This window comes from Opisthocomus hoazin, chromosome 3 (genome assembly GCF_030867145.1).
Source record: "Opisthocomus hoazin isolate bOpiHoa1 chromosome 3, bOpiHoa1.hap1, whole genome shotgun sequence".
NCBI classification, from domain to species: Eukaryota; Metazoa; Chordata; class Aves; order Opisthocomiformes; family Opisthocomidae; genus Opisthocomus; species Opisthocomus hoazin.
The window spans coordinates 53,459,425-53,575,901 of record NC_134416.1 but is presented as its reverse complement, the minus strand read 5'-3'; the positions used below and the strand labels follow the sequence as shown (position 1 = coordinate 53,575,901).

At 43.9% G+C, this 116,477-nt stretch overlaps 1 protein-coding gene across 1 annotated transcript; it reads left to right on the top strand.

The window, feature by feature from the left end:
- The first annotated feature begins 28,700 nt into the window (after nt 1-28,700).
- Nucleotides 28,701-103,397, top strand: TAF4B (TATA-box binding protein associated factor 4b). Its single transcript, XM_075415279.1, has 15 exons — nt 28,701-28,947; nt 44,095-44,243; nt 44,997-45,101; nt 49,298-49,465; nt 49,577-49,699; nt 51,855-51,944; nt 55,648-56,226; nt 61,351-61,486; nt 62,086-62,191; nt 67,825-67,994; nt 70,748-70,878; nt 76,582-76,707; nt 77,753-77,809; nt 90,291-90,410; nt 101,682-103,397. Exons 1-15 carry the CDS (start codon nt 28,701-28,703, stop codon nt 101,847-101,849), a joined length of 2,475 nt encoding a protein of 824 aa, XP_075271394.1. The 3' UTR covers nt 101,850-103,397.
- The last annotated feature ends 13,080 nt before the right edge of the window (nt 103,398-116,477 follow it).

Below are 116,477 nucleotides of genomic sequence, written 5' to 3'. Positions count from 1 at the left end.
TACAGGGGGCGCGCCCCGGCTGTGCCGAGCGGAGCGCTCTCCTCCCCCCTCTGCCCGCTGCGACAGTTGGTTGCGGCCGGGCGGGGCGGGGCAAGGGGAGGCAGCTCAGGGGAGCGGCGGGCGGGTTTCCACTGCTGTGGCTGGCGGGGCACTGAGCGGCCCGCCCGTGAGGGGAGTCGGCAGGCGCGGCCCCGGCGCTAACCGCCGGCGGAGGTGCCCCAGCCGCCGCGGTGGCCGTTCGCGGTGCCGCTCCGTCAGCAGGCGCTGTGCCGCCGCCGCTGCCAGCGCTGACGGGGGTGGGGGGGAACAAACCCAGGAGAAAAAGTTGGAGGCGCTGCGCGCCGTCGGTGTGGGGCGGCTTTCCTCAGCGGCCGGGGCGGCCGCAGCTTCCCCGTCGTGAAAGCGACACGGGACGAGGAGAAGCGCGTACTGCTGCAACTTTAAATAAACTAATAGGCGCTGAGAGAGCTGAAATCAGCCTTGGTTTTTTTTCAGTGCTGGAGGGAATCTTGGTTCCGCCACGGATCCCCGTGTGCGAGTTCGCGAGGCCTGAGGCTGCTCTTTACAAGGGTGAGAGTTTCAAAGTCAAAAATCCCCAGCAGAAGCATTTTAAGTCTGCTTTTTCCCGGGCCCGTCCGCTCCTCAGCCTGTGTGCTTTCGGCTGCGGGCTGTGTCTGCCGCCTCCTTCCCGAGCCCTGGCCTGCTCTGAACTGGTTCCTGCTCTTGGGGTCGACAGAGGCGTGTGCTGCTGTGTCTGACGGGACGCTGCTCGGTGACCACAAAAGGTGAAGCCCGCTCCTCACTCGGTGCGTTCCTTGCTCTGCCTCTCAGCTGCTGCTGGCTGAAGTCCCCGGCTCTTCCCTCGAGCCCTAAGCCTTTTGGTTACAGCACACGTTTGTCACCCCGTGGCTGTACAGCCGCTTCCCAACTGGCGTGCTGACTCCTCAGACTGTTTCCAGGCTGGCTTCTTTCCCCAGCCCCGTGGAGATCGCTCTTGCTGGCTCTGCTGTCCGAAGATCGACTGTGACTGCCCATCACCCCCTGCTTTTTTCCCTTGACAACCACATCCCAGGCTGTCGGCTCCGAGCTGTTCTTGCATTCCCACAGCATCCCCCTCTCCAAGGGCCCGCCCCCTGGGCCTGATGCTCTCTGCTGCCAGGATGGCGCTGCCTCTGCCCTGTCTCTTCACATTATACAGGACCCTGAGTTGATGTGATGCTAATCTGGCTTGCTCTCCTCTCCAGAAAATGTCTCTGGCCCAGTCCTTGCACTGTAGGCCATGCTAAGGAGGAGGAGTGATGCCAGCATATCCATTAAGCCGTTTGTGTTTCTAACCATTTTACACATCACCGTGGTATCTGGGTCCATTTTTTGTACTGGTGTTTTGTTTTTTTTTCTGTCCCCCACGCACTTTAGTGATCACTTTTAGTGATCCTCATCACTATTATGCTTGTAGGACACCGAAAGCAGAAAAAGAAAGGGTTGAAGAAACCTGTTTTTTCTAAAGTTGATACGCTTCGTGGTGATTCATGGTTACTATTGCATGTTCTTAGGGTGGACTCATAGGATAACTGTTGTAATAGCTCTGTTCTCAAATTGATACTAGTTTTAGTTACTACAAATGACAACAAAGAATCCTAGGAATGAAGAACGCAGACCGTGGCCAAATCGGCATGTAATCAGAAGGCACCATCCCCTAGCCAGCTGCAGATAGAATCACGAGGACTTAACTCCTTTGGCAGAAGTACGTGCTTGGCTCTGGAGAACTGGTGAGGCGTCCGAAGGTGTGCCAAGGCTGCGGGCATCCTCGGTGACTGGACAGCAAGCATGTTCTCATGAAGTACTCTGGGAATTCTGCAAACTGTTTTTCTCTTCTCACAAGTAAAACTTACCTTGCTCTCATCCTCTGGTTACCCAACCGCCGTTTATATTTCGCATTGGGGTGTCTTGGTGATCACAGCATTTGAGACAGTGTGGGTTAGATGTCAGCCACATAAACATTGCTTGTAAGATCTGAATGTTCCATCATATTCTCCCACGTTTTCAGGTTGGTTTTGAGTAAAGGAGAAAAATCGGCTTGCGGGATGCCAGAGGTGAGGAGCCTTAAAATGAAAGGAGTAATTGCCCACTGTATTTCCCCCAAATGGTCCAAAGTAAATATGAGAAACTTTTTAGTTCATCCCTACTTCCATGCAAAATATGAGAGAACAGTGTTTGAAATTCAGCTGGTTTTAGAGGAAGACACACACATAAGATCATTCATTCATAATAACTAAAACCATCTCTTTTGCCTAATTTTGTCTGATGATTAAATCCATTTATTCCCCTTTGTGATGATTCTTCATCCATGTGTTTAAAATTTTGGACTTCCATATTCATAAATAGCAACAGATCTAAAGAAACAATGAAAAAAGAGCCCTCAGCTCCATTTTTTTTACCATGGAAAGGGAAATTCACACTCAAAATCAACATTTAAATAATAGCACAGATGCATACAAGCAGGGAAATAGATAGCTACAATGGAAATGTGCCACATGTCTCAGAACACATAACCACAACAGGGTGTCTTTTTTATGACTTTCTTAATGCACTGCAATATGCCTAGATAACAAAGGACATATGGTATATTTTCTCTTTAATTGCACATTTCTTTGCTCTTGTGAGTTACTCACAACCTTAACATTATTTAATTGTAATTTAGATGCATAAATCTAGATCATCATCAAGAGTTTCAAATGCAAATATGTTTCAGTCAGATCTTCTCCTACCTCAGTGTAGTGCTATTTTGTTGATGTATGATTTCAGTATGTCGTATTCTTTTGAAAGAATGCAGATAGAACAGGGTGGGCCCTTTTTTGAAAGATTTTTTTCCCCCATGTTTCCAACTCATATTTCTTGGTAACAAGTAGTAAGTAAAGATGTAGTTCCTGAGACTAGGGTCTGGGAAGCATTAACATTTAGTTCCTAGAGAAAGCTGTCTGCTTGAAATGAAGTGCTAACAGTAGAGTGATTTTAGTCTTCTCAGGATTGTGTCAAAATTCCTCGTTGCAGAGGAATTCGTTTAGTTTTGGAGAAACCTATAGTATTTGCAGTGATCCCGTCTTCCGACAATTCTGAGAAAAAAATGGTAAGCGAGCTTCAGTTTCTGTCTGGATTTGCTGCCATTTTCATTATCTAAGTTTCCATAAATTCTCTGGAATAGGAGAGATAAGTAAGAGAAGGAACCCACAGACTTTCCCGTCCGCAAGCAGGAAAATACAGAATGCTGATTCATCATAAATTTCAAATTTACATTTAACATTAAAATTTCAAACTTGGCATTTAGAAGCTATATATACAGGAAAGAGGAGAGCAAAGAACTTTATGGTAGCACCATCTGCTTAAACCTGCTTGACTAAAGGTCTCGATATCACAGCTGAGAATGATTTCTATGAGTTACTGTCTGTTTCTCAGACAAAGCCTTTAACAAGCTGGTGACGGCACCTTGTTTTGTGCATTCACTTCAAATTGACAAAAAAACCCCCACTTTCTTCACTGCGGTAAGTACGATAGCTCAGGGTCTACTGCTAACAGGATGCCAGGGTGAATTTGAGCCTCTTTTTCAGGACAGACTACTTTTTTCACCTTGTAATTTAAAAAAAAAAAGGTGCTTATGCATGTGTTTTGTAACACCAGCAATACAATCAGGTAACAGCTAGAGCAGATCCTAAGGAAGGAGCGTCTTTTGGTAGATGAGAAAGGAGGACAGCAAAAGGAAGAAATGCTATTTTTGGTTTAGTATTTCTTCACCAACTGAACTTGCTGTGATCTCATAACTTCGGTGGGATTTCCTACATGCCGTGTCTCCATGTTAATCCATCTTGTAAAATGGAGCTTGCACCTGAAGGTCTACATGTGTAAATGGCTGAGTCTTGAGAATGGTTCAGATTCTGTTCATTTAATTAACAGTGATTTGTTAACAAAATACACAATGATATCAGACTGTTGGTAGGGTAAAAGGTGCTTTTTGCTTCCTAAAAGGGATCACACTAAGAGGATACATTTGTCTTCAATTTATTCTGTCAGCTTCTTGTCTGTTTTTTGTTTTTCAGTTTTACCATTTATGTTTTGCACTGGCTGTTATAGAGAATATTAATAAGAAGTAGCACCTGAAATGCACGCCTACAAGCTGGAGAGGTGGGCCTGCATGAACTACATGAAGTTCAACAAGGCCAAGTGCAAGGTACTGCACGTGGGTCAGGGCATTCCCAAACACAAGTACAGGCTGGGCGGAGAGTGGCTTGAGAGCAGCCCTGAGGAGAAGGACTTGGGGGTACTGGTGGATGAGAAGCTCAACGTGAGCCAGCAATGTGCGCTTGCAGCCCAGAAAGCCAACCGTATCCTGGGCTGCATCAAGAGAAGCATGGCCAGCAGGTCGAGGGAGGTGATTCTGCCCCTTTGCTCCACTCTCGGGAGACCCCACCTGGAGTCCTGCATCCAGCTCTGGAGCCCCCAACATAAGAAGGACATGGACCTGTTTGAGCGGGTCCAGAGGAGGGCCATGAAGATGATCAGAGTACCTCTCCTACGAGGACTGGCAAAGAGAGCTGTTCAGCCTGGAGAAGAGAAGGCTCCGGGGTGACCTTATAGCAGCCTGCCAGTAGCTGAAGGGGGCCTACAGGAAGGATGGAGAGGGGCTTTTCACAAGGGGGTATAGTGATAGGACAAGGATTAACGGCTCTAAACTGAAAGAGGGCAGATTTAGATTAGATATTAGGAAGAAATTCTTCACCATGAGGGTGGTGAGGCCCTGGCACAGGTTTCCCAGAGAAGCTGTGGCTGCCCCCTCCCTGGCAGTGTTCAAGGCCAGGCTGGATGGAGCTCTGAGCAACTTGGTCTAGTGGAAGATGTCGCTGCTCATGGCAGGGGGGTTGGAATCAGATGATCTTTAAGGTCCCTTCCAACCCTTACCATTCTGTGATTCTATGATTCTGTGATTCTATATGTTCTGCTATAAAGTGAAGTACCTGAACAGCACTGCATGCTAGAAGATATTGGTGGCTCTGCCATGTTCCAGAGGGGCAATAACAAACCCAGAAAAAAATCAATGGGATGCTAAATTTTCATTCTAGTCATTTTAGTCTGCAGATACAAATATTTAGAATAAAGAATCTCACAGCAAGTTCAGCAGTTTGCACTAAAGGGAGTAAGTGCAACAGCTGCGGTGAGAAAATCTTTCTGTGTCCTGATTTTATTCTTCAAAAGGGAATCTCCAGCTACTAGGAACATTTGCTATAAATAAAGAATAGCAGAACATCTAATCTAAGCCTCCTTAGAGCTGAAAATTCTTCAAGAATTCTTAGAGTTTAATATTTCATTTTAGGACACAGAAACAAAGCCCTGTAGCTCACGAACTTCCTCATTTTTTGAATGTCAAAAGCAAGGCAGAAAAGATAAATGCGAGAAGGCACTGCCAAGCAGTGCTGAAGAAAAGGTAGCAATGATCTTTATGATCTAAATATTCATGTCTGTTACAGGCAACACATTTGCAAAGGAGAGGTATACTATTCTTCTGGAGATGCTTCTAGGGAGTCTCACTTCTGCGTCGTCTTCAGCTTCTGCCTTCTGAAGACTCATGACTGTGAAGAACAGAGGAGGTGACTCAATGGCTGCAGGACAGTACTGCTACCTTATTGTCACAATCCTAATCAACAGCTTGCTGAGGGAATATAGAAAGATAATTATATCAAGTGCAATTTTCTTTCAGCGAGCCTGATCCCATGACGTGAAGAAGACCTCCCTCATTCTGCTAGCAGTGCTGCCCAGGATACTGCTGGCCTTTGCTGCAAGGGCACATTGCTGGCTCACATTCACGTTGTCCACCATGACCCCCAGGGCCTTTTCTGCCAAGCAGCTTTCCAGCCAGTTGGCCCCCAGCGTGTATTGCTGCATGGGGTTGTTCCTCTCTAGGCGCAGGACTTTGCACTTCCCCTTGTTGAACTTCATGAGGTTTGAGTCTGCCCATTCCTTCAACCTGTTGTGGTCCCTCTGAGTGGCAGCACAACCCTCTGGTATGTCAACGACGCTTCCCCGCCTTGTAACATCTGCAAACTTGCTGAGGGTGTACTGTCTCCTGTTATCCAGGTCATTGATGAAGAAGTTCAACAGTATTGGCCCCAGTATTGACCCCTGAGATATGTCACTACTGACTGGCCTCCAGCTGGACTCCACACCACTGACCACCCTGTGAGCCTAGCAGTTCAGCTAGTTTTCAGTACACCTTACTGTATATTTATTTGATCTGAAATTCATTTTGCCAATGAGAATGTTACGGGAGATAACTAAAACCTTACTAAGATTGAGGTAAAAAAAAATACACCTCTTTCCCCTCCCTGCATGCTCAGACAGTGTCTCTGCATTGCTCCAGGTCACCTGTCCCTGCTTTGACCTCTGGTATGCTTCCTTTTTGTGTTTGGGTTTTGTCCTTGTTCATCCCTGCTGGCCTCTTTGCTCAATTTCCTGCAGGTTGGGGTGGACCATTCTTGAATTTGGAGAAGCTGATTGTTGAAAATTGACCATCTCTCTTGGATCCCTCTTCTTTCCAGGGCCACATCTCATGGGACTTTTTCAAGCAGGTCCCTGAATGGGCTGAATTCTGGTCTCCTGAAATCTAGGGCTGTGATCCTGCTTTTTGCTTTGTTGTTTCCTCTTGAGATCCTGAATTTCACCTTCTCATGGCCACTGCAGCCAAGGCTGCCCCAGACCTTCACATCCCCAACCAGTCTTTCCTTGTTTCTAAGTGTGAGGTCCAGCAGAGCACGCCTCTTTGTTGGCTCCTCAATCACCTTTGTTAGGGATTTGTCAACGTACGCACTCCCCAAACCTTTTGCATTGCTTGTGCCCTGCTCCGCTGCCCCTCCAGCAGATACCAGGATGGTTAAAGTCCCTCATGAAGATCAGGGCCTGCAAACATGAAGTTTCTTCCAACTGCCTGAAGAAGGCCTCTTCTGCTTATTCCTGATCAGGGGGTCTGTAGCAGACACGCAGAACAACATGGGAAAAGTTGTTCTGCCCCAGCAGCTCCCAGTTGATGCTTCATCCGTCCCAAGGCAGAGCTCCATGTTCCATTCCTGCTGCTCTCTCACATAAACGACATCTGGTTTTGTTCTCTTCCACCTACTCGCTTTGTTATATACTCTATATATTGCTTTTTAAATCATAGAAGAACAACAAATAGCCATTTCACATTGTGTTCTTTATATACATGGTGTATCTCACAGACATTGTATATTTTATCAGAAGGTCATAAAATCTTAAAAGATTAATTCTTTTGATGAATAAAAAATAATAGATTATACAATGAAATATAAAGCAAGGAATACAGTTATATTTGACCAAAAATAGATTATAGAGATAGTCTTGTCACTGTTAATAACCAGTGGTGCCATTTCTCTTATGCAGCACCTCAGTGACAACAAAGTACAGCAAAAGAAACAATATACTCACATTTCTGTATATATGCTTTGTGAGTATTACTGTGCTTGAAACCAGTTTGGGAAAGCATATCTAACTAAAATCATGTGGTATTGAATGGACTTTTATTGTTTTTCACTTTTAATGTCTGTGAGATTCTAGCTTCTTGCTTGCTTGTTTCCACTTTTCCAGTATTTTCAAGGATAAAATTATGGTGACTGGAAATCCGGTTGCAGAGTGAGGCTTTATAACGTTTCTTATGCACACAATGCATGCATTGCACTCTTAGCTTGGAATGACAGATGCAGCATATTCATATTTTGTAATGTTTAAAAAGGAACCAAAGTAAACTTCTGTTGAACACATATCACACCATTGTTTGTACCATTGCATTCATACTTCCAGACGTGGCCCTGTTTCTTTGTCCCCATTTCTGTATTTGGTATGTATGCAGTGATTTAGTCATCGGCACCGCACAAAAGGCCCGTGATTCACTGACAGCCAAAACTCCTTTCCTGTGAAAGTTTGTTCATATATACTTTTCTGTCTTAAGTAATACCATCATTAGTGGAAATACAGTAACTGAATACGTATGTATATGCAAAAGCCAAGAACATCACTACAAAAAAGAACTGTAACATTTTGAAATATTTCATTTATCCAGTCCAAATTTCTAACATAGACTGTGCAGTTACAATGAATGGTTGCTTGGAATGGTACTGTCTCTAACTTGCATTACTGTAAACACATATATATATGTGTGTGTATAATATGTATCTATGCATGTGTGTTTCTTTTCAAGCAGGAGCAAAAGGGAGAAGGAAGATGCTTCGTGTGAGCACAGTCTGTGAGAACAGGGTCCCAAGGTACAGGAGGTCTGCTGTACAAAACAGGAGAATGCGTCCATGGGGAGAAGTTGGTATTTGCAAGGTAGGAACTATAGGCCTTGGTCTTCCCTTGTTTTAGAATGAGAGCAACAGGGATCTGTGCTAGAAATACGTAAACTGCCTTTGAACTACCCTGCAAAGAGGCATTGACTATACTTTTCTCTAAGCAACATGTGAAACCAGAAAAAAAAATAGTAACTGTTGATTTTTAGTATTTATTTTGCTTTAAAGACGTAGCAATACCTTTTATCACTCCCCATCTTTTCCTTCTGTTCAGCATGAAATTTTAAGGCGTGAGTCTAGTCTAAAAAGGCACCCTAGAAAAAGTATCACAGTGTTATTCTGTAAGTGTTATATATTATTTTGCGAGAAAAATAGCAGTGTATCTTACTTTTAAATCCATCTGAAAATCAAGTTGTGTTTGCCCTGGATTTCAGTAAGCAAAATTCTAAATTAAAAGACTAATTACAAGCCTTGCTGATGGAAATGTGGGCCATGATAATACCTATGCCTCTCTTGTATAGATTCTATAGAAATAAAAAAGTAGTCTTTTGTTCAATAACATAATCTACACTTTATTATTAAATACTACTAGTCTCCAATAATGATAAAACATGATTTTGCATAACTTTCTAAATATGTTCACCTATGAGCGTGTATATATTTTTGCAGGAATAAGGTACTGTTGCTCAAATAAATTTATTATGCAGTTTTCTAAATGGTACAGTCTTTCCTACTCATTCCAAGTGGGCCTTTGATTCTGCCATATGTGATGCATTGTTTTACCCTGCGGATTTAGCTATCGAGAATAATTCAGTTTGGAATAATTCTGTTTTGTAGGATTCAGGGTTGATGTGTATATTGAAAACATTAAGTATAGATTTTATTTTTTGTTGCTGTTTGTCTTTCCCATACTTCCTCATAGTGTTTAGTCAGCATCAGCTTCAAAATTTGATTAGATATGGACAAGAAATTGTAACCGACAAAGCAAGAATAGAGGTAATTTCGTTCTCTTGGGATAGGAAACAAAAATTGAAGTTAATCAGAAATTCTGATGAGGAGAGCCAAGTGGAAGAGATACTGGTCAAATGTGGTGAAAAAAAGCAGATAAAACCTCCTACGTTTATTGATATTTATTGGTTCAGCTCTGTTTTTTGTAAGCAAAGTGATAAATTGTAGGGCTAGAATAGAGCACAAAACTTGTAATGGACTGAAAATATAACAAGAAATTGCCTATGAATACTTTTGCTGGCCTGTCTAAAATGGGAGTTATATGAGATCTAAAAGAAGTAGAATTGATGGCTAGATTGTATGTACGTGTTGGTTTGGATTTCTTAAAAAAGCAAACATTTTATAGTAGAAGCGTGAAACTGTAGTCTGTTATTCCTCCTAAATGCCTGAAGATATCAGCTTATGTCTTTTTAAAATAATGTAGTTTTTTGCCTTCATTTATGTAATATTTTACCCTCTGTGTACTTTATATAACGTAGTCACAGAAACTGGGAAGTCTGATGTTGGTTGTGTTGTAGCAAAGCTTTGGTCCTAGAGAAGTGATAAGGAAAATATTTATCACAAGGAAGTCATGTAAAAAAGGGGTGAGTTTTGTACATAGTGTAGTCAAAGAGCTTTTCTTTCTTGAGTGCTGGGTAAGCCGATGAATTTCTGCAAGGAAAGGACTGCTTGTGTTTTCCTGTAAGCCCTCTTTTGCATCAATTCCTTAGTGTAGGTAGGAGAGCATCTTTGAGGAAGCAAAGGAGGGAGGGGATGTTTATGTGCTATTTTGGTCATGCTTGAGACTTCCAGCTCAAAATCCCAGCTTATTTATCACTGATCATAATGTTCATTTATTTTCTTCAGCCCATTGTCAGACCTGACACAGTGCTGGTCAGTTTTTCTTTCCTTTTCCGCATTCATTGATTTGTGTCTTCTAAGGAAAAGGTTTTATGAAGGGAAATGCCGAGTTTCAAACCAACCGAGAAAGAAACAAAGTTCTTATCTGCTCTTGAGATGTTGGCCCTAACATTCTTTCAATTAGCCTTAGAAGTTTTCAAAGCAGCTTTCTTCCTACCTGTGGATATGAAAGGAGCTTCTCATATCTGCGGTATGTCATTGTCTACCTTCAGAACTCTTCCCCACCAAAATGCCTATGAAACCAGCGACAGCATTTAAGTTGCAGTCTGCATTATCTTACAGCTAAGTAAACTTCACAGCTAGCTGGTATCAAAAGCTATGTTTTTCCTTTGGCCCCCTCTACACTCCTGGTCACATGTTTCCACTCTGCCTCCTGTGCCATCACTTTTACTCATCTGGTCTTGTAGTGAGATGTTCAAGGAATCTAAATTAGTAGAAAAACAATTGCTTTTCTATAAAAGCAATTTTCTGCCTGTAGAGTTTCACAAATTGGGAGCGGGTGAGTTTCGATGTCAAAGCAAGGGAGGACAATTACTGGGGCACAAGAGTGGAGCAGCATTACCCTTCTTTGTCAGCAGTTAGCTTTTAGATCAGCTTAGCCATGATTGCACCTATAAGCAGCCAGTATACTGAGAATACTGCTTATCACATTGATCTGTGTTGTCTTGCCATTTCCCTGGGCTCTTGTGTCTGTAACCACCTTATTTCCTTTGTTTTCTGCTTTGGTTGTAAGCCTTTTGCTCAGGGGCTGCCTCTCTGTAATGTATTTGTAAACCACAACTTTTGCAACTTTGAAACTTTTTGCTGTGATGTTTACCGCAACTTATCATTTTTCCTTCCTAACAGATGTCAAACATTATTATTTATTGTTCGGGGAGGATGACACAGGCTCCATACCACTGTTTGTCAATATCCTTGTGAAAAGACTTAGTATTATAACAACTACTCTGCATAATGTGAATAAAGTTAATATTGGAAATAATAACAATTTCTTTATTCTCATCTAACAGGTTGGAATTCGAGGGCTAGACACAGCTCTGTTGGATACACAGAAAAAAATCTGTCACCAAGGTTCAAGACAAAAGAACTGTGAGGAAAATATATACACTTGATGATCATGTCTGTCTGGTTTTTGAAGGTATTGTTCCTAGTGTTATTGCTCCGCACTATATTCCATTGCAGGTATGGCATATGTAAAAGTCCTTTAAAGACTGGAATTATGAGAAACATTGTGAAGGTGGATGTGGTGGTTTGGGAGATTGGTATTAGCATATGAAAGCTTGGGTTCCTGTGTAACTGATTTGAATATAGCTGAAGGATTCTTATGGGGCCAGTGAGAATCATTTCAATTTTTAAAACTTACTAGTCTTTCTTCTTTTTTTCAAATCACCTTACGCGGGTCTGTTTGCATCTCATGATCAGGGACAAGCCACCTGGATAGCAGAAGCTGCTCTGTACTGGTTCCAGTGGCAATCAGCAGACTGAAAGGGACAGGAAAGGTAAACCTAGAGATCAAATTCAGCAAAACAAATCAGAATTATATTGGAAATATACTTGGAGAATTGGAAGACAACTTTGGGCTTGAATCTGTGCTGCCATCCTCCTCCTCTGCTCTCGAAACTACCTCTTGATGTGCCTGTCTCATTTATGAGACTCCTGTTCCATATATGAACCAACACGTGTGAACATTTGCCTTGGCAAGGAATGTTTTCCTTCAGATGAGGATTGAATGAAGGCAAAACTGCATGGAAACTCAGCAAATTGTTTAGCAAAACTGCCTAGAGCATATGTCTCATCTCGGCCTACAGTTCCATGTAAGCACAAAACTGACGGGTCGTGGCTAGTTGCCACTGCAGGACAAAGGTCTTGCTCTGGGCTGTGCTCTCCCATTGTCACTTTTGTGCTGGCTTTGCTGCCCGGCTGAGGCATGGTAAGCCAGACTGGAAGCCTGCCCGGCAGAGAGATAAGCCAGGAAGAAAAGGTTTCTTGCAGTGTCTGCCCAAGGTCAGAGAGCCAGCAGAGGCTCTGGGGAAAGGGGAGCAATTTGCAGAGGAGAGCCACAGCAGCCCTGGCTTAGATCAGTCTAAACTCTCATGGTGGTGCCACTTCCTCCTGTCTCTGCTCCACCCTAGGCACTGTCATCTCCTCCCTGGTGCCCTTTCTGATGCTTCTTGGACCCCTTGTGAGTTGATTCAACTCGCGAACTTCACTGAAAAAAACCTCTTCATTTGCTTGTTGAATTGATTCAATGTGCAACTGTATGAACCCCGTAACTCTGTGAGGGAAGGGGGGAGTGAAGGAAGAAGTTGGTAGAGGAGATGGAACTGTCTTTTTTTGGTGGTCAAACCATTATTAACACCCACTGAGGGTACAATATGATGTTATGCCTAACCTGCTGTGTATGCAAGCTGCTACTGTAGAAAATAGTCCTAAACTGACTGATCTGATGCAAAACAAGTTCTTTTTTTTGGTGAGTTGCCACAAAGTTATGTGATCGTTAAATTCAGTTCAGAGGAAGCTGCAGGAATCTCTGTGTGGAAGTGGCTGGGAAGAACTGAACTGCTGTTTTTTGTGGCAGTCTCCATTCAGATCACACTATCAGGATGTGAAACTGCCCTTTTTGCATGCTTTCAGAAGGGCTGAAAACAAAACTCAGCTTGTCGAAAAAATTTAGTTTTGCATTGGGTCAACACACTGATCGGAACAGCTCAACAGATCAGTGAACAGCTGCACAACAGCTCATCCTAACACAAGGAGAGCATGAGAAGATGTAGTGAGGGACAAGAGATGGGAAAATCTCTTTTGATAGCAGTGAGCTCTTATATAGGCTGATGCTGAACATGGAGCTGCTCCCCAAGAAGGGAGTTCCAAGTGACAGAAGAAATTTTCAGCTTTTTGTAGTAAATGGCTCACCAAAACGATCCAAATTTAAAAAATTAAAAAATTATCTTTTACATTTGGAAGCTGAGTGTTTTCACTGGCCTCACAAGCAGGTGAATTTGTGGGAGAATGGGAGGATGAAGAACTACACCAGTGAGTAACTGAGTGGCTAATTGGGAAATCAGGAACCTACTCAACTGGCTTTACCATCAGGAAAGTTGTAACGTGAAATGTGCCTTGGATTTTCTACAGTAGCTTGTAGTGAAGAAGAATAAGGATGTACCTCAGCAACCATCTCTTCTTACACGCCGTTATGGTGCTGTAACCCCAATTTGCTGGTACTGTGGAGTGGAGGGAGTTGTACAATACCAAAACCATGACCTGTGGTACAGTAGGGAGCTGAGTACTTTTCATATGTGTTTTTGGCGGGGCTAAATCCATATTCAATTCTGTAAGTTAACTTTCTGTAAACTTAAAAACTGTTGTGGCCTGAAATTTTCTTAAGATTGCTGTTTCTCAGTTAGAATAAAGTTACTTCTGTCTGTGTGCTGTTTTGAATTTGTTTTTGTCTTTACCTACATTGCTTTTTCAGCAGTTTCTGGCTTAAAAAAAGAAGTTGCAATGGTTTGTCTCTTCTTGAATAATAATCTGTTGCTAGTTAGTGAAAGAGCCTTTGTGATGACTTTATCATTATGATTGTGCAGACCTGGCTGCTAGTGCCAGAACAGTGATTAGCAGCGCCAAAAACTGACTCTTGAGGGTCCAGTCACAGTAGCATATACCACACACTGCTTTGCAACTTTAGCAGGTAAGCATTTTGACACTTTTAGGTTTCTGCTTAAAAGCTTCAGATGATCCTGAGTATTGAAAACAAACCAATTGCTTCCATTACTATGTGTAAAAAAAGAAGGCAGTCAGGTTACGTTTCCTCTGCACGACTTCTTAAAAAAAGTGACTATCACTTGAGAAGAGTAACTGTTTTTCACAAGAAAATAATCACTGTTATGAGCTCTTTTATTTTAAGGACCCCCAGAAAACATAACTGTTCCTCATATGTGTAGATCTGTGAAGAAATTTATTGTATAATTTGGAAATAATAATGCAGAGTGACCAAACAATATTACTGTATAAAAGAGTTGAGATAAAAATATAAACTTAAAAAAAACCCAAACAAAGTTCCTTACAGAAGACAGCAATGTGAAAGGCCAAACTGAATGTAAAACTCACAGGCACAGATTCTTATTTCCAAATATTAAAGACTAGCAGAACACCTGTGAGCAGGCTGATTGATTGCAACCATCTGAGATGTTCCTTCAAATCTGTTCACAACTGTGCCTGAGATCATGTTAAAGGATAATCCGGTTAAGCCTTAATTCCTGCAGTCTGTGTGTTTTTAGCAGCGAGTAGTTTCTTTACAGCAAAGCCTGTTTTGTCTCAGTTACTTGTGTCTGGCTTGAATGGAGTTATGCAACTAGAACACTGACCACAAACTGACTTCGGAAGATCAGAAGTAAGGTGTTGATGGATTGGAAATAAAGAATTTTATGGTGAATGCCTGTATCTAGCCTTTTCAATCTTGTGCTTTGCTTGTGTATCAGACCAGTAAATTTCCAAATTTTCTGGGATGCCCAGACTGGTCAGCTTTCCCACAGTGCTGCATGCAAAGCAATGGCTGTAGACCTTTTGCTGTGTCTGCTCTGAGTGTGGGTTTTGATGGCAGCGAGAATCCTGCACTGCACCGCACCACACAGATCCATCTGGTACCTCCCAGTCTTGGAAGGTAAGTGTCAACTTAATATATGTATATTTTCTATATGTATGTAAGTACGGCGGATATGGACTGTATGAAGAACCAATTTTACATGTTAAAAGTTTTTGCAGAGTCAGTGCATGTCTCTGACATTGGATGTTGAATTCTGAACCAAATACTAACGGGATCAGAAGAAAGGTTCAAGCTAAGTCACTGAAGCATACTTAGTTTTGGCAATAAAGTTATAAAAAGCTATAGCAAAAATACATAGATAGATGTAAAAACTTTACAAAGGCTTGATACTTGCTGCAAGAAATGGTAGTCTGTTCATACAGGAAAAAAAAAATTCCATCTGAAATTTGTCTTGTGTTTCTTTGTGATTCTTTTGTTCACTTGTTGCTTTTTAGAGAGACTTTTCTGCATAGATACTTGAAGACTTGCATATCAACTGTATTTGAAAGAACACAAACAGCAACTAGGCCATTACTGGAGTTTTTGTGCCCCAGAATTTTGAGTTGTACCTTGCTCTTGATCGCAGGTTTTTGTAATTGTCTCCAGCAGGACTGGAACAAATATGGTGAACCCTCCTGTTCACGGTCTGTTCATGCTGGAAGCTCTCCCCGTCAGCATTGCTGCTGTGCCGCTGGAAGCAGTAGCAAGAGAGCAATCTGGATGATTATATTTAGGCTTCCCTTCCAATTGCAGGGAAGCTGTTGAATATGCTGGTTGGTTGTGGAGGCAATGACCAAGAGTATTATTACTACATGAAGACAGGTAGAGGCAGTGTTGAGGAAGTCCTCTGGCTAAAGGAATGGTCACACCTGACTGCAGCTGGTGTTGTCCTTACTTTGTATTCAGTCAATCGGATATTTACCAGTTTTAAGTTACTGGTGTAATTCCATTGCTGAGTTTTTGCCTAGTGGTTGCTGAAAGCCCTTACAGTGCATGAGCTCATGTGAGAGAGCTCACTCTTCATTAGTGAACAAAACTGCCAAAGCCCACTTTTCGTCCCCAAGGCCGTGTTCGAACCAGACTCTCCTCGCCTCCAGAGTGGACTAGCTGTGTCCTGGCTGCCTGCTCCCGATGCGTGCCGGGGACCACTGTGGCAATAGAAATAATGAAGCTCCAGTGTCTGGACCCATGCGCTGACAACTTTTCTGTTCTGGCATAGGTATAGCTAAGGCAGCTGAAAACCACTGCAGCGGGTTGGGCTCCCCAGCGCAAACAGGAGCGGTGTCTGCCTTTACTGCTCAGAAAGCTTTAGATTAATTCTCTTTCAAAATAAGTATTTTCCAAACTTAGTAGAAGAAGAGGAGGGAGGAAGATAGTATACTAACATGTTGTGATAGCTTCTGTGTTTTGGTTATAGGTAAATGGTAACAATTTTTCCGTAGAATGGATTAAAAGTCCCCCAGGCATGTGCCTTGGTGAAGGCAAAATCAAAGATCATATTTGCTTTGAGGCGAAGGACTGAAGGACATAAGGATCCTTTTAAGTCTAGTTTCATGTATGTTCTGCATATTTTATGAATTTCTCTCTGTCTTTGGCCACCAATGAAACAAAAAGTCCAAAGAGAACGCTGAACAGTGAATATCACTTCTGCATTGACCCATCTTTCTTTCCAAGTGGATAGTTTTATTACAGAAGTATTTCTCATTACTGTGTTGATACTGTAAATGCTATTTTTATCAATTTTATATTTTTGCCATTTTTCTTACATCTGTTAATGCTATTGGTGGCTTTAATGTAGCTGCTAGAACCAGCAAGTAAGTAAACGCTTTGCATCGTCGCCATTTAAGAAACTTTGTGAGGAAAGTTGCCTTTTAGATAATGTGTCAGGTAACAGACATTTTTGTTGTTAGCATTGTCTCCCCTCCAACTCCCTTTTGCTCTGAGATTTTGGCTCTTAGCTTGGAGGTTATGAACAAAAGGTAAGGAGAAGTCCTAATTCCTTCTTTCCTCCTTTCTTAATTATTGCATGTATGTTTGTTTTTATTTTTCCCAAGGAGAACATAGAGCAGCAGAGCTACCTACTAATGCAAGTGGCAGTGTTTTTGATTTGCCGTCTTCTGTTGTTCCATACCATGAAGTGCCCATCATGCCTTACTCTTGGTTCTCTGTCCTGCTGGGACCTGCCAGTAGTTGCTTCTTATTTCCTAGTTTTTGCCTCAAGGGTGTAGTTAATTGGATTACAGTTCATGTTCTCTGCTTGATTCCCAAGAGCCAGAAAGCAGGGAAGTCCTAACCACCATCTGCTTTTCCCCTGTCCTGTGGATTTCTTTCATCTCTAATGAACTCAGACCAAAACACAGACTGCTGTGCTCACGAGCTATCACAATACTTCAAAGGCGTTTTTGAGCTGGCTGGGAAAGAGTCCTGGGACATGCAGATAGACATGGGATAGATCAAGCAATGAGCCTGTGAAAAGCTCAGGATTTACAGAATCTGACAACTGGTTTATTAATGACAGTATTGTAAACATAAAAAGAAAAACAACTTTCTGAATGTAGTTTTTTTCACTGTAGACAGTGCAAGACACCATTCTTGCCATTCTCATTTTAATTTGAGAAAATGCTGATGGAACCTTGTCTGCAGGATTGGAAGAGGTTTGTTGGCAGTTGGGCCACCAGGATATAAAGTTAGCTGACAGAGTCATGGCATGGGTGGAGATGGTCATAATCAGCTCTTCAGTAAACCCAGATGAAACTTCTGCCCACCTCCCACTTCCCTTTAAAATGAACGATTGTTAGTGACTTTTTTATTATCCAGTTCTGGGCTCCCCACTTCAAGAAAGATGAGGAGCTACTGGAGAGAGTCCAGCGGAGGGCTACGAGGATGGTGAGGGGCCTGGAGCATCTCTCCTACAAGGAAAGGCTGAGGGAGCTGGGCTTGTTCAGCCTGAAGAAGAGAAGGCTGAGAGGGGACTTTATAAATGCTTATAAATATCTGAAGGGTGGGTGTCAGGAGGATAGGGCCAGACTCTTTTTCAGTGGTGCCCAGCAACAGGACAAGGGGCAATGGGCACAAACTGAGGCACAGGAAGTTCCATCTGAACATGAGGAAGAACTTCTTCCCTCTGAAGGTGACGGAGCCCTGGAACAGGCTGCCCAGGGAGGTGGTGGAGTCTCCTTCTCTGGAGATATTCAAGACCTGCCTGGACACAAACCTGTGCAGCCTGCTGGAGGTGACCCTGCTTTGGCAGGGGTATAGGACTAGATGACCCACAGAGGTCCCTTCCAACCCCAAACATTCTGTGATTCTGTGATTACGTTAGAATAATTTTTTTTTAATTATTAAACTTCAGAGAGAGGAAGCTAATCCTTGAATCTCTACAAATATTTATTCACTAGATATTGCAAGAAAAAACAATAGCCACAGCACTAGAAACCAGTCGTGCACACTAGACCACATGGACATTCCTCAATTCACCAGGAAGCTCTGATAGCAATTTAGATACCAGTGAAACTGAAAAACTTTTGAATTCCATTTGAGAGAAACCCTGCGTATAACTTTTTGTCCTCTCTGATGTAAAGGAATAGGTGCCCAACTTTGTCAGTTCTACCAAATAGAACTTCTTGGCTTTTAATTGAAAAAAACACCACAAGCAACACAGCATTTGTAAAACCCTGCATATAGATCTACATTGGTTAGAGAAGTATTCTGCATCCTGGCTTCCTCAGGATGCTTCTCCCACGGACAGAATTTAATTTTAATTTCTTCAACTATTGCTCACAGAACTGTGTTAAATGGTTTTGAAATTTATGTCCTTCCCATAGCTCTACAACAGAAGAGGTTCTGGCAAACACAGAGTTGCTAGCATAGTTTACATAAGGCTGGTAAAGGGTCTGGAGAACAAGTCTCATGAGGAGCGGCTGAGGGAGCTGGGGCTGTTTAGTCTGGAGAAGAGGAGGCTGAGGGGGGACTTTATTGATCTCTACAAGTACTGAAAGGAGATTGTAGTGAGGTGGTTGTTGGTCTCTTCTCCCAAGTAACTAGTGATAGGACAAGAGGCAACGACCTCAAGTTGCATCAGGGGAGATTTAGATTGGATATTAGGAAAAATTTCTTTACTGAAAGAGTGGTCAGGCATTGGAACAGGCTGCCCAGGAAGTGGTGGAGTCACCATCCCTGGAGGTGTTCAAAAAACGTGTTGATATGGCACTTGGGGACATGGTTTAGCCGGCATGGTGGTGTTGGGTTGATGGTTGGACTGGGTGATCTTAGAGGTCTTTTGCAACCTTAACAATTCTATGATTCTATAAAGAAAAAGACATGTGGCAGGAAAAAGTGGTTCTCATGTATTATGTTCCCAGATACCCTAAGATCAAGTACTGAAACATCCGCAGAGTCTAAGTAGAAGCTGCAAGGAGAAATCATTGACCTGGCAGACAGGCAAGTTGTGCACTGCACATTGCCTAGTGATAGCGAGGCAATCCCAGTATGAAATGTACACAAGCCTTGATAGGATTGATTACAGCAGGTAAATTAATGTATGTTGTGGTGAGATTTATAACTTCCTTTCTGTCATCCAGAGGCCAATGCCATCAGTTGCAATGCTAAAACGGGGTAAGAGTTTTTGGAAAAGAATCACCCAGCATTACCCAGTGGATGATAAACCGTAAGGCTGTGCTGCCATCCAGCGAGACCTGGACAGGCTGGAGAGTTGGGCGCAGAGAAACCTGATGAAGTTCAACAAGGCCAAGTGCAGGGTCCTGCACCTGAGGAGGAGCAACCCCATGCACCAGTACAGGCTTGGAGCGGACCTGCTGGAGAGCAGCTCTGTGGAGAGGGACCTGTCAGTGCTGGGGGATGACAAGTTGACCATGAGCCAGCAGTGTGCTCTGATTGCCAAGAAGGTCAATGGGATCCTGGGATGCATCAAAAGGAGTGTGGCCAGCAGGTCGAGAGATGTTCTTCTCCCCCTCTACTCTGCCCTAGTGAGGCCCCATCTGGAGTACTGTGTCCAGTTCTGGGCTCCCCAGTTTAAGAAAGATGAGGAGCTACTGGAGAGAGTCCAGTGGAGGGCTACGAGGATGATGAGGGGACTGGAGCATCTCTCCTACAAGGAAAGGCTGAGGGAACTGGGCTTGTTCAGCCTGAAGAAGAGAAGGCTGAGAGGGGACTTTATAAATGCCTAGAAATATCTGAAGGGTGGGTGTCAGGAGGATGGGGCCAGACTCTTTTTCAGTGGTGCCCAGCGACAGGACAAGAGGCAATGGGCACAAACTGAAGCAGAGGAAGTTCCGTCTGAACATGAGGAAGAACTTCTTCCCTCTGAAGGTGACGGAGCCCTGGAACAGGCTGCCCAGGGAGGTGGTGGAGTCTCCTTCTCTGGAGATATTCAAGACCTGCCTGGACACAATCCTGTGCAGCCTGCTGGATGTGACCCTGCTTTGGCAGGGGTATAGGACTAGATGACCCACAGAGGTCCCTTCCAACCCCAAACATTCTGTGATTCTGTGAAGAAGCTACAGGAGCTCAAAAGGATGCTATCAAACAAACAAATAGTCTTGCTAAGAAGCAATCCAGTACAAAGCATGTGATAAATGCTTGAAGAAAAGCTTAGACTTCTTTCCTTCATGAAAATGTGAAACACTTCGTAAATACACTTTTTTAAAAAACATTGAACTTGCCGTAATAAGGAGAAACCAGCCATCACAGGTATGTGTTAATGACTTTATAGAAAACAAGTGTATTACTGGTATACAAAAGTCTTCTCACAAAAATTAGTCCAGGTGACACCTGTGCATTCACCTTGATGTATGAAATCTCCCCTAACATCTGGTGGTACAGCGTTAGGTGGCTTTTGTAGTGTCTCTGTAGATTGATAGTGCTGGGAGCTATAGTGTAAGACACTGTGGGGAACATCTGATGCAGGAAGCAGTGTAGGAACGTGTATGGCAACATACTACTTGTGTGGCTTGTATAAGATGTTATCGTTGTCTTTGAAAATGATAGCCATGTATTATCCTGTAGTGATCCTTATCACAGTATTTCTGACATGCTGTGGTCCCTTTATAGCTTAATAGCTTCTGTTTCTACCACAAGTGGAAAATACAGGCATTAGAATATATACAGAAATTTACATTAACTATATTATCAGTATAGAGTATTTTCATTTTTTGGAACAGTTACATTAATACTTACTACATACTACAACGTATTGCCAGCAGGCTGAGGGAGGTGATCCTTCCTCTGTGCTCAGCACTGGTGAGGCCACACCTGCAGTGCTGGGTCCAGTTCTGGCCTGCCCAGTACAAGAGAGGCATGGACATACTAGAGAGAGTCCAGCAAGGGGCCACAAAGATGACGAAGGGACTGGAGCATCTCTCCTACGAGGAAAGGCTGAGAGATCTGGGACTGCTCAGCCTGGAGAAGAGAAGGCTCAGGGGATCTTGTCAATGTACAGAAATACCTGAAGGGGGGTGCAAAGAGAATGAAGCCAGGCTCTTCTCAGTGGTTCCCAGTGGCAGGACTTGAAACACAGGAGGTTCTCTCTGAATATCAGGAAACACTTTTTTTTACTGTGAGGGTGACTGAGCACTGGCACAGGTTGCCAAGAGAGGTTGTGGACTCTCCCTCCTTGGAGATATTCAAAAGCTGTCTGGACAGTCCTGAGCAACCAGCTCTAGGTAACCCTGCTTGAGCAGGAGGGTTGAACCAGAGGCCCTCCAGAGGTGCCTTCCAAGCTCAGCCATTCTGTGACCCTGTGACAGTTGGTGGAAAAAATACAGACATCATCCTCAAAACTGTGTTCAGTGTTCCAGCTCATCATATTTTGGGTTTGGTGGGTTGTTTTGTTTTTTAACTCCCGTAACTCTCAGGTGTGGATGGAGAGAAGAGGTGGACTCAAATTTACCTGGCTTAAATACAGGTACCTAGAGTTTCCTATTGACTGTCTTTAGGCCTTCAGCTTGAATAACAAATTTTGACAATGAGTGTGTGCTTTGAAATTGGTCTCTCCCAGTACAATAGCACAGTAAGTGACTGACTTGGATGTTTAGGAAAACGACATGGAGAAAGTGGGGGAGGGAACAGTACGTAAACACATTTTTCTGAATATGTAAAGAAGTTAAGCAATTTGTTTGCTTTGCATTAATGCTTTTGACATTAATTAGACTAATTTTTTAGTTTTTAACATTTGCTTAAAGTTTAAAATCCCTCTCTGCTGCTTCAAATATGAAAACAGTGGGGGGAAGGGAAGAGGAAGAAAAAAAATCTCCATCTTTTTGTTACTCACCAAAAGAAGTAAAAAGATAAATCCAGGTGTTCTTTGCAGTCACTTTTTACTTTTCATCAAGTAAACCAGCTTGTTTGAAACATCCGTGGAACTAAAAGAAGAAAGCAAGACTGCAATTCCAGATTCAGAAATCATGTATTTCCATGCTTTTATGCTTTCTGTGTGTGAAGGGATAATCGAATTATGAATTCTCTGTGGAAGGCCAGCAGTTCAGCTAAAAAACATGCACCTGCTTAACCCAAGATGATATGCAAGCACAAGGAGGTGGAAATTAAATGCACCACTCCAGCAGTTGTTTCCTACAATGTGATACTTCTGAGGATGAAGGGAAACAAGGACATAGCCTTGTCATTTGAAGGAGAATTCATGATTTGCCCTGATAAAACTGATTTACTATGCCTTTCTTCCAGTCAGTGGTCTTTTTTTGGGCTTGTTGGGGTTTTTTTCCCCAAGAAATATAACTGTTGTAGGCTTATTTTCCCAGCAAAGTTGGAATACTCATCAGAGCGTTAATTTGAGTGTTCTGTTTTCTTTTAGAAATAAAACTTTCTAATAGCAGGCATAACTAGCTGGGTATTTATAAAATGCTGATGAACACAACTAAATACAATACTTCTTTTTTTTTTTTTTTATTGAATTACAAGTACCTAGTGGAGTACAGTTCCAGCTGATTTCTGAGCTTGTCTGATACTAGGGCACAGCATGAAAGAACAGGAAGAGTCCTATAACCTACAACAGAATTCCAGTCTCTGTTTAAGTATGCAATTGAACACCAACACCAGCTTTAACCTGTCTGTGGTTGGATTTTGGAAATCAAAGCTTGTGTTACAGCTTTCACTCAGCCTTCTCGTGGTTGGTGTCAAGTGGTGGGAAGGGGATGCAGCCCTGTTTAGCCCCTCTGGTAACTCCAGTGTTGGTTGCTGGTGGTCTCCTCATTCAGCATCATCTAATTCGTAAGTCTGATTCTGATGGTTTGCATCGCTTTGGAGTGCTCTACAAATATTTAGCAGCACGGATTTTGCTATGGAATGTAACTAAATAGATTATAGTATCGCATATGGAAATCAGTGGTATTAATTATATTGTCTTACTCAGATTTTTAGTGCAAAATATATTGAAATGCAAGCTGCAGAAACAGAGAAGGGGAAAAGCATCTGGAAAGAAAATGAGAATGGAGAACAACTATGATGGCTGTTATTATGTTTTTGAAGTTCTAAGAGGCAGTAATTGTCTACAGTGCACAGAGTTGCTGAATAAACTTGTTTCTTCCTAAGCAGAGTTCTGTAGTTTTCCTGAAACTTGATGGAGCTACAGTTCTGCTAAACCAAATATACTCCTTCATCCTGCACTGTGCAGAGAGGCTGGTGTTCACCTAGTCTTCTTTTTTGCTTGCACGTCTTTGCCACAAAAAGTTATTAACATGTGTTCCAGGAGCTGATGATTGCCCTGGCTGGTGTTGGTACAAGATTTGTAAAACCTGTCAGAATCCCTGGGTTGTTTTTTGTTTTTCCTTTTCTACTGTAACTTTTTGCAAATGGGATAATGACTGTTCAGTGACATCAAGAGTCCAGTAAAGTTCTGGTTTTTGTTCTGTTTCATTTAGTAAATGTTGCCGTGCTGTACATTATTAATGAAAAATAGATTAGCAATGCCACTTTACATAATGATGTATTATAATAGGCCACTGCAGCTTCAGTGATAAAACTGCTTTCTTTTAGTGAATTTTACCAGATAGCAAGTGGTATCCAGTACAACTTCTAATACAGTTATGTAATTCTTAAAATGTTAAGTCTTATATATTTTTTTTTACTCTGTGTTCGATTGAGAATATATTTGTGCCCAATGACTAAGCCTTTAATGCTGTGAATCTTTTTTGCAGAGGCATTTTAACTGTACCTATTTCTTGTTACTGTACATTTCCAGCTACCCATTTCTATTGCTTGTGCCCATTCCTCCCTTCTTCCTCTCTCTGTTCACTTAGACTTCTGATCTTTCTTCCTCACTTCAAGCCTTGCTTGTGAGGTGCGTGTCCTTCCCTGAGTTTCCCACCTCATCAAATCACTTCTGTGGCTTCAGGACGTGGCTTTGGGTTCCCCAAACCAGCAGGAACTGCAGGTGCACATCCAGATGGGATTTCCTCTGCTGGGACTTAACAAGCCTTGCTGTATGGCTAACCTCCATGTTCAGTTAACTCTCTTGTTATTAGTAGCTCAGTATAGTCAACCAAGCTTTATAGCTTAGAACAATATAAAAGCATATGCCTAATTCTTTTGTTTTACCTTCCTGTTGTACTTTTAAATGTTTTATAAGGTTTTGAAGCTGCAGTGTATTGTATCTCATGGAACAGAGAGTTTGACTTATTTATGTAAGTGTAATGTTTGGTTTGGCACCTGTCACCTGAATGTCCCAAAGAAAGAAGCATGTTTGTAAAAGGTTGTAAGTCAAGACAGAAAAAACAGGGCAGACTGTAACACCGACTATAACTTTAGAAAAATAAAATCTACTCAGATTTCAAGCTTAATGTAGAGGTGTAGTTGCTGATGATACAAAATAACCAGTCGTGATTTCACTTCGTTGTTTTCATTAGTAAATAAATTCACACTTGTAACTGTATTCCCATGAGTTAATCTTTTTTCTTCCCCCATATATTATTTTTCTACATTTCCAACTAACTCATTCTCGCTTTTTTTGGGTATGAAATTTTCTGTTCCCTGATTTTTACTATTATTATCTACAGTAACTCATTTTTTTCAGCATCTTTTCCTGAAGAGCTAGTGTTCTTTGTTATTATTTAACTCGTTTCATGGTAAGATCTTCAGTTTTTCCATTAAAAGTAACTATTTTAACTAATGAGATTAAATCTTCACACGTATTTCTTCCCTTCATGTTGCAGTTACATGCTTAAGTTAATTCTGTAGTGCTGCCAAGTCTTTGTCATTTAAGTAAAGCTTAAGGCAAATATTACAAGTTTCTCATTCCAGCTAATTTTCTGGTTGTATTTAATTGATGATCTATCAATTGGAGAGAAAATAAAACTTTCGTAAAAAGGATCGCTGACAGATTAAAAACCCTGAAGCATACTAGATGGATTTTATAGGGTCGTAGGACACTAAAATCAAAGCATTGGATGTGAAACTGACTAAAGATCTGAGGACTTTATAAAGGCCTGTCCTTGAAGGAGTTAAGGCCTGCTCTCTGGACAGGGATTTTGGAGGCTGGGTAGCTGGTTTGTGTTTTAAATACCCTATTTGAAACCCTGGAGAAAGCTTGGTGCAGCAGAGACTGATGCAGTGTGCGCGGTATAAGACTCAGCTATTGGAAAGGGGTTATGCGGACCAGACTCCTGGCAGTATATAACCTAGTAGCTCCTGGGAAGGAAATCTGAACTGTCCTTTACAGTAATGCTTTCCTACGCCCGGAAGGTAAAGAAGATGCCTCCACATGAATGTCAGATGAGCCCATTCCTGGGTTATTTGAAGTAGTAAAGCAGGTCAATTTGCCAAGGCTGGGCATTCATGGAATGAACAGCTGGATGTGTCTTCAGCTGACTTTGAAAAGCAGTTACCATATTTATCAGTATATCCTGGACAAGGTCTTAGGGACAAAGCTGTAAACAAGAATGATGACTTAATTCAAAGTACTTTTCAATGCACTGGTTTTTTGGTGGTAGCAGTCATCCAAGAAAACAAAGGTTAAAAAAAGCCCCCAAACTCAAGGTAGTGAGTGACAAAAGTGACTTTCCTCATGTGTGCTGTAACCTGTTTAGTTATGGAAATAGCTTTTAAATTCCAGATTCTTTGGTCCTTGTTATTCTGACTTTTTACATTTCTTTTACTCTGGGTAATGAGGATTGCATACTGGTAATATAACATAAAACATTTTTCTAGTGTGAAAAAAGGACCCTTCCTTTTATTTCCTGTGCAGTTTCATAGCATGATGGGTGCACCAGCTTTGTTTGGAGAGGACACTTACGGCACTTTAACTTAGACCAGTATTTTTTTTTTTTTCAAGATATGCATATTTCCAAATCTTGTGGGCTTTGGTCAGTGTTTTGTTTTTTTTCTCTTTATGATCATTGTGCTATACCTTCTCTTGTGTTTTCTTTCAAATCGCTTCCTTTGCTCCTTTTGCAGCCTCTGTATGTTTTTCTCTCACCATGCTGTATTTTCTGCTTCCTCTTTTCATGCTCCACTGTGCCTCGAAACTTTAGTGCATACGCTTCTGTCCTCTTCAGCTGTTTTGTCTTCCAGATACGCATTCATTCCTAAGCATTTGCATGGGGATCTCGGAGACTCCTTCAGAAGCTGAATGGCTCTAAAAGAGAAAAAATTGGCCTTAAGTAATAAGCCAACTGCATTCCTCCTGAAGTCCGATAACAGTGGACAGCGTGCCTTCCTTTGCATCCTCCTCCTTCTGCCATCAGTCACGGCTGGTCTTTGCTAGAACTGAGGTTTCCCTGTCTCCTGGTCTCTGTGTATCCCTTGGCACTTGGGAGGTAACTCACTGTACCCTAGTTGTTAGGTTGTGTGTGGAACACGGCTGTGTATGTCTAAGAATTGATGTAATTTGCTCAGACTTTGCAGAGCTCTGAGAGGTACAGAGACTACCTCCCTCCTGTGTTATCCCATCAGCTCATCTTCCACCATCTTCCTAGCCTGCTCTCATCCTTGGAAAATGTAACTAGCTGCTGCCGCCTCTTTGGGATTTTGGCCCCAGTTTGTTCTGGAATACTAGGCACGGTGAGAGCTGAGGCAAGGCGAGAGCTGTGGCGATGAGGGAGAGAAGAGAGCAAATACCGTGTTTGGATCCTAAATATGGGTTTTCTGTGTTCCTGAATATAGGCTTCTGTGGCACTGTGTTTCTTAACTGGTATGCTGCTAGCGCAGGTGTGACAGCGGCGCTTTCTGCACTCTGGTAAGCTACCGGAGTAACAACACTGGTGAAAGCATGGTAGGATGAACTTGAGGTGCATGTAAAAGGTTAAGGCACTTATCCAGCTAGCCCATGTGACTTACCTTCATGCCTGTTGTTACCTGTACTAGTGGAGCTTGGGAGGGTACAGTTACCTGTGTTGTGACCGCGCTGGAAATGAAGACGTGACCATATGCTTTCAGCTCTCATCTCAAGCGATTTCTGTTCTGTAGCTGTTTCAGCTGCTGCTGATGACATTTTAAAGCAGCAATACTGTGAAATCAAGCGAGGTTGTGAATGGAAATTGTCAAATAGAGGAACATTTCCTTTGCTCCCGCAGTCTGACAAGCCTGTAAGCAGCAGGGCATGGAACCATCTATCAGGGCATGGCAGAAAGTTGTACAATTTTTTGCATTCTGCTCATACTTCACATGATTTTCAGTGTATCCTCAAGTATTAGGATTTCTTGTTTATAATTGCACCTGAAAAACATAGTTGCAAAGGATGTTTAATACAACAGTAACTAAAATGAAAATTATTTCTCTCCTAGCATTTTGTTAGATCTTGTGCTTTTTGTACCACTACAATAAACTGTACACTAGGCCTTGATTTTCGTAATCGCTGCCGCTGTGCTCAACTTGGGCCGGTGAGCAAAGACCCTCAAGGTTTATGGGTAAAGCGAAGCATGTGCATAAGCATTGCTTCAAAACCTCTTGAAATTTAGCCCAAACCTCGCTATGACACACAAAAACCTCAGAACAGAACGACTGAAGGTCACGCAGACATGACACGAGCAAAACCTCCCAGTTATACTCTCAAAATGGTGTTAGAAAGCTGCGCTGTACGCATCCCCCATATGACTACGCTTGCTTCGCAAGGGGAGCACGTTGCACACCCCGCTTCGGCCCCAGCCCTGGCTGGAAGGTCAAACGGGACAGCTTTGCCCCCCCTCTCCCTTCCAAATACAGCCGGCTTCCCCTTCTGGGCCTGGCAGCAGCTCGGCTCCGGCCCCGGGCTGATCGCGATAGGGGCTGGGGGGGTGTTGGGGAGCTTCTTGCACTTGCCGGAGCTCCTTTCTCTCTGATGGGAGCCCGAGGCCACCTGCAGCCCCCGCTCTGCCGACTCACGCTGACTGAACCCGGGATGCGAGAGCGGGCAGGCGGTGGCTGGGGCGGGAGCCGGGTCCCGCAGCCAGCCCCTGCACCCTCTCCCGGAGGGGAGGGAGGGGGGAGAGAAAGAAGCACCCCGACCGCCCTCGGGCTGCCGCCAACTTTCTCCTCAGCGCCAGCGCCGGCCCCGCCCGGTGGGGACGGGAGAACCCGCCCTCGGCGCCTGCGCGGGGTCCGCATGGCTGTATAAACACGGCGGGCGGGGGTGGCCGCGGCCGGGCGGGCTGAGGGGCGGCGGGGCCGGGCGCCGCCGCAGTAGGGCGCGGCAGCGGCGCGGCCCCGCCCCCTCCCTCCCTCCCTCGCGCCGCCGGCAGGAGGCCGGGCCGGCTGGGCCCACGTGCGCGGCGCCCGTGAGCCGGCGGCGCGGGGCCACCATGTGTTTCCGCGCGCGAGCCGGCGGCCGGGGCAGCGCCTGAGCGCCCCCCGCCCGCGATGCTGCGGGGCGGCGCGGGGCTGGACGCGACCCGGCCGCCCCCCGTCCCCTCGCCGCCTCCTCCTCCATGAGCGCCTCGGCGGCGGCCCCCCCCCTCAGGCTGATGCCCGGCGGGCACCCGGAGCAGGCGGCCGCCGCGCCGTCCGCGGGGCGTCTCTGCGCCCCCGCCGCGGTCCCGGCGCCCTCCGCCGCCCCGCAGCCGCCGCCTCCGCCCCCGGTGGCCGCCCCCGCCGCGTCGCGGGCGGCCGCCCCCGGGGCCCCGCGGCCGGTGGCGCCCAAGGGGCCGCCCGCGGCCACCCTCCAGCTGCCGCCAGGTGAGTGGGCGCCCGCCCCGGCTTCGGGATGGGCCCCGCGTCGCGGCGTAACCGGTCCTGGGGACCCCGCCGCCGCCCTGCCCTGGCTGCGGGGGGCCGGGCCGTAGCGAGGGGGGAGTGCGCGGAAAGTTCGGGGCGAGTTGGTTTCGTGCCCCGAAGTTGTGGGGTCGGGGCGTCTGTCCGCCCGTCCGTCCTGCGGGGACGCTGGCAGGGTCCGAGGCGCCCGCGGGGTGCCCGCAGGACGGGCCTAGAAGCCTCTGGATTAACGCAACTTTTATTTTTTTCGCTTTGCGGGGTAGCGGGAGTACTCGGCAGAAGCTCGGCGGCCCGGCTGCCTTGGCGTGTGGCTGCGGAGCGGCTGGCCGAGGCGTGCGTGGGAGCTGCGGGAGGCCTGAGCGGGGGTCGGCGGCCGCCCGGGGAGCCCCAGCGCGGTGCGGGTCGCGCCGCTCCCGCCGCCCCTCCCGCCGGGAGCTCCCCGGGCCGGTGCCGACCCTGGCTGAAGCCAGGCGCTGCCCTGCGTCGGCGGGGGAGTGGGGTGAGGCTTCGTCACCCGCTGCCCTCCGAAGCGCTTGTGTGCTGTAAAGCGGGTGTGGGAAAGGAGGAGTTCGGAGAGGGACCCCTGGGGGCGGGGGGGGGGGTCCTGCAGCGGCGAGGAGAAGGCTGATGGGGCAATGGGGCAGAGGCGGCTGAGCGCTTTGGGGAGCAGCGGAGGGTTAGCCAGGGCCCCTGCCTGCGCTGCCTCAGGAGAGGAGGAAGGTGCTGGTGGTTCGAAACCTCCCTGTCAGGATGTATTTGAATAGTTTTTTTAAAAAAAAGTGACTTTGGTTCTACTGGTCTTGGTCCGGCTCTATTGAGACCCTGAGATACGTAGTCATTTTATTGCTAATGTTGCTATAATTATTTCCTGCCAGGACAGTTCCTTAGTTGGAGTGTCTGCTGGAATTACTTTCAGGTAGGATGTTGCCTAAAAGGATGACCAGTTTTATGTTAATTCCTGTGCTACTGGTGAATATTTGATTTTTTTACTTTTTTCTTTCCCCCCCATGTCTTTGAAGACATGCACCTCTCAAGGAAATACATGATGCTAATGTAATTAAAAAAAAAGTTGTCTTAAATCAGTAAGTTTCATTATCGATTTCCCAGCACTCACATGATACTGTAACATCTGGGTAGTCAGCAGACACGAAGGAGTCTAAATCCCTGCCAGCTTTCCTCTAAAATGAACAATGACGGAAATGCATTCGTTGTTTTGTAGTAGAGCCCCCCAGATCTTCAGGTTTTCCATATGATATTTTGGCTTTCTGGAATGCACTGGTGTTCGGTTAAACATCTTTCCGTGAAGGGGGATGCTCCTGTGAGTTGCCTGTAGTTTAGGAACTACAAGTCAGCAAAAGTTTTGTTTTTCCTTGTCACTTGTGATTATGTCAAGGTATCCTGCTGAATGTCATCTGGCTTGTACAGTGGCTGTAGGCAGGTGTAACAAAAGTAGTGTTACTCTTCAGTTGCATCAGCTTGTTTTGCTTGCTCCTGGGGCAAGAAACGAAGGAAGCAGACTTTGTGTTGGAAGTTCAGAGGTGCTGGTAATGTGTACAGCATTGTATGTTGAAAGTAACTGTATGGAGTTTTATGCTCCAGAAGAAGCGTTAAGTTGCTTCTTACAGAAGTTGTTGGGTTTCAAATGGATCAATGTTTTAGGGGAAACTTCTCTAAATAATTGTCCTAAGGACGACTTAAAAGTGTATTCTGGCTTCAGTAAGTGTTAGAATTCTACCTCTGTCGTCTATGTAGATTTGTATGTAAATCATAAAATAATTCAGAAACTTAAATGCAAGATGAATACCATAATACAAGTGTTAGCATGCGTAGAAAAGGCAGTGGAATAAAACACCAAATTCTTTAGCTTGAAAAGTTTGTATTTCAAATGAATTGCAAAATCGAGCTGTGCAGGATAAAACACATAAGGGAGAAGGCACCTGGTATTAAAATCATGGCATTCAACCTGTGGCACCTGTTAAGGACAATGCATACAGAAGGCATCGTCCTGCTGAGTGTCAGAGGGAGCTATTTGATTGGACTTGTTCTGAGAAAGACTGGGCAGCATGGCACAGACTGCTCATCCTGAAGGACTGGTGAGCTGCTCTCCAGCTGCTATGGGGCTGCGTCTGGGGGAGGAACAGCACCCGGGGAGCTGCGCTTGCCCCCGTGGCGTGGAGGGTGGCGGAGGTTTGTGGAAGTCACAGATTTAGGCTTCTGTCTCTACCTCCCCCTCCACCAGAATAAAGCCTGGCAGTGGGAAGGACTGATGGCCAGGTATGGCCTTGCCTCTGAGCGCAGGTTGTCCTTCTGACAAGTGCCCCTTTACCTGGCTGCCCAGGGAAGATCACTCAGCCTCACAAATTCTCCAGGTCTTGCAGGACCCAGATTTGCTCATGAGTAACAAGGGTTTTTTATTGCCTTCCTATGTTTTCCGCTACAAAATGCCAACTGTTAGGCCAGTACTGGTACTCAAGACCTTCCTCCTTCACCCTTGGGGTATCTCCTGTAGTAGCAGTCAGCAGGTGTGAGTCTACCCCTGGCTTATGGCCAGCCAGCACTGGGGGTTTTAGCATGCAGTTGGGCTCTAGCTGGGGACTATGTCCTTCAAACACCTTCAGCTGGGCAGATTCTGCCTTGAGGGGTTGGTTGTGGCTTTTTGACCTTACATACCATCAGCTCTTAGACTGAATGGTTGGGGTGTGTCTTCCTGAATGGAGGGAGCTTGCATGATCTGCCAAAGGGACCTTTCCTCAATTGCCCTTGTGTTGTCAAGACCACTTTTGCAGCATTTCAGAAGGCTTTGCGTGCAGCAAGCGAGTCTGTGGGGCTGGCAGAGAGCAGACCAGCATGGTGAGTGCCGCACTGCCAGTACATCCCCCGGTCCTGAGCTCTGGTGATCGCGTGGTCTGTGCTGGTGCTTCGAAAACTTCAAAAGTCTCGTGTCATGGACTATCTGCTTAACAAGAAATTGTGTCTTTGGTTAACTTGAGCTTAGTGTTGGAGGGGATGATATGGTTGGGCTGTACTATTAATAGGAGGAAATAAAGGCTCGAGAAAGGGAAGGAGCGAGAAGGTTTCCATGGGCCATGACGGATGTCTGTAGCTCACCTTAGTGTCTTTGGGCCCCACATTGCTTTGGAGAAATGGAGGGTAGAAAAGGACCATAAGAATAACAAGGAGAATGTGGTGCCTTGGTTTCCTTTCTTCTCTGCTTTTCTTGAACTTAGTATTTTGGCGCTTCTGTGTCTGTTCTTGTGGCTTTCATGGTGTCCCTGGCCCTTGAATGGTCACTACAGGCAGGTGTTGAAAGGACAATTCGCAGATGCATCTGCTTCGCCTGTGGAGGGACAAAAAAAATACATAACTGAATGCTAGGGATCCTGCCTTTGTTATCTCAGGATCTGCTTGCTTACAGCAGGAAGCTCTTCAGAAAGCTCACCTGATGCTGCTGCTGGCCACAGGGCTGTGACAGCAGCTGCCAGCGCTCCTCACTGCAGCATCAGCTGCCTCTGGTGTGGGTATTTCTGCTCTATGCTTTCTGTTGTTGCTGACACCAATGGGCCTGAAGTATGGTGTCAGCAGAGAGAAGTTGCCCTGAGTGTGCCTTAATTCACGCTAGTAAGCTGGTGCAAGGCATGGCCGTTGTGTAGAGGTTCATTTGCACCTGACTTGGAGGGGGATGGAAGCAGGTGCAGGTTCTTCATTTCTGTTTGCAGCTTGTTTGTCTTTGCTTGGATATTTTGGCTTGTCCCTGGCAGGTTTTCCACTGCGTACAGCTTATCTAGGCAGATAGTGGGTCACTGTTCATCAAGTACAACCACTGTTTGTTGCAAGGGGCAGGCAGTCGGTGTGCAGACACCTGTGGGTGGGAGGGAGGGAGCTGGTGCAGGAATCCCAAAACTGCTGCAGGGTGGTACAGAGCCTGATCTTGTTATGTTTATCTTAATTGTATATAGACACCAAGGTAACCTCAAGAGGTAAGGGCTGGTAAACATCTGGATGCTGCCGCCTTCTGTTTTTGAAGTTGGCTGAATACCTCTGAAGTACAGTACTCTGAAGCTCCCTCTTCGTGTTCTAGTTGTTATTTATCAGTTGTAAAACCTCATGAGGAATGTGATATTTTCATATTTGCATCTGGTCCTTCACTTTGGAATAGGGAGAAGTGCTGATTTTAAAATACTTATTAGTTTGGGTAGGAGGAGGCTGTCCAAAGATTTCTCGTTTCAACGAGACAAAAACCGTAGACAGTCCTTCAAAGTCTGTGATTTCTGGGTGTAGATAATCTCATGAAGTCGAGCATAATGCTTGTGCTGTAGGATGACCAGTAGAGGCTAAATAATACAACCTTGCAACCTTTCGTATCCTGGTAGTGTCCTCTGTTTAGCAGGTTTATCAGGATGGATTATTTGCAAACTTCTCTTCACAACAGGCGACACCAGTCAACTTTTTTTCTGAGGAGGGGTCAGCAAAGCTTTGGCAGGCTTGAAGAGCGAAGTCAAAGTTAAAAATTAGTGAGTAAACATCATCTGCTGTAATCAGGAGAAATTTCAGCTGCTCTGTAGGACTTGGATTTTGCTTTCAGGACTGAATGTGTCTAGCAAAACAATGCCTTCATATCATTAAATGCACAGCCCTGTGGGAATTCTGATTTACATCTTGGCAGAAGATATAAAGCTAACTTCTAGATTTATGGTTTTCACAAAAAAAACCCAGATGCATTCAGAATACTGAAGTACTGAAATATGATGCTCAGTAAAATTAATGTTAAATGCTGTTCAGATTTTACAGTCAATTGGAGTGTGTTGCAGAGAATTACAGCTACCAATTGGTGAATAGTAAACTTTTTTTTATCCTTAGAGAGAATGTGAGCCTGGCTTCTGTTGCTTTTGCAAATATTTAAAGGACCCTTCAGCTTGTAGCTGTAAAAATAGCATCATCTACGCACAAATGACAGCTGGAAGAAACACTAATTATATTTCAGTATTCTTTTCCCAAAGATGCTGCTAAAATAGGTAAGCTCATGAGTTATTTTGAGTAGTTTGCAATACCAGATTTTTTTTTTTAAGTTGTCTTGGAGAACCAGGTATTTGTCATGCCATGTGGTAGATATCTGTGCTGTGCTTAGTGGGTAGGATTGTGTTACAGTTGTATGTGAGTGTTGCTGTAAGTTGCAAAGCTTCTGATAACTATCAAAGATGAATAATTAGTACTGCCCTAACCACTTAGACAAAAACCCCAAAGCAAATACTTTCTTCTTAAAAATTCTTTTTGCATGAATCTACTGCTTTGAAACTGTGATCATTTCAGAAGAAAAATGTGTGTAATTTGCAGAATGGAAAAGATCACAGTAGATGTTTTTAAGTGGCTTGCTATTCAGATTGTCAGGATTAAGGTCTGTTCTGCCATCTGGGTCACCTTTAGAATAAAGTCTACTAATGGATCTTTTCCACCAGTGTGGTGAGGAAATAGTCTCTGACCACAGCTGAAGCAGGGTGAAAATGGCAGCAGATGGAAGATCCTTGTTGCTAATGAGCAAATCTAGGGTCTGTTGAGGGTGGAGAACTCATGCAGCTCAGTGATCTCACTGGGGTATTTGGTGAACTAAGAGCAGTCAGATGTTACGATGGCGCTTGGTTTTCATAGCTCGTGTTTGTAGACCTCTTCTAGTGCACTCTTCCAGTTTGGTGGAGGCAGAGGAGAGGGCTTTGTTAGTACTGGCTGCTCCTAGGAGTTGCCTGGGAAGTCAGCGTTCCTTGTGTGGATGTCCAGGTTAGATTAACAAGTGGGTGAAACAGCATGCCCTGGTTGGCGTGACACCTGAAGACTCTCACTTGCAGTTGCCATCTTGTTCAGGTGGAGCTCTCAAAGCCAGGTCCAGCTGACTGCTTGGTGGTGTATGACTAGGCAGTCTGCTTGGGGCAGCTGATGGTGTGTGTTGAAGGGGTGTGTTCAGAACACCTTTGTATATGGCTTGTATGCTAGCAACTTGACAAATATCACACTGCTTTGGTGACAGTTTCCGTAATATCCACGTAGACAGAAGTTAGTGCTTCCATGAAGGTTTTTGCTGTCTTCTACAAGGATTTCTGTATGCTTTGTACCGCTTAGAGCAAGGTGATAATAAGTGTTAAAATCCAGTGTTAAGCCCTTGCTTGCCCTTCTGAAATTAGTGAAAATCCATCCGAGTGGTGAATATGTACTTTTAGAGGAAATTAAGTGGAATTCAGCATTCTGCTAGTCCCTATGTGAACACCAAGGAAATGAGTGTCCCATTGTGAAATTAATTTGGATTAATTGAGTTGATTCTGGTCTTATTTAGAGGAAACAGAGATTTAAAGGAGGCTGATCTTGTCCTTTATTAGAACTCTACCAAGATACCAGCTATGTGTTTTTAGCATCTCTTGGTTTAAAATTAAGATTTATAAAGTTTAACACTCTGTACGTCTCAGATTTCTCTGTAACAGCTTAATAGCTCACAGTGTTCTAGAAATGGTAAGTGCAGGGTATTGGCATACCTTCTGGTCCTTATAAAGCTGTGTGCTGTATATATGTGGCTGCAAAGTGCCAAGCATCTAACTTGCTATTTAAAGAATTTTGACTCTAGTGCATGCTAGGAGTACACAGCAAACTAGAAGAGGGTGTGATGTATAGGTTCAGTGCCTTTTTCAGTGCAGTGGGAATTGTCTTGAAAGTAAGGAAGTGTAACTTTGGCTCCTTTGAGGTAGTGTTTCACTGCCGTCAGCTGAGTCTTCTGCAAATACTTGAAGCTCCTTCATGAAGTAACTTGGGTCCTGGAGAACTCTTAAGTTGGATCATCTTGTATGTAGACAATTCTGGAGCTGTCTGATTACTCAGCTAGGAAAGTAACCCTGCCTCAAGTAGCAAAGTTGCAAACCACAGAGATGAGATGGGGAAATGCTGATGGGAAATGATCCCAGCTGCTGAAAGACGTGGCCCAAGGACAAGAGCTAGATGTTCTCAAGACATCAGAAAAGACTCCACCTTGTGGAACGCAGCGTTGGCCAGCAATCTCATATGTCTACCCACAATACAAACAAGAACTCTTCGGATTCAAGTGTAATAAATACACTTTGATTTCGAATAGAAACAGTAGTGCCATCTTGGAACTATGCCCAGAAAACATCTATGACCTGTCAGTTATTTACAGCCCCTCCAAGAATCAATGCCATGTCCAGATTTTCTTTAGATGGTTAGTATGATTATCTGTTGTTTGCTATAAATAAAAGGTATACTACCTTGCAACTGGATCAGTTATATTTTTGCACAAGAGTTTTACTATGTGTAAAATTGTGTGGCTATAAATGTATTCTCAAGTAATGAAGCTCAACTGTACATGCAGTCGAGGAAAACTCTTAGCTCTAAAACGTGGGCCTGTATTCTGTGAAAAGGCATCAGCGCTGTGGGGGCCCAGTTGCTAGTCTGTTAGATAGAGATATCCATCTGGGCACCAAAATGCACTGATGAGCAGCTAGCCTCCAACAGCTTGGATAAGACTGACTGATTAAGCAGCGTGTGAAACTTGGCTGCAGATGTTTGCATTTTTAGCACTTTGTGTCTAGTGCTGGAGGAGGGGAGGGAGAGGGGATGTTGTTTCAACTCCAGAAAGGTGCATGGTGTCCATTATTCCAGACTATTTGAAACCATAGGTTATCAAACTTGGCTACATCCTGCCTAGAAGAGATACCTTCATCCCTTTCCTGGCTCCCTGTGCTTGAAAAGGCTGTGCCTGTGCTGAGGGTCTCAGGAGCTGGTGCCCGCTGTTAGCGCAGAACATTGCTAGAGAAAGGTTGGCGTTACTGGAGGCTACAGCCATCGCTGGAACTGTACGCCCCATGAGCTGGTAGTGTGACGGAGTTGTGGGTGCGTGGTGGTTTGAAAAGCTGCTCACAGCAACCCAGGCAATCTGGGAATCATTAACGCTGGTGAAACAGTGCGATCAACTAGATGGTGATGTCTGTGAGAGGCTAGTCCTTGGCTTTGAAAAGGTGAGATGCGTTCAGACATCTGAGGCTGATGCAGCTTTAAAAATTGTAGGCCAGAGTCTGCAAGAATCTGCGGTGTGGTGTTTGTGCAGTTGGCAAAGATGCAATCAACTTCTTTAAAGAGCTTGTGGGTATAACATTGTATTGTATTTTATTTAGCCTGTCTGTATTCTGTTGTAGCATGAAAGAATGTTTGGATTACGCACTTTGAACTTTTCTCCTGATGTAGAAATTAATACCATATCTGTGGGCAAAACAAGGTGTCTTTCATTGGAACTCAAAATGGGGAATCTCATCGTGACATTGCGCTATCTACGTACCAGTCACTGGTCCTGGGCTGTTGCTACAAAGACCCATTAGTACAGAAACTTCCATGGAACAGCGGGAAGGGGCGCAGAGGGTGATTTCTGAGCTATGTAGTTATTTGGTTAGTGAAACGACATGTGAACAGAGTGAGTTGGTTGAGGGCCTGGGTATGTGGTGAATCGTTCTGGTTGCTGCCATTACAGTGTTGGTTATGGGTTGATGATTGCTGTATTCCTCTTGCATCAACTAAAATTGACTTCTAAAGGTTGGAATGATTTGTCGTGCAGAGTAAAATCCACAAAGAGCTTTGTGGATGTAGTGTACAAGCTGAACAACTCAACTTGACTCGTGAGGTATAGATGAGCCCTCTACCCTGCTTGTCTGGGAAAGCAAAGAGCAATCAGAGATGTTTTCCCAAGAAAAGCCCCAAACAGGCAATGTTTGTGGCTTCCCAGAAGATCTGTTGTCTGAAGTCAGTTGTATTTCGTTTAAGAATAGAAGTTAGAGCTCATCATTGGGAGCCTGTGGTGAGGTAACCTCGGGTGGCTGCCAGATGTTCATGGTAGCTTCATTCCTAAGACAGTAAGAAGCACAGCTAGATGTTGCCTCCAGATTGGGCTTGCATCTTTGTTTCTTCACCTTCAGTACAAAAATCTGCAGCAGACATCTGGGAAAACTCAAGTAGCAAGTGAGGGTCCCAGGGAGTAAGTAGTTCTCCTGCATGCACTACAGTTCATACTTTGTCTGAAAACATACAGCCCTGATGTATTAGAAGGGTTATGTAAGTCATGTAAAAGTTAAGGCACTTCAGTATCAGACTTACCTATCATGTCTTTTACAGTATTTTATTAAGACTTTCTGCCTCTTCAGCAGTCTTTTACAGCCAGTTGACAACATAACACACTTTGATATGATCATTGCCTGAATAGTCGATGTCTCACATAATGTCCTTCTGGGTCTTTCATATTCAGTCCTGTAATGTGGTTTTGTAACAGAAGTGACCTGTTCTGTGAGCCTCAATAAACAGGATTGAAGAAAAAATGCTTTTTTTTTGAAGGATGCCCTTAGAAAGAAAAAATACTTTCAAAGCTGTTGCATGGATTAGTAGTATTTGGTCTTTCATTTTCTGAATTTCGAGTCGTCCTAAATAGTGAGGCTAAGAAACTTAAAATTGACATTCTTTTCTAATTGTCATTCAGTCTCCTAAAACATCCCCTTTAAAGCTTGGTCTTATCATGTAACTGCCTTAAAAGCTATCCTGTTTTGAGTAGTTCAGTGAAAGAGTAAGATTTGTTTAGTAACAAAGAGCACTGAAACATTACTGCTGTTTTAAAACGTTTTTGTTCTTAAGCTGTTCACTTTACTGATATGGGGCCTGAAAGTCTCATTTAGGCATGTATTTGTAGTTGGTGTTAAAGTTAACTTTACAAAGGTTGGCAACATACCTGATGCAGGCACCTCTTGTTTCAAAATAAGCTAAACTTACCCTTCTTTGAAAGCGACTTTTGCAGCTTGTGTTCTCTTATTTAAATGAGTTTGGTCTAATGCATTTTGTTCTTGCTTGTATTTTATTTTAGGAGCAGGAGACTTATTTTTGTTTATTCATCTTGTTCTCCAGCTAGCAGTTCCGAAGAACTGTTGTGTTGGGAACCATGTAATTGAAGTGGTGGTGTAACCTGACAAGTTCAGCTTCCCATGTAACGCCACACGGTGTATCTCCACCAGAGCATGCCTGCTGGCTGGTTCATCTCAGGAAATTCCTTCTCGATGTTCTCCTTCAGAAACAGCCTCACACCTGTCTTACGTGGTAGAAATTTCATGGTGGAAGTTGCCCTTATGGTGGGATGTGTTTAGCATACATTGGTGTTCAGTGCTGCTGGATGAAACCCTAAGCTTCCGTTGGCACCACAACTTTGTTAATGACAATGTGGTTTCCTTAACGCTATTCCCTGAAATATAGTGAAGCTTATTCGGGGCTTGCTGGCCTTACGTGCAATGGCATGAACAGATCTCTGCCATGATCCCACAGCATCTTGTTCATGTCTCTGAGTTTTTGGTTCTCTGTCTGTAGTTACAATGAAGAGGTATCTGGAAGCTGCTCCTCCTGCTAGCCTGGGTTTCTTGATCCCTGGGTTGGATGCTAAACGCAGCTACAGCTTAGAAAATTTCAAGTGCATTACAACCAAGTACAGAAAAATCTACATTTCCTTGGCTGGTGGTGCTGGAACAGCAAAGAATTTACAGCAGAGGTATCTCGTATTGGAATAGCAGATGGAATTTTAATAGGAGGCCTCTGGTTTTGCATGGCAGGCACTGCTGGTGTGCCTGGGTAGAGGCTGTTGTGGGTGGTGGTTGCCTGAGCTTTGCAGGAGTGAGACCAGGTGCTCTTTCTGGAGGCATGGTTCTTTCAGCCCCTGTTCCAGGAGAAGGCGTGCCACTGGAGAGAAAGGGCACAGATCTCAATGAGACCTCTTCAAGGCGAGAAGCTGTAACGTGGCTGCTTCCATGTAGCTTTGGTTCCTTCCCTTGCAGCCTTCCTGCAGGACTGCAGCCAAAGGAAGGTGTGCAGGGAAGAAAGGACTGAAATAGATTTTTAACTGCCTTCTCTGGCAGTCAAGAAAAAGAAATAACTTTCCAAATGATGTTTTTTGTCAGGACAGGCAGAATATCTAGAGACAGAAGTCTCAATTCATTGTAAAGAGGGCTATTTGTTAATCTGTGAGAGACACCCAAGTCCTCCAGCGAAGCATGTGAGAACTAATCCCTGCTAGTAACTGGTCACTTGGGTTTTCTGCTTGTGATCTGAAAACAGGACCAGCCTTGTAGCCCCAAAAGGATTGTGTCTTACTCTTGCTATCAAAGTGCATGAGTGGTGAGAAAGTCTTTCCTGTTCTCCAAAACAACTTCAGTAAAACCGTCAAACTGTGTATCCTGTAAACACTGCTTTCTCGGAAAGGCTGCCCAAAGGAGGGCACCTTGGCGTTACAAAGATGCCTCGTTGCTGTTCAGTAACGACAGTTGGTGCTGATATTTTGGTCTGAGACTGCAGATATCTTTTCTGTTTTTAAATGCGATGCTGAGCGGTGTTAGCTGAAACTTCACTGTTTCGGCTGTTCAGAGGTTTCCCCCCCCCGTTTTCCCGTGGTCTTGCAATGACTGCAAGACCTGATCTGTTTTCATGTTTAGTTTTGCAAAAATTTGCCTTCTAGTGAATGTGAAAACAGCTCTTGATAAGAAATAGTATCTTCCCGCCCCCCCCCAAGTGAAGAATGTGCATTCTTGCACTTCTCTTCATGTCTGATAGTAGCATCTTGGTAGCTGCATGAGCCTGTTTATGTGATCTTTCTGTTGAGAACCTCAAGGTTACCATCACCTGCTGTTCCCTCATTTCACACTTGTGCAGCTGTATGTGGTGTATGAGGCTTCACGCATTGGTTGTGCGTGCTGTGGAACCTTTGCTTCTGGCAGAAGACACCTCCTGTGTTTCCTCTTGGAGCCTGCACTATTGACTTCAGTGTTGGATCGTTGCTTTTATTTCAAGGCAGAAAGAGAGCATCAAAAGATTGGGGGTATTTTTAAGTTGTGAAAAAGCATAAGTAAATTGCGGCAACCAGAAGTGAAAAATAAATGCCCTTCTCAACAGCTTTCAAACCGTTTCAGACAATCCACATGTCAGTTCACTGTCACTTCGCGACATTAGGTTGTAACTGCCCAAAACTGCGTGTTTCATGATTGAAGTGATGTCTTGTGGCTCTTCACTGTATGGATCTGTATGACAGCTATGACAGTCATTTCAAATTTGCCTTCAGTTTTATTTGTGCTAGCATCACGCATTTACAGTGTTAAGCCTACCAAAGCAGTAGCTAATAGACTACCATAATATTGGTTTTGGAGTTCTATTTTTGCTAGCCAACATGAAAAGGCTACCACCATATCGAAAATTCTGCCAAATGGAACAAATACAGGAAAATTAATGTTTGTTCCAAGTGGAACAAGTTCTTACCGTAACTTATATGGAAGTAAACAGGCATCATCTTAGTCATATGTTCCAATCCAGGCTATGACCACTGACTGGAGTGGCCTTAGCTAACTACTTATGTGGATGCTCTCACCAAGAATGAGCCTAAAGTTATTTTACAGTGTTTTCTAAAGTATGGATGTCCTTGTATTGACTAACCCTGTTACTAGCAGGAAAGTTGATTTATGTTTTGGGGTACAGTGCTGTTGGGATCATTGCAGTCAGGGTTATATGTAAAGGGACTACTGGGACTTGTCAATATTTGTGGTGGTTGGTTTTTGTGTACTTTTTTTTAGATATTAATGAATTTGCATATGGACTGTATTGTATTTGTATAAGCTTGCTAGCGGTGTTGCTCTTGAATTAATGTCCCATCATGTGGAGTCTGCTGAAAACTCTCCCCATTCAAGTGACTGGAGGATGGGATACTCTTCAGGCAGGGTCTTCATCTCTGGCAAATGCTGACTGAAACTTCGGAACAGCAGTGCAAAAAAACTCACCCCAACCCTGTAATTGAGTTGACTGGTAATGGTGATGTTTCTGATATGCAGTATGACTCGGGGAAGTAGAAATGGTGCTTCTGACAGTTTGGCTTGAAAAACAAATGTAATGAGTAGTGACAAAATCTCCCAAATACATGAACACAAAACACTTAATGCATCCAAATCTCTAAAGGAATTAAATTATAAATTTGTGTGCCTTTTCAAAGAGTAGAGCTAGCAATGGAATTAAGCAAGCTTAGAAAAGTCTGAAACCTCCAGTAGCAACACGTCTGTCATCCTGAGTTTAGGCCTAGAGCAGAGAGAAACGCTACTGCTATCAAAATGTGTGGTATCATCAGCTTACTCTCTTCCCCTAGAATCTGCATAAGCATGTGATGTGAACGAGGGAAAAAAATGCCCTTTTTTGACTGATGATGAATTGTATGCCATGAATCACTATCTAAATAAGATGTCATGAAAAGAAAATTAGAAATCTGAGATGTTTTCTATGATACCAGGTATGCAATGATTAAATTAAAGATCCATCTGTACCTATATATAATTATAGTCAAGACTTCAGTGGAGGAGGCGAAAGCTGATTTGTCAGATGGAGTAACAGTATTTTTCTGGATATACAGCTGTCTCGTGCATCTGCCCCGTCTAGTAAAGGCTGCTTGAGAAAGGAGGGAATCGCTCCAGATGCTCCTCTTGCAGTCTGTTTGTGTGCTGTGTAAATGGCAGTATGTTGATGTTACAGAATTTTATACCAAGTTTTGTGTTGTCTTGCAATATCCTCTTACGCTTTTAGATGTGGAGGATGAAAAGCTGTTTGTAAGCGTGTGGTTATAGCCTGATTTTTTTTATTTTTTTAACGAAACCCAACTCATGGAGCTTGTGGCTTTTGCTGTTGTATTCATTTAAACTCGGAGAGAAGCAGTGTTTTAGACTGTATTGTACAGCAATATTTTGACAGCTTCCAGACTAGGTAGTAAAAAGAGTGTTCTGTTGATGCAGGCTTGTTCTACACTGGGAAAGATTGTAAGCGTTCACAGACAATCTGTGATTCTTCAGATACTGGACAGTTTGCAAGACAGTTGAATGCAGCCCTCCAAAAATGTTGACGTACTGCTGTTTACGTATCTGGCGTTCTCCTGTATGTTCCCTGTTGCTTTTCTGTGGGAGGCCTCCACGAAGTGAGGTGTTTGGCAGCAGGGGGCTTGGTGGTGGGCAGAAGAGGTGAGGCTGGAGCCAGGAGCAGGGATCCAGCCGCCATTTTGCATTTGTGACCCTAGTGAAAGGCGTGGGTTTGCCAGAGCCAAGCCCCTAGGGGCTGGGCATGAGGAGGCGGCGGCATTGGTAGCTGAATGGTTTCCAAACATGGGGAAATGGGACTGCGTTGTGGCATCTGGCTGATTCTCCTCAGGGTGGTGTTCATTTGAAACCTCTAGTAAAAATACTCATTGTATGTTAGCTGTTTAATTGTTTGCCGTTTTAGCTAACAGGGTAGGAGGAAGGTGGTAGGAGTTAAATCGTGATGGGCTGACATTTCTGTAGGTTGGAAGGGGAAACATAAAAAAGCAAGGAAACAAGGCAGAAGAATCTCTTTCTTTTAGTTTCTTTCCCATTGGAATCTCCCTGTTTGGCTGCAAGCCACTTTGATTAAAACTGTGCATTTTAATGTTTTTGGACAGACCCTTGTGAGAGGGGCAGCTTCCGATGCCTGAGTGGCCTCGGCTTTCGTTGGAGACCGCTGCCCCTGACTGAGGCGGGGGGTCACGATAGGGGCAGGTGAACCGGTATTAGTCAGGTCTCAGTTCACACTCCAGGCTTCCTTTAAACCATGTCTTCACCTGTAAGTATGCGCCTAAATGTTCAGAAAGTGAAAATATATAGAGACGGTCAAGTCTGATAGTGAATTTTGCGGGTTGAGGAACTGCTTAAAGCAGTTACTTTTAGAGTAATCCCAGAGCATGTGTGAGGAGGATGTCTGTCTTCCTGATGTCCCAAATATCTTTTTTGACTCAGACGATGAACTGATTTGCAGCTTGCATCTTGTATGCACGTAGTGTTTCAATATGGCTGTCTAGTTAAGTTTTTCTCTAGACTTTAGGAATTGTTTTCTGTCATAAAATGCAGAATAAAGCTGATGTATACTGAGCTCTTACATTTCTTGGCAGCTGTTCCTTCGTGTAAGAAACTAAATATTATCTTATTAGTGTGGTCTAGCTACTTCTTCCACAGAAGCATAGGAAAGCCATAATATCGCTCAATTTCTAACAGTCTGAATGTTTTTCTCCAACAGGAACTGTTCTTATCAGAAGCAGTAGTGGCCAGCTAATGCTAGTATCTCAACAAGCAATAGCACGAGCACAGAGTCAGCCACAAAATAACACAAACGTGAGACCATCTGTACCGACCAGCACACCTACAATCAGAATATGTCCTGTACAGGTAACTTCCCTCATAGCTTTAATTTGACATAGCTGTATGTTATGTAGTTACAACAGGGTTTTCAATAAGTCATGGAGGGTTAAACAAGTGTTTGAATGCTTTCTGTACAGTGTGATGGTGTTTGGTTTTGCACATAAACGCCACTGTGCTTTGTTTTCTCAGTGTGCAAAAAAACTGCTAGCCATTATATATGGTATAGTTCGAATTAAGGAATTCCTCTGATGATGATGATGTAAAGGGTTCTAAGAAAAAAAACAATCCAAACCTAGAAAACATGCCTAAATGGTTACTGCTAGTAACTGCAACCTTGTGATGCTCTGGTGGGATACTTCTCTGAAGCCGAGGACCTTTCCCATGTCCCCAGGATATTCCTCCTCCACTGAGCCCTGCTGGCTTTTTGCTTCCATTTCTTGTAATGTGGTCAGCATGCAAGAGTAAGAGTGGGTACAAAAAAAGTAACCATCTGCATAGGTCTCGCCAACATGCTCATCCTTTAAGCATTTTGTTCTGATCAGGCATTGTGACTAAATATTGCTGAATCTCTTCTTCAGTATTAAAGCTGGTAGACAGATAGCTTTGAACAGTGTTTAAACTGTATGGGATACGTGACCGATGCCTATATTGTTTCTGTAAGAGTGGGTGTCTTGGTTTATATCAGACAAGTTAGTTCCTGCTAACTTCAGTGTCTGTTTTGTCATTGAGTTGTCTGACAACTGTTCTCTGCGTGTGCGTAATGTCTTTTTTTTTTTTAAGAACTCTGGCACCCAGTTACTAAAGAAAGAAGCAGCTACTCCTGTGAAAACATTATCTCAAACAACAAATGCTGCGGCTTCTGTTCAGCCACCTACTGTAATGCAGGTAGGTGGCAAGCTTTATAGTATGGAATAAGGACAAGTGACAGAGAAGTGAAGAAAATATGGATGCATTCTTGTTATTTCTAACTCTAATCTGGTTTTCAGTAAGTTTGGTAACTGTTGTCCTCACAGTAAATCCTTTCCTGAATTTCTTTTTTTGAAATGCATAAATTAATTATGCTTCTACCAGTTTGTGTGAGATCATCTTCTCTCACTACAGTAGAAAGCCCATGAACAATGGATAAAATAGTTCAGAGAGCCATTTCCAGCACTTTTATACCTTGTGACAGAGCTCCTTCAAGCTCTACCTGAAGCTTTTCTGGGAGATGGAGACCTACTAATGCTCTCTCCTGTTGGGGTCCCCGATTCCTTAGGGAAAAATGAAGTAAACACAAGATGTTGAGGGGAAAGTGAGCTGTCTGTACCAGTCAAGCTAGTTTTCATGTGTACAGTTTTTTCTCTTGTTAAAAACTAAAGGAAGGTCATAGCTGAAGACCTTTGTTCTCTAATTGGGCGGACAGATTCCACAGATACAACTGTAAATAGGCAGTGGTTGGAAATGCCTCATTATTTTTAGGCAGTGCTTTTGTCTTATTTCCTAGGTCTTATTTGTCTTTTTCCAGAGAAAAATTATGTAGGACTCTTCTGAAGAGGCTGTTGCCACTTGTAGAGTGTGAGACTTCTCCTGGATACAGTTCATCTTATGTACTTGGGGACCAGAGTTCTGGATAAGCACCTGTGAGGAAAAAACTGCTTCTTTCTGCAGCTAAAATACTCTGTCGTCAAACTGGAGGAGAAATGGGAAGAAATCTAGTTTGTACAGATCTTTTGTGAACAAGAGCTTGAAGGAGACTGGGCTGTAGTGGTTGACCAAGCACTCAGTAAATGAGCAGGATCAGTAATTCAAAAAAACGTGGACACATGTTCTTGACCTTGAGGGTGTTTGAAGGATTGGGGGATATATTTGCTGACAGTGGTAACTGACAGTCTGACTTACAAATTTGTCCTCCTGCTGTTCTTCTGTATCAGCAACTGAAAACTATTCATAGCTCTGTGTTTTTTCTCTTCCTTCTCACTGCAGATAAATAATGGTGGGGCTGAAGGGGAAAACCCAGAGGCCTCTCTTAATACATTTTCTGTTTTGCTTAGAATGGAAACAGCATATGCTTCATGTCTAAGAACAATAGCAGGTATTCCTTACCCCCTTTTATTTTGGAATACTAGCTTGCAAGTCATGTGCTTGTGTTCTCTTTATATCTTTAGGATATAAAGTGGTAGTCATCTGCTATACTACTCTTGCACTGGGTAGAAGAGGTGAAGGCAAAGATTTCTTCCATCTGATGGATGAAGCTGCTTGCATCCTCACACTCTCATGTGGATAAACATGGAGATTCATCATGCTATTAACTTTTCCTTTTTTAACTTACATCTGTCTTTGATTTGGCTCTTCTGTACTTTCTTAGTTCAGTTTTGATATAATCAGTTCAACTTGTGTTCTGAGATGTTTAAAGAGGTAGACATGGAGTATTTTTTATAAGCTGTGTTTTTTTGCCTTGTAGAATCTTGAACACTTCTAATGAACTGTAAGGGCTGGATGTAAACAGCAGGAACAATGACTTTAGGAAAAAATATTAGTGCTCTTTGGTTTGGAGCAATGTCCTTGGAGCCCCTCTGTTTTGCAGAGAATTACAAAGCTTTGCTGTACCAGTTCCTCATACGATAAAGGCTGAAGAGGTGCAATATGGATACATCCTGCCATCTCAGGGCCACTCCACTCCTCACCCTGGGGTGGACAAGAGAGGAGTGCTGACAAGGGAGTCCATATGTAAGGGCTTGGGTCTGCTTTCCTTGGCAGCGGTTAATTCACCAGTCCTGAGAGAACTTGCGGTTGTTAGTCTTGACAGTTTTTTGAAGTCGCAGGAGAGGAGTGTTGGTGTGGAAATATGATGTCATCACAAAAAGTGTGAGACTGTGGTGAGGAAATAATCCTTGGCTTAGTTGTGTATCTCCTATCCTGTGATAAGTACAGCTTGGAACACTACTATCTGCAAAACTCTCGCTAGTTACTGACTCCAGGATTATTCTCCTCATCTACAAAAATATTTCTGTTTGTTGTCATCCCTGAATGCTTAAGCTCTGAGGTTAGACAAAACACCTGCACATTTGTATTTTTTTACCTTCTTCCCAGATGGGGTAACTGAAGCTGCAAAGTATCTAATTAGCATCATGCTGGGGCACTTTCATTTAGATGCAGAGCACTTCTCTTGAAATGACTTCAAAATATGCAGGATTAGTGCCATTTTTTTGTGGTGACTGTTTCTCTGTTGCTTGAAGTGAGAATGAGAATTGTCAGTAGTGAAAAAGGTTGAGGGCAGATGACAGAAGTTAATTCCCATATATTTGTCTTCCTGGGAAAAGCGTCCAGCAGCCTTCCTGTTGTTCCCTCCCTTGCCTGATAAAATGCCGTTCTGGCCTTGACGTGTAGACACGCTGGAATTTGCAAGAGATCAGCTCCCGCAAACCTCACGTTTTCGGCTTTTAAAAGCCCAGGGCATTGCAGCTTGACAGATCTGCACTCTGTCCCCTTCCGTCTTCCTCCCGTCCATCTGTTTGTGGGATTCGCATGCCCAGTTTGCCTCCCTGTGGTCTTAGAGCTGTTGAGCCTCATCCTTGGAAGAGGCAGCAGTGGTGGCAAAGATCCTGCAGAGAGCCGTTAAAGTGTTACCAACAGTGGGAGCCTAAGCTGGAAAGCTTTCTGGTAGCTGCCTGCTTCTTTCATGCCAAGCTGGCTGTAGCTTGGGGAGGAAAGGGGGCACCCACTTGGGGAAAAAAAATGATTTATAAATACATGACAAAAGTGACAGTGTTTCGCTTTAGCTTGAAATGTTCGTTCATTAATTTTCCCTATCCTGAAAGACTTAAAAGCCCTTTGATATTCTACATGGTGTCTGTCCAACTCTGATTAGTTCTTGTTTTATTCATGGTAGGGTAAGTTGAGCTCTTATGCTACTGTCTTATTGTTAATGCAATTAGCACGTATTAATTTGTGATTGCTGGAGTAAACCATGATGTTTAAGTGTGTTAAGAGTCAGTGAAAGCAACTATGTTGCACAGATCAGAACCTAGGATTTGGCCTACAAAACCAGACTTTCCCTTTCTTTTGAGAGGTTTGGAGGAAAAACAGCACCCAACTTCAGGTTTCAAATGCTAACCTGAAACTCTTGTTTTTCTGTAACCTACAGGTTCAATCTGATTTTTTAGTTTTCAAGTTGAGAAATCGGAAGTAATGGGTTTTGTAGAGGCAAAGTCTTTTACTCATATTGTATTCTGTTGTAGAACTATGTGAGGTTTTTTCTTTTTTTTTTTTTCTTCTTTAAAATCTGAAGTAGAAATACTACGTTTGGTAGGTTTTCCTCTGGAAACTACTGTTTAGAGTGGCTTGCAAAGGAAAGAGGCAATTGTGTTCTTATTTTTTTCCTGAACCTTCATTACTCTCCTGTTGCTGGAGCTTCTGAATCTTTTGGTAAATTCTAAAGAGATTTTTAAAAGAGGTCTTACAGTAACTGAAATTTGTGAGGGCTTGTGTTCTGGGCAGAGGAGAGAGAGATCCAACTTGCTGCTCACAAGGAAAAGGCAGGAAGAACTTGTCAGGTGCATTTGCCCAGCTGGCTGCTGCTGCTGTCATGTACACGGCCTTCCAAAATGGAAGTTTTTTTTACTGCATGTGTGATGGGAAGAGTAAGGGATATTGCAGTTGCAGGAGGAGCTGCAGGAGAAGAAAGGAAGATAAATAATCGCTTAAGGATGTATTTATCTTCAGAGCAGTATTGGCTGGCTTAGCATTGTCCAAAGTTCATTAGTCTTAGACTGTAGGAGCCTGGCAAAGTTAATCTATTGATTTCTTCAAGACAACTTTACCTTTCTCTCTTCACTTGAAGTTGCAGGCAGTGCTTCAGTCTGGGTGAGCCTTTGTTGCTTCTTGCCCTTGATTTGAAAACAGAAATGCGGCTGTGAGGGTTCTGTCACTCTATTAAATAGAGCCTCTCAAAGCATAGGAATCCAAACTTTAAAAACAAATATAAGTAATTTATTTATATTTTAAAATAAGTGTGGAGTGAGGGTGCTACCTTGTATGCTAGCAGAATGCTGTGTGTTTGTCACGTTGGTCTTTGGTTAAAAAGTGTTAATTTTTCTTTTCAGCCAGCAGCTGCAACAGCTAGTGTTACTACAGTTACTGCTGTAAAGCCTTTGAGTACTGGAACACCTGTAAAACTTCCAGTTACAGGACCACCTGCACAAGCTATCTCCCAAAAGGCAGTCTCTGTGAAAGCAGAGGGCACAACAGTGGCAGAGACCAGTGCTTCTACAGTAAGGGGGAAAAAAAAAATGTTTTTAATTAAAAATTAACATTCTCTGTATTCATCAGAGGTTGGAGAGCCGATGCAACATCTAACAGTCTTCTCTTTGTTTCTGCGTTAGGAGATGTTAGAGAATGTGAAGAAATGCAAGAATTTTCTTGCCACGCTAATAAAACTGGCATCTAGTGGACCTCAAGCCCCCGAGATGGGGCAGAATGTGAAGAATCTGGTGCAAAATCTACTGGTGAGACTTCTTCAAAAACAAAGTGTATCATTTGTGTATCATTTTTGACATTGACTTCATCATAGTTTTGTTCCCTTATCTCTTTTTTTTTAAACAGCTGAAGAGTTGGGTTTGTGGCTGAGTACATCTGAACCTCTTTAAGTCTTACATCATAACTCTTATTTTTAGCTGGATCCCATGCTGGATTTTTCCCCCATGACATTTCTCTTCTATGCACACAGGTGACTGACAGCAGGAGGAGCTCATAGTATTAACACAGCTTCTGGGTCTGAGCTGCTTTTTTTTTCATGTTAGTGTAGTTTTGAGTCCTCAATGGCAAGAGTATTACTGTGGAGGTTGTAGTGCAGTGCTAAGTCCATACTACTGTGTTACTGCAGGACAGAAATGACTTACAGGTTCAGTGAAGCTCCAGTGGAACAAGTATGTCTTTAGACAAAGGGATGAAGAAAATAGTGTGCCATCCTCTTTCTCCTTCCAAGTGGCTTCTGTATGCCACTTTGTGCTGTACCCCAGCACAGCTGGGTTTTGGTAATGATTTCTCCTGCCGCTTCTTGTCTTGGCATTTGACCGCTGCTGCTGTTCTGTTGTTCCACTGTAGCAGAAGGCTGTGGGCTGGTGGAGAGGGATGGGTTTGCTAGTGGTACCAAAGGACTTTTCAGTCTAGAAAAGCGTGGCAGTTGGAGTCGTAATTTTGGAGAGCAGATTGTTTTTTAAGATGCAGCCTTGCAAAACTGTTGGATTCCTCCTCTTCCACTGCGTTTGTGTCCCTGCTGGACCATGCATCTTGGTTCTGCAGGAAAATACTAGAATTGTTCTTTCTTGTGCTTACAGTACTTTATTTTTTTTTTTTAAGAACAGTTGTTACCAGACATTAATACATCATTTAACTGTGCATTAGTTTGCTTTATGTAATATGTTAAAAACGCTGCTGTTCTGCCATTCAGTGTGTGTGTACGATGTAAATACAAAGTAAATTAATGTTTCATATGCATGAGGGAAATGAGTAAATGGCAGCTGTGAAGTAAAATGGTCCTTAAGGCAGCATCTTATGAAGTGGGTGTCAAGAGCTGTATATGCACTGAGATGTAGCGTGCCAAAGCACAGCATCTGCATCAATCAGTGAGACCTTGGTGACCTGTATCCACAGCTCAGTGAGACCTAACAGGCAGCAGATCAAATGACTGGATAGGAGAGGTACTGTAAGTTCTGTTTGTCTGTCAGTATACGGTCCTTAAACCCCCTGCTCTGGTCATGTAGCTCCTTGGAAGGGTTGTTCCGAAGGAGAACATGGGCAAGAGGAGTCTCTCAGCAGAGACATACGTAGGTGCTGGGGTCCTTCTGCCTTGTGTGTCTCTACCTTCTTGGAGGAGGTAACATTCTTGGTGACTCTGTGGCAGGGTCTCACTCGGGAGGGTGAGGAAGGGCAGCAGTGTCTGTCACCACCCTAGCCCTGTCATAGTGGCGCTGAAGTAGTGAGTGAGGGGTGTGGGAAGTCTGCTGCAGCTTCCTAACCCTCCCAAGCCCTCGAGTCGGATGTTTGTGTTGGAGCAGAGTGGAAAGTGTTAAGAAAGCAGACGATACTCTGCAAGCCAGAGGACTGTCACCATAGTGGTATGCAGAAGTAATGTTCTGATGTTCAGTTTCTCTTGCTTTTGAAAGACTATGTTAAGTATTCTGCTTTATTATGCTATGATGCATTAGACTAGAATTGTCTTGCAAAAACTACAGAGTTGTCTTTTGTCTCTGGTCTCTTTAAATTGATCTTTATGCAGATAAACTACTTCTACACCGAAAAAGTACTCCGGGGTGGATTTTAACTATTTCTTCATAACAATGAGGTACTCATTGCTACTCAGCCCTACTTACAAACTTGTTTCTGTCACTTCACTTCGGTGAGGTGTTTGAACAAGTATCCGCAAGTGTTACCTGCCTGGAGTTGAAGAAAGTAATTGAATTTGATAATACTGTATCTAAATTATAAGAACATTCTACCCTAAAACCTTTTGATTAAAAGCATAAGAGGAAAAACCATTTCAGTATTGACATTGAACAATTCCACAATGATGTAAATTTCCATGAATTTTTGATAGACCTGGGAAAAAAATACCGTAGACTCATAGTCTAACTTATGATTGTAATTATACTTTCCTCTTAGGAAGCAAAAATTGAACCAGAAGAATTTACAAAAAAGCTATACATAGAACTCAAGTCGTCTCCACAACCGTATTTAGTTCCTTTTCTCAAGGTAAGTGTCTGATTGTGGATGTATAGTATTTACTGCGGAGAGGAAGGAGGACCAGAAAAGGAAAGAACAGAGTCAGAGCATTCAAAGAGGTATTTGCTCAGGTCAGTTGAGGAAATGGTGCTTCACCTAGCCCTGTGTGACTGTTGCTCTTGGAAAGACAATTTTTGAGGGGAGGGGAGGATTGCAGAGGAGTAATTTATGCTGTGTTCTTAAATTGGAAAGTAATTACGCTCTGGTCATGAGTGGAGACTAATGTTTTGGAAGCTGGTGCATCTACAGTAGAGCAGCTATACGAAGACAACCTTTTACTTTCTCCTCAAAACTGTAGCTATACTAAATTCTAATACAGAAGACTGACAACAGAGGCTGTGCACAGCTGAGGCAGCATTTAAGCATAGAGAATCCACATAAAGCTAGTATTCGTGTGTCTGCTGTTCGTGTTTAACTGGAGGCAGAAAAAAACCCCATCCCTGTCTCCAGAGTCTGACAGGATTGCTACAACTGAGGAAGAGTAACCCAGGATAACTCTACCTACATTCAAGCAAGTAATCATACAAACAGAAAAAAAATCTGGTCTTTTTAAATCATATGGTAGAATGGGGTTTATTAACAATCAAAACAAAAATGAACATCTTTGTATAGAAAGCGTTGAATTCCAGTGGAAGCATGGTTATGTTTAGTTGCAATGCACATAGTATTCTTAGACTTGACAGATCTGTACTTTTGCTTGCCATTCACTATAGGCGTGGTTGAGAATCAAGGAAGAATAAGTTCAGTGCTGAAGCTGGAACAGAGGTTTTCTGGAATATGTCTACTCAGTGTTTGATAGCATGTATAGCAATGCATGTAATAATGTTGATAGTACTTCAGATGGCTGATGTTAATCTGGTAAAGTGTGGGATGAGTATTTTTGTTACAGTGGCAGCCTTTAAATGCTTTGCTAGGAAGTTTGCTAGGAGTCTAGAAGACTGCAGTCTTTTCTGCAGGGCTTGATATAAAATTTTCATATTGGTTACTTTCTTATTCTCTGTTTAATTCCCTGGAGGTTTCTTAAAAGCCCATGCAAAAGCTTTAAAAAAAAAAAAATAGAATCATTAAGGTTGGAAAAGACCTCGAAGATCATAAAGTCCAACCGTCAACCCAACACCACCATGCCTACTAAATCATATTCCAAAGTGCCACATCTACACATTTTTTGAACACCTCCAGGGACAGTGACTCCACCACCTCTGTGGGCAGCCTATTCCAATGCCTGACCACTCTTTCAGTAAAGAAATTTTTCCTAATATCCAATCTAAATCTCCCCTGATGCAACTTGAGGTCGCTGCCTCTTGTCCTATCACTAGTTACTTGGGAGAAGAGACCAACACCTGCCTCACTACAACCTCCTTTCAGGTAGTTGTAGAGAGCAATAAGGTCCCCCCTCAGCCTCCTCTTCTCCAGACTGAACAGCCCCAGTTCCCTCAGCTGCTCCTCATGAGACTTGTTCTCCAGACCCTTTGCCAGCTGTGTTGCCGTGATAGCTCAGCACCTTGGTGCATCCAGTGTAGCCCTGGCTGTAGAAGGCCCAGGCTGTGAATGCAGGATCAGTGTGACTGGCAGAGGCTTTGTGTGAGCTGCGTGGAGTCTCAGCAGAGGTCTACTAGCTGCCAGGGCAGGTTGGGCTTCAGAAGCAGCTGATGAGCCCCACTGGACGTGGGCTGGCTGTGTGTGTGTGGGGCTGGCTCAGGTGCCCCTGCACCCAAAACAGTGTGAGTGAACCTCAGTGGCTTTGCGCAGACCCAGCTGAAGTCTGGCATGGCTAGACCTCGTCTGGGGCTCGTGAGCCATGGGCCAGTCCGTGCAGAGGAGCTGAGCTGAGAGCTAACGCCTCTACCCCTTCGGGTAAACCCCGCGAGGGTTTCCTAGCTCAGGCACAGCACAGTCCTCCTGCGCTGGTGGAGGTGCTTGGCCCAAGTTCACAAGCTGTCCCACAAAGCGGAGAGCTGCTACGTGTGGTGCACAGACCTAGGGGCAGTTCCACAGGAATTAAGTTGGGTTCATCAGCGTGGGGCAGACCCTCACCCATCACAGCAGAGCTGTTGCCCAGTTCTCCTGCGGTGTGCTCCAGGTGCTGGTATCATTTAGGCTTTTCTATTTTGGGCAGTATCCGTACGCCGTAATACTTGGCAGGATGCTCTCACCCGGTTGTACTCTGTATGAACAATGAAGTACTGGTAGTGACTTCAAAAACTTTGACCATGACAGTGACTAAACAGTGCTAGCTGACTGTAACATTACCATCCTTTAAAACACCTTGCACCCTGATTGCTTTTTTTCTGAAATACTTTAAGGATGTGTAGTTGATAACAGACCAGACTTAACTGGTGTGTAATGCTGAGCATCTGTGACAGCACTGAGTGCTACATGGAAGGTGACTTCAGGAGCACTGCTCTAAGGTGCCATGAGGATCGGTGCTGGCCTGGCTTGCTGGGGAAACGCTTGCAGCTCGAGTCCAGAAAGAAATGCGATATGGTTTATTCCCAACTGACTTTCAGCTAGTGAAGTGAAATTTTAGGGAGAACTCGGTGGAGTTGTCTTTTGTCTTTGAGCTGCGAGCTTTTGATGAAGTTGTAGCACATGTTTTGTTTTGTCTGTTCCAATACATGGAAAAGTGCAGTGACTTTGGCCATAAAGCCTGCTTGATTTTCAGATCTGTTCTGGATGCTTTTGGTAAATAAACTGTATCAGGAGCAGGAGGAAAGCTGAGCATGCTGTTAAAAGAAAACGAAGTGAACGTTAAAGATAGGTGTGCCACAGAAAGTCCAGGTGTGCAAACAATTTGTTCACTCGGTATGTTAGCATGTGAGACAACATGTTTCTTTTGCATGAAGCCCAGAGGAACAGCACTGCGCTGGTGACTCTTACAAAGAGTTTAAAAACTGTTGGGGGGAAGTTTTGTGAGAATATGCAGTTAGCTGCAGAACTGATTTCCCCTGGTTCTGAGCCATAACAGATTGTAAATAGTCAAGGAGAAAAATCTGTAGAGAGCTTGAAGATTATTCTGTCCATTAACCTTCTCAAACATAGCTGCAGTAAAAATGAGGTGTTGTCAGATACATTTACTAATGTTTTCCTGTTGCAGAGAACTATCTGGCTTAAGTTGTGCTGCTGCAGCTATACAGGCATTATTAAAGTGGTATCCCCCCCTAGTGTAGATACAGCTGTATTGGAATGGAAGTGCTCGTATCTTCAGAGTTTATTTCTGACTTTTTTGGATAATTTGTAGTTCTATTAGACGAGCTCCTTGGAATAAACACAGCTGTTATAATATAGCAGGTTTTTTTGGCAAAACAGGTTTTTTTGGGGTGGTAAAACAGTTAAAATGGTCTCTTTCTAGAACACAAATTTCAAATTGAAAAATCTAAACAAAAGAACGAAGTTGTGGGTGAGGTTCCCTGTAGACGGGATGTGCTACGTGCAGTGAAGCCGTGGTGACTGACCTTTGCTCAGCCTGTGTTGGCTATTCTTGTGGTCTTCGCTGAGCAGTATCGTCATCACTTTAAGGGTGCCTGAATTCTAGCAAAGTTGTTTGGTGTTAGCAGTTTATTGTCTCAAGAAAAATTAAATTGGAACATGACGAAGAAGACTCAGTTGCTAATGTATCAGTATTGTGGAAGATTCTGCTGATGTTACGTCTGGTGTTTTTTTGTTTTTCTTCTAGAAAAGCATGCTTGCCTTACGGCAGCTCATGCCCAATGCTCAGAGCTTTATCCAGCAGTGTATGCAGCAGCCAGCTCCAACCCAAGAAGCTGTTTCCACTTGTACCTCTGCAGCACCAGCTCTTTCAATAGCAGTGGCAACCTCGGCTGTAGCAACAACTTCTCTTCCAGTTGTAAAACCAGTGTCTGCGTCTGTAACAGTCACAGCCTCTCCGGTTATAAAGCCAGTCCTTGTCAGTGCGTCGACGACAGCTTCTCTGCAGACGGTGAGGCCGGTTCCTGCCTCTGCAGTGGTGACAGCATCTCTTCGTCCTGCCACTTCAGCCCTCACCACAACAGTAGCAACGTCAGGGCTGACTGCTATCCAAACTGTCAAGCCAGTCTTCACCTCTGCGGTAGTAGCATCTTCTCTCCAGTCTGCAAAGCCACTGCTGGTCTCCACAGTGGCACCTTCAGCAACAACCCCTCTCCACCCTCTGAAACCAGTCATTGGAACCCCAATCAGTATTAAAATCTCGCAGCCGAACTCCATCGTTGGGCAGTCAGTGGGTGCTCAGCAGGTGGTTAAAGTGAAACAGTTGGTAAGATGAATTTCTCTGCTTCTCTGTTTCTCTGTAACAGGGCTTCTTTACTCTTACCGTTTTGTAAAGAGGATACCAGTTTGGATCTGTGGTCTTTGTTTTTTTAACATATGAAGCTAGTCTATCAAGACCTAATCAGTTATGTTTGTCGTAGTTAGGAATGTTAAGCCCTTGCAGAAAAGGTGAATCTAAATCCGAGCTGTAAGCTTGGTCTCTTGCAAGACACCGTTCAACCAGACTGAACATCCAGCTTGAGACACAGGGGAACAGGAGTTCAGACCTTTGCTGTGCATGCAGCCAGGCCAGGTTGGAATCTGAAAGAAAAGGCAAGAAATGCTAGTGTCAGAAACAGAAACTGCTGATGGGATGCTTATGTTAATTACTATTAGATGCCCTGTTAGGGCTGTGCCTCACCTAGCCACCAGGGATTCCAGTCTCTCTACCTTGGGAGTTCCTGCCCTGGATACTTTGCAGGCACGGGTGGCGTGATGATATTTAGTGATACATTAACTGAAACCTACAAACTAACTCAAGGAGCTTTTCGGAGCAAAGTTCTGACCTCCAAATTTACGAAGACATGTTAATTACAAAGTCATCCAAAAGTGAGCTTTTTCTGTCGGGCCTCATTAGCTAACAAATTCCAGGAGGAATAAATGTCTTATTAAAACAGTACCCTCAAAAGCCATGTGTTAACATTTTTTTCTTGGCACAGGTTAACTTCCTGCTAATGTTAATGTTAAATACCAGCAAACTGTGAGTCACAGGTATACCTGAAAGAGCAACGTTGTGAAATATGTTAGGTTTGGTTTATGGGTGTTTGAGATACTGAGGAGTATGCTGTCTGACTGGTCTACCTGAAAATAATGTTCTCAAGTGTTTTGAGAGAATAGTCTCCCTTTGGCAGATAAAGAACTTGATTCTTCAATAGGACTTGCTTGTAAAGATTTTTTCCTTAAGAAGAGGGGAAAGCATTAGACTTCCTATGAAGCCAGATTTACTTTCCACAGGTGTAGTAGGGCATCCAGTGTGTGGATTTCCTTTGTAGTTTGTTTAGTGTGTATACTTTATTTAACAGTATTCAGACCCTTGAAATGTTTGGGTTTTTTTGATTTTCTTTCTTTCGAAGTGCATAAGGTGGATGTAATACAAGAATCCTGCATTCTAAATAAAGAGCTTATGCTACCAGCTTTTCACTTTTTCAGATTTGCTTAAAAAGAACAAAGCAGTCAACTATATGGAGGGGGTGAAGGGTCGCTTTTATGAGTGGGTTTGTTTTAAAAACAGTTATGAAGCATATGCACTAACAGTCTTCGATAGTAGTAGCTAAAGCCAAATTGGAAAAGGAGTTGATACTCTTACTGTCTGTAAGGACTAAATCTGAAATTTCAGCCAGAAGAAAATGAGGGCTTCTGAGGTTGTACAAGGGGTGGAGAACAGTTTGTTGGCTACACAGCAAGCCATGTAATCCAGGGGAAAGGCTGACCATCTGTACAAATAGACAAGGAAGCTTAACTCTACACTGGGGACTCGAAGCACTTGTTGAGTATGATATTGGTGAACTCAAGAAATGACTTCTGCCTCCTTTCCTACTGCTCTATGGCAGCCTGTTGAGATTGCTTTTCTGCACTGTGCCTTACAAGCATTGAATTTCATGCAAAACATGTTTTTATCCTTATTTGGGTAGATCTCAGGCACAGTGATGAAAATACTTGCTCTTCAAAATACTTACTTAGTTTTGGTCTTGCCAGTTGAAGGACTGAGTTGACCGCTTCGCAGCTTAGCCGTTATCAGGAGCTTGGTGTTAGTTCAGACAACCTATTAGTGCAAACAGCAAGTTAGTAGAAGCGGCTGCATCTTCTAGGGCTTCCCTGGTGCATTTCCTCGAAAGGACAGAGGGTCTGTTTTCCTCCCACAAGAAAACAAATCTGGACCTCCCCTCCCTAAACAGAAGGGTCCTGCTGCCAGCTGAAAGGAAGCAAATGCCAGCTGTGCAAATCTGTCCATACAATGCTGCCAGCAATTTCTTTCCCTTTCCAGCCTGCAGGATTGTCTGATGCCATACACTCCCTCTGCATGCCCATTTCTAATTTAGGTCTCTTGCGCTTGGGAATGTAAAGCGAACTTTCATGTGCCAGCTTCAGTGTAATGTTGGTGCTGCTTAAGAATGAAGCACTGCAGTATTTCAGTATCAAAACTGTGACCGGAGTGCTGCAACGTGTAACTCTCTTCTGTGGCATGATTCTTGAAACTCTGGGTTTGTGTGGTGGGCACCGAGGGACCTGTTCTGCAGGGTTGCTACTGGAGCTGGTCACACATCTGGGCTGAGAGCTGCATGTTGGTCAAGGTTCCCCCTCCCAGTGACTTTCCCAAGACAGCCTCATTTAAGGGCATTGGCATGCACAGAAGTTTCATCTTGGAAGGAAAGCTTGTCTTGCTGTAGTGTTGCTTTGTCTCTTGTTAGAGCACAATAAATGAAAATTTGCCTTACCAACCACTGACTTCCAATGGTGAGAAAGCTGCTTGCGACAACTTCATGTTAAGCATGAAGAGCAAAAGTTTTATGGTGTAGTCCCCACAGTTACCAGTGAGATGTGCTCCTTGGACATTGCCAGTGATTGAAGCAAGGAGTGAAGTACTTGTGCTGTTCCAACCCCTTGTTCTTAGTGAGGAGTTGTTCATGTCGAGTCCCCTCGGAGCTGAGCTTTCTTGAGCAGAGAATCTCCTCTGTTATTTTTCAAGAGGTTTTTTTGTCTTGGATGTGTGCTTTTGCATTCAGCTGGTGAACAATACTGCTTGTAGTGTGTGGTGATACCTTACCATCTCTCTGCTGATCTCCGAACTTTGCTTTATGAATACAAAGCAGGTTCAAGTAAGGCTAGTCAAAGACTCTCCAGGCAGCTGTCCCTATGCTGTCAGCTGGATGTTACACTGCATTATAATTTTTTTTCTTACTTAAGAGTATTGGTGCTTCTTATTCTGATGTCTCTGTCAGGCTACTTAACAGGGCAAAAAGGAACTGTCCCTTTTCTTTATTACTTCTTGCTGCTAACCTGAAGAGGCAATAGCTCTTCTTAATACTTTTTCCTGGCATTAGATCCTTGCCAAAGTTCCTAGGATTGTTGCCCTGTTCTGTTACAAGTCCCAAGGACTTCCAGCTTTTGTTAGTCTAGCAGCTAAAATAGTAAACACAAAGTCAGCTTTACTGCCAACACATCCTTTCTGTTTCTCATTGATCTAGTCTGCTCAGTTACTTGACTGACTTCCCAATCTCCACCTAGGCTATTGATTTAACATTGGCTGTCTCGTTCTTTTTGTCTGCTACACCTTCATCTTGAATGCTGATGTTTCCTCCTGTGCTGTTTCAGTGTTCTGCGTGCTGGATATGAAGCATCATTCTCGCTGGTGGTAGGGAGGATCTCTAGGTGTGTGTCAGTGTGGGTGCTGACAGAGCCTGCGGGTAGTTCATGCACGCTGGTCAGTGGTTCAGTAATTATCTGAACATACAAATGAAGCTGTTGACGTTATTTTCAACTTCCGGTGTATGGAAGCTGGATCTTTCAGAAAGAGCAAATTACGTTTTCATAAACATGTAGAAGCAAATGTTTATGTGCGTACCAGTTCGTGAGGCAGTGCTGCATGTGTGAGCCTTGACTCTGTCTGCAGTTTGACCCTGTGCTCCCGTGGTTCCTTCCTCTGCATGAAAAGCTGGGAGATGTGCATCTTACATTTCTTCTCAAGAACTGCCTGTTCCTTGTCTGGTTTTCAAACACCACCTTCAGCTCAGTTGTTGTAGGTTACTGCTGCTATGCCAAACTGTGATGCTGTTAGCAGGTTAATATGGGGGTGGGTGGGGTATGTCTTGACTATTTGATATGCGAAGTACTTCTTTTTATGAATGTGTTATACTGATGATGTTTACTGATAAATCTGAAGTTAGATGACAGAAAGAGACAGTCTGATTTCTGAAGTATAATAAATGTCAATTCTTTGTTTAATTAAACTTGTGCAGTGTTGCTGTACAAGCACTCTTTAGACTTTCTGAAGTAAGATTAAAAGATGTAGAGGAGAAAAAGTGGTTTCCTTATGCTGAAAATTCCTTCATAGTAGCTTTTTGCTGCTGGAAAAGTAGGATTCAGTCTGAAGGTGCTGATAATCTTGCGCTTTGGTTAAAAGCATGTCTTTCTACTACTTGTAATCAAGAACTTTTCCAAAGGATGTATCAAAAGTTACAGCCCACATCCTGCTAGCTAGGAGGCTTAGAAATGAGGCTTTTAGGGGTGCTGCAATGTTATTACTTTTTTGCATTTTAATAGCTACCCCTGAAGAGGAAGAATTAGTATTCATGGGCTGTGCCTGTAGGTAGGTGTGTGCCGTGGTGACATCCTGCTGTCTGGTTTTGTTTCTTTCGAGCGCCACTTTAAACAAAACTATCAACCCCCTTCCTTTTTACCCTTCAGCAGCGTACTGATGGTTTTGTGTAGAGACTCTGCTCGCTATAGGTGTTGCTAGTTGGTACTTGATGTTCCTGCTCGCTGATGTGTTCAGTGTGCTTTTGCTTAACACTTTGAAACTCAGCATCCAAATTTACAATTGTTGTTGCAGCTCCAAAAATGCGGTAGTAACTCTATAGTGTGTACTCTTAATTCTTGACAGGCAAAGGATTTCGTGCAAGACTTCTACCTCTTTGTTTTGGTGTTGTTTTTAACGAGGTGTATGTGATACCTATGCTTTTGAACTTGTTGGCAGGCAGACTCAATATTCAATTGTTAGTCAGTTAAGTGAGAGTTGCGGAGAAGAAAGCCTCTTCGTGTAATGGACTGTGTACTACTCGGTGGAACTCTTACAATATAGTTCTCAATAGCATGTAGGGGTGAAGTGTCTGTTGGAGCTCACTGAATGAGCTGGAGCTTAAAGCTCACCACCAGTTGTTAAGACTTTGTTTCTTGTCATGAAGTAAAAAAAAAATTTATTTTTTTTTTTCCTGAGCATGCTATTTGCTTTAAACTGAAAGCTAGACATGCATGCATGCCCAGTGGCACTTCTGGCTGGCTGAACATGTTGATGCTGTTTACTTCTCTCTGTGTTTAGCCTTCTCACTCTTGCTTTTGGATATTCCACTTCCAGGTAGTCCAGCAACCATCAGGAACTGTTGTAAAGCAAGTATCCACACTCCCGCAACCCTCAGCGCTGACCCTGCAGACATCTGCTGAGAAAAGGATGCCGCTGAATACGCTTGTTCAAACTAGCCAATTTCCTGCAGGTACAGTGGAACCTCTTTAATAGAGAAGGGAGAGGACTACTGAGGTATAGAAATGAGTGCAGGCTGCTGGTAGATTGTAGGGATGTAAGAAGGTGGTTGTCTTATCGGGAGCAACCAGCTCTGTGTGAGAAGTTGAATGTTTTTACTGTCTGCTTGGAGTTCTGATAAGAAACTCAGTGCCATGTCTACTTCTAACACCTGTTAAAAGCATGTCAATCAAACATTTTTACTTGTTAAAATACTGTGAGTAAGCTCCTTGCAGTAAAATTCCTTTAAACCGTGATGCTTTTGAGAATCGCTTTGTGAGACTTTGCTTTTTCTTTCAGCAGATTCAGGCTGATGCATAATGTGAGTTTCCTGACCAGCTAGTTTTCATGAAAACCTTTCATTGGTCAGCACAGAGGAGGGTGTTTGCGAACATGTAGGGCTTTTGGCCATACAGAACGTCCGGAATGCAAGAGACTAGAGCATCTGGTTTTCAGTTGGACTTGATCAGTTGTTATTGAGTCTGCAGGAGCCTTTGCTAGAAGTGTGCAGTGATTAAACAGTTGTCTTAGCATTTTGCTTTCTGCTATGGCTTGTTCTTTATTTTGTTTTAGGTTCCATTCTGAAACAAATTACCCTGCCAGGAAATAAAATTCTGTCGCTTCAAGCATCTCCTCTTCAGAAGGCTAAAATAAAAGAGAATGGAGCAACATCCTTCAGGTAAAAATAAACAATATCAGAAGTTTACTATAGGAAGGAACAAAAGGAACAGACAGCAAGGATAGAGGTGGGAACAGAGCCCAGATAAAAGCAATTTTCTTTAGAGACTTGTTTGACAGGTGGTTTTCATGTTAGAATACTAGCTGGCAAGGGGGAACCCAAAAATTTTGACCTCGTAGCAGATGTTTGTTATTCTTAATATGAGAAAACTGTCCTGATGAGGTTGGATTTTCATCATGCTACCGCAGGAGTGTAATTATACAAACAGTGTGCATCAATATGTATCAGTTTTTTGCTTGTAGAGGAGGCATGTTGATCTCCATTCTGTGAGCGCTATTAGCTAATCTAAAGCAAAGTTACCATGTATTACAGGCCCTCCATAGAATTAAAGCAGATATGCCCTGTATTTTTCACAGACCACCAGACAGCATTGAACTGTTATTTGGACTGACTGGTAACCTGTCTAAAGCTCTCTGCTGTATTATGAAATCTTTTATTAGTTCCTCTTACGAGCTTGTTCCTGTATGTAGAGGTGAAAGTCTTTGACTGTGCCTCTAATTATGGCTTCTGGCATATTCTCTAGGCCTTTAGATTACAAGAATGCTTAAAGCTTTTAGTTCTGGTAACTGATGAACTTTTCAAAGGCAGAAATTACATTTGTATCTCCAAATGTGATGCTGAAACAGAGGTACAGACTGCTGTAAGCAGTATTGGTCTTACAACCTTAAGGCATCTTGAAGTTACTCTTCCAGGGATAAAAGCAGACATGACAGCTTTGTCATCTTGACCATTTGACTTCTCATCTCTTGAAAGCTACAGCTTTGTGTGCACTGATATAGACAGAGAGCTGTTGTTATTTACAGTAACTTAGTGTACACTGGACACTTAAAACGTTGGTAGCCAGAAGATGGAACGGAAAGCTGACGTTAACAGCTCTGTTCAGCTCCTTCAAGCTCTTATGAAATATGCTTCAGAATATAATTTGGGATGTCTCTCCTGCCTGTCCTTCCTAAAGAGCCTTCCATTCCAGCACTCCAGTCACAGGAGCCATCCCACCACATCTCCATGATGCCAGGGAGCTCATAGCCCTGCAGGCGTGCGCGTGTCTCTGACTCCTCTCATTTATTCCCCAATCTGTGTGCGTTTGCACAGAGGTGTTTCAGTTGGGGCTCCGATGGAGCCGACTTACTGGCTGGAGTTCCTCTGTGCTGCCCTTGAGGTGCTCTCCTGCTGACCTGTGATCCTTCTCCAGGCTCTGGTCATCTACTGCTGGCCCTGGCATCAGACTGGTAGCAGTGGGATGGATTGAGGTCCCCCTCCCCCGGCATCTGTAGTTTAAAGCCCTCTTCACCAGCTTGGCAAGGCTCTGACCAGAGATGCTTTTCCCTTTCTCTGTTGGATGGACCCTGTCAGCCCCCAGTAGAACAGGTTTCTCATCTTTCCCGTAGTCTAAATATGGTTGTCAAAGTAGCATAAATCCATGATAATTCAGATTTGAAATCTCTAGCTCACCTTACATTTTTCTAGTAAGTCTCTTCTCTGAAGGATTTATCTCTTTGGATACATCTTTGGTGCTTCTCCTATTCACCAGTATAACCAAACTTTCTGACTTTAAAAACTACGTATCCTGGGCAGCATGTATGTGAACTTTTGGCTTCCCTAGGTCAAGTATCTGTGTTCTCCAAGCTCCACAAAATGTTAATCTGGCCTGGGCAAAAGATGTGCCTTGCTCTCTTCTGTCCTGGCTTCTGTTCTTCCCAGCAGAGCTGTTCTTTGACCTGGGATCCATCAATTAGCTGAGCATTTGTGAGACAGAGAAGCACCATGGTCCCCTTTCAGGTTTTGTGATGAGATTTGTAATAGACAAAGAGCATATCTTGTAACTGATGTGATTGTGCCTTCTCGTTGCAGTATGTCATCAAGCCTGACTGCTGTTGTGTGTCTAGGTTAGGTTAGGAATCCAGAGCATGATATTCACTAAGCTGTACTTAATAAGCTGCAATTTGACCTTGTCTGCACTTTAATGGGCTGTTTTGGTTGCTTGATTTAAGTAGTAGGAAAAAAGGTGATCCCCACCCACCAATTAAAAAAAAAAACTTCTAGAAATGAGAAGGTTTCAGCGAAGCATGGGTGTCACTGGCACTTGATTGCACTGTGGCATGTATTGTAAAGGGTAGGCTCTTTTAAAAGCATCAAGATTTTTATAAACTGCTCTACATACTTCTGTAAAGTGTATGCTAGAGCACCTCAGAAAAATTAAGACATGTATTTGCATCTTCAAATATTGGGGTTTTTTGCATCTATTCTATTTAATAGAGTTGTTCTCCAAAGCACATGCAACTCTGACTTGTGTGTTTTGCCTGGAAGGTACCAGTGATCTCAACTGGCAAACAGGAGCGAGACAGCAGAGTGGAGAACATCTGGGCAGCTGCTCCTCCTGCCCCATGGTGGTGGGGAGCGCTGGTGGTTCTTGCTCTGCTGGAATTGTTCTGTCACATGCAGTTGCCTGTGGTGGTGTGTGGAGGTTTGGGTTACATGTGCCTTTCTAGTTTTCACTTTGACTGTTACATAAAATGGAGTAAAGATGGATTGAGAAGCGATGTGCGTTGGTCAAACACCAGAGGGTGCCACAGACTCACTTTTCAGCCGGTACAGGAAAACTCATAGATGAGAGGTGCATCTGCATTGCTTGGGCTTCTTTTCCAGTGGAATATTCAGTATAAATGTCAAACCTGACTTCATGCAGGGTAATGCTCAGAACTGTGTTCTATTTTCCCTCTTGTCCTGATAGCTTAAATCACTGGAGGCTTATAACGGCTGGGAGAGTTTTTCTTGTTGATTTCTGGGTGTGACATGATCAAATGCAAAAAGCATTACAGGAAGAGGTGTAGAAGGGCTTTATGGAGGGATTGCTGAGGATGAAAGGAAGTCCGTATCCAACAGAAAGGGTCTGCATGTATACTCTGGAATATTTTAAATTTATCACTTTAATAGAATGATTTTTATATCTTATTCGAAGTACATGATACCTCACTTAAAATGACTGAGGTTTGTTTGACCAGCAAAGAAAAAAGAATAGAAGAAGTGCAAACTTAACATGGCTTCTGAAACTTACATTAATCTTTAGTGAGCACTACTGCTAAGGAAAAGTAATGATGGTTTCTTTGGGTTAAATATAATAAGTGCAGCAGTGTTTTCATATATGCAAATTAATCTTTCATCAAGGCTAGTGACTGGGTGACTTATTGCAAGCTTATATCCCAAAGTGGAGAAGCTAGAACTGGTCCTTAAAAACAGTACAGGTAGAGGTGTCTACTTGCATACAAGCTCTTGTCTGTGTGTACTCGCAGGAGAGGCTGTGTGCATGGAAATATTGAAGAAAATAGTAACCTGATAAAGGCTGGTTTTAGAGAATTGAAAATTGTGTATGTAGAAAGGTGGTTAGATGTATAGCATAGGGGTTTACCTCTTGCTTGAGTATTTTGAGTAAGTGCCCAGATTAAAAGCTAAAATGATGTACTGAAACTGAGCACTATACAGTTGTCCATGAGGTGCAAGCATCCTTACTTGAATTCCACAAACAGCTCCATCGGGGTAATGTCAGGTTCCAGCATCTGTAGCTCTGCTAGCTTGTGATGTATGTTCTTGGTGCTAGTTGTGCTGATTTTGTCATCTACTTTATCAGCAGATCAGTGACAGTCACTGTGCTTCGGTGGGATTCTTGTCTCTGCCGCCAGCAAAAGACTTCTCTGTAGTGGTTGTTAAGAAGAGGAAACTGGAGTGTACTTGTGAAGATCAGTTAGCACTCAATTAGCATGCAGTGCAGCTTCATTTACACGCTTCCTGAAAGATCAGGGTCTCTGTTAGGCTGATAGAGCATGAATATATGCCTGGAACTGCTCAGTTGGTGGTTGTGAAGGGGTAGGAGGAGGGAAGCTGTTCTGGCAATGGTGACTTCAGCTTTGAATCGTAACTGTGATCACTTAACCATTCTGACAATCCTAGGGTTTAACGCTTTTCTTAGCACAACGAATTCGGGGCACAAACCTAGTCAGGAAGCTGTGTCTAGTTAGACTTAATGAATGAAGCTGGTTTAAGAATCTGAGCCTCCTTTTCCCTGAACAAATCACATAGAAACTCCTAGCCATGAGGGAACACAAACAAATGGCAGGAGTAGTGGGGAAGGCTGGACTCCTTTACAAGCCAGGCTTTGCTTTCAAACTTCTGGGAGAAGACTTGTGCCATAGGAACCTATTGAAGCCCAAAGGAGAGAAATGCATCTATAGTTTAAGAAGAAGTCCCAACACTTTTCTGTGTCTTTTGAGTATTGCTCTAACTCAGCCTGCGTTCTACTAACTTCAGCTTCTACCTGTTGCCAGTCAGAATACAGCCTCCAAGAGATCCCATTTCTCCCAAGAGTGGCAAGTTTCTGACTAACCCCTTGTTCAAAAGTTAACATAGGCCACACAGTGTTTTCTGAAGATGAACTTTATCAAACCTTGCCAGTGAATACTTTTCAGGGAGGGGTGGGGGTGGTGGTTTTGGTTTTCTGTTGTTTTCCAAATCAAAAGATGTTCAGATTGAGTGCTTCCACCCATCTGTATTAGTAATGCTGACTTGTGTTCTGGTTCTAAACCCTTGGATCCGAGCTGCCGTTAGGGCCTTTGGCACTTTGGGAAGTAAAAAAGGCTTTCTTTCGATGATCTAAACTGAATTGAAAGTACCTTGGGTATTTTCATTGCTGAAGTCTTGCAAAAACTTTTCCCATATAAAATTAATTCAGTATTTTAGCTGAAATGATCTTTTCTTTTTAAAAAGCTGAGGCACACAGGCTATTTGCTTACCATGAGCTTTGCCATTATACCTAGTCTTAGTTATGTTAGCCCTAAATATGCCAGACCTGAGTTTTTATTTTGAACATGTAGACCAAAGCTACTACAGCAGAATCCAGCTACCAGAGGGATGTTAAGAACTAGAGCTCTGACCCTGTTCTTCAGAAGTACAGAATCTTCCCCGCTATGTACCTGAGTATTGTGTGATAGGACTGATTCAAAGGGTAAGGTCTGGTTGGTTCTGTGTACTGCTGACAAGGAGTGTTTGTATCTTATTTTTGAAGGGAACTCACTAGAAGAAAAGTGAAGATCAGGTTTGTGCTAATACTCCTGTGCTATAAGCTTCAGTTCATAGGATAGGCATCTCAGAAAATGGGCTTGTTTATAAGGTTGGTGAGTCACTACTCAACTTTATTCAACACTCGATTCTACCTGATGAATTAAAGTTTTAGAGCAAATTTCAGGCTGTAAGAGCAGTGGTGCAGGAACCAAGTGCTTGCAGGGACTTTTAATCCAGGGTTATCTGTCCTTGGTTTCTGAGCTTGTTCAAAATTTCAATTTCATGAGAAGTATTTGCATGGCTAGCAACTGAGACATTAGTCAAGCTAATGTTTGAGAGACACTTCACTAGAGTGTGAAAGCTTTTAGGAGCTGTCTGTCCTGTCCACATGCACACTAAACATCTTTCGTATAGGGATAGCTTCCAAGGTATGTGAATGTGGCTGTTTGTTGATAGTTGAGAGGCTTTTTCTTTGTATCTATTCTGAACAAAGCATAAAATGTTGGTTCTCTCTTTGGTAGAGATGAAGATGACATAAATGATGTGACTTCTATGGCTGGGGTCAATCTTAACGAGGAGAATGCGTGCATTTTAGCAACCAACTCTGAGCTCATTGGTACAGTGATCCGCTCTTGTGCAGATCAACCTTTTCTCTCCTCAGAAGTGCTTCGGGAGAAGATCTTGAACATAGGTGAGAACAAAGCATATGTAACAGATATGTATGGATGTATTGTTTCCTTGCCTGTTTCATCAGCCAGCCTCCCATCTTTGAAGGCGGAGCTGGAACTATTAAGATCTGCCATCTCAATTCATGTGTTTCCACCAAGCTGTAATGAGTTTTTACTTCCCCTTCTAGGCAACAACCGTTCTTTAACATGTCTTTTTACATGGAAATAGTCTGAAGCACAACCAGAAAAAAGATATTGGTGCCACTTTTACATGTGAGGACTGAGCAACTTTATTATTCTTAATGGAACACGTAACAACCATATAGATGCTAATGTGAAATCGAACACTTAAATGTACTTTTCTGTTTCTGCAGCTCCTAACTTCATGCATTACACTGACTTTCCTAACAGGCTTTGCATGCCTCAGCGTGTTCAGATACATATACTCTGTTGACCAACATTGCAGATTCTGCCCATGGGATTAGGGAGAAGTTTCAAACTGCCAATATACAAAGGGCAGACCTTGGTTTACAACTCCTTCTATGGAAAAATCTTTCACTAATTTTATATGAAAGAGATGTTAAAGCTGTTTGTATCAGTGAATAACACCGTGGAATGTATATTGAATGGCTGAGACTAAACTGTGATATAAAGTTTTTAGTGTATATATCATCTCAGCTGTTAGTTTCTGAGCAAAATAATAACTGTTGCTTAGCAATGTTGTATGATGTCAGAGCAGGGAGCGCGCATTTGTATAGCACCACACCAATTGATCCCACTGCTGTCTACAGCAAACTGGATGGATGTTGCTCAACTCCTTGCTCCTGTTCTCTGCCTGGTAGCTTGCCATACTGGAACAGTGAGTTTTACACCTAAGCATTCAGGAAAGCCTGCAGTTCGTATGTGCAGTCATAATTCTGTCACAGTGGTTTAACCATGTGATCTCAAAGTCTGTCTACACAGATCTTGTTCTTAGTCCAAACTGAGCAGCTCGCTTGTGACGAGCATGTAGCCTGCAAATGCTATCTGCTATCTCAGTACACCCTGCACTAGTTAGCTGGATGTGCCATCTGAGCTGTGTGGGGCGTAGCTGAGTGAAATGTGTGCTGTGCTACTAGTGGAAAAGGGAAAATACACATTGAAACTGGAGCCCAGAAGCTTTTCTCAAAATTCAGTGGAGGGTTAACCAGTCATCCGTGGGAAGTAGATGTAAGGAAAAATAGAGCTCTACAAAAACATAAATAATTGTCTAGTTTGAGGTGTGAAGACAATTCGCTGAAAGACAGAAAATACAGCCTGGCTGTTTCATGGCTGACCTGGTAGCTGTTCCACATGATTAATAATAATAATGATGATGATGATAATTCATGTCTTAAATGAAAAGTGTTTTGACTGCAAGGAAAGGAATGCTGTCAGGGAGTACAGCAGCTCAGAAAACAAATGCTACTGCTCTTGAACCAAGCCCTCTTTGGTTTAGGAAGTGTGTGTGGGAAGGTCTTGAGGCTTGGAGGGATTTTGTTTTGTCTTTAAGTTGATGTTTCAGTATTCTCATAGTGTAGTTGGAAACTGCTGAGGAAGTGTTGAAAGGCGCTTGAGCAAAACGAGCGTTGCACTCAGCTGAGAAACAGACCAGTGCTTGCTCGCCAGGATCAAACAGTGGGAACCCTTTGGTCGTATCGGGGAAAACATTGTAGATTCTCCCTGTCTTGTGAGATTGTTATTAGTTTTCAGTTAGAGTAGCAAAGGCAAATGAAATAGGTGATTAGTTTTTTTTTTAGAGTACTGTTTATCCATTCTTAACACTCCACTTGGCAATAAATACTGATATGGGTTTTGAAGGCGTGCTGTATATTGCATCATAAAGTATTACAGCCGCTGTAAATGCAGTGAGGGGCAAGGAAAAGCGCTTCTGATGGGTACGGCGTATTGAGTAAGTGTGTGTGAAACTGCTGCCTGCCATGTCTACCGGGGAAGACCTGCTGCCACCCAGGTGTCTTGACGGAGTTGTGTTGAGTGATCGATGGTGTCACCCACAGGAAGGCTTCTCCGCCAGCAGCCTGCAGCGGCAGGAAGGTTGTGAAGGTCATGCCCGGCTCTGGGCACGGGGCTGGGACAGCTTTGCCCGGAGCTGTCTCCAGCCTCTGTCACAGCTGCTGAAACGCAGAGAGGCAGCAGCAGCCCGAGAGAAAAGGTTGAAGGTGATGGCGTGATGACCCTGGCTGGACTTCATCGGTGGTGTCCAAGCTGCTGCCGTGGGATGGTGGGGTCTGTCTGCCCCGTGCTGGTTGGTCGAGGCACGTGAGAGGGTCCCGTGTGCCTGGAGTGCGCTGCAGAAACAGTCCCTGCTCATCGAATAAATGTCATGAGTTGTTAACAAGTATGGTGTCAAGCAGGGCAAAATGTAATTCTCTATTTTTTTTAATTACTGGAATTAACAGAATATGGCACTAATTTCTACAGCTACCGCTTCTCCCCCTCCCTGAACATGAAGCTTGATTTGTGTTCTTATTAACTTTGTCCTATAAATGACCTTGCAAGGAGAGTGGTTCTGGAGGCTAAGTGAAACAATGTCTATATTTTCTGAAGCTCCAGGCTAAGTTTTATTAATGTAATGTCTAAGATCTTTGAAGTTGTGACTTTACCAGGAAAATCATAATCTCCAAACCTTTATTCATAATGGGTATGACTTCCAGGGGGAACAGAATACCTGCTGTGCTAATTATTTCAATTATCAGCTACTACTAAAACACGTAATGGATTTTCTCTGCTTCCACAGGTAAAAGGCATGACATTATGGAACTTAACTCTGATGTTGTGAACTTGATCTCCCACGCTACACAGGAGAGATTACGAGGGCTCCTAGAAAAACTAACTGTAATTGCTCAGCACAGAGTATCAACCCACAAGGTAAAGGAAATCATTAAGCAAGTTTTGCACCAAAGTTTTCCTGCTTTGCAGCCTTGAAGGTAAACCTCTTCCAAGTATAGACACATCATGTGCTATATGTGCGTTTTCAATATCTACCAAAGGCTGTTTTCTTTTAACTGTTTATAGCCTCTAACTATTCCTTACGTTTTCCATTCGACTTGTTGGGTAGGTGTTCTTAAAACCTAGCAAAAGAGTGAATGCATGCGTTTCTAGTCTTCCATAGAAGTGGTGCCTGTTATACAAGATCTGTCTTGCACGGTAAATGTAAAGCTATTTTTGAGTGCGCTTGGTGGTCCGGTTGATTTAAGAGCTTGTATTTGCTTTATGCATTTACTGTTGGTGGAACTGCTGTATTGGCTCAGTAAAAAGCTTGGGAAACTGAAATGAGTTTTTTATTTTTAGAAAGTGTTCCATGTGAAGGCAGAGACCCGTTTGATCTTAAAGTTTCCAGAACTTTTTTTCTGCCAGTGCTACTTAAGATTCCCTCCCCTCCCTCTTATATTAGCTTCATTCATTATAAAATATATTGAGTTCCAGTGAGCCAGTATCCCTTAAGATGCTTGTATGATGCAAGTGTGAAGCAATAACTTACTGGTGGCTGAAATAGCTCTTTGAGGCTTGCTTTTTGTCATTCAATAATAAGATATTAGTTCTTACATTTTTTTAGTATCAAGCTGTTTTTAGAAAAAAAGTTGGAAGTTAGAAGCAGATGTATATGTCAACTCAAGTTTGTGTTTGTTTGGGTGTGGTTTTGTGTTTTTTTTTTTTTACAGGTATGTTATACTTTGTGAAATTTAACAAGAGCAACTAACTGATGGGGTAGGAGTTATTTTTGTACTGAACACTTTTTATAGGGTTTTAAGCACTGGAGAAGCAATAGTAAAGAGCAGGAACTATTTAGAAAGTTCCAAGTATTTATAGTGATGTCTGGAGCAGTTGGAAAATGCTGTTCCTTGCCAGAAGAAGATGCAGTAGAAAAAAAGCTAATACAGAAAAAGTACAGAGTATTTTAGGAGAAGTCTTTGGAAATCTGCACATGTTCTGTGTTGTCTCTGCAATGTGGGAGATCCAATAGAGCTCGTGAGCAAAAGAGAGGTGGAAGCTGCAGTCCTGAGTCACCAGTAGGACTTAGTATCTTGCAGACAATAAAGACACAAGGGAATGGTTTTGGACAGTGGGCTTGATAGGGCCGATTTCTTTCTCATTGAACTAAAGCAATAGAAAAACTGATAGGTTTTTGTCTGATTGAGTTGCCAGAAGCAATGATAAGATTGTAAGACTGCAATAAGCTTTCTTTCTTTTCTACTTTTCTCAAAAACAAACAGAAAGATAATGGGGATAATAATCCTAGAGGCACAGGTACCCTCTTTCAGTAGGAAGATGGTATTACACTGCAGAGGAGTGTCCTACAGGATTGCGTTTGTGACTAGTATTATTGTGAGAGATGCTGACAGGCTTTTAGAAATCTTAAGTTCAAGAACAGAACACTACAGGGTTTTGGAGCCCTGTGATGTATTTAAGTAGCGGTCAGGCACTGGAATAGGCTGCTCAGGGTGGTGGTTGAGTCCCCGTCCCTGGAGGTGTCTAAAAAATGTGTAGGTGTGGCACTTCAGAATGTGGTTTAGTGGGCATGGTGGTGTTGTGTGGATGGTTGGACTTGATGATCTTAGAGGTCTTTTCCAACCTATGACTCTATGATCTATGTATTTACACAGCCCTATATTCGATCTTCCCCAGTGCTTGCCTCTGTCCTCTTTCCCTCTAGTCCATCAACAGGTACCAGTGTGCAATGTGGGCTCAGTGTAATTCAAGAGAATTACCTAGAGCCTTCCCAAGAGGATTGGGTAGTTGCCGTGTAAGGCTTTGTACTGGCCTATTTTCATTATAAAAAGATGGACAGTAATAGGGATAGAGGTGTGGTGAAACCTAGATAACTATTGTTAGGGTAGAAGTTGGTGTAAAAAGCCAATAATTCATGGGATTGTATTCAGGAAACTGTTCTTCACAGTTTGCTCAGCTCATGCCTAGCAGCTTACATCTGATGGGCAGCCCTTGCACAGAGTGAGTTGGTGTGATAAAAGCTTAATACCATGCCACCGTGTAGACTTGCCAACTTGTTGCCCTTTTTTGCTAAAAATAAGAAAAAAAATATATATATACATATATATGTAATTGGAAGTTACTAACTTAATTAGGATTAAACAATGATGGTGGTCTCTATCTGAAGTAGGAATAGTCTCTCAGATTGTTGTAAACTGCTCTCTGTGCTGTGACTCTTCTTACAGTACCTTTGTAGAGCCTTGGTTAAGACCATAATGGCAATTAGCTAGCTAATTTTGTTCCTCAGCTGCCTCCTTCCTATAATCTGGAGAACTGCTGAGGTGTAAGAGTATGCATGTGACACAACATGATACCAAAGACCAGAATTAATTGTGACAACTGAACAGTACAGTCATTAAAAATCAGTTTTTGATGCGGGTGGATTCAGCACAGTGTGAGATGGCTGCTGTGTTTGGGGCCCGTGAGCACGTGGCTTCGAGAGGCATGCGGTGGTACCGTGCTACAAACACTCTTCCGTGAAAACGTTTTCCCCGTGTGCAGCAGCAGTAAAACACTGCAACGCCAAACCGCACTGTCTGTAGCACGATGTGGTGTGGCAGCTGCATTGGTTTCGGGGTAAGCTCTGAATGGTGTGAAGGAGCGAGCACTCCGAGAAGTGCAAACAGCCAGTGCCCTCCTACTCGCCCTGTGCTGCCATCACGCTGCGGAGTGCAGCAGTAACTTGAAGCTTTTCTGTTATTAGCTTGTTTTAGGGGTTGACTATAGAAAAGCCAAAGCTTAATAGATTCCCACGTAGTAGCTGAGCCTCTGCAGCTGCCTGTGTTCCTGCTCTGTCCCCAGCAAAGCTGTTCAATGCGACTTAAACTGTTCAGATTTCGTGGGACAACTGGTCTTTGTGGGATTCTTCCAACTCCTTCCTGGCGGACTGAAGTGGAGCGCAACTTCCATGTACGTGGGTTTTACCTTTGTGCCCCTGGACATGCGATACCTTCCTGGTGCTAAACCACAAGTGCCTTAGTCAAGTTTCAGATTCATTTCCAGGCATGTGACAATCTCGGACGGAGGGTGCATAGTGCAGACAAGGCGTATGGCGGTTCTTGAAATTGTTGCTAGCTTTCTTCTCACTAAAGGCATACCTGGAAATGCTTTGCTTCAGTGTAAACTCAACATAAAAATTTTGATAGGAATTGCCTGTGCTTTAGAGCGCATCCACAGAGAGGTCTTGAAGAAGAAAAAAAGTGTGGAGGAATGAATTTCATAACAAGTTTGTATAGATGCACTAATGTGCTATTGTTGTGTGAAAGCAATAGCTTCTTTCAGGATAGCGAAGTGAACTCTGGGTTAAATTTAGCTCAGTTAGTAAAAACAACTTTTTAGCTGTCAGATACACAAGTTCATCTTTGGCACATACAAATCTAACCACACTCTGTATTGTGGTTATGTGCTTTATTTATCACTACGTTAATTTCTGTTCTCAGTTACGCTTGTAACATCAGTTTTGTTGGGATTGCACTGTTGTAGCTGGGGACAGTTTGGTCTTATGTGAGGAAGTTTAAACTGTTATATGGACAAAACCAACTGGCTTTGTCATAACAGCATTGGCTATGAGTTATGAACAAGTATACAATATAATGTTTTCTGTCTAAGCAATTCAGTGCTAGATGATCACAGAGAACAAGCTTAATGAGTAGGACAAAATACAACTGCAGGTGTTCCTCTTCGAAAAAGACCTGAAATGAGTATTTTATTACTGTTATGAATGCACCCATTTCTTGTCCCATATAAGCTCATGGTAGTGCATTGGGGTGCTTCTGGTTGAAAGGCTTGTATTTCCAATTGGCATAGAGTCTTGGATTTGGCTTTAAAAACTGGAGTATCTAACGCTGACTTTGGGCATTCCAATGAGAAACACTTCTAAACTTCAGAAAAAATAATCTGGTAATATGACTTTCTTCTTTGTCCCTTTAAAAGGATTGTGACATGGTGGTGTATTATTAACTGCTGCTTCAAAACAAATTGTACTAATGTACTGAGACTGACTCAAAGTAATCTCTTAATGTTTTGTGGGGAGCAGTAAAAAAAATTATCTCGAGCAGTAACAGAAGAGGGGGCAAATGTTTGGACTTTTTTTGCAGAGCCACAGACTCTGCTTGAGAAAGAATACCAGAAGAAGGATTGATTTCATGCTCTGGCTGGGTTGTGAGAATTCAGATTGGGAGACAACGATGCCCCACAAGAAGGCTTTTACTTTCCTTCCAGCTTTTAAAAGTGTATGACTGGGTGTGGATGGAAGTGTTTGAGTATGGTGTCTTTGAAAACTAAAAATTTAGCAACTGAAGTCACTGACAGTCCATACAGTTAAATATACCCTTGCCTAAAATACAGCTGTAAAATATGCTGTGCTTATTCCAGAATAGTTGTATGTGAAGGTTGCTTCATTAAAGTGCGAGATTGGGGTAGTGTAGACAAAAGAGTTGCTGAAAGTATATAGTGTGTTTGGCTGGTAAAAGCCCAAGGATAAATTTCTCCAGAAAAGACGAGTTCACAAAGTGACAGAGAAAGAAGATGACTCTAGAGCAGTGTGTTAGTGGTACAAGTAGGTGGCACGGATGTGCCTCATCTAAAATGGGCTCCATGCCTTGTTTTGCCTACTGCCTTCAGGCCAACGCATGGCTTAAATAGCCTGTCTTTGGAAGAGCAGAATAGTAAAAGCAAGCCAGTTGACCACACTTCTGATCTTTCCTTTCTCTGTCTTCTTTCCTGTCGAAAGTAAAACTAAACTCAGGCTTTCCAGTGAGGGAAAAAATATTGTGTAAAATAGACTACTGTTTGCTGGCTTTTAGACCAAGACATCTCTAGTCTTGTTTCAATGCATGCATGTCCCGTTATTGTTGGAACTAGTCATTGGTATTCACTGGCCCAGCTTTGTATAGAGGGCTGGACCAGATGACTTCCACAGGTCACCTTTCTTTCGACACAGACTTTTCTATGACTTGAGAGCGTCCACTGAGGCAAAAATATGTATTCCTAAAGCTGTAATAAACCTTACATAATTTATCTCACTTTCCCCACCCCCAAGATTCATTATAACTAGTTCTAAACCACCCTTCCGCTCCATAACACCACTTTTTGGAAATACCAGATGATACTTATTTCAAATGCTGGATTCAATGGCTGAAACTAGAAGCTTATAATACAATTTTTTTTTTCTCTCTCTTTAAAGGGGAAAGGATGTGATGTTCTGCTGCTTTACAATTCTATTTTTCCCCTTAATCTGTCCAGAAGATAGTGTTGTGCATATGTTTACTAGATATGAAGTTGCTGTTTAAAACAAAATTTTATCTTTTAGACTAAAATCTTTAATGTTGTTATAGTCGGTATAGACTAAATGTTGTTAATGTCACTTGTTCAATAACCTCTTACTAGTCACAGATGCCAAGAAACATGCTGCAGTGGAGAGGAGATGTGTAAATGACTACTACCACCCGAAGTCTGTCTAAAACACCCTACACTTTTCAGCTTTGAAAAAGTGTTACTCTTTTCAGATTGTTCACATTGCGTTTATTAGCTCTAGTGGTGTGTATAAAAGCCTGGTTGTCTATAACAAACTTCTCTTTCCAGGGGAGTGATAGGTACATCGTATCTAGTGACACCAGAGCACAGCTGAGATTTCTTGAAAAGCTTGATCACCTAGAAAAGCAGAGAAAGGCTGAAGAGGAACGTGAAATGCTGCTTCGAGCAGCCAAGGTAAGATCTTTACTTCTTGCTTTCCAAGGAAATAGTGGTGTCCTTCAGACTGGTGAACATATTCAGGTTTCTCCTATTTGTGCTTTAAATGTAGTAACCATTAACCCTGTAACTAGAAATTCATGATGTTTAGGACAGCTTAGGCTATACAGAAAAGGATTTTAGCTTTTTACATTCTTAAAAATCACAGAAGTTCTTTCAAATATGTGGTGGGGTAAACTCTTCTTTTGAGATTATTCCTACTGGGAAAATGAAATAAAAGAAGCATTCACGTAGCCATGGACATCCTTCCTGGCTCTAATTCTGGCTCTGAAATTGCCGTGTATTTCTCCATAACTGTGTACGGCACTGTTTGAAAATATGGGCTCACTATGCTTGTTCAAGCTGGAGCCTGGTGATATCCGCTGCCCTGCCAGGTGTATTTGTTTTCTATAGTCAAGATCAGAGGGCTAGCCTTGGAGCTGGTACCCTGGTAACCGTGAACCCCTGACAGAGCCACTGCTACTGCGGAATAAGTACACTTCTTCCCCCTTCCCTCCCCTCAGGAATGGGAGGAAAAAATACAAAGAAAATCAGTAGATGTTGCTCCATCAGGTGTGACTTGATCATCTTCTGTTTTTTGATTTTATTTCAAGCTGAATTCTGAAGCCCCTTGGATGGAAGACTAATCTGGAGTTGAAAGAATCGTGTTGTACTTGCACGAGTACGACTCCCTTTCTTTCCTATACTTCCTGTCCTTGTTAAGTGTCTGCTGCTGACATGAACAACATCATGCCTAGACTGGACCTGACTGACAGTGTTAGCATCATTTTCAGCTTAATCTTGCCTCCGGCTAGAGCAGAGGCAGCCGGCCCAGATGAGGAGGGGGGGGGGTGTGCATGTGTGTGTGGAGGGGGAGGGAAGCCAGTCTGGATTGAGGCATTCACCCCTGGAGCTAAATCTTTCAATCACCAGAGAAAATTGTCATTTATTAAATATTTAACGGGTATGATGGTGTTTGGATGCCAGTAATTTCTATTCAATCTTTTTCCTCTTCCTTTGGTAGAGCCGTTCCAATAAAGAAGATCCAGAGCAACTGCGGTTAAAGCAGAAAGCAAAAGAGGTAGGACTTTCCAGTTACCATGCTTGCCTTTGTGTGTTGAGAAGGTTGGCAGCCCTGTCCTGGCAATTAGGTCAGGGTTTATTTTGCTGCTGCATACCATTTGCAGAGGCCTTGGGGAAGGACAGGAACTGCCACAGGCAAGGGCAGTGCTTCAAATGAGGTCAATGAATTACGAGCTCTCCTTTTTAACATTTTATTTTCGTAGTTTCAGTCCTGTCTAGAAATGGTCCTTTGTAAACTGCAGCAGTACACTTGGTAGGAATATAATGTGGGATTAGAAGGAGAAAAAAAAAAAAAAGAGAAACTTTGAGATTTAGCATCTGGGACTGTACAATAGGCTACATTTTTCCAGGGTAATTGTTCGTTTTGTAAATCTGATACTGCTTATAATTCTTTGGCTGGGAGGCGGTACTGGGATTTAGTTTTAAATGGAAAACGCCTCTGGCTTTTAATTTTCTGGGCCCAGCAGTTTTCTGTTCTGGAATGGAGCCCTTGTTTCACACAGTTCATGTTTAGCTGCAGGGGTTTTAGTTTATAGCTTAGACTGGTTAAGCTTTTACTCCCAGAGGCCTCTGCATAGCAACTGTAGAAATCAACAAATAAGTTCATTTATGTCTGCAGCCTCCTCTCAGTAGCTGACTTTTTACATTTCCCAATATCCATTTCCTGACTTTTCTAGCCCGAGAGAAAAAAGCTCCACTAATTGGAGCTTATTTTAATTGAGCCTTAATATTGGATCTCACTGGAGTTGCCCCCAGAGCTACTGGGAACAGAATGAAATGAAAGTACCTAAGGTTGTAGATGTGTGTGTATGTGTATGTGTGTGTGAAATTTTTCACTTGACCTACAGATTCTTTTCCCTGCTGAATAAATCATCAAGCCTGTTCACATTTCTGATTAAGGATCTGACAGCAGACGATAATAAAGACAATTGAGGTGTGAGACGTGTGATACAGAGCTGAAGAAATTGGTTTCTATAGTTACTTGACCGATTTCATGCAGTTTTTAAGGATCTTTGTGCTAAATGAGAGTGATTTTCTGAGCAACCTTTTTCCTTAACTGTGCCTCTTGAACTATGAAATTTGTTGTTGCTTAACATTGCTGCACTTGGCTTCTAGGTGCCAGCAGCAGCAGGTTATTTATGAATGCTTTAAAGGCCCTTATTGTTTGGATTAATGTAGGAGCCTGGGCAAAACAAATGGAAATCCAGTAAAATAGTATTAGAATCAATGCTCTGGATTTACACCATAGTGGAAGAAATTTGTAAAATAGGAGGAGAGAGAGGGAACTTGCTTTACTATCTATCTTTTAATTCTTTCTTTCTGAACTTGCGTTACTATCTATCTTTTTTTAATTCTTTCTTTCTGCTTACAGCTCTTTCTTCATGCTTACAATCTGTGAGTACAAAGTTGCCCTAAAGCCCTTCCCAGTTTGCCTCTAGTGCCATCAGGATCAACAATCAGTGGGTGATGCTAATTTGTCTTGCTTTGTAGGTGGCTTTACCTCTGCATCATCTGGTCATTTCTAGAGGTTCTTTCTTTTAATAACACAGTTCAAAGCAATTCGTTTATGCAACTTCTTTTCTCTTTTTCTCTGAACAGTAATGTGTAGGATCTTGAAAAATACTCTGTTATTCAAATATTTAGAATAGAATGATGTTAGAGGTGTGTGTTATGGGTCACTTTTTAGATTGATTGGTGCCGTTAATGCGATCTCTTTTAACAAGTGGCATACTGGTATACAAAAAAGGAGCCAACAGAGTGGAGAAGGTGTCTTGAGTTTAGTACTTCGTGTTCTATTAAGTCATGGAGTTCACATACTTCAGAGCATCTTATCTTGTGCCAGACTAACGCTGCCTTCGTCATACTTATCCTGCGTATTTCTCCATGCTGTGCTGCTCCCAGAGTGACAGTCTCCAACTGCTTCACCAGAAGACGAGGAGGCAGGTGTGCCTCTTGGGACAATGCAGATCTTTGTGTTGGTATTGCTTTGCCCTCTGTCCTGCTGCTTTGCCCTCCAGAGAGTGAGGCAGCCAGAACTTCTCCAGGCTTCACAGGCTGCGTGGGGAAGCCACCTTCTGTGCCGGGGTGCTTTCTTACCTGTGAGACCATCTCAAGCGTGAGTGGATATGAGCCCAAATGCAGCTGGTCAGTCTTGGCACTTTATTGACAGTTGGGAGATAAACGGTCAGCACACATTTTGCATTAAAAAATGCAAACATGAGCAGAGCCTGGAATAAGAGCGAAATAAAAATCGACCAATATACCAAGGCTGAAAGTGGTAAAGCAGAAGCACAATGTATGCTGGGATGAAAGCCCGAAATGGCTCGCCATTGTCTGTCTGTCTTGTTACGCTGTGGTTGTAGTCTACTCCTAAGAAACCAAACTTGGCAACTTTGATACCTCTGTCAGCTGGAATCAGATGCTTTCTAGGCCACTCTGGTGGAGTATTCACTGGAAATCCTGAGCTGATTGTCAGCTTACAGTTCTTAAAGAATTAATGTGGGCCTGCCTTCTGCAAAGCTGTCTTTTATGTGTTGATGGTGACCCCCTGGGAGAAGGGAGCGGGTGTGCAGTAATAGTGCTGGAGCATGTTCTAAAGCAAAGTTTCCCAAAATGCAGGGTGTACATCCTAACAATGAATACTTACAAATCCAGGATGTGCTGTCATCCAGCAGCTGGAGGCAACATCTTAACATTGCTGGAAGTACATCCAGAGACTCATCAGTGGATTCTTTTATCCAAAAGGCTATACATAATTGCGGTGACCTTTTCGTCCCTTTTTGCATGACCTGTTGCCTCAAACTTCCCCTATGCCAAGTCATTTACTTTCCTGTATTCTTAGTCTATGCAGCTTCCTATGAATCAAGTCTTTTTTTACTTCCCCCTTTCACCTGTTTCAGCAGATTTTAATACCTATGGAAAGTGCGCATTCCTTCTGAGACAGCTGCAAGGCTTGCCCCAAGCTGCTCCTTTGTCCACTCAAGAATTTTGTCCTTGCTCACCTCATAGGTGAGCTGTTTTGTGCAACGGCATTCCCGACGTCTGGGTAAATTACCTCTGCTTTTCTTTCAGCCTTATCTGCCACTTCAAGCTGAGAGGATACGGTCCTCACATTGTCCCTGATGCTTGCACTTTTAAACCATAACTTTTTTTATTTCCTGTTCAACTTTCAGCTATACTTCCAGTTACAAAGCAAATGCTCAGTTGGTGCAGTTCTTGTAGCTGTATTTATAGTTTATCTCTGGCTTTATCAGCTTTCTGAAATAAGCTTAATTAAATTGAGTAGGTGTAGGATGCTGTCAAATGCGCAAGCATGCCATATGAACAGTGCATCCCAGAAGACCTGTAAAAATGTCAGTATTAAACAGTATGTTGTAAATTTAAATATAAACCCTGATCTTTTGTACTTCTGTCTCATCTTCGAAAGTAAGTGTGCTTGTAGTATGGCTTCAAGAAGCTTAAGGCTGAGGCTGGGAAACCTTTCAGATTGTGTGTGTGTGCGAGACTGCTGGTTGGGGTTGAGCAGGTGAACAGGTGTCGTGCTGATAGCATCTTTGGTCATTCTGTAGTAGCTGCCTTCACCTCTGCTCTTACCTTGTGGCACCTTGCAGCATCTATCGGCGGATAAAGGTGAGCAGCTGCATCTTGAAAGAGGGGAAGGAGTGTGCAGAGCAAGCACCTGATGGACAGCAGACCTGCCTGCCCTGTTCCTTGCTCTTCCATTTGCTGATGACTGCCCAGGTCTTCCTGGTCCCTTGTTCCTGCCTGCTTGATACACTCATATGTATTACTGTTACTATTTTGACACAGATGTCACAAGACAGCAGCAGATGAGATGCTGAGAAAATTCAATACCTTTAGTATCAACCGACTGGGAGGAAAATAGCAAGCCCTAATTTTTTTGTAGAGAAAAAACAAACTCCATCAAAAACATGAAGGGGGTTGGGAAAAGTCTGCATGATTCCAGTGAGCTCCTGGGTCTTATATAGTAATGACTGAAATTTAGTTGTTCTGTACTATTTTTTAAAAAATTATGGGTTTTTTCTATTTCACGTGTCCATCCTAACTCTTTCCCTTTTCCTCTCACATTCTCAGATAACAAGTAACTGTAAACTGATTCTTTGTCTGCTGCTCTCCATACGGTCTCTAACCCACGTTTTCAAGCTGTTTGTTTCCTTTTTTCTCTCACACCTCTTGTGCTGTGTCTGTATTTAGTCTTCAGGACCTAATGGTTCAAATTTTTTAAGACCACTCTTGTGGCAGGGAAAAAGGAAACTCTGTAGTTAGCCATAACCTCTCAAAAAAGCAGACAGGATGCTGCGAGCAAAATAAGATCTCATTGCAGTCGATTGGCTTTTTATGAGCCTTCTGTGACATCCTGAGAGTTTCTGCTTAATTATCTGATTTATATTATCTTTATCGTTCTGTAGTGTTTCTTACCTGCTTCGGCATGTTTTGAAAAAAAGGCATGATTATTGAACAGACATAAATTTTGTTACCTGCAGTGTAGCCCTACAAATAACAAAGGGCTATCATCAGAGATTCAATGCATTACGAGTTTTGCGGAAAGCCAGGGGTGGAAATCCTGTGAAATGTTAGTTTATTGAGCAAACTAAAAAGTGAACCAAATCTTGGTGGCATTTATCCTGGTGCTTTGAAGGAGCATAAGAAAAGAGCAGCTGAGATACTGCATCAGATAGGCTCAAACCAGCTGGCTGGAAGATGATAGCAACTATCTTTAGTGGAAAACAAAAGGCCCCCAAAACTCCAGTAAGTCTGTTCTCAGATTTTCAAATAGCCTTTTCTAAGTTTCTCTAAGAGACTGTGATGGACGTGTAGCCAGCTGAAAGTATGGTCTTGGATTAGAAACTTGCTAATAGAGGAGATTTTATGATTAGAGGTATGAAAAAAAAATGATAATAGAGAGCCAGAGTTCTGTGCTGAGAATGAGTGTTGGGTGGACTGCACGATGAGGTGGAGAAACCTGCAGGTAGAAGGTAAGTCTTAAAAGTGTTCTCTAGCTTTGAGAGCTGAAGAGTTAATGAATACGCAGTGTTACAGCAGCTGAAAATCATTCAAAATACCGTGTGTTTGGAAGACCTGTGGTTGGTTTTAAAGTAAGGTCTTGCAAGGGCTGGACGCTGTCCCATTGTGATAATGCAGGTCTGCTGACAGTCATTGAGCAGTCTTCTCACAAGTGATAGCATCTGAAACAAAAAGTACAGAAAAAGTTGGTGTAGTGCGCTGTAGCCTTTCTCTTGGCCTTGCAACAGAAGGCAGGGTCTGGAAACACACGTAGAGAGCTCGATGCTGGATGCTAGACACCCAGGAACTTCCCTGTGCTTCCAAATAAGGCAAGGTTGATGGAACTGCATGGGGAAAGCATGCTCCAGGTGTTGTACGATACACAGAAATGCATCAATAATTGTTAAACAAAACAAAAAAGCTGGTAAAAGGCAATAAACACTCCACACCTGGGAAATTCTTAACAAGAATGGGTGAAATAAGGAGTCAGGAAGTCACTGCATCCTGGATTTTTTTCTTAAATTCTTGTGGGGAGTTAATTATTTATATATTAGGGAATGTCAAATATATGAAGGAATTTGTTTCTTTCCTATGGGTAGACTACTTCATGGCTATGCTGGAAATATTTTCTGTTGTTCTCCAAAACACCTTATTGCACCCTGTAGTTCTAGACAGACAAGGCACCTGGTCTTGGGGGACGCAGCCACGGTACGGCCTGTTCCCGCCACTGAAGCATGTATGTGGAATATTAACCTGAAAGAAATCTAAAAGGGCTGTACATAATATTGCACAAGTAGGACTGCATGTCAAACCAGTGCGTGCTATTCTGCCTTTCTGCTGTTAAATCTAAATTACAACAGAGGGAGAAGTCAGTGGAAACTAATTGTATGTCTAATTAAAACATTTTGAAAGGAAGCAATTGCAAAAAGAGAAATTGCATTATAGGCAAGAGGAGAGGATGGTAAATGTTTAAATATGCAGCCTTCAAATGTCAGTTTTCCTCAGAGAATGTCCTCCATATGAGAAGTCTGCTCTGCAGCTGCGTTCAACTTGTGGGGCAGAAAAATTTCTATAGGAGAAGTAGAGGCTGGAGGCAGTAATGCTCACTGAGCTTTATGACAACCAGTGTGAGAGGCTTGGGATTGAGAACAGATTTTTAAGGTTTATTTTTCATTTTCATCACAAGTTCCTCAAAATGCTTAAAGGGAATGTGAAAAAATTTGAGTTGTGTTTTTCCAAAGACAATGAAGGGAAAAGCGACTGGGAGCAGCAGGAAACTTTCAAAGCACTGAATGGAGGACACAATGAAACCCAGTGAAACGTTGAAAAGGGTGGTCAGAAAAAATCATGGATAGCAAGAAGGGAGAGAAGTCAGTTCAGTGGGATAAGTACCTTAAAAGGTACCTCGATTTTTAGTTCTATACTATTGCCCTCTACTGTACATTTTTAAAGACCCATGTAGGTGTTCAGACTCCTTTTCACTGATGCGAGCTAGAAGAAAGTAAATGCTGATACTTGGTCACAGTTGCTTTGGCTTACTTTGAATTTTAGTAGTCATTAACTTATTGTTTAATGTCTTTATTGTGGAAGCTGGAAGAATCTAGGATGCTGCCTCTTTTGTATGCTTATATTCCTTGCTTTTTCCCCCCTGCAAGTGTTATACAAATTCTTGTTCATCTGCTTTAGTGCTTTTATTACTCCTGATGTAGTTACTGCTGGATAGCACACATAACCCTTAGGCATACATTAACTTGTCTTCAGCCTTCCCTGGTTTCCTTTAGTGCCAGTTCTTCTGTTACTTTAAATATTTATTTAATCTGTCCCATACTCTGTCAGCCTACAATGTCATATGTGGAGATGTCCCCACTTTTTTCTTGATACTAAACCCAGTATCTTGTACGTATAGTTTTTAGTCTTTCCCTTATATTAATTATAACCACGTCCAGAACTGTGGAGTTTAGCTTCCCCATCTGTCTTACCAGCATTTCTTCTGAGCTCATTTACATCCACATGACTATATTTATTTGTTATTGCATTGCTAAGACTTATTTTTGTGGTTTTTTTTCCTAAACAGAAGTTCCTAGCTCTTAAATCTGAGAAGCGGAGAGAAGAAATCTCTCTTCATTTATTTCCTAGTATTTCACGTATTGAAGCTCCCGCAGAAGTGGTGGTGGTATGAATTTCTAAAGATGTGTCATCTGCCAGTGTCTTGCTGGACAAGTGCCACCCGTTTGGCTTTTCCTTAGACCTGTGACTGCTCTGTGAGTCCTGACTAATACAGGTGCTGAATTTCTTGTCTCTAGAGAAATCTTCCCTGGTAAAACTATTCTTGAGGATCTAGAGAGTAAAGGTTTCGTGTGCTTTGTCTTCTGTGAAAGCTTATGCCAGATACCCTCTGCTTTGGGTGCTTTGTGACCAGACCCAAGGGTTTTCGTTACTCCTTGTCGGAGGTGAATGTGCGTTCAGCTGGGTAGCTCTCCTGTTTCCCCGCTTCGATAATACAGCCACCTGCTGCCAGACACATCATGGATTAGCTGGTGTGAATTAGTTGACTTTATTTGTAGTAGAGTATACACTTTTTCTTTCTTCAGTTCTGTTTAAGGGATTCTTCCTTGCAGTGTTTAGGGAAAATCTTGAGATTTGCATAACTTGAATCGTTGGAGCTCTGATAATACGAACAACCACATATTGTGTATTTCGTAGCTGAAAGGATTTAAAACCAACTTGCAGTATTGCTTTAAGAAAAAGTCCTTGTATCTCATAGCTGAAGTACTTCTTGTCGTCTTATGCAACTCGAAATTTAGTTTTTAATATTAAAATGTCACAAAAATGTCATTGGTGTTGTAGTAAAAATAGATTTTGCATATTTTCTGAAATGTGGAGTGTGAGACACAAGTGAGATAGAATTTCTGTGAACAGGAACAGAAATATTTTTCTCAGTAGAGGACTGAGTGAAGAACAGAGGTCAATTTTAAAACCTTTCATTTTGTGTGATTACAGCCATGCTGCAAATGCCATTTCACTATAAGGGAGGACTTTAAAACATGCCTTACTTCTTGATTTGTGCTGCGGGTCAGATTAACTAAAATGGTTATTGTGTCACTCTAGAGATTCCTGCTTGCTGCAAGACCAGACTTTAAACCCTATTTTTATTATTAAAAAGGCCAGCAGCAACAAAGACTGTTTTACAAGTTCTGAGACGTTTTCATAGCAATTTGATCTTTATACACAGATTTTTAAAACTCTTTGTACTGCGATTCTTAGCATATGTAAAAACTGGAAGGGGGGGAGAAGGAGCATGAACATTCATTTGCTTCTTACCTGGAGTCTGTTCCCGCTCAATGCCCTTCTTGAGGAATGTATTTTGAACAGAATGTGTGTTGGACTCCTGTGTCAGGATGGAACAGCCTGATACTTCAGCAGGTGAAGTAGGCCAGGTTGAGGGGAAACCTGCTAGTTTGTAGGTCCAGTGTATGACACAGGTTCCTCCTGCTCCTTGTGAATTGTCATTACACACTTCTATCTTCAAGGGGGAAAAAATCATTTGTTTTCAAGATACAAACCTGGGTATGACAGTCCTTATTTGTAACCTACTTTAGTCAGACACACCAATATTAGTAAAACTTGGTGCTAGAAGGGAAACAATACTAAATGCAGCTTCTCTATGTTATATTTTAATAAAATGTATATACTACTTTTACTGTCTTCATGCAGTGATCTTTCTGCCCTAACTTGTGAGCTACGAAACTGTCGGTTAAAGAAAGATTTGACTCAACATAGTTGCCTCTTGCTCTTTCCTAATCTTGTTTAGGAAAACCTGGCAGTAGTTAGCCAGCCAGTATCCTCAGGTATCCCTTGATGTTATCTGCCTGTCTTCTTATCCCTGTGCTTTTAACTGCTCACACAATGTTTGGACATTTAATCTCACACTTTTTAATGGAACAAAACTTGATGAAAAGATGATTTTGCTGGCTTGAGCAGCGTAATTTGGATGCCTGCCCATATCACTTAATGGGGATCTGTTGAGTCCATTATGGAGACTGAGTGTTTAAATTCATTTGTCTTAATTATGTTTTCAGAAAAATCCCCAAGAAGTCTAGAATGCAACAACACTATGATTTCATTTTTTCTTTTGATCCGAAACCCTAGTGAGATTCTGCCTGGTTTGAAAAATCCTTGGACTGGTTATGAGGTGGAAAATGTGTTGGGGAGAGTAGATGTTGGTAATGACATGCGTTTCCAGCATTGTCTTGGGAACTGTGTGGTCAAAGATGCATCGGTTCTGTTTCTAGAAAGCACATCTTTTTGATACTGTCCACCAAGTGTCATCCTGTCCTTCGTATCGGTGGGTTTTCTGCCAGCTCTGCTGTCCAGCAGCAGTGCTGGCTCCTGCAGGGTGTCTGCGCCGACAGTGCGTGTTGTCAGCCTGAATTGCCTGGGGTAAATGGTGACGGTGCCCAGGCGCTGCCCGGTCCTCAGCCAGAGCAGCGTTCTGGTACTCACCAAGAGGCATTTAGCCCACCCAGCCCCATCCACCCTATGCTGGTGCCAACCCAGAGTCCCCCTCGGTTTGTAATGTGTAGCTCGTCCTCTTGTCCTTGATCTTTACCATGGCTGCCCATCAACATCAGCTGTAAAAAGGAGAGGGGGTCTTATTTCAAGGCTGCTACAAGCCAGTGACCAAATGTTCAGCAGTTGCCCATTTTTGACCCGTGTAACTATAGTGAAGCTGGTTTGTATGTGTTTTGTAGGGTTGAGGGGAGGAGGTATATGTTTTATAATGACTCCCAGGGATGGAAGCACAAGGTTAGGCTCATAAAGGCTTCTGTGGTTTTTTGGTTTAATAGTTTTAAAAGTCCTTTTCCTTTTAAGTGTAACAATGGCTTAAAGTAAAGGAAGTCATCTTTCCCCTTCTGGTTTTCTTTGCCACTGGAGCCTTTTGGAATTAAATCTGCCCCCACAGGGCTGCCATGTGCGTGGCGTGTTGTAATGCCTCTTCTCATGGCAAGAAGTGTACATGCAACCACTGTGACGACTGAGCTGCGTCGCTAGCAGGAAGGCGTACCTCCGTGGGGATGCTCCGCAGCTGCCCGGAGGTGGGGCTGGCTCCCGGTCTTAGAGGCTTGGGCAGCTGCAGCTGGAAGTCAGCGTGTGCCTCTGCCAAAGCATTGCAGTGTTTCATTGCTCCTGATTATTCCAGGGAGTGGTGAAGATGTCACCTAAAAATACTTTCTAAGCCTCAGTGTTTCACAGAATTTGTGAAGTTTGAAGTTACTTTTTCGGGTTTAGTCTTATTTCCCCCCATTCTTTATTGTTTGCAGTGTGTTCCTGACTATAAATACACACATTTAAGACCGAGATTAAAGGGAAGTTTATCTTAAATATTTTATGCAAGTAGGCCAGCTGGAGGTAATGTCAGACCATTGCAGAAACGTAATTTTCAGGTTTAAGCAACATAAAACCTTACAGTCTCTAAAATATTCTTGAAAGCAGTACTATATACTTTGACAAAGACAAACAAAAATAACCTCCAGTCAGTGCTGGAGTAATTCTAATAAATATATTTTATAAATGTTTACACTGCACACACAAGCAAGAATTGTGTGCGTGGTAAGTGAATGATGGTATCTAGCATTGAAGAAGTACTACTACATTTCTGTAAGGAAAAGCCTCCATAGTGTGATCAAAGCTGACTTGCAAATGGTATTGTTTTCATAACTGAATCATTTGTCCCATCTTCCAAAAAAAAAAAAAAAAACCCACAAAAACAAAAAAAGACTACTCTCAACATATGTGTGTCAAAATCTTAGATTCCCTAATTTCTGTTGAAAAATCTTGAACATGTGTATAGTTTGAGTCTTAGAGGACAGGATGTCCTTTTAGGAATCTTGCACTGTGAAATACTGTTTTTCTTGAAATAGCCTAGCTGGCTGCAATGCTTGAAGCTGCCAGCATCATTAAAGTAAGAACAAGTTTACCAATCTGAAGTAAAACAATAGACTTGCCAAAAACCCCCAGCAAGCTAACAAAAAAACCAGGACCAAACCCCAAAAACCAATCCAAACAAAAACCTGAACTCTCAACAACAAAAAAGCCGGCTGCACGCCCCCCACCCCTCTACTCCCACCCTACGGTGTCTTTTCTTATTGTAGATTCTTGCTGAATTAGTAACAAGTTGGGGAGTAATGCTATGTAGGTGCTACAAGCTCAGTTCTTGGCTAGCTGAATTTCTCTTCTCGGAGTCTCTGAGAGCTGAAAAGCAAGCAAAAGCATAGGGTATCACAAGCTTAATAAGCAAAATATGACTGAATGAAGAATTTCAATTAATTTTTTTTTAATGATTTGCGGGGTGGAGGGAAAGGAGAAGAGTTGGATGCTTGCAGTGATATGGCTGTACTTTCTTTAAAGGCACAGACTTGCATGAATGTAGAGAATTCTCATCCAAACAGGTTTTGGAAGTCCTGGGAGTGGGGAAAGCATGGGCTAAGGAGCTGTTCTAGTTGCATGTGGGATCATTTAAGGATTAGCACTAGACCTAAAGGTTTGTGTTTGAGGACAAACTCAAGCTGAGGAAATAGAAAAGCTTCCTTCTCCAAAAGCACTCCCCTCCACCCATGCTCCGCGCTGGGCAGCTGGTGGATCTGAAAGCAGTGTGGTCGCACTAGCGAGGTGGCCAAATCTAGTAAGTCTATTAGCAGACTTGGCTGGGTTGAGCTCCAGAGCAGCTGGCATCTACAGACGTTAAACTTTTTTTTTAAATCCTATTGAGTATGGGTTTTTCTCCCATCGCAAGCTTACCTAACCCAGGTAGAGGTTGTTTCTAAGGATTTCTTTGTGTTTGGAGGTGAGTGAAAATAAATACATGCAGTGTATCTCTAGGTTGCTTCAGATATGCCTGAAGATTCAAATATGCACTGGGAAAAGGAAGAACATCAGGGAACTGACACCATCCTGCAGCTGGATAATAAGTGTTTCGGAATGACCGTATTGAGTGCTGGGTTCAGGTAATACAGAATGCGAAAATTCAGCGTCTTGCTTGTCCAGTCATGAGTTGAGATTTTGAATTAGGAAGACGCTCTGTTCACAGAACTCGACAACTTCAAAGACGCATCTGCCTTCATAGACCAGTTTTGATCAATAGTTTCTGTTAATCAGAAATGGCAAAGCTGATGAGCTGAGGAACCAACAGCAAGGCTTTTGTTAAGGCTGTGCTGGTACCACAACGAGGTCTCTGTAAATAGGGTTACTTCCAGTGTGATCTGCAGGGCCGTCAGCATTTCAAGGCTCTAAGCATGACTGGGTATTGGATCTGTCAACAGAAAGACAGGAGAAGGTGCTGTGAAATACACTGTTCCAGTAGGGACTGCAGAGCTGTGGGCAGCTGCCCTAAAGAGAACAAGACCTTTGGGATACTGTGTATCATAATTAAAAGAGGTGTTTTCTTTTTCAATTAGATGCAACAATTGGAGCTAGCACAAATGCAACAAAGAGAAGCCAACCTTACAGCTTTGGCAGCCATTGGACCAAGGAAGAAGAGACCGTTGGATTCATCAAACATTGGATCTGGGCTGGAGGTACAGAGATCACTTTTATGTTCTTGTATCTTCATACTGAATTATTTTTGTCCTTCCCTACAGGAAGAAGTGAGAATTCTTTTACATGAAATGACTGGTTACATACTGTAAAAAAACTACTCCATGTGTTAGATACTGGAAAGGATTGTTTCTGGTAAATTTGATGGGGATGTTTAATTGTGTGGTATAGGAAGAACTGTGGATAAAGGACTGTGTGTAAAGAACTGAATAAAATGATGGCTCAGAGAAACTTCTGTCTGTAGTGGAGGGTAACGGAGCTGTGGTGGTCTTCCACAACAGGCGGTTGTCATGGCCCCTCGGCTGAACTCACAGTGACTGTTTTGGATGGCCTGTAAAATGACTCTTGCTTTGACATCTGGCTGTGGACTTTTTTCCACGCACAATGTGTTGGGACTCCTTTCAGGTGCACTGTGGGTTCACCTTGGCTAGATCACCCCAAAATGAGTAAATAAATAAATAAAACTGAGCCATTCAGTTCCTGCAATGAGCCAGATCACCTTTTCTGGCTTGTGATGTGTTTTAAAAGTGCCTTGAAGGTGCTTTTAACAAATCTTGATCTGAACAAATCTCTTAACGTTGTGCTGGAGATGAACTGTTTCCAGGACCTGGGAAGCTTACGGGGCTGCAGAAGATCTTTCCAAGGAGACTGACAGCCTGCTTCTGTCAGAGATCATCAGCTTTGATGGAGACGGGAGAAATATGTCGCAGGCTGTCGTTCAAGTGTTGTTGCTAGTTCTGCCTCTCTTTCTCACAAAGCCTCAGACTCAAGCACAGTGAACAGAAGTCTGGAAAGTAACTCTTGTGTGGAAGAAGTGGTGATAAAGTTGTTCTTGGTAAACCTGAGGTCTTTTTCATTCTTATGGCCTGGGAAGCTTATATAGATGCTAGGATTGAAAATACTCTGATGTTTTTGCATACTGGAGTCTGGAAGGACATTGTATAAAGCTCAATTATTTGCAGTGTAACTGAGGCAGCGGTGGCATCTGTCGTATAGGTTTTCTCTCAGCCTGGACAGCAGCAAGACAACTTTCTAAGCAGGTGAGGTAGACTTGTTTCTCTTAATTTTCCCCCCTCCCCCTTCCCGATGTAGAGACACACTTAGTTCCTTGAACACTCCCTGTTTACCACAAGTGAAGGAATCTATATCTAAACAAGCTGCAGAAAGCAGTGTTCCCAGCTTTTGAGCAGCTGTTCTTCACTTCTTTGAAGTTTTTTAATGCACTTTCACAGAAGCTGAAGGTATAGTGGCTTTTTTTTTTTATAATACTGCTGGGAAAACTTGAAAAAATGAGCCTAGCACAAGAACAGTTTTCCCCATCCTTTACTCCTCTTCCCCTAAGCTTCTGTCGAGTAACTCTTCCTGTTCTTCGAAGTGGTTTTCTGTAATTATTGCCAGATTTGTTTCTGAATATTTAACAAGTCTGCCTGTTAGGTACTTTTCAGTTATTTCTCATCGTCTGCAGTGTGTCTGCTTTATTAAAAACTTTGTGAGGGTGTGCCAAAGTGAGACAGGTAAGTGTTGCTACTGAAAGGTGGTGATGTATTATTTACATTGTCATTTTAAAAGAACGTGGATGTAACGTGCCTAAAACTGACCATAAACCTTGATCGTGTTTCATTGTCACAAATTTATGTGCTGTATTTTAAGACGCTTCTCATGTAAGTTCCCTTACTAGACTGAGTGGTAAGGGCAGTAGGTGAAAGTAATTCTGCCAGTGAAACTACTTGTGTTTCTTGTGTGCAATCTTACATTCCAGTGCCTAGTCCTTTAGGCTTCATGCTACCAGAAAGCAATTCTCTGCAGACCTTTTTTCTTTTTTTGTGAAATTATGCAGGATAGCAAACTTGAGAAGGATGTTTAGACTTAGACATTTAAGTGTCCCAATATATCTGAGCAGGATTTATAAAAGGCTTAAGACTTCTCATGTAGAATAAAGAATGGTTTGACAAACACTCTGTAGTTCAAGTAGCAGAACATTTGTAATACATTCATGATAACATGACAAAACATCCTGAGCAGTAAACAACATTCCATTCTTCAGAGATGAAAGGAGGTCTTTGAAACTGAAAGCAAGTACAATATAGCCTTGGGCTGGTGCACATTTGAGCATCTTTAAAATCATCTTTTTGGGCAACCTATCTGAGAGTAATTTAAACAGGCAGGATGTACTTTCTCATTTCAAATTGCAAATACAGACAGCTTTACTCTCAAGTTACCTTAAATGTCAGAACTTCCTGACTATGCAATGGCAAGGAGTAAATCTCTGCGTAATACTCCTGTGACCATTTTTTTTTTTCTTGGTAGACAGGTATGATGGAAGAAGTTATTCCTGAATATGAACGCTCCTTTGACAGTATTGAATGAAATCACTGATGCTAACTGCATTAAGTTTTTTAACAGACTTCAACTTTCCATGAATAATGTTCTTAGTACAATGTTTGTATCTCTTACGTCCATGTCAGAGGGAAGCTGACTGTGTTCAGCTTCTTTTTATCATTGCCTACTGCAATAATTAAAGGAAAGGAATTGTTTCAAGGCATTATTGATGTAAACTGAAGCCCTAAGGTATTTGGGGAGACAGGGAAGAAATGATCAGTGTGTGTTAAAAAAGTGAAACTCTGTAAGCAAATTTATTACATATTTACCTTTCTTTATTCACTACCAGAATCTCATTGGGTACTAGAAGAGTGCAGCTCAGCAGACTGGCTTGGTATGGATCTGCTACCTTCTGTTGCAGTAAGAGAAAGTGTGAACGGCTAAGAACAGCATTTTGTTAGCATACCATTTCCTTTCTCCACAAATGAAAATCTATGTTTAACTGGGATGGTTCTTCAGCCGTAGGTATCTGTTTCTCCACGTTCTGCCGCCTGGCTTTGCACCTCTTCTGGAAAGTCTTTTTCCTGGGATTAGGTGAATGCCTGATTCCTGCACGTTCATCTTGTCTTGTTCTCCAAAATGCTTTCTTGGTCTTTTAAGGAGACCTGTTATGGATTATTTTAATCTGGGAACTAGAACGTGTGGTGACATGAGCATGTGCTTTACAGCTAGAAGGCTGCTTAGCAGTGGCCAAGTCACCTCACAGCATGGTGGGTAACAAGTAAAGGAGGAGATTCTTGCCCAGAGGAGCGTCTGTCAACTAATTTGATCCTAAAAGCAGTATAAAAAGGGTAAACTATATCTTGCCATGATTATTGCTTACGTATTGCTAAACTTGAAATTGCACTGGGTGAAAACCTCTGACAATCATGGAATGAAAAAATAAGGTTAATGGTCTAGGCCCAATTAAAAAAAAAAAAAAAAAGAAAAAGGAAAAAAAAAAAAGAAAAAAGGCATCAGTATAATGGTAATTCTTTTCCCCTTCTCATTTGGGTAGTTTTGCATGTTCTGTTCACTGTAACTTAACATTTGAATGGTATTGTTCAGAAAGGGTAATTTGAGAAAGCCCTGGTAAGAAAATCCCTCTATTGTGAAAATGTGTTGATTGGTGCTACTTGTGTTCCAGAGGTGGTAATATCTTCATCTCTCTCTCATTCTGGTCCCTCTGGACACTTTTGGATACAATGAGGGGGAGAGGCCTTTGGATTTGATTCATATGTGTTTTTGGGTTTGTGTATTTGTTACCCACCTCTTCTCCTCCCCCACTTTGGGAGCATGTGGTGAACGCTAATGAATTAAAGGGTGGGACGAACTGAAAAATAACTTGTCTTGAGAAGGGAGAACACTTCTAAAATAAATCAGAAAAAAAGTAAACTTGAAGCCATGGACTTACTTTCCCGATTCTGTGTTCCGTTTCCGTTTTTATTGGTTGGTAACACCCCATAAGGTTTTCATTGCTGAGAAATAGTCAAGGATTATTTTGGATTAAGTTTTACTGCTTTTCTGATGACCAACCTATCTTGGAAACAGCTTTGTCTCATTCTCACTGTAGCTGGAGTCTTAGAATTTTGAAAACCCTTGCAGATATTTAAAGCTTTTTTCTCTGAGGAAATGAGCTGCAGTTCTGAGTCCTTCCTTCTGTCCGAAGGTGTCCTGGGTCCAAGGTTGTCTTTGGCCTTGAACTGAGAGCGGGTATATTTTTGTGATATCACGCAACAGGGAGGACAAAATGTCTGCAGAAGTTTTTGAAAATAGAGTTAGGAGACTGGCTGTTATTCTCATGGTCAGCTCCTGTGGTTGGGCCATTCATCTACTTTATACATGAAAACTTGGTTGGATGCCTGCACTTCTGTGTATTTTTTCTTAGAGGACTGCTTGCTTCTCACCCATTTTTGTCTCAATGGTAACATGTTAACTGCTTGGAAGTGATGCAGTCTGTCTTGCCCCAAAGTGCTGCTGGCGGTGTGTCCTTCACTTGCCCTCTTCCAGGTTGGTCTCATTGACTCAGGTAAATCTTCTGTCTTTTCTTGCTTTTGGCCTGATCCAATAGCAAAGGAAATGTCTTTCTTACAGATACTGCTTGTGGCTCTTCCGTCCACCACCAAAACTGGCTGCTTTGTTAGTAATTGAGGGTCTTGCCTTGCCACCGGTAGTTTAGCTCTGCTGTGGAAACATGGGTTACTGCAAGTAGCTGCTACAGAAGTAAATGAAGCAGCTGATGTTCTGGGGTCAGTGCAGAGCTGTTCAAGTACTCTCTTTGTCAAACCTACAGCTGTGGCCAACATGCATAAAATAATGTAATACTGCCAGGGTGGTGCACGGCTTCTAATACAGCAGTGTACAAATGAGCTTGTATTCTCCTGGGAAGAAGTTTGACAAGAAGAAATGGGAGAAATGTCTTGTTTACCACAGTGGTCACTGTTCCGTTTTTAGTATTGACAGTGGGTGGAGAAAACAAGCTTGTCATGTTCTCTTCTATGCCTAGGTCTCTGCCACCTCTGACGATTGTTAGCAGAACTTAAATTTACTCTTCTTGCTTTACATCTTAGGATGCCGATATGCATGTTGATTAAACATATTCTGTCTGCAGTGCTCATTCAAGGTTTGGAAAAGCTCTTTAGGCTGACCTAGGCAGAACTAAATCTTTAAGCCACAAGTCCCGTTTCTGCAGGGTGAAAGAGAACCCCAGCTCTTCCAAATGATTGGGGAAGAGAGATGGTTTGTTTTCTCCACTGTATGACGATTTAATTACTTTTGGTTTTCTGGCCTTTGTGGGAGGGATGTGTGGTAGTTAAGAGGGATGTGGCTTTATACTCGTATAAGTGGTAGCTGTAGAAGTTACTGCTGCCTTTTTGGCCATAAGCTCTTCTGATGAGACAGCATGCTAGCATAATTCATCAACTTCAGTATTGGTGTTAAGGACATGACTGTGTCTAAATGTGGATTAATCGCAGAAGTGGGCTCTGTATGCAAATGACAATAGGTTGGCTATTCCCTGTATGTGCATGGGGCACAGAGGGGCTGCTGGCTTGGTGCTTGAAGTTGCTGCATGATAGTCTGCTAAAGTATTTTCTTAAAGGTGCATACAATTAATTTAAAAGCAATCATTTTAAATTGGATCTAGACTACTTGCATGAAAGTAGGTGTTCAGAGCCAGGCTACAAAATCTATTTCTACACGTGAGGGGTTTCCCTCTCTTTCTGTGTGTCTCTTTCTGTCTCTGCCACCCCTTCCCCAAGCCCGTAAGTCTGAAATGATACAGGATGGGTTTTCGTTTTTCTACTTTGCACATGCTTAACATAGGCAGACTCTAGATTTCAGTTCCTGGTTCTTATTCAAGCTATCAGACAACTGAAGAGTCTGTAGCGTGGTCATACCTTTGGGGGAAAGGGGAGCTAGGAGTGTTACTGCAATTATAAAATACAGCTTCAGCATCTTACTTATCTGCTGCAAGACCTGAGCACAGCCCTGTCAGCTAGAGAGTTTCAATTTCAGTGCTGCTGTCAGTCTGGGCCATATACTTGATGTGAATTTTTTCCCGTGTAAATAGGCAAATATATTCTTGACTGCCATTCACACACTTCAGAAATACAGTCCGTTGGCCCATATCGTGCCTTCTCTGTGCCAGAGATGAACTTTATTCTTCTTATGTGTGAAAGATATCTGCAATTTAAATGGCTAATTGCATTGTAGCTTTAGGCTGAACATATTGGTAACGCGCAAATGTTGATGACATGTGAAGGGTCAAGAGATTTATAATTTAGTTGACAATATATTGCTTAAAATGATGTGGCGAAGAGCCAGAAAATTTCAGCTTAATAATTGTCTATTAACTAACATGACATATTTGTATAGTATTCATTACCTCCAGGTACAGATTAAGCATCTGATGTAGCCATACGAAGTGACATGCGTACATGAATCTTGGGCATAATAGTGAATAAACTGACATTACATTCACGGTAATTTGTTTCAATATGTAAAACATGTTGTTGCCTACATTTGAAAGGAATTGTAGGAATGTTGCAATGAAATCTAAGGAAAAATGTGTAGTTGAATAGCATTCTCTATTGTATAGATCTGACAGCTTCGTGAGGCTTCTTTGTATATTTATGATATTATCTGCAGCCTACATGCTTGTTTTCAGCTGCACACGAAGCAGCCTGGAAATAAGAGTAAGCCTTTCAGACATTGGCTTAATCTACCCTAATGGTCTATAAAATTTAAAAAAAAAAAAAAAAAAAAAATCCCTAAAAGCCCATCACCTAACAAAACCAACTTTATTTTTAAAAAAGAATCATAAAAGTGTTGAGTGATGTAGTATTTCAGTATTGTGAATGTGGGAGTATTCTGTCGGACTGAGGCTTGTTAGGATAGGCAGCATCAGTAGGCTGACTTGTCACCAAAGCAATACCAACTTCTTCCACTTTATTTTCTCTGGCCTAAATTAGGCACTTATTTGTACAAGCAAAACTGTCACAAGTCTGACAGGGTCTCTTCCTTCCCCCTTGCGGCTGGGGGAGACCCAGGAAGGTGTTTGAGCACTCCACAGTATGTTAATGGCTTTTTAACCTGTGAGACAGGAGCGCGTTCTGTGTTTTACAGCTGGGAAACTAATGTGCAGGGTACGCCAGGTATCACAGACCTCAGTGTGACCGCAGGGGACGGAGCTGGCGGTTGAACCTGGGTGCTTTTGCTCCAATTCACTAGGTGCTCTTACCACCTTCTGGCAACATCTCTGCTGCACACAGCTGTGATTTTCTTTTTTAGTGTTTGGAGATGTCACTGATAACTGTCTTGTGACTTTGCTTCCTTCTGATGGTGGTATTTTTATAATGTGCAGCAGAGCTGCGGTGACTTTTTTTTCCCTTTTGCTCTCTTGGGATCTAGGCTCTGGGACTGGGGTGTGTTTATGCCACAGTAAAAATTGAAATGAGAACTCTCGGCTTGACTTTTAACATTTGACTGAACACTTTGCTCCCTTAAAGTGCACACCCCACCCCCCCAAGAGTTTAAAAATCTGAATGTGATTGGTGTGAAGTCATTAATTTGAGATGGGAGTGTGTTCCTCCAGGAACAGCTCCCTGAGCCTGACCTGAACTTGGGAAGGAAGGTGTGTGCTGACCCCTCTGAGCTTTGTATCGCAGCCTGTAGACTAGCTCTGAGCACCTTTGATATCCTTGTCGGTACCTGTTATCTACACTTGTAGATCACATGCTCCAGATACCTTGGGGACTGGAAATAAGGTGGTGATGGTAGCTCCGGTAAAGCAAGAGCCTTGTCGGGAGCTGGGGCTCTGTATCAACTTCACTCCTGCCTTTTTTAGAGTTGGTGTTTAATTCTCAGTACAGCCACTGGAGAGAGCTCTAGAGATCTTAAAACAGGTTTTGGGAGCAACCGCTCAACAAAACTAGCTGCATAACAGGCATCGGACTGTGGCAGGAGCTCCACGATGTCTTCTGCTGCCAAGATCAGTGAGAGTAACTGATCTCTGTCAGGTATACATTAATGGCTCTAAGGATCTAGAAAGGGCGACAGCGTGTTGCTGTGGCAAAGTTGCTGATTTGACTTGACACTGAGGATGGGCCAGGAGCAGGACGGCTGCTGTCGTGGGCTCACGGGCCTGGTGTGAAGCCAGCTGGTTGTCTCAGTACTGTGAAGGGTGGTCTCCAGTGGTGCAGAGCCACCTTGCCGCAGTACCTTACCTGGCTTATGAACAGGGTCTGTCAGCTGTTGACACCCAGGTTGACTGGTAGCATCTCTGCTGGCAGTTCCCTTCCGGGCTGCACGTTGCTGTGTCATTTCCCTTTCAGAAAGAAAGTGGGGTGCTGGGGGTTTGGTGAAAGACAGGAACTTCAGGATATGGCTGATGCCTTCCAGCCTCTCCTGTGGAGGAGAGGAGTGTTCCCAATTAAAAAAAAAAAAAAATTTAAAAAGAGATAAAATGAAAAATGAAAAAAAGGAAGTTGCTAGTTAAAGCACTAATACTTAGATGTTGCAGAAGGGGGGGTGCAGGCTGGTTGCACTACCCTTTACTAGAGTTGATTCTACAGGGATGTATTTTATATTAATTTACCTTTTGTGTTTGTCTGTGGCCTGGCTGAAAAGCATCACTTTTCCCCTCAGAAGAGGCGTACAAATCTGTCCTAGGGTAGGTGGAAGACTTTTGCAGTGACAAATCTTCCAAAATAGCAAGATGCAAGCAGTTACTGCCCAGCTGGGAGGAAGGTAATAGAGATGCCTGGGAGCAAGGAGTGGGCTGGTGTTGTTCTAACCGGAGTAGTAAGGTCTCAAAAGGAACGTGGGGGAGCGTCTGTGCAGGACAGGGTCTATGAGATGTAAAGGAGAAGACTGCTAGCTGTTGCCTAGGGCCAGACAAGGTCGACCTGCTGCCCAACAGGAACTTGCTCAGGAGGAGGCTCTCAGAACTGAGCAGCAGAGGACCCTCCTCTGAGTGTCCCTTGTGTCACCTGCAAAGCTCAAGAGTTGGGCAGTTCTTAAGTAAGGTCTGGGACATTAACAAAGGCACCTGTGATGGTTCATTCTGATGCGCAGATGGCATCTTAACTTCCAAGTGTTTTCACTTTTGGTTCTCTGAACATTTTATTACAAGAAGACGGGCAGTACATCACCCTCCACTGCTTGGTCCTAAGTCCAAAATAAAACCATGCAAGACCAGTGTTTCAATGCAGCTGTAGGGGACAGTAGCTAAAGGGGGTTAGTGCTCATTCCCGTATAAATGTAGTTCAGAGTGAGTTCCCCAACGCAGTCCCAGTCTGGACTGGAATGACCTAGGCTGTCTGTTGGCTGATTTAATTTTAAACCATCATGCACTTTGAGAGAAGGACCTTTTCTTTTAAGGTGGATGTGGTAGCAGCCGGTCCCTGAAATGCTGTTCTCAGTAGCTCTGATAAGCCGGTGTGATGCTACATGAAACTTAAAAGTATGAACTGACCGTCTTAGCAAACAGGAGACCAGGATAAGCTTTGGCTTTGGATGTGATACTGCAACACAAGGTCGCTTTACGTCCGTGCACTGGGCATGATGGGTAAGAATTCAAGAATAAATAAATCCATAACTTTCTCTCAAATGCAGGCAGCTTGGGGCTTCTGCCCTGTTGTAGCATCCTGCAGCTCCAACAGCTTCTCAAGCAGGCTCGGGGATTTGTGCTGTCTGCCTCCCCTTTGTAAGGGAGGGTACAGGCTTCAGGTGGCTTTGTTTGGTGTCTTTTTAAAGGTAAGACTTGTAGTCTAATGAGTATTTAGAGAGAAAATACTTTCACCTCCATAAAGTTCTTTTGAATTATAAAGGACGTTGCTGCTGGGTTACTGAAAACCCTTGGGGTTTGTTTCATTTATAACATTGCCTCAGGCCTTCTGCTGCATCCTGTTGGATTGACCTCCTTTTCAACCCGTGCTGGCAGCTGCATTGCAGAGCTGTCTTTTCCCTGGATCCTTCGGGGTTGTCATATGACAAACTTGAACTGTGACCCTTTTGTGTCTTACCAGGACAGTGGTGCCCCTCTCTGTGCGATGTGGCCAGCAGTCTTCCCCACGCACGCATTTGTTCCAAGCCATTTAACAAACTGAAAGTTTCAAATGATGGCATTTCATAGTGTTTAATAGTATCGTCTGTAAAGCAAATGAAATGGTGCTGAATACCCTGCATGCTGCTAGTAAGAAATACAGCTTCCATTTCTGCAGTATGCCCTGGGTTTTCTGTGGTTAGTGTGTGCTCTCTGGTGAATCTCTTTATTTTTTTAATAAATTTCAATGCTTCCCCACTAACAGCAGTAGCATTCGCTGCTATGGATAGCCCAGCACTGGTATTTGTTTCTAATATATAGGGTTTTTAACCAGGTTTCTCTAAGCAAAGTGGGCAAAGTAATTTTGCTGAAGTCTTGCAGAGAGTGTTAGGGTAAGAATTGATATAGTTAACACGGCATCCAAGCAACACCGTCTCCAAGTGGTGTTGATGCTGGCAGGCATTGCCTTGCTGAAGTTACAGAGACTGAGCACTCGTATTTGTACAAATTGCATTCATTACCAAGAACCCTCCAGTAGTGATAAGAGACTGGCTGTGTAGCATAGATTGGCTCCAAGATAAGTAGCCAGTCTATTGTGCAGCTCATGGTAATCTTCCTCCTCCCCGCCCCTAATAATAAATCTTGGGGCATTTTGGAATGCGTGGGGGTTGCTCATTCCAGTAGCCTGAATGTATAACTACTAAACATAATCATCTCCTACCAGTTGTGCTTTCATAACCCAGCGAGGCAGCCGACTGAGATGAATAGGCTCGGGTAGTGTTCTGAACATGCTTTTGCTTTGACATTATGTATTTGTTGCTCCCTTGGAGGACAATTCACAGGTGATGGCCGGGGTAAGAGTTTCTCCTGGCCGTGTTTCAAGGCTAGAGCCCACTCAGTGATGGCTTTCTTCAAGAAGAGATGTGAACCTCTGGAGCCTGGGGGTTTGCAAGTGGAAGTATGAGCCTTGCACAACCCGGGGCTCTGCATTAGGAGCTGTGGTAGTACCTTCTTCGTAGTTAGCTTGTCCTTTCTCAGTGCGAGTGTCTATGCAGTACCACTCCAGTGAAACAGCAGTTATTTATCTTACTGTAATAATATAGTTTTAAAGAAAGATAGAATTTTCTGGTTGCTTTGACTGAAATAAACCGTGAACTGGCAAGTGCTTCCTTTGTCTTTTTAAGTATCTAATGTGCAAGGACTTCTGGATTTCTAGTTTTCAACATGTAAAGCTGGACATCAGCAGGCTAGTTTTATGCAAGTAGGCAGTATAATCCAACCAGTTTGGTTTAAAACTTGTATTTACATGGAATTCTAATGTTTTTTTCTCTCTCCCTCCCCCATTTAGGGTTTGAACGGCAGTGGACTTGCTCCTGGATCATCAGGTTTTAGCCTTACGAAACAGCTGCTCTGTCCAAGAATAACCCGCGTCTGTCTCAGGGACTTGATATTCTGCATGGAACAAGAGAGGGAGATGAAGCATTCTCTGACCTTGTACCGTGCTCTTCTGAAGTGATTTGAATTTTACATTTCAACTTGCTGTCTACTGCCAAAGAAAACACTGAAGCATCGTTGCACTGTCTTGAAATTCCAATTTCTGGAAAATGATCCGTTGTAAGGATAACTCTTGTTTACAGATAAACATTTTTATTAAATACCTAACTTAGCACCTGTAGGGTTTTTAATAATATATGGCTTAAACCAGTCTGTAAACCAGTGAAAACACTGAGCTGCATACACAAGCACCTGACTACCTGCTTGCATATAACTGTCTTGCAGGCTCTGAAGGTTTGGTACGTGTCCCTAGTTTATGTATGCCACTTGCTTCAGTACTCCAGAGTCTGCAACATCTGTTCTACATGTAGTGCCTTCTTCTAATCCAACCTTATTTAGGGAAACAAATAACACTTTAAAGGCACTGCATGGCATGGCAACTGCATTTAATCACGAACCAGCAGTCAGTCAACATGCTAGTGTATCGCCTGTCTGACTCAGCATCTCCTTAAATTTTCTGGGTTTAGAGTTACTACTGGCTGCTTGTTTGTGGAGGGCAAAGCAGCAAGCAAAAGGAATAAGGGGTGCTGTCTCCCCCCCCACACCTCGCCTCAACTGCCCTCCCCCTTTCCTCTGAGAAAGTGACGGAGGGAAGGTGAACAAATTGGTCGTTCTTGTGATTGAAGTACATGAGATAGTGTAGTTAGGGTATACTTTGATGTTTGGGCAAAATTTGGAGTTACTAAAGTTGAATACACGGAGTGAAAGAGCCTAAAAAGGAAGGGTAAACAGAAGAAACAGTTTATCTTTCTGTAGATATGAAAATAGCATTGAACTTGAACATAGGTGTAGAAAGAAATGAACAAAAGTAACCTGTGCTGACTACAAAAAGGGAAAACTTGAGATGCATTGAAACTTTGCAGCTGGAGACTCTCTTAGGAGAAGAGCAATGTTTGCAAAGCACAGGATTCACTGCTTTATTTAGAATATTGATTTAATACCTTAATGTGGTAAAACGGGGAAACTTCCAAAATAGAAAGTATTTAGACAGTTGCCTGGTTTCCATTCAGTGAGGAGGAGGACTCCAGATTAAGACTGCTAAAATAGATTCAAAGATTTTTCTGCTTGCTGGTAAGGACTGCCTTATGGTGGAAGGAAAAACCTCTGGGTCATTCTTCTCCCCAGCCTCCAAACATTTTGCCTCCCATGACATGGTGCTGGATAGCGTGGCTGTTTCCCAGGGCCAGTGGGAAAGGCACTGACTGTATTGAATGGCTTCCTGCTGAAACTTTTTTCTTTTAGGGAACAAGCTGATTACAGTTATTTGGCATGCTACTGCAAAACTTGAAGCGATGATTCAAATGCCCTCCACCGTCAAAACCACTGCAGATAGTTACCAAATTCAATAAGTTGTGAACCGGTTGTTTTTTGGTTTTTTTTGTTGGAAGAGTAGTAAACAAATCTAGTAAACGAATGCTGTAAATTATTTATATATGTATATATAGCATATATATATATAAAAGAAAAGCAGTACTTTGACTAAGCTATAGTTTGCAAGATATTGATGGCATCAGGCAAAATTGTTTTGTATAATTAAATGCTTAGCTTTACTTTTTATGTAAAGTGCAGCATTTTCCATATTTGTGTACTGTATCTTATTGATCAGATGTTTAAAATTATTTTAAATACTGCATTAAAGCAATTATTTTATTTAAAATAATAAATTGGTAACTTTGTTTCCTGACGTGAGAAATTCAGCATCTGAAGCTGTCGTCACCATGACTAATGGCGTGGCTCTGAGAGCGAGCCCTGACTATCTGCCCATCACAGTAATTGGCGCCGTTGCCCCACGTGATGTATTAACAATAAACATCTATGTTTTAAGGTTTTTAAACAGAACCAGATGGCAGAGCAAAGAATTACTTGAAGGGGACAAGTATAGAGGCAACCTCTCATTTGTCTGGCTTCCCCCTGTCAGTCAGCATGGCGGCTGTTGTTCTGGGTTTTTTTAACAGTTGGACAGAGGTGAGCACTTTGCACGTGTTCGGGGAAGTAAAAACACAGGAACAGTCTCAGGCTTCAGCAATGTGCAGTGGAAGCATTGTGCTAAATTATTTTTATTGCTCTCCAACCTCCACTTAATTAACTGTGAGTTGCTAAGATGAGCATCTGCATATTGGCCTGCCTCTTTGTTGTCTTGAAACCAATGCGATACTTAAAATGAAAGATGTTGGAGAAAATAACTGACTTTGTATATATCTATTTATCAATTATGACAGATGATTCAAGTGTTTTTATGGCCTGCCTACGATGCAGATTGCGTACATTCATTGCTGCCACAGCAAGTTGTTTCTCTCACCAGTGGTTTTTCCCCACCTCCAGAACACACCCCAAACCCAAAAAATTTATCCTGTAAGGAGTAGCAGGCATTTTCAGAAAGGTTTTTTTAGCCGGTCCTTAGGCCTGATTTCAGACAGGGACAGACGAGGTCTTGGAGCAAAGGCTGAAGATACTTGTCTCCCTCCCAAGGGTTCAGCCTGCCTCTCATTCGAGCTCAGCTTTGCTTCTGAGAAGAGCAAGTGTCCTCTAAGGTGCCACTTAGGAGACACTTGGGCTTTGCTCAGCCACCCCAGGAGTTAAAGGAGAGATGAGCATGGGTTCATCTCCCCCCTTTTCTCCAGTCTCGTTGCCGTGTACGGGAAGGTGGGCCGCTCTTTAGGCAAACGCTAAAAGCCCGGCCATAGGTGGTGAAGACAAACCATGCCATCGTCCTGCCTTGCCTCTTGGTTCTTGGCGTGCTTGTGTTCAGGCTTGGGGACCTGCAGCAGAGCCGCCTGTGCCACCATTGCTGCGAGGGGGCTAAAGCTTACTCCCAGCGCTTCTTGCTGTCCAGATGGCCTGCTAGCCCGGTGGCTGTTTCTGATGCACTGAGCTGTCTGGGCAGCTATCCCTGCCACTCAAGTATTCAGCCTTTAGAGAAAACAGTAAATACAGTTGTGGGGGGAAAGCTGTTGTTGCTGGCTCCTGACTACTACTATCTTAGCAGCATAGTACGCTGGCTTTGGTGCGTTACGTGGTGACAAAAAGAGGCCCTGTACTTTTTCTCCTCCAGCTGCTGCTTTTTCCTCTCTATTGCCATTTTCAGGTCTTACTGCTGAATCCAGCCCTTTGCGCTGTCTTTGACTCCAGCTTTTCCCTGCTCCCCGTGGGAAGGGCTAGCTGGAGTGCACTAACACACCCCGCAGCTTTGTTCCAGGTTTAATGAGGAAGGTAGCGGAGGCCTGTGAGATGTTGCTAGATGATCCCTCAAAGCCATTGCTCTCTCTTGGACACTTTGACATGAGCAGCTTAAGGCTACTGTTTGCATCGAGTTGTTCTAGGCCCAGTCTCTTGTAGGCACCTGTGTCCTGCCAAGTGAGTGCACTGTGCTCAGCAGAAAACGCTGTCAGCTGCTCTCCAGGTTCATTTCTTTGTGCTGTTCTTTGCTTTCCTCTTCGTTTGTAATCACTGGGGTGAAGAGGGAAAGACTAAACCAAACGAGGATATCCTGAAGGGGCAGACAGTCCAAGTGATTGGTCTTGATGAAACGGGCTTGCTCCCAGCATCTTTTCAAATGAGGGCTGCTGGGTTTCTGAGGCTGAGTGCTGCACAACACTCCCTTCCCTCTGCACGTAGCGCACGTGATGTCTACAAATCCTCCAAGAGCTGAATCCAGCCGTTGTTATCTGGAGTCCCGTGGCTGGAGGCTGCAGCTCTGGAGGTAACTGCACTCTTCAGTCAAGGCTTTGTTCCTTCGATGAATGCAAAACTGAGTACCAAGGCTGAGGAACGCAGCACACGGGACCTCTCTATTTGGCCACTGTTGGCACTGGGCTTGTTGCCACCTGTCAGTGGCTTGTCCTACCTGCATCTGGTAGGAAGGCTACCTGTCTGCGGGCTGCAATGCCAGTGTCTGACCTGGTGCAGGCCTTTTGTAAGCTAGGCGAGCACCCCTTCTGGCTTCATAACACTTTGAAGGAATAGGGAAGAAGCCGGGTCTTTTCCTTCCAGATGCATCGGTCCCTGGTCCTACCACTTCTTTCCTCTTCTACTGTAGGTGTGAGCTGGTCACTCCTTGCCCGCTCTCTGTAGCTATTCTGGCATATTATCTGCTGATTTTGCCACCCAGTCTCTTCTCACGATCCTCTGCTTCACAGTTCGCAGGTTGCCTCCAAGCAGCTTTTGAACAGGTTTTTGCTGTGAAGCAGGGAAGAAGGCCCTCCATCCTGGACTTGAAAGTTGAACAGCTACTCTGGAGTGGAACGGGGTGGTGGTGCAGGTCAGCTCACGTCAGCCCTGAGGCTGCTACTTCTGTGCAAGGAGCAGATTCTCACAGGAATTTGGTGTTTCATGGTGGCCAAGACTTCTGCCATGAAGTCCTACTTCAGTCAAGGGTTTTCTACAAGGTCCTTGCAGCAGTAGGTGCTTCCTACCTTCTGAGAGATGTTTCCCTGGCAGAGCTACCTGTGGTTCCTGCTGGAGACCCTGTCAGAGCTGGTTGTCAATTCTCCTCCCCAACCCTCATCTCACAGTCCCACAGCTCTGCCAGTTGTCTCCTCTTCAGCCTCCTTCTCTCTCAGCTGGACATTGGGCAGTGTCAGGACCTGCACTGAGGCCCCGGGCGTGACCACTACGTGTTTCTCCACGCTCTGCCCATCAGTGGTGTCACTGGAAGGCTGCTTCCCCTGGGGCTGCGCCCTGGCGGGAGGGAGCAAAGGTGGGGAGGTCTTCTGTGTGGGTGCTTCTAAGGCAAAAATGTCCTCTTCATCTCAGCAGCTTGGCATGCGTGCTCCCGCTCTGCAGGCTTTTCTTGAAGAACTGCAGTTATTGGGAAGCAGTTACTCTCTCTGCCAGATCACAGGGAAAATATTATTTTTAAATTTATTTGGAATGAAAAATTATCTGACGGATCATCTGTATCTGTTCCTGAGAGCTGATTCATAATTATGTCTAGTTCCCCGAGCTTTTTGAGATATTTGCACTTCCACTTTGAAGTGTTTAGCGTGACAGGGTTTATTATTTACAGTTATTTGAAGGTGTTTCTTATTTCTGTCCTTGGAAGCTGGGAGGGAGGAGGGGGAGTATTTTTTTCAAGTAATTATGTGAGAATATACATGTACTCTGTGTGTATAAGGATGGCTAAGTAACTTTTTAAAAGAAGTACCCTACTTCTTGTGCAGGCTGAGAGGTATCAGCTCCCAGGTGTGGAACACCAGCAACAAGGAGAGAGGGAGGGAGACGACAAATTCTTGAAGAGGTTGGAAGTTTTAATATGCTAAAATCCTTTGATACCTTTGTGCAAAATTGGGCAGACAGTAAAGACTCCCTTGTAGAGCAGATCAGCGGGACTTTGCAAGAAGGGAGGGTAGGAAAAAGAGAAAGCACTCGGAGGATCGAAGACAGAGCTCACTCCTCTCTCCAGGAGCTTCGGTGATACCTTTACATGTGTTCTGGCAGAGGCTTTCATTTACAGAAATAACAGAAAGGGCCTTTCCAGGAAAAAATAAAATCCATCAAAGTAGGTGGGTATGTGTATGCAGGCTATGCATTTAATGAAGCAGACTTTTTGAGTCATTTCTGTTTGGGAAGAAATCCTTAAATCGTTGCTTCCTTTTTAATGCAGTTTTCGTTCTTAACGTCATGTTTCCTAGAATTTGGCGAAGCCCTCTGTAGTCACCTCATCTCTCTCTGAAGGAGAGGCAAGAAGGATTATCGCCAGCTGCAGCCCCGTGCTGCGGTCCAGCCACAGAGCTGAAGCACGGCGGGGCGTGGGGCGGGGGTACATGTGCTGTCCGGGGGAGTCGGTGGCCTGACTGATGCCCGAAGAAGAGGCTGGAATGAGCAGAAGGTGTGTAGAAACAGCCGATACCAGAAGGTGTGTAGATAGAGTTGATACCAGAAGATGTGTAGGTACAGCAAGGGCTACTCAATGCCTCAGAGCTGAAGCAGTTTTCCTCTGCGGGTGTGAATAAACTGCGGATGGAGGCTCACAGCCCGTGTGGGCATTGGCCTCGCAGCAAGCTGATATGGTAACGACGGCTGTGCTACCTCTTGTCAGGACCAGGGCTGTAATCTTCTGCTCCCTGCCTTTCACCAGACAGTCCATCAGCCCTTTGCAGCATGGCTGGCGGGCAGCGCGAACTCAAACAGGCCCCATCTCACACAGCTCTCAGAGACTGTGCTTCTAATTTGAAAGCTTGAGCCTTCTTTATTACAGGGGAGAAAATTGAAAGTGACCCAAACTTCAGGAACAGAGGGCAAATATTAAAAGTAAGGTTGGTTTTTGCCTTTGAAATTCCTCCCTGCTTAGAGACTGTTGGTGAGCGATGCCCCAGAGCTGGGGAGGATGGCTCCAGAAAGAGATCCCCTGGAGTAGGTAATCAGGGCTTCACAGCAGTCTGCTGGGGATGCCGAAACAGAAATCAGCGTTTCGAGTTTCTTTTTTCCCATGCTGTAAAGAAGAACCTGTGGGAAGGCTCTGCCTGTGTCCTTACACAAAACCAGGATATCCAGTAATTAGTGCAAGATACCTCCAGGGAAAGCTCCAATTTTGCAACACTTCCCAAGGCAGGGAAAGAGCCCTGGGCTAGGGCAGTCTTGGGAAGAGAGTGAGTCAGGAGGCTTTTTTTTTTTTCTTTTTTCTCTCTCTCTAGTCTTGATCAAGTCAAAACTGAAGAAAACTTTGCAGGGACCCAACTCTTCCCGACCTCCCTACACCCGGGCGAGGCTTCTCCACCTCCCGGGGCAGATGGCTGCCTTTCCAGGCTTTTTCCCTGGAACAGGCTGAACTTTTCGCAGTCCTGAGCTGCAGTGGAGCTTCCCAGGATGACTTTGAGCCGGGAAGCTGATCTGACCCCAGGGGCAGCATCCCCTGAGGGAGAAAGCCGGGAAGGCACAAGGGCAAGGTGCTGCCTCTCTTTTGGTGATTTCTTCCCCCCACCTCCCCACCAGAAACACAGGTTTCTGCTGGAGAAGGGATGCTGCCCTGCCCTGGGCTGCGCTGGGCCATCCGATCCCTGCAGGCACTCCTGGGTCCCTCGCAGCACCGTGCGCTCGGCCTCCTCGGTTGCGCCCCTCACTGATGAGGTCTCCTTGCCCGAGCGGCCTCCATGAGCCCTCGTCACGGACAGTAGGCCATACGTCAAGGGGCTCGAGCTCCTGTCATCGGGATGCGGCACAGATACTCCCTGGCTCTTCCAACGCAGACCCCCCAGCCCTGAAATGGGGGTGCAGTGGCCCAGCTCCTCTGTCCCGCTCCACCTTTCATCCCCTCCACCTGGATGCGGTGGTGCTGGCTCTCCTTCCCGCCTCCCCTCTGCCCCGCCAGCTGCCGCAGCTTTGCCTTTAGCCCCCGTGCTCGTGCCTTGCAGCCCAGGCACGCTGTAGCACTGCCTGCCTTCCCTTGCTGGTCTCCCTGGCCGCGGCCCTTGCTCGGTGTTTTAAGCCCTGGGAATTATTTGTAAACACGGAGTGAGCGGTCTGCTTCGTCCAGGCACCCTCTGGCCTGGCTTTAACTTCTGTGCTCAGGTGAAGCCCGAGTGAAACGCCTGTGGCCACGCAACGTCCGGAGCGGGTGCTCACACCCTCGTCTTTCACAGTCTTTTGAGCACTTCTGCTCTTCCCGAAAGCTCGCCTTCCTCTTCGGTTCCCATGGCTGCTTCGGTTCTCCTCCCCATCCCTCGAATAATTTGCTTCCCTTGAGCCACTATTGTCCCTTCCCAGCTTTCTCCAGGCTTGCTGCTTTGGTTGCCTTCCATAGGAAGACATCTGCACAACCAGCTCCTCAGCTACCACTTGTCTGGGCTAATGGCTCACAGATCTCCATCACAGACCTGTTGTCTCCTGTGCAGGCAGAAAGTGTGAGCACCTGGAGACCCTCCATGCATTAAATTCAACAGGGCTAAAACAGGGCTCAGTTACTTTCTTTCCCCATGATCTTTGTTAATTACTAGGCAATGTCGTTCCCGTTGTACTTGCCCTCTCAAGAGCTTCCAGATCTTGGATGTGACTTCTGGAGATCCTTTGGGGAGTGCTGGCTACAAAGGTCTGCATCGTCATCTCCGGCCTCCTGAGGTTCTGGGGCTGCGGGCTCCCTTTTCCTCACGGGAGGACAGCCGGCGTGGAGCAGTTCTGCTTTCCCAGACCCCTGTGTGCACCTGCAGCAGAAAGGAGACGAGCTGTCCCCAGCAGCTGCAGCGCTTTTAGACTGTGAAGCTGTTCCCTTTCGGACATCTCCTTCAAATTGTTCTTTGCTGCGGTGCCAACAAAAACTTGCTGTCATTAGGGTTCTGCGGCATCCCAGCGAATGCTGCGAGGAGGAAGCGCTCGCTTCCCGGCAGCTAAAGCCCTGTGTTGGGGATTTCCCTCCACCTAGTTTTGGTAGTTCCCCTTCCTGGTGTGCCATCATCCTCTGGGGATCTTCCTGGCGCGTCGCTTGAGGCAGTGGAGTCCCAGGGTGGCAGGGGCTGTTCATACCCCCTTAACATCTACCACAACGAAGCCCACCTTTCCTGAAATTAGCCGCGAGCCCTAAACCCACCACCCAGGCCACATCCAGTGGTACCTCTGGAGCCTGGCCCCACACGCTCAGAGCAAAACCTCTCCCTCGCAGCGGGGCTCCCTGCTGCTCCCTGACTCCTGCTCTGTTTTCAAGTGGGCAGGGATCCCTCGCAGGGAATGGAAAGCAGTCTCCGCTCCCATGGGTGTGGGATTTGGCCTTCTGTTGTGCCAGCAGCAGGCTGGCGACAGGAATACGAACGGTGCTCAGGACAGGCTGTGGATAATTCATACTGCTTCTTTGAGCTAAGGTAGCGCTTATGCCCCTGATTGATATCTGCAGCGATAAAGACACAGTCCCTGCCACAACTGGATGAAAAAAATACTGGAGAGAAAAAACCAGGATTTTTTGCTACCTGACTGAATAGGGGTCCAAAGCTCTCACACTTCATCTCCCAGAACAAAATGATCAACTTTCCTGGCCCCAGGGAGGCCCTTAGATGCTCTCCTCAGGGCTTATGTGCCCGCGTGCACCCCAGACCTCCCTCCCCGGCGCAGCTGATGGGGACAGGAGCTCAGCTTTCCCACAGAAATGCATGGGGACAGACAGGTCACGTTCACCACGGCGGTCCGGGGCTTGTCCTCCACCCCCAGCATGGCTGCGCTGGGGAGACAAGCGCTTTCCCACTGCTCCCTGGGGAGAGGAGCCCTCGCCCGCTCTATCCCGCCCCAAGGCAAAGCCAGAGCAGGGAGGAGTCGCTCCAACCCACCGTGGTTATTTTAGACTATGAAGTTTTGGGGGAATTTTTTTTTGTTTGTTATTTAGTGAGCAGCTCACTGTGAATTTAATAGACGAGTGTTGCTATCGGTAACAACTCCCCTAACCCCCGAGCAGTTTATTTCGTGTATACGAGAGTAGAAAAGGGAAAAGTAAGAACACCTCCGGGGAAAATAAGGGGTTGGGAAATGGCTGTAAGTGCAGGCACAGGATTGCCAAACCCACACGTTCAAAAAGCATGAATCAGATCTCCAGGAATCACAAGACTGGTGGTCTGAATTTCAAATACAAAACCTGGGCAGTTTCTGAAGGGTATTTCCCCCCATGTTTTCAGTGCTCTAGGGGAAGCCGCATGCCCTCCCCTGGGAAGAGAGCACTGATGGGCTGGAGTCGAGACTTCAGACGTGCTTGCGGGGACCCATCCTCCCTGTGCTGGAGCCCGGGATGGTCATCCCACCCTCCCCATCCCCTAATCGTGCCTGACCACAGTGCTGTCCCCCATTGCAGGGAGTCCCTGCCGCCCCCTCACCTCCCTGCTGAGCTGCCTGGAAGGACAGCCGGGCCCCGGCACCCATCTCGCTGCGGTGGGGAACAGCGGCCGCTCGCACCAGGGGCCATCTTCCTCCCGCGGATAGGGGCTGCAGCAGCGGGTCTCTGTTTTGTCCCACAGACTTTAATAAGGGAGGGCCACCTCTTCAAATATAGTTCAAAGATGTACGTGGCTGGGGCCACAAAGCCAAAGCAGCACTGCCCGAGGTAGGGAGAACTGCCTGCCATGCCTGTTTTGGAGGGACCTGGACTGCTGCCCACACTATGTGAGAGCACGCTACAGGACAGAGCTGAAGAAGACAGTCTATCTGGTGGTACAAATTAATACCTCCTACCCCAAAGTCACCCAAAAAGCCCCCAAACCTGAGAAGGGGAGAGCTGTGGCAAACTTCCCCAGTGCTAGACTGTCACCCCATTTGCTGGCGCCTGAGCCCCCAGGCAGCGAGCAGCCTTCACCCACACCTCCAAATACGGATGTGCTGGCAGGAGAGGGAAGCTTCCTCCATCTCCCGCCTCACTTGAGGGCCTCTAGATCTACAGCTGATCTAAACTGCAGTTGCCCAACTCAGCCGTGCAGAGTCAGCTTTGCTGCAAGTCCTTTCTTGTCTATCCCTCTGGAGTCCCTCAGCCGCTGCCAGCGCCACGATGTTGGTCCTTGCAAGCTCTCCGGTCGTGCTTCAGCTGCTCAGCTACCGCTGTCCACACCGGAGGACCAGCAGGGTGACCTTGGTGGGGAGAGGACTCCCAAGGTTGATTGACCACACAGCACCATGAGATGGTCCTCCCAAGCCCGCACATGTTAGTGTTGCCCCTCTGCACCGGACCAACATCTCTTCTGCTTCAGCAGAAGCCATGCTCAACATCCTTGTGCATTGACCCCTTATCGCTTTCCCGTCCCCAGCTCACAGTTACTGGAGTCCTGTCAGGACTCACTGGTGTGAAACATGGGGAAATCCCAGGTTGCATGGCTCTTCCCAAGCACCTGCCAGGTAGGCAAATTACCTGTCGCAGGGCGAGGATTCAGGAGTTAGGTGGAATTGTATGCAAATAGGAAGAGCAACCGAAGAGCCCCAGTTGTCCCAGACCTGCTGAGGCTGAAGTCTGCAGTTGGCAGTGCACCTGCTTTGGTGGAGGGTGGAGCTGCGGCTGTGCAATGGGTAAAACCTCACAGCCTTTCTCCTTCAAAGCCGAGCATCGTACTTTGCTCCAAAACACTTGTACCACCCGCCCGTGGAAGAGGAATCCATGTGACTTCCAACCCGACGGGCAGGGACAGCAACCAGCAGGCAGCGAAACCACTCACGTCTAACAGAAGCAGTAGCTCTTGCAACGGCAGCTCACAGGCAGGAGCTGGTCGGCTTCCAGGGTAGAAGTGACTCACGTTATGGTTACCTGTGAGTTGTCATGCCCGACTCCGGGCTCCCCGAGGCCTGGTGCAGCAATGTCTGCTCCCTGGGTTCAGTGAAAGGGAAAAGGTGCCTCGCTCCCTATTGATGAGCGTGAATTAATCCACTCTTGCCCTAGGTTGGGGGTAATACCAATAGCACCAATTTCTGCATAACAAGCAAGTGTGGGAGCATCCTGGCCTGAAGGACCAGGTGTGTTAGCCTGACCTGCAAGTGAAGTGTCTGCATCAAAGCAGAAGTGAGAATAACGCGTACACGCACAGCCAGCGGCAGCGACACCTTGTGAACGTGCCTGCTTGCCTTGTTAGAGGCTCTTTATCTGGTAGATGGTCTCATTTGCCACTATAAATACACACTTGCTAGTGGGAGACAAACACGGTGCATGTAGCACGGGAGAAGCTGAAAGGGGAGGTGAGTCCAGCACATGCAGAGATCCCAGAAAACAAGCGTCATCAGAGCCCTGGGGACAGACCCTGCCATGCCCCAGTGCAATTCTCGCTTCGATCCCTCTTCTCCCAGTCTCTGTTCAACTGCAGCTATCTGAGAGGGAGAGAGAAGAGCAGGAGAGATCCTTCCTGATGCTGACTGGGGTCGCACACGGTGCCTCAGCCTACACTGAGACCTTTGGCTGCTCCAAGGAGGAGTGTCTGCAGTGCAGTGTCTCCGGAGGAGGGAAGTTGCCTCTCTCTTCACTCTCAGCCCACAGTTGGCCCTTACGACCCTCTCTTGCAGCTACAACAGAGCAGCCCGCGTAGGGCCATGCTTCCCAGGAGATCTGCCGACACGACGCGTGGCCTCCTGGGATCTGTACACAGTGCTGGCTCCAGGGACAGAGAGCATGGAACTCCACAGCAAAAGCCATCTCCAGCTGCTCCCTGCCAGCAGGAGCCGTGCTACACCCGCGTCTCCATCCGAATGCTGCTCTAGGTCAACGCAGTGAGCACCCTCCAGATCTGCATGCGGTTGCCACTCTTCCTCGGGGACCGGGAGAGCCCAGTGCGGGGTGCGAGGCTTAGCCTCCCAAGCTTCTTGTCCAAATGGCAAGCCTGGTGAGGCAGGTCCTGCTTGCTGGGTTTCCTGATGCGCCTTTCCACGCCCAGGTGCTGCCCGCACCCCAGCCGGCGAGCCGATCCCTGCAGCCCCCTTGCACACTTCTCCCAGTCGCCTCTGCCCTGGGAGGCACGTGGTGGTTATTTTGGGACTCAGGACATCAGCCCAAGAGTGTCGAGTGAGCGATTTTACTCATCCCAAGCTCCCTGTCAAGTTCTTCAACGTGTGCAGGCTCTGGAAGAGCTCTCAGGCTGTTTCTGGGAAGAAATACCTGTCTGGTTTTAGCTGCGTGTGCCATCGGCCTGCTGAGCTCTCCTTCTCCTTCGACGGGGAGGGATTTCCCACCCTCTGTGGTGAACTTTCACTGCTCGCAAGGGTGCTTTGGTCTGGGCAAAATGGCCTCGGAGGGGATGGCTCTGATCAGGATTTCTGAATACTGCTGACTCTTCAAAAGACTGGGTTTGCTGCTGGGTCTTTGCCTTTGGAGCAGCAGCCCTTAACCAGCTAAATTCAGCTGGGGGAATTCCACCCGTAAGACGTGCAAGTAAGGGCAAAGCCATCCTCTGCCTTGTCCCTGTCGAGTTTCTGCTCCCCAAGGCCTTGCTTTCTCTGTTGGTAGTTCCTGCATGCAGCAGCAAGCCTGCTCCACATGTGTTTCACCAAAGCCGAGATGCCCACACATTTTTTCCATTGTGAACCTGGCTGCATCCCCGCCAGCTCGCGCAACCAGCTCGCGCAACCAGCTATTGTTAGGTAATTGTTTGAGTCACCCGCTGGGCCCACGCCCAGGCAGGCTTCTCAGATTTGACACTTGGGCGATGCACTGCTGTTGGCGTGGCTCTGGGGTACTCTGCCTGCTGCCTCCGCCCGGGAGCGTGACAGCAGCAGAGACACTCCAGACGGGCTAAACGTGGACATTTTCACACCCATCCTCAGGTTCTCCGCTCTCAGCCACCAGTAAAAGAAACTTCATGCGATACGGAGGGGCCACCACCTTGGCCCTGTGCAGGAGCTTGCGTTTGCTTCCTGATGTTGCGAGACATCAGAGGTCTCCGTTTCTCTCCCTGTCCCCACTGTCATTAGTAGGTAATGCAGAGCCAATATCAGAGCTGCTTCCCCAACCGGTGGTGATGCCTCCTCCCGATCCCTGCTCGACGTGTGGGATTTATAGTTCAATTTAAGTTTGGCACGGTTGCTACTCCCCAACTCCAGCAATTAGAGGATTTGAGAAGTGCATTATGAGGCCCTGATTTTTCATATGGTCATTCTGGCTGACACCACCCTTCGTACTGCCTTTTTACATACACAGCCAAGACGCTCGGCACCTTTTCAGAAGAAGGAAGATTAAAAACCCAACCAAAAAAAGCCCAGAAAAAAACCCCAAAGTGAATTACTAAAGTTTATAAGGCTAATACTTTATAGGGCTAGTAAGCACAGGCCTGGGGCCTTCAAGATAATATAATCTAATACTCGGAGATCCCCTGATGAAAGGCACTATATATGCAAAGTGCTTTATAAACATTAATTAGTTAATGTTGAAAATTTTGCCCAGGGCAAAAAAAAAGAAAAAAACCCTACCGAAAATCCCCCTTCCCTCCCTCTCTCCAGTCCCTAACTATACAAAGTTAATGATTCTGTGTGTGCAAAGTTAGAGTATATTTTAACTTCTGTTTACTTCTGGGGAGATGGAAGCACTGGAACGCCTTCCATATACATTGTGCTTCTGCAAGCACTGGTAACTGCCTCTCCTGTCAGATATCTGAGTTAAGCTTGATGAATGAGGACACCTAAACACCTACAGCATAATCCTGGCCATAGTGTTTGCAGTAAAACTGCCCAGGCTCTCCCAGCTCATCCCTTCATGCTTCGGAATCCACAACCAACCAACCCATGAGTGAAGGTCTTTGCGACAATACCTTGCATTCCAAGTCACCTTCCCAAACCTTGGGGAATCTTGAGCACAGGGCGACCAGTTTCAGTGTCATCACCATGTCACATCACCATGTAACGTGTGCACAGAGAGCAATGGACAAAATTGTCGCAAAAGGAGGTGAACTGGGCAGTCTGCAGGGTAAAGCGGAGCTTGCTTTTGTAGCTGGCTGTGTGCAGGGTGAGACTGTGTTTCCAAGTAGCTGGTGTTAGGCAACGAGTTCGTTGTGCATTCAATGATTTTCCCAGCAAGAAACGTGTTTCATCTCTCCTTTGCGATCCTTGCCGGGGAAGCATTCAACTTCTAGATAGAGCTGCAGGGGCTGCTTGCCCCTGGAGCCCACCCCTGTGCTGGTCTGCCGGATGCTGTGTAGGCCCCCTGGCAGAGCGAGCAGAGCCCCCT

Bases quoted from the DNA above. Each gene is read 5' to 3' on its own strand.
- TAF4B (XM_075415279.1), top strand. From the start codon at position 28,701: ATGAGCGCCTCGGCGGCGGCCCCCCCCCTCAGGCTGATGCCCGGCGGG. The intron at 44,244-44,996 runs GTAACTTCCCTC...TTTTTTTTTAAG, and splicing joins TCAGAATATGTCCTGTACAG to AACTCTGGCACCCAGTTACT. The intron at 76,708-77,752 runs GTAAGATCTTTA...TTCCTTTGGTAG, and splicing joins TGCTGCTTCGAGCAGCCAAG to AGCCGTTCCAATAAAGAAGA.